The following is a 144,179-nucleotide window of genomic DNA, read 5'->3' on the forward strand; positions in this document are numbered from 1 at the left end:
GGATGTTTGATGAGCAAGTGTAAGTCAATGAGGCAGAGACAAAAGAGGGCTGTTCCAGAAGACTGGAGCCTCAGAAGAGAAATCCCTAACATTAATAGTTGTAGGTGTGTGTTGAGGCACACAGGGCAGCTGAGAGAAGTAGGGGCGGGGGTGGACAACACAGAGAGTCTGTACAGACTCCCTCCCAACTGTAGTTCAAAATGTGATCCAAGTTGCAACATGGGAAGCAGTGACCCCGTTGCTTCTCACCACTGCCCTGGCTGACATCACCAACTTCAGCCCATCCTCAGATGCTCATCCTTGAACTTTTCTTCCTAGTTATAATTTTTCTGTTCTGTTCCTGCTTAGCAGCAAGCCAGAGTGCCATTTCTATCAATAGGGCCCAAATTGTTCCAGCAAATCTGGTTTGTTTTGTCTCGATCAGGATAATTAATATGGTCATAAGTTGCTGAGCTCTTTGCTGAGAAGGTGAAGGAACTTTGCTGGTTAGGAACGGGTGGGAATGATCTGAGGCTAGTCACCTCTCCATCCAATACAGATGCAGAGGGAATGGGAATCTCTCTCTGCCTGACAGCAGCCTGGAGTGAGCTAGGTAGGCTGAAAAGAAGGGTCATGATTACAGGCACTCAGAAGATGTAAAAAAATTCAGTAACTACTTGAAAAATACGGAATTATTTATTGAGGCACAGTTACATGTGTAAAATGATACAGCTCTTTCATCTTTGCAATCATTTTTGCCTCCAGTTGGCTCATAATGCTCACAACTTCCTTCTCTTTCCATTAATATTCTTCCAGTTAACATTCTCTGATGTGCACTTAAGCACCTATCAAATATTCATATTACAACACCACCATTCTTTCTTTTAACAATTAGATAACTGTTTATTGAAGTTGCTGACCTAGTCACTAATGGGACATTTGGTTCATTGCCCTGTGTTTTTCTCTCTCCTAAACTAATCAATTAGAAGGGCTCAGATGGGAACCCTCCAAGCTCCTGATAGGATTCCATGTAACAGGTGAGATATCACTAAAATGTGTGAAGAAAAGTTTCAAAGTTTCCAAAGATGGGAAGTTAAAAACATGTTAAAAAAAGGCTTATTTTTCTCATTTCTTTCATACAAGTCACAGATTTTTCAAATAATTAGAGCCCCATTTACTGGAGCAAGTGTGCAACTGAGAAGGGAATCAGACTTGGTGGGTCCAGTTATGACTTAGAAAGAAAGTATTTGTACCACTGAGATTTTCTACTGAGATTTATTTGAATTGTAAATGCAGGATGGGGATAATTTCAGTTCTGCCCTGTTCATCAGAAACTCCTCCCTATCCCAAACTTATCAGCATTGTATCCAGTCACAAAATATGCAGAACAATGTCACAGAGCAAACTTTAGTTAGAGGATCATACCCAAAAGGCATGGCACTATTTCTAATTGAGAGTTTTTTCTCCCTTTCAAATTAATATTTTCAAAAACCTAACAGGCAGAGAAGGGAAGGGAAGGGAAGGGAAGGGAAGGGAAGGGAAGGGAAGGGAAGGGAAGGGAAGGGAAGGGAAGGGAAGGGAAGGGAAGGGAAGGGAAGGGAAGGGAAGGGAAGGGAAGGGAAGGGAAGGGAAGGGAAGGGAAGGGAAGGGAAGGGAGGAAGGAGAAAATAGTATCATTAAAGTTTTTTTAAAAATAAAGCTTATAAGTTTTTATGCCAGCTGCTTCTCCTCATGTTCAGAATACTATGGCAGAGGTCTGAAATCCCCAGCACAGGTAGGGTAAGGCTCAGATGCTGCCAGAAAAATATTGGCAGCTTCCATGTTCAAAGCATTTTGACAAGGCAAACTTACTTAGTTACTATCAACATGTACGTAGAGATTGGACAGAGCAGCTTCTAAGGGTTCTTCTCCTTTATTTCCCTTGATGGAAAGGGTTAAAAGAATCAGTGGTTCTGAATAAAGGTAAGTGTAAGATATTATGAGTGGCAGGAAGTTAAGAACTGTATGTCCTGGTAGCTGGTTACACATTCAGTATCTAACAATGGCAAGAAGTATCATCCAGCTCCCATTCCAGCTTCCACCATTTCCTTTTCAGATGATTCAGGAGGGATGGATGTTTGCCAGTGCTGAAGTGACCAAAGCTTCAAAAAGCAGATGACCTTTTTATTTTCCTGCTGCCCCCACACACTGCAGGGCACCAAACCTCCTGCAATGTCTTTTGGGACAGTCAGAGTCCAGCAGAGCAGGGGGAGCTAAATAAGGAAATACCACGGAGAAGAGCAGTGCAGGAAAGTACAGCCCAGCCAGGTGCACCTCTGGGAAACCATATGCCCTTGGCTCCATGCAAGGAAAATCACAGAGAGAATAATTGCTGAATTTAACCTTGGAAGAGAATGCTACATCAGGATTTGTGGTCAGCCATAGAAGGAAGAGCAGCTGTTTTTTTCCTTCTTCTTGTAATTGATAGAGAAGAAAAAGATCTAAAGACCAACACATCACTGGTCAAAGCCAAGACTGCTGAGGGAGAAACACTATGATGATCTAGCTGCCCTAAAAGTAAGAATCACTATTATTTATTATTAGACATATTATCAGGGGGCTTTGTTGCAGAGTGGTTGTAGCTTGTCTGCTGCTGTGGAGCTGAATTTTCAAATATTTCCCCATGTCAGAAGACTGCACCTTCTCTCAAAATGAATGTTCAGTTATTTACACAGCCAGACATTAAAGAATGGGACCTTCAGGAAAACAAAAGGAAAAAAAAGTAAATATCAGAATTTTGTAATAAAATCACAAAAGCTGATAGGAAAATAGGAGAGTGCTTGCATGTAATTCCCAAATGCATGTATTTTGGGCCAAAATAGACACTGGGCAAACTGCAGAGCAGGGAAGAGGTGTTCAAACTGGTCTTTGAACCATTAAGCTCACCCACGATGCAGGACTTTGCAGACTGGCCAGATCAGATCTGTGTATCAGCTGGATCTCTGTGCTCTTTGCAGAACTAATGCACTGCCCGCGTGGCCTGGCCCTGCACAGCCTGGGAGCACTCTGCTGCCCACCCTTCTGGTCCTACAGGATCCTGCATTCATTTGGCTCAATGTAGCTCTCTGTGTTTGAGGCAGACACTGCAAGCCCTCTGCAAGCAGAGGAGATCTTGGTCAATGCATTTGGAGGCTTAGCTTCCTCCTAAGGCATGTCAGATGAACATCATGCTAAAAGCACCCACTTTCTGCCTGTAAAGAGGAACCAAGGAGAGTTGCTCAGTTATAGATAGCTGTGTGGTAGTCATCCAACTTCAGATGGGAGAAATCCACATTTGAAGAAGAATTAATCCATGAGGACCTGAAGAGACTATCAGTATCCAAAGGTCTGTGAAGATTTTAGGAATCACAACAGCCTCTACTGAGGAACATTTCAGGGCATGTATCATCTGCTGAAACTCTGAGAGACCCAGAAACTTTGAATCAGAGAGCTGCAATAACCTCTGTAACCTTCAAGCTTGTTTAGCATAGCATTATTCAACTTGCATTGGACCTAGAAAAAGGAATAATTAATGTTTTCAGGAAAATTAATTTTCCCAGGAGCACTGAGCATTCAGGCACTAGCATTAATCTTTCTAACTATTATTGTTGCACTATTGTTTGTTTCTTTGTTTATTGGCTACAGTTATTCCTGATCTTCTTGACTATAAAAAAAATGCAGGCAAAATTTTTATAGGTCACAAGGAGCCCAAATTAGAAAATACAGGAGAAAATAATTCATTTTCTTAGCTCACAGGAATTAGTGATCTGATCTACTTAGCTACTCTGCAAGGTTCTTATGCATTAAAAAAAAAAAAAAAAAAAAAAAGCTATTAAGAATGTGTTACAAATAATGAGAAGGCAACTAGTGAAATTAGAACATTTTTCTAAGGCCTACTTGAATGCCCTCTGAAGTCAGTGAAGCAAAATGGTAACGTAGGGGCTTGAGTCGTGTGTGATACCAGGAGTGCTGAGCACACAGGCAATGTAATGTTAAATCTTTGCTCATTGTAAAAGATGAGATGTGAACTTAGTGCCCTGGCTACAGCTTGTACAACTACAGGATGCTTACTACAGAATAAGCTTTCATGTAAACATGAAGTGCTTGCAGCACTTCAGTTTTGCTACCAAAATGAAGCAAACCTTCGCTGTTACAGAAACACCTGGAAAATATTGCCAAAGGGCAACTATGATTGATCTTTGTAAGAAAACATTTAAGAGAAGAAAAGTGAGATTATGAGTATAGAATACTTAACATACATAGAAACTTGATTGTGAACAAATCCTTCCCCCCTGCCTTTTGATATTCTGATACAGACACAATACACACATTTCCATCAAAGAGAAAGACCTGGAAATTATGAGCTACTGAAATACTTCATTTGGATCTGTTTTTGTTTTGTTTGTTTGTTTGTTTGTTTTCAAAACATGCTGAAGTTCTGAAATTCAAGTATTTCTCTTCAGTTTATTCAACTAAGTTCAAGCCCCTCTTCCTTAGTCTAGTAACCTCACCAACTATTACATTTTTTTAGAAGCAGTAGTCATGGTGCCATCTGCTTTTCCTTTTGGTGATGTTCCTTACTTGGATTGTGTCTCTCAAGCCCACAGTTTTTAAGTGATAACCAGCAAGCAGACCTTTGACTGAGACTGGGAAAAAACTAGTTTTACTGTGAGTTGGCAATCTAACAGAAAACTCAACACATCAGAGGAGAAAAAGGATACCAGGAACTAAAGTACAACTCCAGAGGATATTATGTGACATTGTGTAGATATACGTGAATTCTGAACTAGATAAAATATAAAACACATTGTTATTTAGTTGTTTAGGGTTTGGATTTTTTTACCATTATTCCCAACACTATTTATCAATGAGGATAGGAGAGGTGAGAATGGGTAAGGAATTTTTATTCAATAAACTGATGTAAAATGAGAAGCCTTCAAACACTTAAACCTTTATTTAGGAAACTTTCAAGCCAGCTTGAGAAAAAGTCAGACCACACACAATCTATGTGTCTGTTTTATGCACCCAGATCACTTAAAGAGAACAATTGACTTTGCATTTACAAATGTTATGCCCTTATTAATGTCCAGATTGCCTCCCAGGTTGCTGCTTCAATGGAAAATCTGTCTTCTTCAGAAAAAAACCATAAGATTAAGTCCAATCAGATAGAAGCTGTAAAACCCTTATCTGACCTGAAGTGTCCAGCTGTTTTCCTGAGCTCCCTGGTTTGTTATGCTCACACACCAACTCTAGTCTTTGTTAAGCTATCTACTTCCCTGGCCTTGAGCTTTGCAGTCACCTTGTTCTCTGTTCATGTTATCTCTCACCAGTACTGCCTCTGTCTGCAATTGCTGCCACTAACCACAACTGCAAGAAGAACAGCAAAATACTCTTATTTCATAAATAACACACTGTTGAGATATTTGGGTTACTTTATTTTTTAATTGTTGAAGTCACCTGTGAGTACCATCCTTGCTTATAGAAGATTCCCTCATGTTTTTGTTCTTACTTCTGAGTAATAAACAATCCAGCAAAAGAATAAGGACCCTGTTCTCTACCTGGAACCACACAGATGATTTTTGTATGTTGACAATTCATATATCCTTGAATTTACTTAAAGGAATAGAGATTTCATGATGGCTCTTTCCTAGACAACTGAAGAATTCAAGTGACAGTAGATTTGTAGATACATAAAGGGGTTAAAAAAATCCAGAAAATTATTATCAGAAAAAGAATTTGGGAAGCCAGGGAGAAGTAAAACAAAGTGGTGGGAAGGCAGCACTGGGCTGTTCCTGTCCAAGAAACAGCAGGAGTGAAATGATGCACCTGGAAAGGACATGAGTGGATTTACTGCTCAGAAGTAGAATTGCTCAGAAATACTCAGATATTCTGACTTCATTTGTTGTTTGATCACCATCAAACCATTTGTAAGGACTGTTTAACTCAGGCAACTTTGCTCCAGAAATCTAACAATGTTTTGATGGAAACTTGTTTGGCTCCCTGCTAAGCTGTTTCTCCAGCTCTGTCACAAACTGAACATTCAGGGTAAACTTACTGATAGATTGATTCAAATCTTGGAATCTAGACTCACCTAAAAAACACAGATGTCTTCAGATCCAAATATCATGGAATCAGGCTTTTCAGATTCTGGAGGGGTTTTTCTGAAATAAAAAACCTTAGATTTTAAAACATTAAAATCCTCTTTAAAATAGAAGTTCTCCTCTAAAGTCTGATTGATTCTCAATCAATTCCATGGAAGACAATGAAGGAAGATCCTGGACAGTTATCTTTAGGGTTTCTTTGTATGAATTTCAAATGTTCTGTAAGGGATTCTCTCTTTGAAGTTTAAAAGCAGGTCATGACAGTGCTTATTGTAACCCTTTTCTGATTCTTTCAGTTCTGACTTTCACTCTGTTCAGGCCTCTTCCTTTGCAGCACCCTCTATTAATTTAATTTTTTCTCTCCATATGAAATCCATCATTCAGGGTGTCAACACTTCAAACTGTTGGGAAACACTGACACCAAGACAATTTTTACACTGGCAAGTGTCAACATGTGCTGTCAGTTGTTTCTATGATATAGAGACAGCGACAAGAGCTGGCCACTGGCAGGATTTCAGCACATCTGTCTGACACCCCCATCTTCCTTCTCACTTCCCACACCTTGCAGGATCCTGCTTATATTAGATGCCCTTGGATATTTCACCTGGTCTCCATCTGCCAGATCAGATGGATATGGGTATAAATCCTTTGCTGTATTTTCCAGGCCCCTGGAGAGGAGAGGAGAGGAGAGGAGAGGAGAGGAGAGGAGAGGAGAGGAGAGGAGAGGAGAGGAGAGGAGAGGAGAGGAGAAAACCTTCACTAGTAGGGCAATGAAACACTGAAAAATTTGTCCAGAGAGTTTGTGCAGCCTCCATCCTTGGAAGTCTGCAAGACTTAATTAGACAAAGCCAGAGTACAATCTGATCCAATGTTGACAATATTCCTTCCCTGAGCCAGAAAATGGACTAGAGACTTCCAGGAGTTACTCCAACTAATATCACTGTGATTCTGTGATCTATAGAAACCTAAACATGTACATACAACTTCAGAACCTTTTGTAGAGTAGAGTACAAATTTTTCCCTTGGATTTGAACTAAGCTTCAACTGATGTTAAAGAGAATTATAAACACATAGCTGATGATGAGACTTTGGCCCCAGAATGAATATTTAAATTATATATTTGAGACATATGTCAGATTTTTAGAGAGATTTTACCTATGATTTTTTTTGGTGAGAAAGGTCAACTGATGGCATCTTTCGATTAACAATAATTTCCAATATAAGAAATCCTTTACTCTGAACTGAAAACCACATTATAGTGGCACGTGGAACCTGTGACTAGTCAATACATCTTAATAGGGCTGCAGACATTCCTGCAGGAAATGCTATCAAATCTTTGAAGCCAATTTATTGAAGGAAACTGGAGACAGCTTGAAAACATCCATGATCCTGTGCCCTGACTCTGGCTTGTTAAGATAGTGCTATGACTTTGTGTCACTTTTCTTTCTTCCTTTGATCTTTCACTTTATCTACTTTGGCTTTCATGTCATGTCTTATGTATCACTTTGTCTCTCCTGTCTCACCAGCATCCTCTCCCTTTTTCTATTTCAGGTATGACAGGATCTATTTATTTTCTGCAGTGTGTGCATTTAATGAACCACAGTTCTGGGTTGTTTTCTTTGGTTTGGTTTGTTTTTGCATTTTTTTCACATAAGCACTTAATTTTCTTTGCAAATGACCTCTCCCATTTTCCAGATTGGTTCTTAGGTAGGAACTTTAACTTAGACATAGTGAACACTGTGGGTTTGGAGCCCATGACACACTGTAGAGTCCATTTCTTCTTTTCTTCTCTGTCTCAGCACTCCAAACTCCTTGCCTAAATGCTTTCATTATGCTTTCAGTTAAGATGAGAAACCAAAATCTTTCCATTCTCTTTACAAAAAAGCATGTCTACTTCCAGTGTCTGTTTATGTACAAACTTGCCACGTCATATAGTTCAGATGACAGTGAGGACACCACGACTTTATAGTCAGGCTATTTCAGCTGTTTATGCACAATAATAAGGACCATGGGGAGTTTTAAAACTTTAATATTTACCATCCTAGGAAACAAGTATCTTACAATGGTACAAAAGTAGGTTCCTCTAGATTGTCAGAAGGAAGGGAGAAAATAAGAAACTCAACAAGCAAACAAACAAAAAAGAGTAGTCCAAGCAAGATTTTAAAAAATTGTTTACAATCTCATGGAATAACATAATCATGGAATTGTCAGAGTTGGAAGGGACCTCTAGAGATCACTTAGTCCAACTTCCCTGCTAAAGCAGGAGCCCCTAGAACACATTACTCAGGACTGCACACAGGCAGGTCTTGAATATCTCCAGAGATGGAGACTCCACAACCCCCCTGGGCAGCCTGTCCCAGGGCTCTGTCACTCTCACTGTGCAGAAGTTTTTTCTCATATTTAAATGGAACTTCCTGTGTTCCTATGTTTACAGCAAATGAATACTGTTTTTATTGTCCTGAGCTATTGACAAATTGCATTTGAAGATACTGAAAATTTTTACTCAAAACGAGTCATGTTTCAGAGACAGTGTGAAGTGGAGGCATATTGCTTTTCCTCTTGACTCATTCCTCTGTAAAAAAAAAAATTCCCCATGGTTGCTGACAGCCAGACTCAGTTTCACTCTTTCTTTCATCCCTTCTCACCCTTCAGCCCAGAGTACCTTGCTTAGGAAACTCCCTTCCAGTGTCAGGGGCGTTAGTCTGTTCCTCTGAGACAAGGGGATCCCCTTCTGTTCTGGGACTCCCCACTTTCTGAAGGAGACCTCTAATTATTGCATAGAAAATACATTTCTTTGTCAGTCTGTAAATGGTACTTACACTTAACTTTGGACTGTTCCCACTTTGCTTAAGTTAAAATACTCGGTCCAGAGGAAAAATCTTTATTTTCCTTTAGTCGATTTGGCTTTTGTCAAGGATCATAAAGTGAAAATGAAAACTATGGGCCACTATAACATATCCCCTCACCTGAAGGCAAATTCCTTCCTCTGGCAGATAAAGATTTGAATTCCAGAATTATGCTTTACTTCCCCCCAGGATAAGTACAAATGTGAGCTCATGCAGACCTAAATATTCATATGAAAGAAAAAATATATTGATTTGTTGACTAGTTAACCAGAAAATGCAGAACTGCATTCTTATGCCAATACCTTTGGTTATGTAAAAAAAGGAGTCTGAAAAATATTTCTGTGATCATGTTTAAATAGCAAACTTTCAGGGAAAAAATATAGGGTTTGTATTTAAAGTGGAAAATATTGTGCAGGTATTTTAAACCTGAGAAATTTTCCAAATTGAGCAGTATTACTTTTGCTATGTCTAGCTTTTTTAACCAGCATGTATAAGAAGAAAATGGTCCCTAGGTTTGATGGGTAGAAAGAAGTTTCTGAGAACTGAAAAAGATGGCTACACTTATTTTCAATACAATTTTTCAAAAAGGTAACATTTTACAGGATACAAGGAAAAATGCAAAGGTAAGATATATTTTAAAAAATCCCTCAAGATGTATTGCTCTTTGGTGGCTGATTAATAAACTGGAGGGGTGGGATATTTTTTAAAGTGCTATGTATTTATATGAGTGCATACACATGTATTCCTAGTTAGCAGCAAATACATCATCTGACATGAATAAAATACAGAGTGAGCAATTAAACTGCTTTTCCTACAACTTTGAAAATATACCTCAGGCCCTTGAAAGATCTAAAGAGTGATTACAAACAAGTGAAGAAAAGGCAGTCACAAAATTTATGCTCCATTTTAGGCTGATCCATCCCAAAGCCTAAATGAGGTATAAAAAAAATATATCTTCACTAACAATAAAGTTTCCTTGACCTCATTATTTGGCCAGGAAAGAACACTGAAGCTAAAATACTCTGGTTATTGGAAAACATTTGCATTCTTTAAGAGCTCTGGATGGTGGAAAAAAAAACCTTTGAGGAGTAGCTTAGGTGACCTTCAGATCTTACAAATAGTACTTAAGTGAACATGTAACCCTAGCATCCAGAATAATGGAAGGCAATTACCTTGACTTGCAGAATTTCAGCAAATACTAGTTATATATTGTCTTCTTCTTCACATGCAACCATTGCTTTTCACTAATCTGCAGGTATTAGCTTGGAAGTGCAAAAAGCATTCTGAAAATTATTTTGAGTGTATGTTAAAGTGGCAATTTCTATATCACAGTGCTGCCACCACCATGGAAACTACACTTGATCCGACAAGTTGAGATCTTCAGCTTCAGCCCTGTATCTGGCCAAGTGGAGGGGACAATTCCCACTATAAACTGAACCTGGCTGACTCTGTGTCATGTAAACAGCTGGAGCACCCGGGAGCATCAGAAAACATCCAAAGAAAGATTGCAGGAGCTGATGTAAAATTGCATCTCAAGCAGGAATCCATACAAGTACATCTGACATTGACAACGGCCTGACAAAAACTTTCAATCAAACTTTCTATGATGCTGATGCCACATAATGATAGTGGAGAACACACACATCTCCAGGCATTTTGAGACTATTTTGACGCAAGAGGTTTATTTGTCTCAAAAGCTCAACAGTCAACAGACTAAGCAAAATCAGTGGCAGCACACAACTAAGCATAAAAGGAAACACAGGGAAACCTTGTAATTCTGAATTATGAGAACATGATCCTCAATTAGATCTTATTGCCTTTGTTGGCTAAAGATGGATATCATGTGCTGAAAAAGAGAAGCAAGGGGTCTGAGCTACTACAGAGTGGAAAAAATAAAGATAGGCTTAGATAGTCTTTAGGAGAAGATAGATGCTGCAGTCTCCTCTGTCTTAGAAAGGACTGATTTAGGATATGTTACTGTATAACCAGCTTTCAAAGGCACAACTAATTTTATATCAATTTTGTCTCTTGAAGTTTTACTTCCCAATTAAAAGGAATATTTTTCATTCCATCAGACTTCTTGTATTTGAAGAGGAATTAAAGAACATCTTTTCCCTGACATACTTTCCTGTATTACTATTAAATGAATCCACCTCAGTACTTTTTTTGGCAATATTTCAGACCATAGTTGAGTTTCAGTTTTGTTTTTTAGGAAAGTTGTCAAGGAGATAAACCAAATCCCTGCTCCTGACTGTACCAGTGGTCTCAATCCTGCTCCTGGGGTCAGGAGGATGGAGGTGGGGGATACTCCTGGTTAGCAGGACTGCACTTACTTGGGTGTATTGAGAATCCAAGCATCTCCCTGGCCGTGCCCTGTCCAGGCCTTGCAGCATCAGCAGTTTCCCATCCCTTTCTGACAGTAATGCTTTTTTAACTGAGCATGGGTGTTTTATTATTTCCTAAAAATATATACATTCCAACCAATTTAAAAGTGAATGAGGAGAGTGGGAAGTGCTACAGTCAGTGCTCCTTAGCAGGCTGCATGTCCATGATGATTGCTGATGGCCTTCTGATCCGTGAATCAGCACAAACAGGTAGACTGGCTCCAGGTCAGACCTGTGAGGTGCATCCTGATGGGTTCAGCAGCACCTGTCCTGCTGAGAGGGGAAGGCAGAACTCAGTCTGTTTTGCTCCTCACAAAGCTGAGGAGACAAAGGCAGGCAGAAGCCTGACACTCCCTGTGTCTTTCCACAAGAAAGCAATGATCCAGCTGCCATATCTAGGGGACTCTAGCAGCAGAGGGTCTCACAGAGCAGGAGCCTGCAACCTCCATTGGCCCTCAGGTGCCCAGGCATGGAAGAGATTGCCAGATGTCTGCACAGTAGCTCAGGGAACAGCAGAGGTGTATCTCTTGTTACCCTTGTAGCAGAGCAGCAGCCTGTGCCACTCACTTAACAAGCTGAAGAACATTCTTCTATCTCTCAGGTCTTTGGCATTCTCTCTACGCCCCAAAAGATTACCAGTGCTTGTCCCTGGTGGAAGAGAACTCTGATGGCACCCAGCACAGAACTACCCTCCGCCTCTAACAATATTAATTTTCCTCCCCTCAGCAAGGACGACTGCTGGTATGTCATTTCTTCTCACAAAATGTCCACCATGGTGACCCACCTTCACTGCAGAATGGCTGCTGGTAACTTCTAGAAACCGCCAAGGTTCAGCTGGTTTGTTACTATTTCACCCTTCCCTATACCAGGGTTTTATTTTCTCTGCTGTCAGAGCTTGGCCTCTGTCTGCTCTGCCTGCTGAAGAGGAGGCCCACCTGGCTCTTCCCTTTGGGGTGACATTAATAATTCTCCCACAAAGGCAAGTGGGAAGGAAAGGCTGCAAACTCCTGGCAACGTTGCCGCCTTTCTTAGCTTTAAAAGGTGATCTAGTGAATTATGGGAGATGAAAAGCTTAGAAATCTTAATGTTGCTGATATGAATCACAGGAGATGAGGAAATGTAAACAGCTAGGGAAAAAGCACAGGGGAGAAAACACACTGAAAGTGTAAGAAGGAAAATAGGCCAAGAATAAATTTGCATCTTAAATTCTGCTGAATTTAGTCTATTAATAAGTAGACAAATCTGTCAAATCTGCTTATCTGAATGGAAAGTTTTATATCAAGCTACACTTCCCTGCGGAAATTAATACAGGCTGTGCAAGAATAAAAGCAGTGAAAGCCCCATACTAAAGGAGTTGGTGGGTCTCTGCCAGCAGCAGCTATTGATTCCTCATCCTGAGAGGGATCATGGCTGACAGCAGTGCAGCCTGTCCTAGTTTAACATTGGAAAATAAGCAGCACTGAAGCCAAATCAAATGTGTAGGAGCTAGGAGGCAACATCTTGGGAAGACTCCTGCCTGTGCCTGATCTGACCATGTGGGAACAGCCATTGAAGTAATTACAATGGAAATTAAACGTATGAAGTACAAGCTAGTCTCAATGTTTTGATGTTTTCTTAGGAAACTCCTGGGTGCATTTTTCCCAAAGCACCACTTACTGGAGCCATGTCTCTAGATGTTTCACTCAAGACGATTCTCATTTGACAGGTGAGAAATAAAAGTTGAGTAACCTGGGTCTAGTAAAGACATTAAAAGCAAACAACGCTCATACATAAGACCAATGGAACTATAGTGTGGTTTCTTAAATCTTATGACTGCAGGGGCCTGAACCATGACTTGCAAATATCAAGGTTGGAATCACTGTGCCTTAGCTTGTCTAGTCCTTTAAGATTAAAGTGTTGTTGTTGTTTTTGTGTTTTTTTTTCCTGGATGGCTATCCTTAAACTGGAACATTGAAACTTCCCTTCACAGAAACTTCTCTCTGTGATGCTAGGCCAGCTGGAACTACCCAATCTCCCCTCCAGAATGAATCACCTGAGGTGACTCTGTGATAGACTGGCAGTTCTCTTATCTTCTGGATTTTGGTCTCTTACTCCTTCTTTCTTAACATTAAGAGTGTCTGTCTTTTCATATGTGTCTTTATATAAAGGCAGTCATTGCAGTGATTGTTCTCACCAGCCATGAGTGGGTGAGATGCTGACACTGAAGCTGTGCCTTAAACTGAAGCATTTACTGCCATTTGAAGTGTTATGTTCTATCCCACCTGATGGAGACCTGATGGGACAAAAGGACACAGGTCCTTCTGCAGGCCTTTTGTCTTATCTCTTGCTCATCCCATGCAGATTCCTGGGTTACTCCAGCATACCTCAAATGATATTAGATGTCTGCTTCTAGATAACTGCGTCAAATCCCTTCAAATCAACTGCGTTCAAGTTTCAGACACCTAAACTTAAGTGAATTTATGGGTACTAAGAGAATAAACTTCAATTAACAGAAGAGATCTTGTCAATACTCTCCGCTGAGCCTAGTGAGCAATTCAGCTCAACAGCAAGGTGGGGCTCAATTTAGGGATTTGTTGGGAATCACAAAGTATTCCTCAGAGCATTGTCCTTCTTCCTCCCTTTATAGGCAATGAAGAAAAATTAGCAACTGTAGAATTCACCTAACCTATTTTGGATTGCTATTTCTGGATGAGACTGTTTGCAACCTAGAAATGTCTTTTGTTACCACTGTCTATGTCAAGAGTCTATAAGAATACCTCAAAGGCATAGAGGTACAGAACGGACATCTGGGACTAGGTAAAATGAACCCAACACTTTTAGTCACAATGATTTGTATCTCATTTTCAAGCCATCCTATCAGAATCAAGTTTATCTTCTAAAGACACAAACCCACAAGATTTTCTAGGCAGTTAGGAGCTCACTCTTTTGTTCCGAGATAGGCTGTTATAAACCAACTACAATCCAGACATTAAGCAAAGATGTTTACTGCAGAATTCGTTTAGGATTAATAGTCTCTACTGATTGGCAACGAGAGAGAATGCAGCCCTGTGCTAATACACTCCTAAGACTGTCTGAGCTGGCTTGCACTCAGGTCCTTTGCCCATAGGGAGTGCCTGTTCACTTCAGACTGAAACAAGGATTCTCTACATGTGCTGAAAAATGAATATATTCAAACTCCAGTCAGGTTTGATACAAAAGTATTGGAGGAAGTTCTTCTCAAGGTTATATTCTTAGAACCCAAGGTCCTCTTTTCATTTTCCTATGTTGTAATTCTTTAGGAGTAACATCAACACAAATACGGATGATACAACGTACAGAGTTACATACTTAATTTTTGTCTTGAAAACAGAACTTAAAATGTTAATTAGATGTTTTAGGGTCTTTGAAGATTTGAACCTCAGCCTTTTTAGAAGTAATACAGATTTTCTTCATCAGCTAGTAGTTTATATTTATTTCACCCAAATCTGTAAATCAAGGTCAGATGTTTGAAGCTTTATTGTATGGACGATGATAAGCAAGCTTTACCGTAACAGTACAGTTTAGTGTAGCAACAGAAATATTGAAATATGTTATTATTCATTATTCTGCTAAATAATTAAACACTTTATAAGTGGAACCCCCCCCATATAATACAGTTCTATTTTTGCAGAAAGAAAATAAACAATGGAACAAACACCAGAGAACATTACCAGCTGGCATTATGCCCATTAAATGCAACAGCACATGTATTTGGAGTGTTGCAAATGCATAATTACAATAGAAACAGTTTATAGAGAGGAGACTTGCGTGGTGATACTTTAAAACAGAAAAACATTTTGGCATCAATTAAAAGATCTAAATCTGACATATGTCAGAAGAAATATATGTGCTTCAATGAGCTACTAATGCAAGTTCCAATCACCATCGTCTCAGGAGAAACAATCTCATTTAAAAGTTGGCAGTCAATTTCAAATTGTATTATCTCCTTTCTAGTCTCCCCTCATTTAAGATATAACAATAACAACATTTGGGAATAATTAGATGCAAAACAGCCATTAATAACTTACCTTGTGACAAAGATCCAGCCATTGAAATTGAATATTTCCGTGCTTCTAATGAAGCCAGTAATGAATCTTCATATTTAATTCTATAGTCTCCAAAATGGAGACACAGACTATGTACATGCTCTGATATTTTATGTATACAGCATTTACCTGCAGATAGGCATCATCAGGGAAGTCCCTTTGTGTTAAAATGGTGACTGCAAAATAATTTGGTTTAGTAACTAGTTGTATGTTTTATATTAACTGTTCAGGACCATTTAATTACCAGCAACAAGGCAGGAATACTGTCATTTATATGCATTTTTATAGCCTTTACCCAAAAGTTTAGTAATTATGGAAATAAATTATTAAATTATACATATGTTTATAATACATTTTCCAGATTATAAAGAGGAAACATAATCTGAAAGTTACATTGTATAAATTGTATACATTGTCCGTATTTGTGACTCCTTTAAACCATCCAGGAAGATGTGTAATTAACATTGTGAGCTACCTACAGGTGGAACTTGAATGTGATCTGCAAGTCTCTCTGTGTGTTTATGAGTAAATGACATCAGTTTCTAGACCCCTTTACATTGAATGTAACTTTTGCAGACACTTGGTCTTGAGGAGATGACCATTTCTTTGCAGAAGGCTCCCTTTTTCTTGTTGAGAGAACTGGGAGAATTGTGTGATTGCATGAACTGCAGTTCCAAAAAGGAATCAAATTCACTAGCACAAAGTACAGGGTTGTGCCCTGAGGGACCAATAAAAAAGCATTTCTGCCTTCAGGTAGAAATTGATCAGTCACAAATAATGAAAAGTAAAAGAATTTGGGTGTCTTACACAGTTGCTGGATAACTGAAAGCCACTAATATGATACAGCTGTGACAAAGGTTAATGCAAAGCTTGTCTGTTTTCAAGAGATGGAGAGAGTTACTCTTATCATCTACAGCCCTCCCGAGACCTCAGTTAGACCATCATTGTCATCCACAATTAAGAATGACCAACTCTATCTAAAAGAATAAAGAAAAAAGAACAATACAGTGATGGTATGAATGGAGAAGCTGCCTTTAAATGAAGCAAGAAAAAGAGTTTGGCTTTGAAAAATAAAGTATAGATGTAATATGGTTCGTTGGCCTAAATATATGGATATTTGCACTCCAGAAATATATTATTGCTAAGTAGGCTAAACATGGGTAAAAAACAGACAGTTATTCATAGACTTTGAGAGCTGAAAATCACAAGGTGAGTACATAGTCAGCATGTTTCAGAATAAGAGAAAATAGGGGTAGGACAATGGAGTTTGCCTTCTTAATAAAGAATTTGGTCAGGTTATGAAAGGCACTATTCAACTGCCTCTTGTAGATATCTATCAACTGGATTCAGCCAATCAGGAACTTCTTTCCAGTCCATGCTCTCCTGAGGAACTGAGCTTTAAAAAACAAGTGCTGAGTTAAAGAGTCTTACTGATTGATATTAGGTACTTGGACCAGTGCTATTTAACATCTTTGTCAGGAACACGGACAGTGGCACTGAGTGCACCCTCAGCACATTTGATGATGACACCAAAGTGTGTGGTGAGGTCGACACGCTAAAGGGAAGGGATGTCAACCAGAGGGACCTGGACAGGCTTGAGAAGTGGGCTTGTGAAAACCGCGTGAAGTTCAAGCAAGACAAGTGCAAGGTACTGCACCTGGGTCAGGGCAATCTGAAGCACAAGTACAGGCTCAGTGGAGAATGGATCAAAGACAGTCTGCAGGAGAAGGACTTGGGAGTGACAGTGGATGAGAAGCTCAACATGAGCCAGCAATGCAGGCTTGCAGCCCAGAAAGCCAGCCTGGTCCTGAGCTGCATCAAAAGAAACATGGCCAGCAGGGCCAGGGAGGTGATTCTCCTCCTTTACTTGGCTCTCGTGAGACCCCATGTGTCCAGTTCTGCAGCCCTCAACATAAGAAGGACATGGAGCTCATGGAGAAAGTCCAGAGAAGGTCAACAAAGATGATCTGAGGGCTGGAGCACCTCTCCTATGAGGATAGGTTGAGTTGGGGCTGTTTAGCCTGGAGAAGAGAAGGCTCTGAGGAGACCTTATAGCACCTTCCAGTGCCTGAAGGGGCTAGAGGAAAACTGAAGAGGGACTTTTAAAAAGGGCTTGTAGTGAGAGGACAAGGGAGAATGGATCAGAATTTGAAGAGGAGAGATTTAGGTTAAACATTAGGAAGAAATTCTTTAGTGTGAAGGTGGTGAGACACTGGAACAGATTGCGCAGGGAAGCTGTGGAATCCCCAACCCTGGAAGTGTTCAAGACCAGGCTGGATGGGGTCCTGAGCAACCTGGTCTAATGGGAGATGTCCTTGCTCATGCAGGGACGTTGGAACTAGATGATTTTTAAGGTCCCTTCCAACCCAAACCGTTCTATGATTCTGTGATGATTCTATTATTTTATTTCACTTCTGTTTGTTTAATGCACATTGGAAGGTGTTTGGACCCAAACTCAATTAAGTGTTTAGGATCTCTTACCTTATTGATTTGCTAACTTCCTGTTAGATTAAATAGTTCATTTATTTGGGAATGAAGAAATGTAAAAAGCTTTTATGAGTCTGAATTTCACAGGGGAACTATGTCAGTCAATGCAGGAAAAGGGCAAGGTAAGAATCTGGGGAGGATGGTCACATGTAGACCAGACCAGTGTTGTCCATCATAGGAGTCTTTATCCACTTTAAGAGAATTGTAAACCAGAATTAAACACTCGTTTTACCTGCACTGTGTGAAAAACATCCCTAAAATTTACCTTATTACTTTCAGTGTTAACTCCAATAACAAGTATTGTACTTGGCTGTAACATGTGTTTGGTTATCCCATAAATCATAGGAGGGCATCCAGTCTTGACTTGAAGGTGTCAAGAAATGGTGAATTCATCAATTCTATTGGTAGTTTGTTCCAGTGATTAATCATGCCTAGTGTAAAAAATGTGCAGTGCATTTCTAATTGGAATTTGTCTGCAAGATTAAAGAGCCACTTTGTATCTCGTATTTCCTCCCAGCAGAGGTTTATGTATTCTGCAATGAAGCCAATGTTTTAGCTCTGTCTATACTGCACTCTGGCAACATCCCAGCTTTTTATCAGAGTGAGTCGAAGACATATGTCATTCCCCACCCATCACCTGCAGTCTGACTTTTTTGTAAACAAAATCCTTGCTTCCAAACTGCATGGAAACTCTGGATGCCTGGTTCTGGACTAACAAAAAATCTGAATTCCATGGCAATTTAGTCTCCCAGCAGGTAAATTAGACATAATCACCTTTTTCTTTATTCATCAGAGAAACAAATTTTACTATAAAACATTATTTTTCAGCCTGAAAAAAAATAATAATTAAATGTGACTCTTCTTCATGTTGTCCATGTTTAAAACTTATTTTATATTATTATTTTATATCATATTCCAGTGCCAATCTTACCAATGCCATGAAACTGATGAAAATCACCTTCCCACTCTTACTTCATTAATACATTCAAAAGGTACTTCTTACCCATAATTGCAATGGAAAGTCAGATTTTATCTATTATCTCTTATGATTCTACATCCTTGTCAGTATTTTTTTCCTAAGCTGCAGCTCCTTCTCACTCACTGTGATAGCTTTTCAATATCCCAATAAATTCTAGTTAATATTGTGGTCCAGAGAAAATCTAGCATGGGACAACATCCGTGACTTTTATCTTTTTCATTACCTTGAAAATGTATTTCCAGGAGGACTATGACTATTTTTTCTTGCTTTCTTTTGGTATACTGGTAAAAAATAAAGAGAGAAGGAAACAAAATACTTGTTCACAGAACAAAACCGTGTCACATTTTTAGCCAGCTTTTACGTCTTTGACAAATCTCAGTGATAACTAAATGATCATGAGGACTGAATTATCCTCCACCCAAAAAGACCACCAGAGCAGTAAAGAATAGCATGGTGGTTCCCTTTCCTTGCTACCTTTTCAGGAGATGAATACTGAAGGCTCAGTTGCCTGAGCATAAACATCCAGTGTCTTTGAGATACCTCAAGTGTGCATTGTATTCTGTAATACCAGTGGTATTTGTAATATCTGTAAGATCTGAAATATGCACAGGAATGTCCCTGAGAAGACAGAGCAAATTGGACAGCCTTATGCTTGGGAACAGAGGCAATGCCTGAATGACAATGCCTAAATGGCTCTGGTAATAGAAATGCACAGACAGACCTTTCAAATCAACAGCAGAAATGCAGATATTGTTATGCACATAATGTGAAGGTTATGGTTTATTATACAGAATCACAGAATGCTAGATGTTGGAAATGATCTCTAGAGATCACAACTCCACCCCCCCTGCCAGAGCAGAACCACCACAGAATCTTGGGCAGACCACTCAGAAAGGCATCCAGATGGGCCTCGAAAGTCTCCAGAGAAGGTGACTCCACAACCTCTCTGGGCAGCCTGTCCCAGTGCTCCATCACCCTCACAGTAAAGAAGTTTTTCCTCATGTTGAGGTGGAACTTCCTGTGTTCCAGTTTGTATCCATTGCCCCTCATCCCATCACAGGGCACCGCTGAAAAGAGATTGGCCCCTCCTTCTTGACATCCACCCTTCAGATATTTATAAACATTAATAAGATAAGGTCCCCTGTCAGTCTTCTCTTCTTCAGACTAAACAGCCCAATACCCCATGCGAATATCCCAAGTTTTATACACACTCATATTAAAACTGGGCAAGAAAAGTTTACATTGAAGTTACTGAATATGCAGAGACCATAAAAGTGTCTCGGGAAATATTGTAACCTGGGAATATATTCCGAAAGCATGTAATTCATGCTTAGCCTATTCCTATAATCTTTCCTAGGTATTTTTGCATGTGAATTCTTTGATATAATTTCTTATGTAAAAGAGCTTTTGTTAAGGATAAAAAGGCTAGTGCATTGTGACACATTATCAACAGAGCCTGAAAAATTAGTGTGATACACTTCAGTAGGGCACTTAAATGCACACTTAGTTTGATTTCATTCAACCATCAGTTTATGCTTAACTGCTTTCTGGAATAGAAAAGGAAAGGACTGCCTGCTTAATTCTTCTAAGGAAATAGAATCTGAGTTGATGCAACACCGCCAGCTAAAGACCTCTATACTGAAAGGCTCCCATTGAGAAAGTGCAGCTCAAGTGCCAGCAATTGCATATGCTGAGGATGTTAAATTAGAGCTTTTATGTGACAGAATAAAGGAAGACAACATTTAAATGGGGCCATGTTGTTTTAGTAACATCAGTTTTAAGTAACAACATATGACTGTATAGTCCAGGTTGTTTCTATGTTCACTTTGTTACAAAACCTCAGCCTTGCTGAACTAAAGGTATGCATTGTTAAACATATGCTAAACATATACATCATGGAACAGTATCCCCTGGGATCTTCTGGCTCATTAACTTGCTAGGCATTGAGCAGTAATGTGGCACTGATCTCACCAGGGAAACTAACTGCCGATTCTTAAAGTCACATCCTTGACAGTAGGAGCACCTTTCTTGTCCAGCCTGAGTTGGTATTTTGCCACTAGACATTGGGACAAGTAAAAAAAATTCTTTAAACTCCATGCAAGGAAAGGTAGAGCTGTGTATCAGCTGCAGAAACTTGTTAATTCTCATCAGGGCATAAAAATGTCGAGGGCTGGGGAAGCCTTAGGAGATGCAGGTTCCTGCTGCAAATTGTTCTTGGTTTGGCTTTCCTTATGCTTTATGTTGGGTTTCCAGATCCTCCTTGATGTCTTGATAAAATCCTTTATACTTCACATCAGTTATCAGAGCACAGGTGCTTAGTACCATTCAGACACATTCACAGAGTGAACAGGTATGACACAGGACCTCAGCTCTCCTGAGCGGCACTTGGAAGCTACGTGTGTGTCACAGGGCAACTCAAACAATAAATGTTTAGGCAACTGAACTGATCATCATCAGTCTGAGATTAGCAAACCCAAAATGTAGATGTCTGCATGGGCTTGATCATAGACATACGTGGCTGGCCACCCTAAAATATCCAAGTCATTTTCAAAAGCAGATGTGAACAAGACTTTTGAAAAACTCATGCCCTAATGAAGTAGACTGTGAAGATGAGCAGGCATCTCAGAGGACATGGGGTGTCTGTGTCTAAGTAGGTTTGCCCAAGGCATTTTATTCAAGGAAAGCTGAATGGCCATCTGGGCTCCATAGACTGCATTGACTAGAGATCTGATGCCACTTTATGCTCTATGGTTACTACATAAGGTCTCCAGCTGCATCTTCAGAAGGACAAAGATCTTCTGTAGGTTCTACCAGTCAGGATCTTTGGTACTCTTGAATGCTGCTAAATGTCTTATATCCTGCCACAGGTTGAGCATCTACATTTGTGTGTTTTGTGACACTTCTGAACTGCTCTGCAGTTTTATGCTGTACCAGAGTGCTCCTGTGTAGGGTTCTCCACCAAAGAACTGCAGGAGATGATACATTTGCTTTTCTATTAGCTTTTGTTAAAGAGAAATGTTAGATCACACTATTATTGTGATTGCTTGTCTCCTACAAATGATGGACAAAGGTTCATGTTATCTTATTAAAACATGTATCCTGGTGTGTGTGTTTTAATTATGTCACAACCCCAGTATCCTGATGCTTACAACAAGATAGACCAGTGGAGTTAGTGGTTGGTCAGGCAGTTGAAACATCTGGCTCATAGGTTTATCCCTGCACTGTAGACACCCAGACACAAATGTCCACATACAGGCATCTGCCACCATTGAGGACATCCTAGGCTACATGAGGCATCTTCACAGGGATGTATGGTATGGTATACCATGATGTTTATAGGAAAACCATATCCTTTTGGAGCATTGGCTACAAGTGGAAGCAACACCTTGTGTAATGTCAGGTAATGCTTTCCATGTCCATCATTTGTCAGCTGAACCAAGCTACTACACTTAGTAAAGTATCTCATATATCTGAAAACAGAGCGACCTGAGATGTCCTAGAGTATTTAGGACATTAATATGGAGACAGATAAGAAATTTGAGGATATCTCAAATGACATGAGATGCTTCTATTTAGACAACTGAATCAAGATCTAAGCCTCTGAATTTGATTCACACCCTGTCAGTTTTATCTGCATTAATACTCTGATAATGTTCAAAAATGTATCAGCATGCTTTAAGCTAATATTTAAACCCTAGTTAATTAAAAACAGCTTTTTAATCAAGAACTTTCCTCATTTCCTCTGTATGAATGTTAATATGACTTTGTAAATCATTCATTTTTATCAGAGTCATGCCGACGCCGAGGCTTTTAAGAAGGTTTCTTGCCAAAATAGTTTAGGAGTGTGAAGCAGTGTACCTTGTGATAAGATTCACATGGAAATCTATTTCATTATGAATTATTTTCTGCAAGGATCTTAAGCCTGCAGGCTACACTTACAGATAAAACAGAATCTTGGAAATGAGTAGCAACTAATCTGAAGTATCTTTCACTTCTGCCCTAAAAGCATTGTTTTAAAAAGATCTCTCATTTTTATGGGATCTTTTTAAACATATAAAATCTTGAGGGTTATTTTTCTTTCTTTAAATTACACAGCAGCAAAAATTAAGGTATTATTCAAATTACATTTCCTGATGGAAAACTGTAAGGTTTTGTTTATCTGAGCAACAGTATGAAGAAAACAGCTTTGATAAAGTTGCCATTCATTCAACTTTTTACTAATTTGCATTCCTAATTTTTCTTCTTTAGAAACACATAGTAGATTACATTTTGCCCCAGAAGGGAATAGGTTGGAGCAGGTTGTCTCCATCAAGGGTTTGCTGGCTATCTGCACAAAGCCCAGATTTTATAATATGCTGTATTAGGTTTATTGAACATCTGACAGCTGTAACTGTGGAAGGTAACTGGATAATCTAAGTCTGAACAGGTTGTACAACATTTGATAGATGATATATTTATTAGAATTTTATGCTATCTGAGCAGTCTTAAAATCTGTCAGTAGACTAGACTGCATATCAGAGGAATTAAACAACACATATTCTGCTCAATTCTCTGAGCAGAATGTGTAGCACTGTGTTTTGTAGAAATACCTAACTTGGAGTCAATAACTCTTCATGTCCAGCCTTCCAGATAACACAGAGGCTGATTTAGCAAGCAATGCAAGCAAGATATTTTGTATTTCAGAGTCTTTCTAGGTCAAATAATATTTAAGAACTGGTTTTCCAAAATAATGTTAGAAGACATTTCAGAACTTGAAAAGTCTTTTGTCTATCAAAATATAACGTAGTATGCCAGTAAATGTGTCCTGTTAAAAGGTTAAAAGCATTTTAGTAAACTGGAGTTAAAACAGAAGACTTGAGGACAATTAAAAGGAGGCTACTGGTGCAAGAGAGAGAGATAAAACAGTCAGAAGCATAAAGCTGGCCTCATGTTTTTAAATTACTGCCTTCGTGCTAAAAAAAAGTATCTTCAAAGTACAAGACATCTGTTTCATACTGGGCAAATACACCTTCTCAGCAAACCATGTCCTTAAGTCAAGGGCTTGAAATTTATATGAAAGTCATTCGATATTTGAGAAATAATGTACTTGTAAATCTTGTTCACTGAATGATTTGACTAAAGCATACCTCAAAGAGAGGGAAAGACAAAAATAGTCATCATGATTGCACTGTCTGACTTGCCATGTACCATTGGACACAGAATGTCAGGATCTTACTCTGATTTCAGCATAAAGATGTTTGTTCATTTATTTATTTGAGATTAATGTCTGTATTTTAGTTTTTCAAAGCTTTTGGCTTGTGAAAGTCATAAGGAGTGCACTGTGCTTTTGAAGTTGTTACAGTGGGAATCCCCCCTAATGTAAGTTCTGTTATTTCTATCTGTCTGTCTTCACTTGTAGGTGTTACATACTCTGAAACATCCTTCCATTTTAATCTAGAACCGTAATAAATATTCTCCATTTGTAGGTACTTGAGACTGTGATCAAATCACTGCTTTATTCCTTTGAGATTAGAAAAGATGATGTTTCTCCCAGAGAGACCATCCTCTCACATCTGCAGTCTTCAGTAGCTACAGCAGTGGTCTTTTTCCTTCTGTGGTGTACGTGATTCAAAATTTGTTTCATGTTTTTATCTAAGAAAGAACTGCTTGAATTTTAGTATTAAACCTGAGATGCAGGCAAATGAAAATGTAAGCTGTGGTAGGAACTTCCATTGTGATAACTCCAGTAGCTGTCTATGTGCCTTCTTTTATGCATGCATGATGAGCTCCCTCCCCTATACTCTGGGTTGATTTAGAGTGAGGGTTTCTGTAAGGCCAGTGACTGGAGTAGTTGCTGAACTACAGGTTCCCAACCTAGCAACCTGTTCATCTGCCCTTATGTCACAGGCCAGTAGACTAAGTCTCTAATTAAAACACTGGGCTTTAACTGAACTCTTCACAGTGGAAATGCTTATCTCCTTCAGGACCTATTCCATGACTAATACACAGTCTGTAATAAAAGGAAAATAAAGCAAACTGGGCAATGTCCTCATCCTGCAGCCTGCTGCTCTCTGCAGCAAATCTGCATGGCAAGATTTTTTCTGTTCTTGCAGACTGCTGATAATGCAGCAGCAACAAAGAAATGCCAATTAGCACTTCCACTGAGAGCAGAAAATTCCATATAGATGGATAGTCATTGCCTTTGTGAAATATTATATAGACATAAGATTCTATGTATATATTATACCCAGTTTCTATCAGCTTCTCTGATCAAAATGATTTTGCAGTAGTAAAATAGGAAGGATTTTTTTTCTTCTGAAAAAAAAGCAATGCCAGGAAATAGGGGGATTGAGGTAAACTATGACAAGACAACAAAGTCTTCACACAGACCTTCCAGAATATGCTGAGGTTCTGATTAAGAGAAACACTTTAAGTTTTACTTAATTCCTGCTTAGAGATAAAGGCACCTTATCAAGAGCTGTAAGCATACCCAGAAGGCTAACACATGCCTGAACACTCTGCTGAGTAGATTGCCATTAAAACTTGAACTTACAGGGAAACTTGATAGTTTTATTAAAGGTAGACTTGGAGACAGTGTTTGCTCTGCTGTTTTTTAGATATTGCTTTTATTTTAATTTCTGTTTCTTTTTGTACAGCAGTCAGCAAAGAGTAATGTTAACTCTTCTCTCCACACAGCACTTCCCTGCCTTTAGGTAAGACACTGAAGCAAGCATCACAGCCACCACTCTGGAGAGCCTTCACACTTCTCTTCCTCCTGTCTTGATTCGTCCAAGCAGCTAGGTAATACCTAGGTGGCATCAGTGGGCAATTTGGCCTAATACATTTCTAGAGATTGTCATCAGTTTGAAAGGGAGGTGCAGAGCAGCTTCAAGGATGTGACAAATTGTAAGTTGTGCAGAAAAACTGGCAAGGCAGTGGTTAAAATATTTAATCAGCTACAGTACAAGGTAAGAGAGGGAAGTCCATACATTTGAAAAGTGTAGACACCAAGTGCTCTGTGTTGCACTAAGGGGTGACAACAAGTATAGGTGTGTAATTATGGAAAGCATGGGTTAAAGCACACAGATTATTCACTTGGGCACTAAGACTTCAGGATCAGTCTCCTGGGAGAGAAATGTTGCATGTGTTTCTGTATCGGACCTTTATATCAAACCTAGATGACAATGACAACAGAATGATTTTTTTGCTGTGCCATCATGGAGACACTAGAAAATGTCCTGACAGATACAACTGCAATTTTTTAAAACCTTTTTGCCTCCTTGTCATTTCAATTTCTCCCCTCCTTGTCGCCATTCACCTCCTGTCTTCTCTTCCAAGTCATACACTAGAATCAGACCTATCCTCTTTATTTTAAGAAATAAGGATATGCCTTGTAAGTAGAGTAGCTCTCTGAATCACCTCCTTTGGCTGTTTTTCACTCTTTCCTTCTGACCTGTGCACCTCAGAAGTTAAACAGAAGTTTCAGGAAAGCCCCACGTGAACCTAACTCTGCTTTTAAAAGACCCAGCGCAAGTTTTATCAGGGAGTTTGAAGGGAACAAAGTTAAGCTCTATTAGCTCTTGAAATCCCATCCATAGATGCATCAGTTTCTTATGGACATGGAGAAAGTAGCTTTCCAGCTGGCTGTGGCAGAAGATATTTCCTCAAACATCAGTAGGGAGGAGAGATTTTACTGAAAGGGTCTGTTGACATCAGCACATGGCAGCTGCCACAGTTTGTGAGCAAAAAAGGCTGTAAAGTCAAGTCACACAAGAAAACCAATTGAAGTCACAGGAAATCTCCCACAGAGTTCAGGCAGATCTGCCAGATCAGTAAGTGTAAATCAGCACTGACACCAAACATATTGAAGATCCATTCAAAGATCTTCCTCCACCTCTGGAATAAGCTTCCCGTGTTTTCTCCTCAGGATTCATCAGCTTGGACCTAATGCTCATTTCCTCTTTCTTTCTTGAAACAGGAACAAATGGTCTTCTAAAATCTAAGCAATCACTTCTTTCTTTTTCAAATATATTTTGATCAGAAAAGGTAGTGCATTGCTCAGGTTACAGAGATGATAGCAGGAATTATTTCTCTTCTCCTAGTCTGCCTCTGACATCTCTGAAGACGAAAAAAGCAAAACTTATCTTCCAAACCACTAGCTAAACCCTGTCCTTTCCTCATATTATTGATTCATTCAAATGTTTGATTTCCATCTTACCCAAAGGCCTGGGGGCAATGGTCACTTCTGTATGTCTCAACAGTACCTATCAGGAAAAGATACTTACTTTGCAGAAATATTTGCAGCTGACAGCATCATCCTGTGACACAATAAAACAGACTATTTGCTTTTAATCTGAGACGAGCCAGAGAAGTAATCCTGCTCTGCCATATTCCCATGCATTCTCATTCCACTTGACACACACAAGCTCTACCAGGCATTTCCAGAAATGTTTTACAAAACAAAAGAAAAGGGGAAACCCCCACCCCCTGCTTATGTTATCCTCACAAAATGACTTCTGAGGAAACCTTTCCTGATGCACTGTGCCCCCCAGACTACTGGGAGATTGAAATGGGAGTCTGTGGACCAAAGGAAACTCAGTCCAAGTATTTCAACAAAAAGAATTCTTTCAGGTTCTGCTGGCACATCCTAATTATAGAATAAAAGCTGAATATTTGGCACTCTTCTGCTGACTAATTTGCTGCATTTGACTATTCTGCTGTTTGCTTCACCACAACCCATGGGATGCCTCTGGCTAAAACATTGCTTGTAACCTGGATTTCTATTTTATTAACCTTCTCCTTTATCTAATGACAGTCTGTCATGTTCTGGGATGCCAGAACAATGTTTGCCTGATAAGATGTCTCCTGGGAAAACAGGCATTTATAAGGGATTAAAGCATACAAAAATGGCCAGGTTCAGCAAAATTTGCTGTGCTGTGAACCTGCCTTAATTAATTTGTGCACTACTGTTGGTGCATTTGTACTGCCATGAATGTAATCATTTTCAGTTTATTAAGGACATTTGCAAGGAGAGAAGAGTTTTTTTGGAAATCTGACCTCTTCTATGAAGAGGGATGAAAAATAAAGTGTTCTTGGGGGGGGAGGAGAAATAGAGAAACGTTCATATAAACCTATGACTCTGAATGTTTTCATTTGGATTTGTTCTATGGTAACATTATATTACAAGATTGCTATGAGCAATCTGTCTTCATTGTGCATATTTAATATGCATAGAGAGAGCAATAACTTTAATATCGTTTCTAACTCCAACTTAAATTTTCCTCTGAATTTTCTCATTTCATTTCCCTCCATGAACTGCTCTGTAGCTCTTTGTATCACCAAAGAATAATTATTCACGTGGAATGTTCTTTTCTTGTCCTTTTAGCCACCACTTGGTTTCTTGGTCCTGACAAACAGAATTTTCTGACCAATAAATAAGCTTTCTGAGGACAGCAATTTGAAAAATGGGTGTGAAATGCAATGAAAATTCAATTGAGATATGCTCCATTTCAGTGACAAGGCCGAATTTTGATTCCAAATTTGCATATAAATCTGTGTCTCATCCTTTTTTTGGAGTCTGAGTGCTTGAGAGTTTAACACGGACCATTCACTGTCCTGGGAGAATACCCTTAGTAAATTAAAAGACAGTTTATTTAGTGAACATATAACCATCATCATTGTAATAGGCAGTTTCCTATTGATTGAAGTATGAAAATGTCTTATGTCTTTCCTGCCTCCTTGTCATTCTGTGGTTTCCCAGGAGTTCACAGCAATAAGACCATGTTTTCTAAGCTTTGTTATAATTGACATATCCCTCCTTATTTTTTCTGCTTTTTTGATATGTTGTTGACTGGAAATCTCAGACGAAAATTAATTTTGTCCTCTGTGTGTACCATCACAGCTTCTGGCTCCAAAGCTTTAACTTCAGATTTTTAATATTTTTTTTTAGCATTGCAACAAACATCCTTCTGTAGTAGCCCAGATCATGTATTATACTCCCAGTGATGAAGAGAATGGTGCTTTTAATGAAAATCCACTATCCAATCCATTCAACATAGGTAGATGATTGCACACTGTGCATGCTCTGTAGGACTAGTGAGTGCTGTGTAGAAGATATCCTCCAGCAGATACAGCCCATAACATGTCCCTTGTTGTCCGTCAGGCCACGTTAAGCATTCTGCATGTGTGCTTTGTGCAAGCCCATCAAAAAGCTAAGCATGCTGTTTCCAATTAGAATTCTCCATAACAGTTAATGAGAGATGCTGAGGATGACAAAAGAGTCTGAGCTGTAGTGGGATCTGCACATACCAGGAGCACACATACCACTTGACTGGAAACTGCATTTTCCCCCTTCTAAATTCTACAGCCTTTCTGTTATCTCTGGGATGGGCTTATTTTGTTGGTCCTACGACTTTGTGATGTTGAGCTTTCTTTGTAGTGAAACAAAATACTAACCCAGAAACTGCTTGTGAAATAAGAATACAAACAGTTTCATTTCATATCAGCTTCTTTCTCCTTTTTCTACCCACCACGGTGTTCCAGTTCTGTTCAGTATGATCAGCACTGTCCTTATTGCAAGGTCTTTGTTTCTGTATGTCCTCAATGCTCAGTGGACTATGTAGATACAGATATGGCACCCCTAATTAAGCATAGCCAGATAACAGCACAATGCCATATCAGTCAGCAAACTTCCAGGTGGATGGCCCAGGTCAGTTCTAGCCCAAAAGTACTGCTCCTTTGGAGGCACATTGATTAGATTTTACAGCTCATTACTTAAAATCAAGAGGAAATACAGTGTTGAAGTAATCTGATTGCAGCTTAATTTCTCAACATAATTAATTATTCTTCCCCAAAAAGGGAGGGCCCTTCTTGCCACATGTTCTTTTTGTTGCTATTAAACTGTTTATCGAGGTAGCTTGCATGGAAAGCTCAGCAAATTGTGAACAGCTGAACACTAATGTGACTTTGATAGAAACAAGGCTTAGTGACAGAGTGCTGGCATTTTTTAACTGGGACCAAACTCTAACATCCTTTTTTTAATTCAGAGGATAAATTAAATGTCAGTCTGAATGCCCACATCTGTTACAACAACCTAAATTCAATAAAGGTAGCTAAGAAAAGCAGTCAGAAGAGAACATTATGCTTCTCCAGGCTTGTCTTTGGAATTACTGTTCGGTATGGTCAAGATACAGAAGTTACTCTGGTACCATATGGTGAGACATCTCTACCTACCTGTTGCCTCATGATACAGGAGCCACTGAAGTTTTCCTAAGAGATGGAAACTGGCTGTGATCTGAGGGAAAAACAATTTCCATCACCTGAGAACACTGCTAGGTGAAGGAAGGACATCTGGTGGGGGGGTCAGGAGACCTGTCACCACCATGCCTGTGTATCTATCTGCCAATGGATGTCTGGATGTCTACCTGCCACTGAGCAGAGCCCAACACTGAACTCTTCACTTAAGCTATTCTCATTTCAATTTTCAAATGCTACTAAGTGTGAAATTGTGTTAGATTTGCCACGAAGGAGGTGTCAGACTGCTAATGTTCATACTTAGATGTACACAAGAATGCGAATACAACTCTAATAGACAGTTTCTACTACACTGTTTCAGGAAGCTTGGGCATCAGTTATCCATAAAAAATAAAATTTACCTTTTAGCACTCTTAGCTGCCAGTGCAAATAGACTGAAAAACACAATGACAGTCGCTAGATCTTACACAGAACTTTCCCCTGTGGTATCATCTTAGCTAGATGAAAGAGGAATATGCTGTGTGGGCAGGAAAATAAGTGCTGTTAGTGAACAGTTCCAACATTTTTATGTTTCAACTTGGAATGTCTCTATAATTAGAAAGCAAATATCTGGACACTTAACAATGTTCTTTTTATTTTATTTTTCTTTTTATCTAAAAAAAGGAAACTAGACTGAATTTTCAGAAAAGAAATAATAAAATCAGAAGTATGGAAAAACCATCCAAGAACTTGAGTAGACACCACATACTCTTATCAAACCTGGAGCAATGCTAATTCAGATAATGACTATAAAACCTTATACTCCTCATCACACAAAAAGCTCAGTCAGTCTACATTGGATAGGATTTCAGAAAGCCAAGGGCAGGCACCTTCATTAAAGATGACAACCTGGGTATAAATCTGTGCACTGGATAATAAGGCCTCAAGACAGCTGAACCTGAGCAGACACCCAGCACTTTGCTGGATGGGGACAGACTCAAGCACATTCTCACAGTTCAGTGTGTGCTTGCAGCACTGTGTGCTGTTGGGACCTCCTCACTGCCTTCATTATCAGCTTGTTTCAGAGAAGGAGCTAAAAACAGAGGGATGAGAGAAAAGTTTGGAAGTGTTTGCAAAGGCAAAGTGGGAACAAATAACATTAATGGGCACTGGGTTTTATTTCTGGCTGCCCTATCCCCAGGCTTGGTCATCTCTTTGGAGAGTTATTAGGTACTGTGTCTTCTGCACTGCCCAGCCTCAGCCCAATGATTTCTTACTCATTTCTGTTCTAAGATTTAAGAGCAAAAGTGACAGCCAAAGTCCCTTTCTTCACAGCTGAGTAAGCAGACTCATGACAACTCATGAAATAAGAAAAAAGATGCTTCTGCTGTGTCTGTAAGAATGGAAAATATATTTTTTCTTTGTTGATCATTTCCATAAAGAAGATCTCAAGAATCAAAACTGGCTGATAGGAGGTTTGGGGTGTTTTTTACAGATCACATTCAGCAACATTCATTGAAGAAGACTTACCACAAAGGTGGGTTCAAAAATAAATAAACGATTAAAATTCTTAATAATCAGGTGTTTATCAGATGACTGTATTACTATTGCTTGTAGATAAAAAAGACAAGGAAGTCTCTGAGTGAGCATTGGTGTTATTCATCTGGCCCTTTCTCTCTACCCTACCAGTAGTAAGGTCCTGGTAAGCTCCCATTCCTGCCTTCAGATTTATCCTTCAGTGTCTTGTAGTCATTTGTGCTGTTCATGTGTCATCCAAGACAGCATCCAGCAAATGTGTGTGTGATGCAAACCCCATGAACCCTATGCTCCTCAGTCGTGTTAGGATGATGGTTCCCAGCCCCATGTGGAAAAGTGTGGAAAGCCATTTTCCTTAGCATGTTTTTCACAAGTGTCAAATAGCCCTGCAGTCCCTGGATTCCAGCATGACCAATGAAAAGCTAATTCTTCCCATGCCCGAAAACCAGCTGCACAAAAGTATGTTTTACAGGGCTTGAAACACCAGCAAAACACTGAAATGCATTTCACAGTGTAAAATGGCATAACCTTCCATGACAAAATATTTTTTTTTTAAATGGATACATCTGAGTCTCAATAATAGCTAAGATTTTTCAGAATGGAAATGAAAAAACCTGCATGAATAACCTGTGCTCACCTATGCAAATGAAGGACATATAATCACAGGGATTTCCTAGTGTGCCTAACTTATAACAGACCCATGTTGTCTGATTAAGTTTTATATTTACATGTGTGTCTGTATACACATAAAATAAACATATTTTAATTTAAAAAAACCTTCCATAACTGGAAGTATTCAAGGGGATGTGATGTTTCTGTGATAAACTACTGACTGACCCAACAGGATTTACTGTGGCCATGTTGCGGCTCTATTATTGTGAAGTATCTGATTTGTACATGGGAAAAAGTGATTTATCTGAGCAGCCTGGTTTTTCTATTTCAAAGGTATTATTCATCTAAATCCCTATATATGGCTTTTGAAGTATTCCAGGCCCTGAGTAGCTTTAAACAAGTGATAGTACTTGCACATGGCTGAACTGAAAGGCAATACCACTTTTTTCTTGTAGGTGGTAAATTTGACAGTGACTGTGCCTAAAGACTCAAAGGGTACTTTAACTACTGGATGATTATAAAAAAATGATAGAACTAACTTCCAGAGTTCTCTCAGTTGTGATCTGAGTTCATCCAAATGACCAGAAGGAGTTAGATGACAGTTTAATTTCAGGAGAACAGACGTTCACAGCATAAAATCATTACCAAAATTTAAAGCAATGAGATTTATCTGAAAAGGGTGAAGGACTTAATGGATTTAGAACCTGTACTACCTCTAGGTCAAGCCAAAAGTGCCCTGAGGAGAAGCCTGAGCTGTCATGGGGATAGGAGATTTTTGATCTCCGGGGCTGTATCAGTCTTCAATCAGCACTGCATTAACAAGAACAACTCAGAAAAAAAGTGAAATGAAGGCATTTGGGTTCTTATCACAGCCAGTGACCTTCACAAATAGATCTAGTGTGGAAAAAAAATATAAAATGCTGTGTAACAAATGCTGCACAAGGAAAAGTGATGCAGTAGCTAAACTTTAGAGGACAGCACAGAACTCTAGATCCTGATGAAAGGGAATCCAATAAAAAATAGCCAGGGGACATCCAATGGAGGAAATAGGCAGCTGATGACCTCAGCAGGTTTTGACAGTAAATGTCATTATTTGGCAACAAAAAGAAAAACCAAATGTCCCTACTAAGTTTCTTTGGAGTACTTTTTCTTGCCTGCTCTCCATCAGCATCAAACTTTCCCTACATTTACTGTGGTCCATTGTGAGGAAAAAGTCAGTATGGCAGCAGGGCAACTGACAGCTGGTCTGATCACTGCAGCAGAGAAGGGGTGAGCAGGACAGATCTTAAAACAGACTCTGGATGCTGCTCCCTCCAAAGGGAGGAGCTTTCTTTTCATTATTTTGGTAGGAGGTTGTTGCTGACACTCAGAAGGACTGTAAGTCTCTTGTGTAAGCACACAGCATTCTGCCTGTTTTTTTTCATGTTGTAAAAGTTTACTTCATTCATAGGCTGGAAATTTTTCCTATAAATTATCAACAGGGGTCAAAATAATTTAGTTTGAATGTTTCCTTTTTTTTTTTTTTCCCCATTTTTTCTTCTTTTTTTTTTTTTTTCAAACCCTCTACTTTTAGGGCTATTTTGGGGTATGAGGGTGGTCATCCTGCATATTCTAAGACTATATTAAAAGCTGCTGGTTTCCATAATTTTGTTCTTTCTAAAAGCAAAGTCTAAACCAAGTTCTGGTGCAGCCATCCTAGGCAGCTGTGATTGCCTCACAGTTTCTTTCCCTTATGGTCGGCTTCCCCTTCCTGCAGATCCTGGTGTCCAATGTCTTGATCTGTCCCAGCTGGCATGCAGCCACATGGGAAACCAGAAATGCAGAGAAACTTGCTCATCTCTGCTATGTCTAGGCTGGTCAGCAATGTGCACTTAGCACATTTGTCAGAAGATTTTCCCAGCACATTTTCAAGAGTGACGGGCAGTAAATCAGAAAGATGTTTCTTCCCCTCAGGTGCACCTGATCACACAGAAATCCTGAGTGAGGGCAGGAGCAGGATGAATCCCCTAATACAATTTAGCTGTTTGTGCTCAACCTTTGATTTCTGTAGCTCTGGGAATGGTTTGTCATGCTCTGAAGAGCAGTGATCCCCTTGGATTCAGTCACACCTGCAGTGCCCTATGCAGCAGAGCTCTTGGCTCTGCTGCGCTTTATGCCCCAGCCTTTTCCATGCTGGACTGATGGGAAAAAAACCCTCTGTTTTCTCTTCCAAAGGATGGTTACCTCCAAATTAGGTCCCGGTGGCTCCTCTGAAAATGAGAGGGAGATTCTGTGTTTGAGCAGTGAAGTGGTTAATTCTGCTTTCCTGCTCCATGAAGGCTTTAGGATTTTCTAGGATGGTGACTGGGTTTTCAGTCTGTATCAGACTCTTTCAGACCCTCAGCAGACTCAGCCTGGACATCATTACAGCACTGCATCTGATTCATGAGAACAAATTCATGTGCACAAACACTATGGCCCAAGAATTAAACAAACAAACAAACAAACAAACCCCTCCAAAAAATAAGTCAGTACAATCTTCTGCACTATGACATTTATTTCAATTGTGTCTCTAAGAGAACAAGGAAAGGGTTTGTATAGTTCTTCCATGTCACAGCCTTCCTATGTCTCTCCAAAAGGTTGACTATAGTAGCTAGTTACCCACTTGCAGTCAGCCACCAAGACTCACTTGTTTTTCATCAGTGGGTCCTTTTCCTTCTGAGGAGGCTTGTTGGAAGCATCTGCATGCCAAAGTACTTCAGGTTCCCAGGTAAGGTATCACCTACTTGGACCTGTTCAATGTGAAGAGTTAAAACAGGACCTTTATCTCACCACTACAGATGTTTTGCACTGTTGGGCATTGGATGAACATAGACCAGCCATTAAGGCATAACATGATCACTTTCATGTACATAGAAAACATTAAGAGCTGTTTGAATGTGCTTGTCAGGATCTGTGAGACAGGTGACAATGCAGAAAAATCAATTAATCTGATCAAGTGTCTTCAAAAGGGATGCAGGTTTCCTCTTTGTGTGCAGGTGAGAGGTGTAGCACTCACCTGAGCTGATTAGGGACGTGTTGCCAGACCAGAGCAGAGCAGAAACTCTTTGAGACCCAAAAGAATTTCAGTGCTGCATGAGTTTCCAGTCAGAATCAAGACAAATTCATAAACAAGACTGTCAGCTCAGAATACTGTGAATGTTGGAATAGATCCAGGAAGAACATTTCACCCAGCTTTGCTCTTTGGTTTTAAGTTGAGGTAACATGTAGAAGAAACATGAAACATCAGTTCAGCTTCCAAGGAGGAGCTTCACCTGTCGACATCGACCTCCCACGGAAGATCTTAGACCGACGTAAATATATTCTGGCTGGTTCAATGCCCAGGTTCACCCTTTAGAAAATATTGAACATTTATAAAATTAACTTTTCTAATTTTGGGCTTGATTTTGTTTTTCTTTGTGGTTGGTTTTGTTTTTTGGTTTTTTTTTTTGGGGGGTGGGTGTTTTTGTCTTGCTTTTTTCTCAGGGGGAAATTTGTCAAAGCAGTAACTAGAAAGGTTTGACTTTTTTTTAAAAGAAAATATTTTTTCCTCTAAAATTCCCTATCTAGCCTTAGTCTACCTGTATTTTAAGATCAAAGAAGAGAGTGGGAGATTCTCACATTTCCATAGAACCTGTTCTCTCACCCATCTGAATCATATCTGAATTTGAATCACAGCTGCTACTGGATAATACACACTGTGACCCAAGGATCAGTGCCACAGCACTGTACTGATACAACAAAAATGCTGCAGATTTATTTGGAAGTATCCTTTGTCCTGTGGCCCTCAGAAGGGCATTCTGTTCCTTAGATTTTGCAGTATTTACATGCTGCTATGCTCTGACCACACAACATGTTCATCTTATCCCACTCAGCTGCATTATGTCGGGACACTATTAAATATTTACCTTCTGCAGCACAATGCAGCACTTAAACACTAAACTTGCTATTTCTGCCAGACAAACATAAACTACAGCACAGCTTATAAAGTTATAAGTTCCAGATGGTAATGAATAAGTAATGCTGCACCCTGGGCCTAATTGCTCTAAGTTTCTAGATACCTGCAAACCATCAATTATACATTACAAGTGCTGCTCCTTAATTGTTTCTTGCTGGCATTTCAAAAGAAAATGTAGCACAACAATGGCACTGTACTTGCAGGGAATTTCTCTTTGAAAACTTTCTTTACCATTACTAGATTTTTAGACCTTTCTTTGGCTCTAGATGAAGTTTACAAAGCTGGCAAATTCCCTGAAGAGAAAAAATGAGAGCCCTCACAGCCTACTTTCTGTTAAAAATGAGAGTTTATTTGCTGCATGGCAGTCAATATGTCTAATAAATAACCCAATAAAAGGCTGGGCACTGTGCTTCCCCTATTAGTGATTTGAAGAGGCTCATCCAATTAGTTCAGAATTTTGTCCTAATTCTTTCTCTACTGGCAGCAGAAAAAATGACTACTGAGAATTTCATAGCTCATTGTAACCTTCCAGCTCTGGAGAAAGCATGTTGCCAGCCTGGTTGCAAGCTCAGCAGGAATGAGATGCCCTTGTCTCACAAATCAGCAGACCTGCCTTGTCTGGTGAGCTCAGTTGCGTTTCTGCACGTCCTGGCCCAGTCCTATCCCACTGTAAATGCACCTCTCCAAAGAGCTGCTGGTGCTTGCAGAAGACATCCAGTGAAAAGCACACACAGTCTGAAGGCCAGACTGACCCCTGAAATCCTGCCTATCCCACCTCATGTGGGTTTGGCTTCCATTTGTATTGATCCAGGACATCAGCACAGTCTTGAAAGGTCATACATGTTAGATTACACCCAGGCACCAGAGGCTATGCCTGTGCACAGGATGGATTTGAGCAGGTCTTAGCAGACACAGTCTTTTTGTGGAATCTGAGTCAGTGAAGTACTTATTAATTCAGGTGTTAACATTTTATGCTAAGTTTAATTTTAACTGCAGCAAAGATTGGAAAAAAGATAGAACAAAACCATAGTCCAATGAATATAGAAGTTCCTGTCTGCTGAGAAATTAAATTCTGTAGAACTATTGAAACAAAGCTTGGAATCAGAACAAAATTTTTCACCTCCTGCTACCTTTGTCTGGCAACATTTTATGAGAGGAAAAGTAAAAACAATTTTTAAAATCACTCTGCTGGAATATGATGCTGTAGTGATTAAGATAATGTTGATGAAGGACATCTGCAATCTAGACCTGATTGTATGGATCTATTCAGAGAAAGACTGATTTCTTCTCAGGGAATTCCTTGACAAATTGGACCAAGGAAAATACATGCACAACGTTATCCATGCCTTGGTTGTAACATTAACGTACTTGTCACTGTTACACTTCTTAGATTCCACATACTAACTAGGGAGCAAGTACTTATTTTATTGATGTTTTCTGTTGTTTGGTGTGCTAGTGAATGTCCACACTGTGAATTTCTGTTTTTCTGGCTGAAGGCAGATGAATTATTCACATCAGAATATTAGAATTCTTGAATGTCCACTTATTTTATCAACTTCCAATGTCAGGACTGGCATCCTACTTGCAAATAGTTTGGTAGTGCTCCAAAACAGCTCAGGAGCAGAAAAGAAACATTTCCAGGTAAGTATGCAATTAGCTGCAGCTCCTTTAGTTCCTTCCTAGTTAATTTTGGCAGAAGAAACTGTATATTCTTTGGGAAGAAACCTTAATTATTACTTAAGTGTTTCCCTACAAGTGTATAGCATCTGTCTTGCATATATAGGCAGATGTCATCTATTTTTCTGTGTTGCTGTTTTCTACTGGGATTCTGCATTTTACTGTGAGTGAACTCCTCTCCCTCTCCCTCTCTCCTCTCCCTCTCTCCCTCTCTCCTCTCCCTCTCCCTCTTCCTCTCCCTCTCCCTCTCCCTCTCCTCTCCTCTCCTCTCCTCTCCTCTCCTCTCCTCTCCTCTCCTCTCCTCTCCTCTCCTCTCCTCTCCTCTCTTCATTTTCTCTCCTTCAAACAGACAGTGTATGGAATTGGCCACTCTTAAAACAAGATCACCCCAACTATTACATCTACTTCAGACATGTATGTGCCAGTTATTTAGTTACTTGAATCTGGGTCCATGTGTCTCTTCTTTGCTTTCTGGTTGACTAGAATAATTCTTATGTGTAGTCTCTGTTTGGCCCCACAAACCTTTGTCAGCTAGAACAGCTGTTTTGCCTTCTGTGTTGTGTGCAGCAGACTCAACACTTCACCTTTTCCTTTTTCATTTCAATGTATTTCCTCCCATACACCTCGGGTTGGGTTGCTTCTGCATAGGCTGTTCTCTCCTCTCCGAGTACAAGTAAAAGCTTTCGCCTTTTTAATCCCATTCACAAGAGTATTAACTGAACCATGACTTGACAAATATTAATCTACTGCCCCATTGCTAATGACCAGTGTAGGCTCTTTTGGTGAAACTTTGTCTCTTGGCAATGCAGAAGACATGTTGGGCTTCCTCCACCTCTGCTGGACCACAGATTACTGCCAGTGACTTTGTCCTCTGTCCAACCATTGTGAATCCAGCTGCATATATTTTTTATTTCAGTCTATTAAAAAAAAAAAAAAGTAATGAAAAAAACCCTAAATTTTTATTTGGAAAAGATGGCCCATATGTAAGCAGATCACTACATTTTTTTCGAGTAGAAAAGATTATATCGAAGAAGAGGGTCTAGAAGTTCTTTCAAAATTTCAAGCCTGCTATAGAAGACAATTGTTGGGGCTGAAGGGAAATTTTCTCTGCCATTTTAAATCACAGGAGAGAGAAATCAACCAACCCCAACTGTGCTCAGGTGCACTATTTTCTATAATCATAGATGTTAGAGTTGGAAGAGGTGTATTAAGTTTATCTAATCCAGCTCCTTGTCATACAGCTGCACTGCTCTTTCCCATAGTCTCCACTGCCTTTCCTGATTCAGTTTATAAAACCCATGCAGTTGAAAATAGCAGGTTAGAGACAAGAAGTAAATAGTTAATTTTGACTTCTTTTGTCCTATACTAAAATAAAGTATCAGTGGGTTTGTTGTGTAAGACTCTGATCTCTGTGGTCTTGTCAGCTGCTTTGTGACAGTTTTTGCTTTACAGCAGTGAAAATACAGAATGTTTAAGCTGACTTTGAGGCATAAGCAGTTTGTCCCAGGTTTTTCCATCCATTTTGATGAGCACTTGTTTCTGTCTGATTATATATTGTTAAGTTCTGGTGATAAGTAATTGGGGGTGTAAAGCAGCAGTGCACAAGGAGAACCCGATGGAAGAGAAAGCAGGGTTCAGAAGTAGTTTTGTTGCCAGCTAATATTGTAAAAAAGGACTCATATTTTGCACACAAGACACAGCTGGTAGGGGCTCAGGATCCAGGAGGTTTGAGAATGCAGGAACATAGCTAGAAATTATAAAAAGGAGCTGCAGAAAGACTTAGGAAACTGAGCCGTGTAATAACAAGCAGAGCAGTTTCAGACTCTGGAGAGGTCCCTATCAAATCATGTACCATTTGTCAGGTAAAATACCTTGGGCTTGATACTGATCTCACCCACTCTGCTGTTACAGTTGCTGCTTTTTCACTGACTCAAGAGAAGATGACCCTGATTTATGTCATCACAGCTCAGAGTTTGTACCTTGAACTGGAACAGAAGCAGGTTATTAACAAATTCTGTCACAAGTTTAATCTTGTAGCCTCCAAAGGTACAACATTTCACATGGTTTAGGGGGTTTGAGAGACAGTGGGTCTAGAAACAAAAATCCTCACAAAAAAAAAAAAAAAAAAAGAAAAATATTCATTAATTCTGGCTTCTAACTGACTCCTGGGTCCTCCCATCAGCTGGCATTTTTTCAGTGTCAAGGTTGCTTTCACTTTGACTGTTGCTGAGATAGCCCTCTTTTCTTCTAAAAGAATGTTTTCCTTTTATCACACATTCAAATTTTCCAGATGCTTGGTTTTCAGCCCAGGTATTCAGAGAGTTGCCGTTTCCAAGTTTGTTGTCAAACCCTCTTTTCTTTTCCTCCCAGGGAATCTCTCGTACCTCTTTCAAGAAAGAAAGAGAAAGGGGAATCTCAGGAGGCTCAACATAGAGTGACAAGATCACAGTAATTTCTATTACTATTGCTCTCACCATGAGGCCTGTGGCTTGCAAAGTATCCATGCAAACACATGGCAAGGCAGATGTGCTGGCATAACAGGGATGGGGGATGAGGAGATCCACTGAGAACCACTAAAATCCCTGAGCCTTGCCCATGATGAGCATCTCCAGCCCCTTTGTTCAGGGATGTGCTTCACAAATCCATTTCTTACTGGATGACCACAATCTTTCAGAGATAGAGAAGAACATTCAGTTCTGCACCCAAGGTCCTTTTTGGTCCACCTGCTGTAGCTGCCCACAGCAATGCAATTACTGTGACATGTGGACCAAAAGAGCAATGAATTATTTACCATTATGTACAGTTGTTATTCAGTCCATGGAGAGAGAGAGCAGAGGCACCAGTTAAGCAGCTATAGAGCACATCCAGATGCACCTTGGGCTGACAGACATTTTCCTTCATACCTTCTGAATTTCTCCCATTGTACTTTCCACCAGACTTTCAGACTGAGAGGCCTTTCAAGCCAAGTGTCTCACTCCACTGACCAAAAAAGGGGCTCATGGACACCTGTATTAGCAGCCGGTTTTATTGAGCACTTCATAATTATGTACAGGTGAGGAATCCAAGAAAGATTAACTGAATCTTAGGGATTCCCATTATCGTCCTTGGAAATGGTAATAGTTTTCCCAACTGGTAGCTGCCACTTTTATTTATATTTTGATTAAAAGAAGTCATAGAAGGAAAGGAATACTTCTGGAGCATCATGGAGTCTTTACATTCTGTTTAAATAATGCACAGAATTACACCAAGTGCCAACTCATCTTTACCCTGGCTTATTTTAACTTTTGTAATAGTATAATAACAAAAATTTAATGAGCAAGAAGGGGGTTAATTCTAGCTACAACAGCTAACACAACTCCTTAATGGTAAGCTGAGAATGGATAATAGCACTATTTCCAGTTCAAATCCTCTGTAACTCAAATCTTTCCAGACCTGGCATGTGTTTTCCTACTCTGGTGCAACTGCTCTTTCTCACCTATTAAAATTTAAAAGGCTAACATGTTATGTTTGAAATTGCAGTCTCCTGACACATGGCAAAGTAGGACCTGACTAGGAAAGCAGAAGAACCAGCTATTTAGAGTGTCATTTGAGACGGATTTTTAAAGGTACTTTTTTTCCCCTCTGAATTTCCAGGTTCTTAAACACCTTTAACAATCTGGGCCTGAGGCTCTTTAAATTCAAATGATAGGCAGATTTATTCAGAGACTCACTTGGAAGATTTAAAGAGAGGAAGAGAGGACCTGCCTCTGGAACACTGAACCCAAGGTACAGCTGTTCAAGAAATGTAGCAAGGAACAGGCTTGAATGCAAGAGAACATAATGTATGAGTTAAAGAGGTTCTTTCTAAACTTGTAGCAGACTCCCTCTTAGCTTTAACTCCTTTCCAATTTGGCATTTAGCCCTCCTTAAAGTTTCTCTCTACTAACAGTGGAACAAATTTAAACCCACTCCAGAGGTACATTTAATTCAGAGCTTGTCTTTTCCCTCCACACTTTCTGATAGCTGCCTGGTTGTCGGGCAAAACAGCACTGCCCTACTCAGCAGAATGAGAAAGATACCAGCCTAAATGCATTGCCCTCCACGTTCCAGAAACCATTCAGAGCTTTCCTCCATTAATAAGATCCTCAGTTCAGCTGAAGAACGTATCCACAGGGGAGCATCTGCTCCAGCTCATTTTCATAATGATATTTTTGCTTCTCTAGAAACTGCAGAGCAATAACAAAGCTGCTGCAGCACACAGCTTAGAAACCACTAAAAGGCACTCCTGACAATGAGAATAAAAGGTTTTCAGTTTCAAATTCTTTACCCAAAGAGGCTGAACACACTGCAGAGCTATGAGATGACACGTGGGTCTACACAGAAGCTGTATTACTTCTGCTGATTGAGTGCAAAATTCACTGAAATCTAAATCCTTGATTTCGTACAGGAATCTTGGACCTGATAAGTAAACAGTACAAATTTAGAGCAAAATTAGTCTGGGATCAGAAGCCATTGCATGCACTTTTAAATTCATGGAAGGAAGACACAGCACCACAGTTCCTAGTCTCATATAAGTGTGTTCATGGATTCAACTGATGTCTTCAAGACCAGTAGTTAGAAACTCATCTGCCGCACATGTTACGTAAAAATAACCCATAAGTGATCTCAAACCTGTTGTCACTGCCTTGAATTACTAAGCGAGGGTCCACAGTAACATGGGTCTTGCTCTTAAAATCCTCAGATTGCAAAAGGTTGAAAATCATTGTCAGGAGTGATATATTTTTTTCTCTGGTAAACGGACTGAAATAAGTACAGATACAGCAGCCATTGTTTGTCTACCTTATATTCAGAAGGCAATTTATATTGCAGTTGACAGAAATTCAGTTTTCAATAGGCAAGAACATCAACTTGATCCTTTGTTCTGTGACACTAAAAAAACTTACTGCTTAGAGAAGATCTCCAATGTAATGATGATATTCTAAACATGTCAGGTAAACTTTAATGACAAGAATCACTGAAGACTGAGAAGAAGAGTTTAACAAAGCCATGCTGAAATGAGCACAGCAAAATGAATCAGTTGCTAAATTTACAATTAAATTTATAAATTAGAGAACGGAGTTGCTGCAGAAACAACTTCCTTCCTTTTCCTTTGCCTTTGCCTTTGCCTTTGCCTTTGCCTTTGCCTTTGCCTTTCCCTTTTCCTTTCATTTTCCTTTTCCCTTTCCCTTTCCCTTTCCCTTTCCTATTCCCTTTCCTTTTCCCTTTCCTTTTTTCTTCTTTTCTCTCTCTTCTTTCCTCTTTGCTTCCCCTTGCCTTCCCCACACAAATCCCACCAACTCTTGCCAGGATAGCTGGAATCACATCCATTCTTACAACAGGAGACATTCATTAATAGCTGCAACTGCAGACACAAACAGCTTTCCCCTCAGCTTGAGTTCACATTTTGCTTTTTTGTTTGCCAGAGGACACATCCTATCTGCAGGTCCAGAAGGCAAAGAGTCATCTGCAGGTAAAGATCTCCTGTTCACTTGCTATACAACAAAGAAATGCAAAGTGTCTTCAGAAAGGACAGTTTCCACTGTAAGAAAAACAATTTAAAATAATTCAACATGCTTTCAGACAACTAATGAAGTTAAGTGATATTCCAATAAACCCATTTGTTGAGCTGTTCCTCTTTCCCAGCCCTGGAAATAGAGAAAAAATTGACAGCATATTAATGAAATACGAACTATGATTGCTGAAGTATGATCACTGGGTTCTTAACAATCATTGTGCAAACTATATTTAGTTAACTTTCAGGATTTAAAATCATTGGGGGAGGTGTTTCAGCCACATATACTCCATCTACTGGTATCATACGTGACATTCAGATATCTCAGTGGATTTGGTTTTTTTCAATGGAGACTGTGAAGTTAAAATTCCTGCACCATATTTATTAATGACAACACACAAAACAAACAAACAAACAAACAAAAACCAAACCACAACCCAAAATCAAACAAAAAACCCCAAACAAAACACTTCCACTTGACTCTTCGGGTTGTTTATTTCCATGTTTATCCCTCAGGGTGCACAAGCCAACATTTCAATGAGCCCACAGAATTTGAATATTTGAATTTTCTACATTCTTATCCAAGGCCTAGAAAAAGCTGGTATTAGTGGGCAGTAGTAATCTATGGTCCTTAATACCTAGGAGTGTTTGCACCTGAGGAATTTTACCCTTTTCTACTCATGAAGCAGTGTGTGAAGCCACACCAGCTGACTTTTACCACTGTCCTCATTTGTCGTGGTCTGCTCCTTGAAAACATGAACTATTCCAACTCAAGACAGTTTGACAAGCAGAAGGGCCAATGTCTGGCCAAGGAGGCCAACAGAATCCTGGGTTGTATCAGAACTAGTGTGGACAGCAGGACTAAGGCAGTGATCATCCTCTGTACTCGGCACTGGTGAGGCTACACCTTGAGTCCTGGGGTCACTTTTGGCCCCTCACTACAAGAAGGACATTGAGGGGCTGGAGTGAGTCCAGAGGAGGGCAACAGAGCTAAGGAAGGGTCTGGAGAAAAAGTCTTTTGAGGGGCAACTGTGGGAACTGGGGTTGTTTAGCCTGGAGAAAAAGAGGCTGAGGGGAGACCTCATTGCTCTCTACAACTACCTGAAAAGAGGTTGTAGCAAGTTGGGGGCTGGTCTCTTCTTCCAAGTAATACAAGATAGAACAAGAGGAAATGGGCTCAAGTTGTGCCAGGGGAGGTTTAAGTTGGATATTAGGAGAAAATTTTTTACTGAAACATTTGTCAAGTACTGGGACAGGCTGCCCAGGGAGGTGGTTGAATCACCATCCCTGAAGGTGTTTAAAAGATGTGTAGATGTGATGCTTAGGAATATGGTTTAGTACTAGACTCAGTAGAATTAAGTTAATGGATGGCCTGGATGATCTTCTCCAACAAGAACAGTTCTGTGATTCCATGATTCTCTGTGAAATAAGCTATCACATCATCACCCTTTTCCAAAGAAGATGGATGAAGAGTGATGTGGCTTTTTTCAATAGAATCTGCTCTATTTCCAAACACTTTTTTCTGCTGTTCTATTTCAATCCCATACAAAAAAAAAATATTAGAAATGCAGATTTATTTCTTCCAAATCTAATTGTGTTCTGCAAACCACTTGAGTGCTGTTGACCATGACTAATGTCAGATGGCAAAGCTCAGTGGGGCAGCAGCTTTTGGAGGCAGCAACATCTGCTTGTGGTATTTCCCTTGGAGAAAAAAAAATAGAGAAGCTGAAAAAATATGCATTAACTGTACCTTACAGTCTGAAAAACACTAATTTGTTATTGCTACCTAGCATGAAAACAAGCACATACTGAGAAAAAGCCTCTTGCATGGAGCCCTTCATTTATAAGAAAGTTATACATAAACTGTAATTGCAGTGAAGAGTTGTGGAAGATTTTTAACCAAGGACTTCCAGGTCACTGTTACCCAATTATTACAATGAATTCAATTTGCCTCTGTTGTATTTTCTCACTTTGCAAGCTGGTGTTGCATCAGTGAACAAGCCCATGTTGTGAAAAGCCTGTTGCACACAGAGTTGCAAACCAAGATGCATTTGTAAAAAGTGACAAATTCTTACAGATATCACAAGCAGGAAAATGAGATCAAATAGGTAAACTACATTCCCATCATCACAACTTCAACCTCAGTTTTCCTCCTATGGGTATTTGAGCACAGGTCAAAGTACAAGTGATTAAGTGTAGGCATCTGCTTCAGGTAAGCCGAATCACATTGGTGGTTTGACAGAGTAAAATTTGTGGGAAAATAGTTTCTAAAATTAAGATTTACCTATTTAATGTTAAAAAATGAGAAGTAGATGATATTGCCATCGTTTCTGTATAAAGAAATATGCTGAAAATAGTATTCAATTCAGGACATTCAAGTAAAGTGTAATAAGATAGTTGGGAAAACTGCAAATAAGAAAAGAGTGTTATTAAAAATAACTAATTTTGTATTTACTACTATATAGAAATTTACTTCCTGTAGAACAACTTCTTAATTCCCTAAATAGTCCTCACTCCTGAGGTTCAGTACATTCTGTGATCACTGACAGTATCAGGACCTGGCTCCAAAATCATCCTTTTGGGTATTGTAGTTTAACAAGTTAGTTATTAATCCAAAAGCTTATTAAAATGAATATACTGGCATGTTTATAGCAGTTAAAAGCCAATGAAAAAATATTTTTTTGTACTCAATATTTTCAAGATTTGTGAAATGTTGACATTTTCCAAGAAAACAGAGAAATAAAACAGCCAGTGGTAAGAGTCCAAAGGAAGTGAGAAAAGTGATCTACAGCCAAAGCATGATGTAAGATCACAGCTCCAGAAAGCACTTATAGACCTGCCAATGACAATCCTATTGAAGCAGATATATTTCTGGAAACATTTTTCAACAAGTTTGATAGTTTCTGAAAAACCCCATCATTTTCTCTGAGAAATCCCAAGCTACAGTTGCATTTGTTCATTCATTCATTCATTCATTCATTCATTCATTCATTCATTCATTCATTCGACATTGTCCAAAATACAAATGTCCTGGAGTTCAGTGTCCTTACAAGCAAGATAAGAACAGTCTCCATTTTCCAGATAGAGAGGTAGGAGGGTATTTCCCAAGGTTCAAAGGAAGGACACACAGAACCAGTTACTATAAAGTATTGATTCTGTAAAATGCTTGTTCGAGCACTACTTAATTCTCTAATCACTTTGCCCACCCTTTTCCTTGTTCAGTCTCACTGTTGAGCCTTGTTACTGTCAAATATTTTAATCTTTCTGGGACTATATTTTCTTTTTAAATATTTGCACAAGGACTTATGCAAAGGAGTGCTGAAAGTCGATCGTTCTTTGGACTGGAAGATAATAAATAGCAGTAGAAGAATCCTGATTAGAAATCAGTTTTATTGGCTCCCAAACTTGCCAGTTCACAAGTTCACTTCTTTCTGGGGAAGTGCTTTAATGACTTAAACAATATACAAAATAAAGACAATATTGATGGCCCTAATGGAGGTTGTTAGTCACCCTGGCTTTACCTACTTAGATTTGCATTGCAGCAGAGGTTTGGGAATGAAATAGCCATTTGTCCCCTCAAAACAGACATTCCTAAGCTCATAACTAAATATTCTTGAAAACTTTATCCACAAAAATTTGAGAATAAGTAGGAAAACATTTTAAAATTTACCTACAGAGAAAGACAGTTGAGAAAAGAAGACAGACACAATTTCTGGTTTGGGGTGAAATGATTTTCAAGGGCCCAAGTGAGATGTCATAGAACTGCATCCCACCTTTCATCATAACATACACATACGGGAAGAGATTTAAGTTTCCCTAGACCTCTTGTAATGTATTATTTCCATGCTTGTTAGTGCTCCTCATTATAAATAAATAAATAAATAAATAAATAAATAAATAAATAAATAAATCTGTTTAAGGTGGAGTTTCTTGGATATCTACATATAAAAATATATATTTCTGGTTTTTTGCTCTATAATTTCTTCATTTACAGAAAGAAATGTTTCCAGAAATAAGGAAAGAAACCATGTACTAATGTAAAATGGTGCTGTACAGAGATTTAGTACAGGCAGCTAATGGACTTTATGAAGGTCATGGAATAATGTAGAAAAATCTAGACAGAGAATAAAACTTTCCAAACTGTAAATTGTCGATGAATGAACTTTTAGTCATATAGCTCTTGCACCCTTAACTGATCCCAAGTACTATCTGATACATCTACTATCAGAATTTCTTCTTATTCAGAATTCATAAAATGTGAGTGGATGTTTTGCACTAGTATCTGTAGAGGTCAAATGTAATCCTCATGAAAATCACCATTAAAATGTATAAATAGCCATGTTATTTTTAGCAATTGCCTGGAATTTTGTCACTAGAACTGTAGCATTTGTGATGGCACAGATCAGAGATCAAGTGAAAAATAGAAGTTTTTTGAAAATTTCACTGTGGTTCTTTTAATCTATAGATTTTTATCAGCTTTAGAAGGGACTCCATATAGAATTAGGCAACATTCATCCAAATAAAATACATTCAGGACTCAGTAAAATGAGTGAATCTCTGTGAATAGTCAGTACTGCAGTCCTTTTCACTGCTGAAGGATCCACTGCTGAAGATCTTAATACTAATGATACTTTCTGTTAACTAAAATGGCTAAAGCATAAAAATAACTGTAAATATTTATCTGTCATTACAGGGGCAGATCTCTATAAAGAACAAGATAACCACTGTGCAGTATTTACATATTTATTTTAAATGCAGTCAAGGCTTTCCTCTAAACCTAAAGCGTGCCAATCTTTCATACTCTTTTAAGTGAGTAGCAAATTTAAGTGGAGCTTTTTTTTTGCTGAGCCTCTCAAATTACAAATGATTAATAAACTCTCAAACTACGAATGTTTAAATAGAAATAAAATACTCAGATATGATAGATGGGATTAATTTCACTTCATATGTTGCTTTTGAGCTAGTCCCTCAGTCATCTTTCTTTGCAGTCAATGGAGAGAAACAAGAACTAGGATTCACCTTAGCCCACTGTAGAGGTTAAAAAGAGTTCAGATGAATTATATGTATACATATATAATTATTTACCACATCTGATAATTCTATTTAACTTCAGTTGTTGTTAAAGTCAAAAAACCTGGAGCCTGTTGCAGGTCTGTAAGTTGCTGAAGCTCTATCCCTTTATGTAAAATTAGTGATTCACAGCAGGAGAAGGTCTGACTCAGGCATTTCTAGAAGTTAGTGAACCAATTTTGTGGTCAGCATTTTTTGGGAGGGGCAAAGGTTTTTATTTACTACAGCCTTTTAGTTTAACCTACAACCACTTCTCACCACCCCACTTAGAGCAGAAAGTGTTTAAAAGCTCAACAGTAAGAAACACACTGCTTCTTTCTAAGAGACTGGTAGTGGCAGCAAGGTGACAGGCACCAGGGTAACACTGAACAAAGCTGCACTTACAGGTCCCATAAGGCACTTATAATTAATGTACAGTAAAAGTATTCTCCATAAGAGATCCCATCCAAAGCATTAAGGCATTTTAATGAGCAAAATGCATGAACCTCCTAATTTGTTGCCAGATTAAACCTTACTTCACTTTGATGCCCATGACTTGTCCATGAATAGACCCTTTTCCCATCCAGGTTCTCATGCAAAGTTGGCACCATGTAACAAATTTGTATATGTCACAACAGCTGCTTTAGAAAGTCACATTGCTCAGGCATGCAGACTTAATGAAGGATAGATGATGAAAAATGTAGGACTCAAATTACTGGTTCATAAGAAAATCAAGCAAAGCTTAACAGCAATTCAGAATAATTTCAGACTTGACTACCATCCCAGTAGATTCCCAATTAAATGTCTAAGTATTCCAGTGTTATGTTGATGCACTAGACTCAAATGTGTTTTGCTGGTTTGCTCTAAACATGGTTAACTCAACCTTGGACTTGGTGTATCCAGGGGCAATAAGTTACTACAGCTCATCTATTTAAACAAGACACACAGAAGAACCATGTGTTCCTAATGCTTGTCAAGGTTCTCTGAGTAATTTTGTTGTGGGATTATCCCAAAAGCCACAGGACTCAATCCTATTTGCACATAATCCATGAAGAGACTTTTTTTTTTGGCAAATACACAGTATGTCCCAAAGAAAAAAAAAAACACAACATGCAGGAGATTCACAAGTATGACCAGTTCCCATCAGTACTTAATATAGTGGACAGTCTTACTCCAGCATGTGGAGGATGAGCAACGATCCCCCTGCTTTCAGTAACTAACACAGGACACTGTAGTCATGTGCAAGACCACAGGTATCTTCATGGCTGACTTGCCCAAAGATCCAGCCATCTTGTCTTGTGTCTTGTTTTTTTCCTCTCTCTCATTCAGTTCCTCTTCTGTCTCCCTGGCTTACTGTGTTCTCCTGGCTTTCTTCCAGCTTTGCAGCAGCATTTGTCCTCACAGCATCTTGCAAGGTTCCTTGTACAGCTAGGCCTTTTTTTTTTTTTAATCCTGGTTTATTAAAAACCCCAGGCTTTTCTTTTAGATCTATGAGACTTCATCTCCAAATGCAACATTTTCAAGTGTTTATTTGAAACACTCCCACGAACATCTGTTAAGCTATTGAAAAAGCTGAATTTTGCCATTCAGGAAAAAAAAAATAATTAAACAAAAATAAAAAAGCCCTCTCTGTAGAGATGCTGTATAGAAAAACACAGTTCTGCTAATAAGAAATAGAAGACCAGAAAAATTCTCTAGAGGAAACAACTCAGCTCAAAACAAAGACACAAAATAAAAATACATCTCTCAAACCTTGGATCAGCAACAAAAGTTCCTGATGGGACTTGGAAGAGCAAATCAGACACATCCTTTAATCAACTTTTAACTTAAAAAATAAAGTAACTATTTTGATAACAGAGCTATGAAAACTCTTGTCTCTAGGACAAGTTCTCATGACCCTTGGTAATAAATGAAAGTTAGTTCGTATCATCCTCTGAGCTAGACAAACACTGGGCACAATTCAGTTTCCTTAATACATGTACCTAAAGTGACTCTTTATTTTGGGTAGTGTGGGACAGCTCACCTTACCCCCAGCTACTGCTTCAGAGAGTGCTGGTTTAATGTAAGTCCTGTGTCCTACCTGCCAGTCCTGTGCAGATGTCCAGGATACTCAGTGGTGCCTTGAGGAGCATCCCATGCCAAAGCATAGGTGGCTGAGGCCCGTATTGTCAAGCATCTTTTGTACCATGTACAGAAGACCCAGAGGAGATCAAAACTGAGTTTTTCACAGCTGAGTTTAAGCTGCCCTTACACAGAGATTCAGTGTAATCCAAGATGCCCCTGGACACTCCACATCTGCTCTCCTGTCGTCCTTTGTCTCATCTGCCAGCTCTATCCCTGTGGATGTCTTGGGTACTTTAGGTCGTCTCAGGTGGCACAGATGTTTATGCAACCAGATGACACTCACTAAGGTGCACTCACTACATCTTCACTAAACTGAGATCAGTGTTTCAATGCGTGCAGCTGTCTCAGCTCCCATGACAGTCAATGGGTATCTAAGCAATACAGTCAATGGAGTGATTCATATCTCCCAAGAGGAGGCACCCTGTGACTGATCTGCTGAATCACCCTCTGTGCTCCTCTGACTAGACTGATTACCTCTCAGCTGACTTAGACACTTGGTTTCCACATGGACCTTTACATGCAAACCCTTGCATTGTGTTGACTGAATTTCAGGCCAAATCTTGCCCACAGAGGCCATAAAGCATGCTAAATATCTCATTGGTTAAGTACTAAAAAAGAAACCGTTCAAATCTTAGACCTGTTTCAGGAATCTGGAGTAAAGTGGCACATCAGGGCTCAATTCAGTCAAATACACAAAGGTGTCTAATGCCCTTTGAGATGTCCTAGGACTTCCAGTGTTACCTAGATGGAGCTGGCAGATGGAACATCAAAACTATGGAATACCTATATATTTTGGGATGTCAGCCTCAGGCCAGGCAGGATAACCCCAGACATCTCAGACAGTACTGGACACCGATGTGAAGTGCAACTGCACTGGGGCCACCCCAGAAAGTCTAAATTAAAATCAGACAATTATTGTAAGCATCATATCTCAGTTTGGACCCGATGACAATCCTTCCTCTCTTCAGTCAGAACATGTAATTGCACCACTCTGACCTTGGAAGACTCTCTTGCAGAAAGTTGCGTTTGCCTACCATAATAATTTACAACTAAGAATGGCTTTGGAGTTTTGTTTGGTTTGGTTTTTGGGTTTTGGTAGTTTGTTTGTTTTTGTTGGTGGTGTTGGTTTGGTTTTTGTTTTATTTCTGCAACGAATCATGAGGATCAGATGACCTCAAACTCCTGACTTCACCTGAGGCTGAATGTGCAGCAGCACTCCTCTTTCTCATGGACTAACAACTGTAGCTATTTTCTTTGCTTCTTTGCATGTTTTGATGATGTGAGCCTTCCTATTTCTTGGATCTTCTCTACATAATCCCATTCATATCATATTTTCCTTTCTAAAACATTGTTCAGTGTCCCAAGTGAACAGCTTTCCAGTCTGTCCTCCATGGTATCCATTCAAACCAGAGGTCGTCCTCCCGCCAAATCTAGTTATTTGGTTTTTTCTGGTATTTCTATTCCCAAGCTTTCCTGTCAGACAGTTGAAACGCACAGGTGACATTAGGTGCTTAGGTATAACACAACCCCATCTCAGCAAATACACATTTAATTAAGCATAAAATGTACTCACAGTGCATACATTCCTTGGCTTCTAAGTAAGTCCTGTGGCAGGCACATCAGCATTAACATTGTGGCTTGCCAGCAGTTATAAGAAAGACAATGAGATTCTGAGCATGACTGGTGCTCCACCACTCCCTCACTTTCAGGAAAATCAACAAATATGGCCAAAATCCAGCCAAAAGACATCACTGCAGAATTAGACATTTATTGAAGTTATCATTGCTGACAGTGGATGAGCTTTCCCAAAACAAGGACCAACTACTCTTAAACTTGTGAAACAAAGTAAAATTTGTGGAAAACCAGTTCAGCTATATAGTAGGGCTGCCTGATTATTTCTCACTGTTTGGAAATGGCAATAATCAAAGAATCCATCTGTACTCTAAGAAAATAATTCAGTTTCTTTTAGAAAAACAGCTTTTTTCCTTTGGCTCTCAGTTTACCAGTGTCATTTATCCAGCTGCAGTTGACATGGTCATCCCTTGAGCTGAACATTTTCACCTTCTAACTGTCATCATTTCTAGCCTCTGTGAATCTAAAGTCTAAAGATGGGCTTAGATTTAAATTTTTCATTCTTCTTTTTTCAGCTTTCTTTTTCCAAGGGAGTATTTCCATCTCAAAGGTCTTGGCTGGTGAAATCTTTGGCACTACAGATATGAGCTTGTGTTTAATATTGGTGGCACTCCTCAAGCCAGTTGTAAAAGACTAGAGAGCTGTGTTCTCCGTAGGGAGAGAATTTTCAATACTTACTTACTTCAGCCCTATTAATTTTCACAGTAAGTAAAAGAAATACTTATCTTGGACTCCAGAACTAGCAAAACAGACCCAGAAACCCTGAGAAGTTAAGAACACCAGGTTTTTTGGTTGGAATATTTTCCTTTTACTTTCTTTTGTATTCCTGGCCTGGCTCAAGCTTAGTAAGTAGGGCTCTCCTTGTTAGAAACAGTATTTATTTCTGGGAGGTTGCTAGGAGAGTGAGATACTATGCAATTTTTGTGTGCTGGCAGATTCCATCCATCAGGTGCAACAGCCCTTATCTCAGAAAGGCTTCTGCTTTTCTTATGTCAGGTGTTATTTGTGGCTGTGGCTTTTCTGGCCTTGTACATATGAATGTACGTTTGCAATCACAACAGTCAGAGAACCAGGCCTCAGATGATAAAGACTGGAAATCACAAAACTTTGCTCAGTAAAGCCACAGTCATCTGAGTCAGGCAACCATGGGAAGGGTTCAGTGCTGCTCTGGCTGTAGTGGCAGTGAAAGGCAGAGTGCTCTAGGTCTCCTTCTGGCAATAGTCACACTTGCCTGCAAAGCTGGAACATTCACTGGTCTCCACCATCCCTTCCCACTACCATGCTGGCAGGACTCCCTGCTTTGCTGTTGGCGTGTGGGGGCTGCTTTAATGTAAAATCACCCCACTTGGCTGCAACTACTGCTGATGTAGTTGAGGTGACTTCCACTAGTGCATTGAAGGAGTGCTAGACCCCTTAGCTTGGCTCTAGGGCAGCAATGGGATGGCAGGAAATTGAGGGGTTTTCATAGCTGTAGCATGGGAGATGTTATTCAAGGACTGGAGCATGGAGTTGATGAGAAGAAGAAACCCAGATGTGTCCTGGGCTGCATCAAAAGAAGCATGGTCAGTAGGTCAAGGGAGGGGATTCTGCCCCTCTGCTCCATTCTTGTGAGACCCCCCCTGCTGTGGTGTGTCCAGTTCTTGAGACTCCAACACAGGAAGGACATGAAGCTGGTGGATCAAGTCCAGAAGAGGGACACAAAGATGATCAGAGGGCTGGAGCACCTCTGCTATGAAGACAGGTTGAGGGAGTTGGGGTTGTTCAGCCTGGAGAAGAGAAAGTTCCAACGAGACCCTATAGCAGCCTTCCAGTGTCTGGACGGGGCCTACAGGAAAGCTGGGGAGGGACTTTTTACAAGGGCATGGAGCGATAGGATGTGGTCTAATGGCTCAAAATTGGAAGAGGGGACATTTAGGGTGAACATCAGGAAGAAATTCTTTAGTGCTAGGTTGGTGAGACACTGGCCCAGGTTGCCCAGGGAAGTTGTGGCTGCCTTATCCCTAGAAGTGTTCAAGGTCAAGTTGGATGGAGCTTGGAGCAATCTGGTCTAGTGGGAGGTGTCCCTGCCCATGGCAGGGGGTTGGACCTAGATGATCCTTAAGATCCCTTCCAACTCAAAGCATTCTGTGATTCTATGATGATTCTATGGTAACAGTAAAATTAAGCCAAAGCAATACATCAAACTAATTATTAAATTGTATTTAAAAATGAACATTTTGAAGTTCTATGATTTATGCTTCTCAGACTGCAAAGTCTGACAAATTCTCTCTTTTGTCTATGCCACATATGGAGCTGTGGCTATGGTAATTAATGACTTTTAGGTTCCAATGAAAGGGACTTGAAGGCCCCAGTCCACAGGTTGGAGATTACGGAGGCAGGAGCCCAGAAATACCTGAGAAACAGAGGCTGAGAAGGATTGTATGGGGAAATACAAGTCAAACTTTATATTTGGCTTTTTCATGGTATTTTTGGGAGGATTTTTGTTGTCCTGCCTGAGCATAATCAAAGAATGGGAAGCCCTGGGAATACAAAAATGCCCTCAGGTATCCAAAGTATTAGATTAAACAATGTCAGTGCAATTTGCATTTTAAACATAATTTTGGGGACTCTGTGGCTTGTGAATTGCTATATTGGATAACAAAATAGATTAAACTGAATGTCTTACATTTTATGCAGCAGTTCACATTTTCAACTGACTAATAAAAGGGGGATTCTCCTGCCCCTCTTTAATTCCACAAAAAAACCCAAAAAACCCCATGCAATCTAATTTTTATATCCTCAAATGAGTCTTTCTTCAAACATGAATTCCTTTGTCATAACTGAGGAAAAAGATTATCTCACAAAAACAGGCAATTCAGCCCTGTTTCTATTAATTTTTGAATGATTGCTAATGTCACTTTTAGCATCTTTTAATTGGAGTGTAATGGTGCATCACTAGATTTCATAACCTTGCAATCTGGCATTTATCACCTCTTATAATTTCTCTTAAACATCAAATTCAGCAGGAGTTATGGTTGTTTCTACCAAGATGAAATTAGACCCACAAATGGATGAGAGTAATGTTGAATACAAATCAAAAATTTGCAGGGCTCAATGTGCTCATGAAAGAGTTTTCTCCATTATACTATTCTCTGTCTCTGTGTAAGTTGTACCTGTCTTGCAAAACCACGGTGTCTCACAGTGGAAGCAACACTCACTCACCACTTGGAACTGCTAACACCCCATGTGAGATCTATATTGGTGTTTAACAAAAAAGACTGGATTTCACCTGATCTGATTATTTTTTTTTATTTTCTTTCAAAAGCTCCATTTCATCCAGTAAAAAATACTGTAAAGTGCAGGACTGTCTATGTTGTAATCAGCATATTCAGCATATTGGGGGTTGGACTAGATGATCTTTCGAGGTCCCTTCCAACCCCTAGGATTCTATGATTCTATGATATTCTCATCTTGGGACTGTCCATAGCAGCATCACTCTCATGAATCTCAGGGTACCTGCAGATTCATTAAATTTCATTTTTCCAGAGCCAGAAAGTGTTTTGCACCTTGGATACTTCCAGAAATAATCTGAATTTACTTCAGTCCTCACAGTTTAATACTGCAGGTAGTTTTAGAATAAAATTCCCAACAATTTGGAGGGCAGGTATTCTGTATACTCCACAGAGAGAACAGCTTTAAACTTAATTAGTAACAAGTCCATTGAAAAGGAAGTAAAGCTCTTCAGAATCAGCTTGCGATGCCCACAAATATTAATGAGAGGGAAACAGAAACAGAAAACAACATTTGTAGGTTCCCTATACTATTATTTTCCCCTACAGCTGGCTTAATGCTTGGGAAAGCTCACAGAGAATTGAGTAGGGGAAAACTTAAATCATCTTCCACAAGAAAGTTGAGTGGGTGACCTTTTCTTTGTTCTTGTAGTTATGGTTAGTAGTAAAAACCTCAAACTAATTTTATCTGCATAAGATCCCTGTGAAAGTTTGTTTAGATTCTTCATTGTGTATGTATTCTTTGGTTTCATGCTACATAAGATTTTAAAATATTATTTAAAGACATTTGAAACAGATGGGTAAAGTAAAAACATTTTTCCCCTATTTTACCCTTAAAATATCTAAACAGTTTTAAGAGTATTGAAGGTGATTCCCTTGATACTGAATGAATCCAACACTCACTTTCACTGACGCTATGTAAAATTTCCCAAGCAACTCAAACCTCAGTATCTGTGAGGATTCAGAGCAGTAGATACATTAATTTAAAACCAGCTGCATCCATTCCCAACCTCTACCTGTTTGTCTCTGTCCGTTCTACCCACTACACTGCACTACCACAATATCTATTTTTCAGCCCTGAGTTGCCCTGGATCTTTTATTGGTTAGAGAGAGACAAGAGATTCACTCACTGAGCTTCTGGCTCTTCTTCTCTACATCTGCTGACAGCAGAGACTGGAGACTACCAAGAGCTCAGGAATGGGCTTCAGCTCTTGTTGGCAGCATGGAAAATACTAACGAGGGCTGTGTCAAGTAGCTAGGACCTCAGAAAAGCCTTATTTCTCAGCATGAAAATACTTCCATTTGTATTGCCATCTTCATACCTCTGTCAATGCAGTGTTGGAAAATAAAGGTATATGTTTAAGGAACTTCCCTACCTTGGTGGACACATTATCATTTGACTGTTTGTCAAAGTCCTGTGTATATTTCAATATAATTTGTTCAGAGTTGGTTGCGTAATCTTGTGGTTCCGAGAGGAGCTGAAGAAGACCACGAGAGTAACAGTGCTTTGCAGTGAAAGGGCAGTGGTGCAGGTTAAGCCCACCACCAATCATTGCACTTTCAGTTTCCTATGGGCTTTCTTTAGACTGTCAGAAATGTCTCAGAGCACAAGTCTTGAGATTACAGTAGAAATTTGACAAGGTTCTTCATTAAACTGTGTTTCATAATAAAATGTTCACATTCAACGCATCCAGTCTTAATTTTGCATAATCTACTTGGTCTATTTCTAATTATTCTGTCTGGAACTTCATAAATCAAATTAGCATCTTTAATCATTTCAGTGTTTCCCAGCTGTCTTCACCTTTCTTTGACCTGTCACTGGTTTGCACCATGCAAAGCAGAATGTATAGGAGAGGAGAAGGGAGGCAGAAGCTGCATCACAGGAGTGTGTACTGACTCCAACAGGATGCACACACAAAATGCAGGCTGCTCTTGCACAGCGTCATAGAGTCATTAATTCATAGAATCGTGATCAAAGAATAGTTTTGGTTGGAAAAGGCCTTTAAGATCATCAAGCCCAAATGATAACCCAGCACTGCCAAGTCCACCACTAAGCCAAGTCTCAAAGCACCACATCCACATGTCTCTTAAATACCTCCAGAGATTGGGACTCCACGACTTCACTGGGCAGCCTGGTCCAGTGCCTGAAAACTCTTTCAGTGAAGAAATTTCTCCTAATATCCAACCTAAACGTCTCCAAAGGGAACCTGAGGCCCTTTCTTCTTGTCCTGTTGCTTGTTACTTGGGAGAAGAGACCAGCCCGCACCTCACTAAAACCTCCTTTCAGGTGGTTGTAGAGCCTCCTTTTCTCCAGGCTAAACAACCCCAGCTCCCTCAGCTGCTTATTGTAGGGCATCTGTTCCAGACCTTTCACCAACTTTGTTGCCCTTCTTCAATCATGTTCCAGCACCTCAATGTCCTTGGAGGGAGGGGCCAGGTAGAAATTTTACCAAAGACATAAAAGAAGTAATTCACTGGCTACACGTTGACCTAAAGCAGACACACACTGAAGACGCCAAGAAAAAATGTGGACTGAAAATTAACCATGATTAAACCATCTGATCTCATACCTTGTTGACTGCAAGTAGATCTAATGTAGCAGTAATCTTGTGACACAGAAAAACAGACATAGTAGTTGCAAAAGGTACTTTTGCTTGAAGCTAGCCAGCTCATTTTCCACAGTGGTAGGCAGTGGTTGGGACAGGAAGACAGCAGAGTCACAAAATATATGGATGGATTCACAGATTAACTCATGCACTAACAAGATTGGCACTCAGCTTCTTAAATAGATTCTTTCTGTAATTCTTTCTGTCACCTGAGTGCCATTTAGAGTCCTCTGAAGCCACTTAGGAAAGGTGACTGAGAGCTGAGACTGAGACTCATAGCTACAGCTACATGGAGGATTTCTTTTCTTTTCACCATGTGTGTTGGTTGCCCCATTTCAGCCACTGTTTTGCAAAAGCTAATCTATTTTTATTAATAAAGTCTGCATGAAAACTTTTGGTAACCTGCACCAAACAGCCCAAATCAGCTACATTACTGAAGTGCCATCTTGTAGAAATATTCTGCAAGCCTAATCCATAGGTTGATCTGCAACTATGGCAAATTTGGTAGTGAGAAGAAATCTCCCATCCTTGCCTGCTTCATTGTGTAAAAGAGAGTCTAGATAAATGAGCTGGAACGAATGACTTATCTTATTTTCCAGATTTGAAAGGAGGTTAGAGGTTTTCTTAGGGCTGGAATATGATTATACTGTAAAGGGAGGTATGTTTATAATTGAAAGTTATGTTCCAGGTTCATCTGAAACAGAAAAAAATTCTGCTTTCAGTGGACAAAAACATCTTCTTTTCACTGCAGTAGGAGCTTCTTTTCATTCTAATAGAAAATTCCTTCTTTGGGATGATTTCTACTTATTTCCAGATAGTGTATATATTCAACAATATTTAAAATCATTGAGACAAACACCTGGTTAAGCAAAGAGCCCTAAACACGTTACTTGCTCTTTAGGCTTGCAGCCAGATAAGGAAACCTCCACTCAGTCCTAAGGAGAGAGAGAGAGGGTTAAAGAATTTTTTACTTCAAGACCTGAAGTCTGCTTTTGAGTATTCTTGTGTGGTTCAGCAAATTGCATGTGCTATTAATTTTAATGATGCTATTAGAGCAGCAGAGGCCATCCTTAGCTGTCCATCTCTAACGGAGCGAGGGGCCCACGCGCACCGGCTGTGTCACCCTGAGCCAAGGCACATCTGCACCACAGCACTCCTCCCTGCTGCAGAGCTCAGCTAGCTGAGACAGGGAGGCAGGAGAAAGTGTGGATGTTTTAAGGAGCTGGCTGGAAAAACTAAGATTTCTCAAGAGAAGAACCACAGAAGACAAAGCAGAACTTTCTTAAGCTTGTAGCTAGTATCTGGTCATTTTGCACTGAGATAGATTAGATAGGTAGGTAGGTAGATAGATAGATAGATAGATAGATAGATAGATAGATAGATAGATAGATAGATAGATAGATAGATAGATAGATAGATAGATAGATAGATAGATAATAGAAAGAAAGACAAAGACAGACAGACAGACAGACAGACAGACAGACAGACAGACAGATAGATAGATAGATAGATAGATGATAGATAGATAGATAGATAGATAGATAGATAATGGATAGATAGATGATAGAAAGACAGAAAGACAGACAGACAGATAGATAGATGATAGATGATAGAAAGACAGAAAGACAGAGAGATAGAGAGAGAGATGTGATAAAATAGACTTCCCTAGCTTAATCCTCTTATCCAAGCTGAAAGTAACTAGAAAATAAGCTACTTTATGTCTTCTTACCAATTTCTGAGCCCTTGTTGACTCTAAGGGTGTCCACACTTGAATATAGGATACAGATAACCCCAGCTGGCTTTAAGTAAACTTCTGTAACAGAGCAGCCAAGGATGCACCAGGCTTGCAGATAGCTAAGAGTTTATGCAGTCTCCAAGCCAGTTTCCAGTTAGCTCGGATAAATTTACACAGCACTTGTTTTATAGGGGAAAACAGCCCAAGCTCCTAAAATTGTTAATCACAGTGAGAACATTTCCAAAGCTTTGGAGTCAAAGTGCTTTACTATTTTACCTTTAACTTTGTAAAGGACATACCAAACCAGGTGCAGACTGCTACTCTTCTCACTCTGAGATCTCTCACCCCCATCACAAATTTTAATGCTGCTTCTTTACTTCTTTTTAGGATGATTCTTCCTTCATTTCAGAAACCCCTTGCAATTCACCAGTTACTGTTTAATAAGGCTGATGATCATCTTACTTAACACGATGAGTTTGGGGCACATGCACTCCAGTTTTGAGTGCTTTGCCCACACTTTGTGTGTGCTCACGACCTTGTAGCCCAGCAGGGGCTGTTGTCCAGGCCCTTTGCCAAGTGGGATGGACAGGCTCTCCCACAAAGGGCATCAGTTATATCACCTAAAACAGCATCACTGGCTTTGAACTGTAACATTAAAATTGTGATTGTTGCAGTTGAAAGAAGTTGAAAGAGGTCACTTGTTCTCATAGTTTCCTACTTGAGTTCTTGAGTTCCCAGTAGTTTTTCCCCTTGAGGTTTATTCTTTGCATATAAGTCTTCATTATTATTTTTTTATGTCTCTGTGTTTATACTAATAAAATTGTCTTTAAATGTAGCTGTTTCTTGTATTCATTTCACATAGGTTGAAGTTATAAATCTCTAACAGCTACAATTAAAGCATCTGGCAGCCATTTTATATTTGATTCACAAGAAGAAGCTGCAGAGGAGACTTACATGTTAAGCTTTCTCCTTGAAAATGTGTAGTTCTCTGTTTTAGAAAAGGAGCATATAAGTGATCTTAAGAGCCTCAGAAAAAAAAAAATATTAGAGGGCAAATAATAAATTCCTTGCCCATGCAAATCACATTAGTGAGAGCTGTGGATTAAGTGGCCTAATCCCCATATCATTTTATCACATTTTCTTTTCTCCTTCCTTGATGTTTAAACCCATTAAAGAGTTCTCTTCTGCAAAAAGAGGTAGCAGTCTTACCCTCATCGTTTTGGTATGCATGCACATAGTGGATCTGAATACCCATTATTGCAGAAATAAACACAGATAGGGATCTCTCTGTTAACATTCTCAGTACCCTAAGACAAATGAAAAGACAATGTCATTAGGATCAATGTCATTAGGAGTGTCAGCATTGACTGAAAGGTGGCAGCTACATCAGAATTAGAGGTTGTAGAAAGTTTTCACTTGCTTTCCTCAGACTTCTTTATTGTGATCATGTTTCTGCTGTACTGAGATCTACCTTTTGGTAGGCCAAGCAAGGAGGTGTGGTACCATGGGAACTATTTGTAAGTGTTGGATCCTCAAGTATGATACTGATGTGTTAACACAATTTCATTGACCCCAGTGGAATGCATCATGTCTCATAGAGCTGAAGCATGCTGCAGCTGGCAGTGAAATACAGAGAGACCTGCTATATCCTCCACTTGTTTAGATAAATTTATTAGTTCCTAGGCTCAGCTGACTCTACCTGCTGCTCACTTATTATTTCTGCAATCATTAACAAATTGAAAATGTGACAGGAGACCCTGGGCTTGCTTGGAGCTCAGGCAACTAATGATCTTACACTTCACCATTGTTAAGATGCCACATGGTGTTGTGCTTCCTGTACTAGGTTAAAAATCATCTTGCAATTTTTTTTTTTTTTTACTTGTGTGTGACATATTACAAGGCTCATCAGAGGTAGGGAGTCTTGCTCTTCAATTCTTCTCATCCCAGTTCTGGATAAAGGCTGTATCGGCTACTGAGCTGGCAAGAGATAAACAAATCCTTGGGCCTAAGGGACAATTGCCTGTCATGAGGTTTGCTTTTTAATGAAGAGGGCTGAGAAGCAGTGTCCTTGTTGTACTTTCTACATTCAAGTGCAGAAGTAGGATTACTGATGCATCCTTTCAGGACATTACATTGATTTGAGGGAATCTTGCAAGTATCAATTTTGTATGTACAGTAGCTCAGACATATCACTTATCCTTCACACAAAGGAACCAGAATCTTCTTCATAATAGGTGGATGGACACATTCCAGGTGAGCTGGACACATTCAGCTGTGGCATCAGCATTCAGCAGAGAGCTAGTCAAAATATACTATGACAGGTTGGAGACAGGCTTGTAAAAGACACTGGGCCACCCTCTAAGGCAAACTCCATCAATATTTTCTACCAGCTGAGGATCCAGACTCCTCAGGAAAAGTAAAGAAGTAATACAGATACATTTGATTTAACAGGAAACCTCTTCTTTGAATCCAATTACATGGAGTGACCGCAAATGAAGAGGGGGCAATGCTATGTAGTAGTAGTTCTGTGACATTCTCCCTCCACATCCCAGGCAATTATTGCCTTGAACAGCAGGAAGAAAATCAAAGCTCATCTGTCATTTATTTGATGGTGCTGAAAAGCTGTTTGGAAAACTCCACAGAACTTTTCTCCTGCGCTCATATCACATAAATGAGGTGATCGTTACAACTGCCTTTGTTTTTTTCTTTATTCTCCCAAGGACATTGGATGATGTGCTCAGGTTGAAAGCACTTGTACCTGAACAAGGCAAGAAAAAGCAGCAGTCAGTGCATCAAAGCGTGTGTGGCACAGGCAGGTCCTGCCCCTGGCTGTACTTGGCAACACAGGTGTAAGATTTATTTATGTAGAGAAGAAGGCAAACAGCACCATGATCCCCAGAAATATGAGTAAAACACCCTGAGTTTCCTGCACAGCACATACACAGCCTACAGAAAGCAATGTCAAAATAGATTTGGGATTAACTGACCTCTCAGAGGGTTGTCTCTTTTCAAATATGGCCAAAACAAATTTCCAAATTGATTTCTGAAGAGCTAATGGTAGGTGTGCTAAGACCCAGATGAGATCCCAAAGCCCATTCTTGGGACGGACCGAGATTTCCAAAGTGAGTGACATCTCTGCAGTGGACAGGGATGCAGTTCCTCTGCCTCCACCCTGACCCCATAAATCCCAGACTTGGCTTGGAAACCACGCAGCTCAGACCAAGGTGAGCGAGGAGGGACAAGTACATGACCGGCTCCCCAGGTCAAGGCTCAGAGCAGTGATTCCTTCCTTGATGTCCAAGCCCTATCTGACTCCTACTTCTAGCTGAATCTCATAACCCTGAGTAAGTGCTCTTGGGAGAAAGCAGTAGTTGTAAAATATCTTGAATAAAGCTTCTAACATCTGTTCGCAAAGCATTTTCTGTGATTGAGAAAAGTACAGGCTGGATGAATGGGCCTAAATGGGCTGAATATTAGTTGGATTACCAGGCTCAAAGGGCAATAACAAATAGTTAAGCATCCAGCTGGCAACAAGTAAAAAGCAGAGTACAGTAGGTGTTGATTTTGGGATACTATTATCCCACATCTTTATCAAAGGCCTGGATGATCAGACAAAATGAACCTTCAGCAAATTTGCAGTCGAAGATGGAGTGGATGGAAATACACAAATGACCACAAAACTTCAAGTCACAAGGAACGTTTAGTCTGGGGCCAACAGAAATCTCATTATGTTCTGAGATGAAACAACACAAAATTCTGCTCACGGGGCTTTCAACCTGCATGCTTGGTTGCAATAGAAGGAGTATGGTCAGCATATTAGAAGTTGTAATCTTCTCTTGTTTGCTTATAGAGAAGTGGCACCTGCAATGTTTTGGACCCCGTAGTTCAAGAAATGTGTTGAGAAACATGGAGTGTTAACAAAATTGTCAGGGACTTGAACCATACAGCTTTCAAGAAGAGAATGGGACAGTTGAGTTTGCTTTCTCTGGAAAAAATAATCCAAAGAAAAATCTAATTTCAAACTGCTCACAGGAGGGTTTTCAAAGTGATGGTGCAAAATTCAGCTCAGGAGTAATGGCATGTGGCAAAACACTCAGCAATATCAATGAAGTGCAGCTTGGGAGCTTGAGGTTAGATTTTAGAACAAGCATGTTAACTAGAAAGGTGGTGCAGCCCTGAAAGCTTTTCTATTGGTCTCCAGCGGGCAGCGTGTCTCTCTTCATTAGAGGAGTAAGAGAAGAAGAGATGAGCTGTCCTTGGTGCTCCTTTTGCATCGCTGCCAATGGTGCAACACACAGATGTTGCCAGCTCTGTGCTGTGCAGAACTCAAAACTAGATATTGTTTCTTTGATTTTTTTTTTCCTGGTCTTTTTTTCCCTCTTCTCACCATTCCTATTTCATTTTTCCCCCTTTTTCTGTTAAATTTGTATATATATATATATATATATATTTATTTTTTTTTTTTTCTTCCTTGATTTTTTTCATTGTGCATCTGCTCACTACATTTATTTTTTATAGCTCCCCTGGCATGGTCTTTGGTTGCTCTGTGGCACCTAGCATAGCTCCCTGACATAACTTTCCAGCTCCTGACTCTTGTCTCCTAGTTTACAGTCTCCAGACATACACACTCCTATATTTGTGTGGCACAAATGCAGATAAACCTTATTTCATGTCGAGCTCCAATGTAACACAAAAAATAATAGTATATAATAATGGTTAGGAAAATATGCTTGTAATACCAGGGAAAATTACTGAAAGTTTACCAAGACAACTTGCAAATTCATCACTGTTGGATGACTTTACAGTTGAAAAACCTATCTCTGGGTAGTCAGAAACAGTGAAATACTTCAGATTATTTCTGCATACAGTCTCTTCCCAGGCTGTTCACAGATCAGAAAGTTCAGTCAGGTCCTTGTTATCCTGTATCTCAATTCTTGTCCACCTTACAAACTCTACAAACAACTTTGGTTTCCCTCTTATTCACTCTGAACCATACTGCAAGACCAATATTTGTCAGACACATTGGCAGCAGGTTTCTCTCTTCCCTTTCCTATCTCCAGAGCTAAATCTCCTCCAGGTTCCAGTCATGAAGTCCATCTCTTGCTGCCTACCATGCACCCACCACCATTAAGTGCAGCTGTTTCTCACTCAGAGGAGCAGAGTTTCTGCCCTGTTCCTTCAGCACTGCCAGGATTTATGGGAACAATCTCTCTTAGTGCTTGCTGGCCCATTTTAAAGCCAGCCCCACAGATGGAGATCTACAGTTTGAGAAATGTTCCTGTCTCTATGTCAATGTTCTCCTTTTTGAGATTCTCTCAGTTCCTTCCCTCTAACACATGAAACATCAGGCATGGAAGTTTTATCCCAGACCTGCCAGGGTTCTTTCATTCAACATAGCACCAGAACACCAGGGCTGCTCCTGACATCAGCAGCATGTTCAGTTTTCAAACACATTCATCTGGCCCTGTGGTGCTGAGTTTCCCCATAAACACCTGGGAGCCAGCTTCAGTGCTTACTTTCATACCTTCTGAGATCTCCAACATCTGCAAAACATAAGGCAACTATAAAGCTCTTTCAGCATAACAGCCTCATTTTGATTACCAAAATGTTATTGTTTTGGGAGGAAATTTATTGTAGATTATCCCATACTGGATTATTGGTACTCATGGGGAACATGTTGTGCTGTCTTCTGGGCAGCATCTGGTACATTCCAGAGTTGGGACATCTAAGCCAAATTGGTGCTGATGTTCTCTGCAGGTCACATTACCTGACCCAGCCAAGAGATTGAGTCAAAACTTGAGTTTGTGGGCAACAATTTCTCCTGGAGCCTGAGGTACTAGTACAGGACAGATCCACACCCCTTGGGTGGGCAGCCAGGTGCCTTCTTTCACCAAAGCTGCACATTCATCACAGTTCTGCTGCTGTCCTTGCCTGCTCCAGTGCCATGAAAAGCACCAGCCTGCAGCATGCCTCTGCTGGTCCTTCACCAGAGCAGCAATTCCATTTGCTGTTGCTCCCAGTTCCTTGGTGGCAGTTAAAAAGTTCTCTGCACCCCTTCCTCCAACCTCCTGCCATGGCAGGAGCAGCTCACAGGACATTCAGGGAGATAAAACTGGTTTGCATAACGCTGTGGAGAAGTCCTGAGGTAACCTTCTCCCCATGCCCAAACCCCTGAAGAGCTGGAACATTAAATGTGCTCCAAGTTTTTCCAGGACTCAAAGACTCTGGCAGGAGAAATTTCTCATCCATAGTTCTCACAGGAGCCAGTTCCAGATAACAGGAATATAGGAATGTGCTGCGTTAGTAATGCTAATGTCAAGTGCTAACACAGGGGAAGAACTGAAACTGGCAATTTTTCCTAGTAAAGGGCTTCCTGTAACAACCAGTGGATTACTCTGTAAACTGAAATTCTTCCTTTGCTACAAGAGAGATCCAGTTGTTTTACATCCTCCTCTGATTCCTCAGGGAATCACATGGCTTGTTTGTTTTTCCATTTTCTGGTGATGCTGATTTCCATATAACTTTTTTCATACACTTTTTTTCATCTCCCCACAAATATGTCTGCTAAGCTCTGCCATCCCCTTGCTGTGCAGTTTCTTGGCATCACTGCACAGCAGCCTGGTTTAATGAGAGGGAAGTGCTGGAGTTACCTGCTGGCACCTGCTCTCATTCCCTCGCCAACTTCTCCTTAGATTGAATGAACTTCTGTTATGCCGGATATTAAATTGCACTGAATCCTACACTTGGTCAATTCTATTATCCTCTCTCTTGTGTTTTTCAAAAATACAGCCACAGTTGGCCACTCTTGAAAGGTCTTATACTGTTTGCATAGCATATAGATTATATATAGTACACACAGTGAATCTAATACACAAATATCATGTCATCAGAAACCAGTAACTGAGACCTGAAATATATATATAAATATATATATAAATATATATAAAAAAATATATATAAATATATATCTATATAAACAAAATAGTCAGGAGTGCCAATGTCATTAAAGGAAACCTCTGTGTCCAGAACAAGGACCGAAGTCAGGGGAGAAAGTGCAGCTGAGGAAATGTCCCCAAAGCCACGAAAGTGTGATGGAATCATAAACACCAGCCTTACAATATTTCTTCACCTACACTAACAGCCTTCTTCCCCCACAGATAAGTTGTGTGTCAGGTTTAAGAATGGTTGTGCTGGGACATGCAACAGACACGGGGAACAGTGCCTTTTAATTTTGAAGCTGCTAAGTTCCCTGACTATTTCCACCAGGGAACAGTTTCTACACACCCGTAGCACTTCTCACTACTGACCTGTTTGTGAGTATCGTGCCCCCTTCTAAGCCACATAAAAGGCTCTAGGACAATAAAGGACACACTGGAGCCCATGATAGACTAATGCTTAGCAGCAGGAAGCACCAGAGGGGAAGAACTGGCTGCTCTAGCCTGCAATACAACTCATGCATTGATATCTCCTCCAGTAACTTCCAAAACCAGCAGTAGTGGCTACCACAAGCAGCAAGGAAAAGGCTCTCCTCCACACCTTAACTGTCTCAGGCCCCACTAAACCCATCCTGAGCTTGCTGGGTTCTTACTGATGCCACTCATCTCTGTGCTCTTGTCCTTTCCCCAGTCTTGCAGTAAGCCCTCTCTCTCCTCCTGAACCAAAGTTGCTGTCACAGCAAAAGTGAGTGTTGTCATCCTTTGGATATCATCCTGAGGTAGCTGATCTCATTCCTCCCTGCAGTGCTGAAAAGCCTTGAAGTGGCTCCTCCCCAAAACTAAGCTAAGAGAGTATTTTCCTCTGCTGAGGAACAGAGAGAATTATCTACTGAATGTCTCCTGCAGATTGTGTATGCCCTGGGGAGGTGAGTGCTTGCAGAGAATGCCTTAGCTCAGAGCCCCATTCAACCTGACCTTGAATGTTTCCAAGGACGGTGCTTCTCTGGGCAACTTCTGCCTGTGTTTCACCACCCTCTTTGTAAAAAATGTCTTCCTTATATGTAGTGTAAATCTCCCCTCTTCCAGTTAAAAATCATTATCCCTTGTCCTATCACTACAGGCCCTGTCTTTCTAATAGGACCCCTTTTACCTGTGTGTACATCTCCAAACTCAGGCATTGCAGCTCCCAGACTGGGCCCCCCCAAAATCAAACCCCACATATTAAAGCATTTTGTAGGCTGCCACAAGCCCACACCAGAGCAGAGAATCAAATACTTTTGCTTCTTCAGCCAATGCTCTTTCTACTCAGTCACCTTCTATCTTCCATACCGAAGTTAACTAGGTAAAATCCATCCCAAATGTTAAGTCGAATTGAACAGAAAGATTTTCTTCATGATAGCTGAAACATTGTTTCAACCTTTGAAAAAATGCATCTAAAGTGCATTTTAAAAGTATTTTAAAGTCATTCTGAAAATGCCTTTCAGTTTTCCCTAAGTTTTTCTCTGTTTTTTATGAAATTTCATCAGAAACAAAATCAGTATTTTTTACAATTTGCTTACCTTAACGTTCTTCCCATCTGCTGCAACAGCTGATCAATACAAAATTTGTTGTCTGCAGATTTCAGTGGGGACTCTGTTATCAATCTCACTGGAGCCATCTTTTGAGGCCAAACATTTATAATGCAACCACATTCAGCTAATAATTCAAGAAGGATTTTGTGGTTCCAAAAAATGCTGAACCAAAGCAACCACATTGCTGCTGTGGGATGGGCTAGTCTTGCAAGAAGGGCTGCTTGCAAGTAGCACCATGCATGAGAGCTCACAGATTATCACCTGACATAAGTAACCAGGTTGGAAAATTGCTGCTACAGTAATTGAGTCATTCAGTTGCAACTGTTGTTGGGGTTATCTCCCTCCCCTGGCCCAGCAGGCAGAGACAGAAGAACAGTCAGATCCTTGTACCTGAACCACTCCTAGCATGGAAAACTGCAATGGCACTGTTTTGTTTTCCAGAAATTAAAGCTGTTCCTCAGGGGAAATGTATCATTTAAAGACACAGAGAATTTAACTATGAATCCAGAGGAGGCTGTCTAAGTGAATACATCTGAGTAAGCCAGTATTGGGACTGATGCTTCTTTGGCTTGTAGCTTCCCTTGCCTATTTATAAGTTCTAAAATTTAGGTACAAAAGAGTCTAGCAGGAGCATCAGAGAATTACAGAATTGTCAGAGTTGGAAGGGATCTTTAGAGATCATCTAGTCCAATTGCCCTGCAGGGCAGGATCTCCTAGAGCACATTTCTCAGGACTGCATCCAGGTGAATTTTTAATATCTCCAGAGAAGGGGATTCAACAACCCCCCTGGGCAGCCTGTCCCAGGGCTTTGTCACCCTCACCGTAAAGAAGTTTTTCCTCATATTTCAGTGGAACTCCCCATGTTCCAGCTTCTGCCCAGTGCCCCTCGTCCTGTGACTGGGAACTACTGAAAAGATGCTGGCTCCATCCTCCTTGCACCCACCCTTCAGATACTTGTAGGCATTAATAAGGTCTCCCCTCAGCCTCCTCTTCTCCAGCCTAGAGAGTCCCAGCTCTCTCAGCCTTTCCTCATAAGGGAGATGCTCCAATCCCCCAATTATCTTTGTTTCCCTCCACTGGACTCTCTCTAGTAGTTCCCTGTCTCTCTTGAACTGGTGAGCCCAGAACTGGACACAGTTCTCCAGATGTGGCCTCACCAGGGCAGAGTAGAGGGGGAGAATGACATCCCTCAACCTACAGGCCCCACTCTTCCTTATGCAACTCAGGGCTCCATTGGCTTTCTTGGTGGCAAGGGGGCACACTGCTGGCTCATGAATAACTTACTATCTACCAGGACTCCCAGATCCTTCTCCTTAGAACTGCTTTCCAGCAGGTCCACTCCTAACTTATGTTGGTGCATGGGGTTCTTCCTCCCCAGGTGCAGGACCCTACGCTTGCCCTTGTTGAACCTCATCAGATTGAGAGGTACAACTTGTTGAGATAAATATTGGGAATTTTTATTTGGTAGCACCCTACTCAGGTGTTTGCTTCCCATCTCTGGGTGTAGGGATCAAAGCAAATGAGAATCACGCACACACACTGAATCTGATGATCTACTTTGAAATTTCATAGTAGCATCAATCATCCAAGTCAGTCAGCTGACCACCACATTGCACACATCGAAGAATTACAAGGGTAGAAACAATCTAAAACACTTTTACAATTCTGCCTTGCAAAGTACCTTGATGGTCTCAGCAGACCAGAACAACCAGCTTGTCTCATCATCTGCAACACAAGTGTAACCTCAGCCTTTCGAAGTACATGATGCCCTGTGCATGCAGTTAATTATAAATAGTGTTGAAATGGAAGCTTAAAAATGGAAGGTCGTGTTCCCTCCATCTGAACATTAAATCCCTTCAAGATCAGGCTGCCCTAGATAGAAGTGTCTGCATTCAGCTGGATGGTACCTGTATTACAAAATGTTCTTTGAAATGATCAGGTGGTGAAGGGAGCTTGACTTGTACTTCACCAAAGCCAAGAGGAAGAGTTACATCCACTGCCTTTGCTAAGTGCTCAGCTAACAGCACAATCATGTTTCTTACAGCTACTTGGCCTCAGAAATGTTTGTCTTCTCTCTTTATTCCACTGAAGATGGGCTTCAAGGAAAGGGCAAAGCCCACCGAGCATGAGCGATAAAGCTTATAGCCTTTCAAATACATACGTTGGACTTGCCAGTATGCTGGGAACTGGTTGGTAGGATTTATGATAGCCACCCTTTTTTAAGCTAGTATTCCATCACAAATTTGAAAATTCGAGACCTAGATGCCTTTGCTAGCTTTCAGCCATTGCAAATTGTTGCTGACCAGAATTAGTTTGTTCTTCCCTGAAGGACAACAACCAGCAGAAGGCTACGCCAAGCCTGACTCCAAACCTGTCCTTGGAGAAGTGTTATCCCTCTCCCCTCCAAGCCTCACTGTGTCCCACTGCTTTTCATAGAATCTTAGAATCACAGAATCATTCTAGTTGGAAAAAACCTTTGAGATCATCGAGTTAAACCATAACCTGACTCTACCAACCATTAACCTAACTCAACCAAGCCCAGTGCTAATCCATGCCGTAAGTACCACAAATACACATCTTTTAAACACCTCTAATAGTAATGAATCAATCGCCTCCCTGAGCAGCCTGTCCCAGTGCCTGACAACCCTTTCAGTGAAGAATTGTTTTCTAATATCCAATCTAAACCTCCCTTGGCACAACTTGAGGCCATTTCCTCTTGTTCTATCACTTGTAACTTGGGAGGAGAAAACAACCACTTTGCTACAACCTCCTTTCAGGTAGCTGTAGAGAGTGAGAAAGTCTCCCGTCAGCCTCCTTTTCTCTATACTAAGCAACTCCAGTTCCCTCAGTTGCTTCTCATTAGACTTTTTCTCCAGACCTTTCACCAGCTTTTTTACACTTCTCTGGGCATCATTGTGAGGAGAGGAGAGTGAACCCAGTTCAAACCAGCCTGCATCACTGAAGGTAAGTAACTTCAAATATCCCTTGGGTGAGCTGAAAGAAGAAAGAAGCTGCTGGTCTTACTTCTTATGGAGAATAGAGATGGATCTTGGTATGATCATCTGAAATTGCAACAAAATACTTTTCCTGAGATTGAAGAGTCTATTTTTCTGGACAAAAGGGGGAATTTTTCTGTTTTCACTGAAAACCAAAAGTGTGTCATTTCTCTTCAGCTTGCTGTTTGTATTGTGGTTTTAAGGGTGATGAGGTCTACTTTAGACTTCAGGTTGATTTGGGTATACTGTATATATGTAAGACCATTTAGGAATTCTTGGAGACAGTTTTGACCTTCAACTGCAAACCAGACAGTCTTGTCTCCATCCTTCTACCTTCACAAACACAACAGTAGCACTTTCCAACATAATGTACTTTAGGAAGCATGAAAATTCTTTCCAGATAACAATCAAGTGAAATCAGTGAAAAGCTCTGTTGCACCTTGTGCAAAGGACATCACTCCCCTTTGGCACAGGGCAAGGCCACGGCCTGAAAGAGTGTGTGAATATTCCCAAAGCAATGGCAATGACATGAAGCCCGTTCCTGGCAAAATTCAACCTGTAGGCAGCTGAATTGCATAGATATTGGTAGGATACCTTGGCAAGGATATAAGAAGAAAATACGAGTGCTGATATCCTTTCCAAGCCTCCGTTTGCCACTTCTGCTCGTATTTCACAGAAATCTGTGCAACTCCTGTGTTGTAGCCTGATCAAAAAAAAAGGCAAAAAAAAGCTGTAAAAGATTTTACTGAATGACCTCCCAAGGGCACAGATGAGCATCAGTTCTAATCAGCCAAGCACATATTGCAGAATCAGAGCTCCAGTTTTTGTACCTCATTGACTGTTTAGCTTTATTCTCTCCACTTTCTGCTCTTGACCAAAACTATGGTATACATTTGTCATTAAATCCCAGCACTATATTATTCTGATAAGACTTCAAACAATAAATCATGTGTCATGACATTAATCTAGCACCTTGGCAAAAAGCAGAGCGATGGAAATTGATGAAGTACAAGCTTAACCTGATGATCTTTAAGGTCCTTCCAACCTTCATCTGTTCTTCTTTGAGTCTTACTGTCATTTCAAGGTCCAGCAGGGATTGTTATACAGGCTGGCTTTTAGGTTGGATGAGGTTTATGAGAAGAGATTAATAAGGATCTATTGACTGTATCTAAGCAAAGACAACTACAGTACACTCATCCAATTCTTTTCGGTGACATATAGATTTTATGACAATATGTGTTAGTTGATACAATCAATTTTCTTCAATTGAAATGGGAATAGGTCCTTAGCTAAAACTCTGGCTTCCCTAGATTTTGCTGAGAGAGGCCTGATTTTTGAAAATGCACTTTATGAAATTCACAAGACAGATGGGACAGTTAAAAGCAAATCCACGCAGAAAGGAATCAATATAAAAGAAGAAAATCCAGTTCAATTTTTGTATCAGCTCCTGAATTGCCTGTCTTCATTCCTTTTACTGTCCTGTTTCCCATCAGGTACTGTGAACATGCACTCAATGGCAACACGTGACACGAGGCAGTTTCAGGATGCTCTAGGGGACTTCTGCTCAGTTCCTTAGTGCCACCCTGTCTGAAGATGCTTGTGTCATCAAAGGCATGTAAGGTTGTACAGGTGCTTATAATTTGCTCTGACTAAAGAGTGGTGACTGAAAACAACAGTGGTAATGAAGTTCTGGCAATCAGAGCTGAGAATGAGTCACGTGCTCTTTATTAAATGCAGCAAAGAAGATCAATTGTATTTAAATTCTGCAGAGGTCGGAAGTTGTACTGGGGTAAATAAATGTAGAAGACTAATTTATTTTTCTTTTGGTTTGTTGATACCTCTGGAAAGTAGAAGCTCAAGAAAAAATCCTATTTGAACTGAAACAAAATGCTTCAAACAGCTTTTGTGGAATTGAAATGTAAAATACAGAAACAAAAAGATTTCAGATTCTACAAGTATTTCAATTTCAGAAATTTTTCCCATGCTAAATCCAAAGAAATTTGAAATGTAAGATAATGTCCAAAATTTTTTTGTAATTGCTATGAAAAAAAATTATTGTTAATTTATATTATGATTGTTTTAGAAACTGGAAATTTGGAAAACTTTATGCAATACCATGAAATCTGCATTTAAAAAAATAAGTAAGATAAAAAAGGTGAATCTGAAACCTTTTATACAGCTGCACATCTAGGACCTATGTGATACATTAGGATTCCCTGTGGCTCAAGTTAGAAATACTCCTGTTTTGGTTGTTTTAATTTAACAGTAAGTCTATGCCTCAAATAGAATGATTTTGTAGAATAGCAGTCTGGCTCAAGGGAAGACGTGTTCATTGCATTTGTGCTCCTGCAGGCAGGAGTCATTAACTTGTGTTTTCCATGGAGTCAAAGTATCCAAAATATGGAGTGCAGCATCAGAGACACCTTTATACAGATAGGGCTCTAAAGAGTCCGTGTCACAGAATCTATTCTGTGCCCTAATCCAAGAAGGACAAGACAAAATCAGCCTCAACTCCAAAAATAATGACTTGTGCTGTTTAATTCTCAGATCCCTCATTCAGCTCCTTTCATATCAGAAAAAAAAAATATCAGCTCTCATAGACGTGGCCTAAGTGCATTTTAGGAATTGCAGTGAAACAATTTCAAGGGTACATCTGTAATGCACAAATGTCTGCTTAACCTATCCCACTATCTCTGAGATTGTAGAGGTATTAGTGACAATTCAAAACCATTTCATAAGAACATTCTACAAAAACACTAAAAATGCTTGCTAAATCTTGTAGGGCTCTGAAGAACAAATTCTTCCTCCATCCACAGCTGAAAAGGTACTACTGCCTCTTTGATGATCTATCTTGAACAGAATATTAACAAAAGATGAAATATGGCATCAGCAATTGTAATTCATTCTTAAAGAACTCCCACTCAGATATCTCAGTATTTTACAAACAAGCTTCAATGATGATCAGTGAACATGGCATTGTATCCTTTTTATGGAGTGCATGGAGGCGTGGCCAAGCTGAGCAGTTGGCATCAGCCATTCAAGAGCTCATTTGCTGTCCTGAGAGATTAACTCTTGCAGGTCTCACATGTGATACCACTGATGTGTCCCTGAGTTCTCATAGCAAAAGCTGTGCACCCAGCACTTGGGCAGTGCACAACTGCATCAGCAGGATCCTGTTGCAGTAATAACTGAAGAGATCATCTGGGAGGAAGAGCAGGAGAATGGGCTGGGAATTTCTAGATTGACCGTCATCCCGCTAAGTTGAAGGGGGCCTACGGGAAAGCTGGGGAAGGACATTTTACAATGGCATGGGGTGACAGGATGAGGGGAAACAGTTTCAAAGTGGAGGAGAATGTATTTAGGTTAAGTATTTGGAAGAAATTATTTAGTGCAAGGGTGGTGAGACACTGGTATAGGTTGCCTAGGGAAGTCGTGGATGCCCCATCCCTGAAACTGTTCAAGGCCAGGTTGGACGGGGCTTGGAGCAACCTGTTCTAGTGGGAGGTGTCCCTGCCCATGCAAGGGGGTTGGAACTAGATGGCCTTTAAGGTCCCTTCCAACCCAAACCATTCTGTGATTCTGTGATTCTCCAAGTTCTGCCCTTGGGCAAGCACAGTACATGCTGAAGGCAGAAGGACATATTTAAGAGACTGACACTTCATATTGCTGTAAAAATCAAATTCAGATTGGCTCACTGAGTTCAAAAGGAGAACATCTTTAGAAATATTCCTATAAATGCTCAATCATTTCATCCTGGATGGCATTTAATTAACAATTTACTTAACTTCTTTTTAGTGCGTCCAGCTGGCTCCCCCTTCTCAGTTCTAAATCTCACTGATATTTTTGGGCTTTCTAGATGTTCCTAAGCTTGTCAGGGTACAGCCAAATTCTCACCTTGATTTTAAAGAGGATTATGCGTGGGCATACAAGCTTTTATATCCCCATTATTTCAGAATCTGTTTTAAACCCTTCTAATGTTTTTTATTACAGATTTTATATTCTAGAAGAAAAAATGACAAGGAGCAAAGGCAAGATACTTCTTACTTCTCTTTTTGCAGTAAATCTAGTTAAGACATTTAAGAAAATATTTTCCCTCTGCTTTATTCTGTGTATATTAACAAGAATTATAAGAAAGGGAAAAGATAAATTCTCAGGAGAGGAAGCACATGATCTTAAAGGTCTTTTCAATCAAAGTGATTATATGATTCTCTGGAAAATGTAGGTTAATAAAAAGTGGCTCCATCTTTCTGAACACAACAAAGCTCACACTTTTAAATTAATCTTCTGGAATTTGAAGTTAATTTCCCATTACCCTTATCCTGCTCTTCTGGCTTGCAGTCCAAGTCAGGAAGAGAAGCAGAGAATAATCAGAAGAAATCCAAGCCTGGATCATTCTCAAGAGCCACCAAACTCTTGTCACCATGAGGAAAGAGCAGTGCCTGGTTCAAAGAGTATATCAGTCCTGGAAAGATTAACTGTGTGTAAACCCCTCTCAGGACTGAGCCCACACTCCTTCAGTGTTAATTGGAATAAGTAATTTTCAATACTCTGTGCAGAATTACTTATTTATCAGATTCCCAGATTTTATATTCTTAGAGATTTTACAAATATCTACAGCAGCTTCACCCAGAAGATAGTTGCTGTCGTCCTCTTCCTTCTCATGTGAACGACTTTTACCTAATAATTTCTTCATAACAAAGAAGAGCAAAGCCTCTTTCATTCAGCCACCTCCTGGCTGTTCAGGGAGTTAAGTCTATTTCCATACTACACTTATTCTTCTCTGAGATGTGCATGAATCTGATAATTAAGATGTTACAGACATCACTACAGCTCAGTCAAGGTCCATTCTGCACTACTGGCTTTTTTGCTTTTCTTGAAGACAGTGGCCTTGCTTAACCCACCTTGTGTACTTGGTACTTTGACTTCTGCTCTTTTGACAGAATTCACAGTCTAAGACACAAGCTTGCTGCAGTTTTTGACAATAACTAACAACTCTCAGAAAAACATGGAAAGGCAGAAATTCTGCAATAATTTTTTTTTTTATGAACTCCAGAGGTGTTTTAATTAATCTAATTAATTGGTATTTAAATGGATTTAATGATTGGCATTTAAGTGAGGCAATAACTAGATTATGTGAATGTCTTTTCCCCCTTTCATTTAGTAATGAGGAGAAGCTTCAAAAACATCTCTGATCTACTCACATATCAGCACAGAACAAATATCTGAGAACTTCATGCATCTGCTACCAGATTCTCTCCTGCACTCTGAGGGCTTTGTCCATACTAAAAGCAAATTATACTGAGAATTCTCATGTCGGCAAGAACTGCTGCATCATTTGGTCCTTAACAATAGGCAGCAAAATTCCTAAAATGGCAAGAGCCATTGTCCAGCAACAGGCCAATAAATACAACATGCTTGTCATTAATCAGACAGCTCTGAAGGAGTTGGCCATTGCTACATTAGCAAGAGGACTTGTTTTGTTCTGTTCTCTTCCTGCTCATTTTATCCCCAACAACAGTCCATTCTCAGCCACTGGTGAGTGTGCAGTTCAGCAGAGGCTTTCCAAAATAATTGGGGTTTAATTAATTTGGTTTAAATACTAATGTACCTTGCAAATCTAAGTGTGCAAAACTGGATCTGGATTGGAAATAAACCTGGAATTAATCACGAGATCTGTGTTGTTTCCATTCAGGGACTATATTTATTCAGTGTTTGATTAAAAAAAATACAGGACGTGGGTCAATCAACCCAGGGTATTGGGAATTTTAGGTTATCAATGAACAAAATGATGTGTGTGTTGTCTGTTCTATCTGACCAATTCACCAAATGTCTTTTGGTGCTCTAGGAAGAGAGTGTTTGGGAAAGTGATGATGCAGTTTCCTGATGGAGTACTTTATGGGAAAATGTTGACAGGTTTGGAGCTTTGCTCCAAAAATTGATAGCAAGACTCAGCCACTGGAGTGACTAGGTCAGGCGTCCAGAAGGACACCTGATACCAGAGGAGGGACTGTCATGTATACCCTGTTTATAACATGATATTTTCTCCTTCCTCTATTGGTCGCAAACAGAATTGCACTGCATGTGGAAATTACTCAGTGCCTGGAGGCTGGAAAAAAAACACAAAAACTTCTGCATGGTAAAAGGATGAGAATCAGTTTACTTGCTTTTTAAGATTTTAGCAACCTGAGCCAGAGCTCTGAAATACACGGGGACATGACAGATTGGCTTCAGTAGCTTCTGGTCTGCCCTTTTGTTCCAGTGCTTAAATATATAGCAGAGAATGACCAATCCTGTATCAACATTCCTGGCAATACCGTTATGTAGATATAAGGTGTGATTCTGCATCCTGACAGAAGGCAGGCACATATTCCTCCATAGTTAATGACATGGTTGATCTAAAAGCAGGTCTGATATCTCATTGCAGCTCAGGTGCCCTTCATCTTTTTGTCACAGTCTTTGTTCTCTTGGACATTGCTGTGTCCCATGAGCTATTTGCAAACCCCACAATAACAAGCAGTACTGAGAGGAAAGGATGGAGTCAGCATCTTTGGGGCTGCTCAGTAATGAGCTGGGAGACATTTTGAACGTAAACCATGTTCTTAAATTTGCAAACTACATAAAAGAGAAGGGGGGACAGGAGGAAGAAACTAGACCAGACAGATCCAGATCAAATTTCCCAACTTTTGAAGTCTTTCCTCATGGCAGTGTTTTTTTTTTATACACACTAATTAAGTTGTCTGAAAAAGTGGCACCAGACACTACAGCAGCAAAATCTGGCAGTAGCATACTTCTCCCCTTGTTACCTCCTAGAGCTTGAAGAATCTGGTTTCTGTTTCAATGCTTTCAAAGACAGTTTTTTATTTACCATATTTCACTGATAATTATTTCATGCAGCAACTTTTATACAAGTGATTGCTGGATTATTATGCTCCAGCTGTCTATTAAAGCTGATGAATGCATTTTGCTATTAACATTCTGTAGCATGTTAAACAGTTGCAAAAGGACAGATGGCCCTTTGTAATTACTATTTCTGTTAATTATTTATATTTCTGTGTTGTTTAAAGCTCCAAAAAGATAAGAAGTTTGCTATGTGAGGTGCTGTTTATTCCCAGTGAAAGAGTTGATCCCTGACAGAGGCAAGAGCAATTTGGTAGAAAAGAGGGAGAGAAAAGAAGATCTATTTTCTGTTATCATACAGATAAGATGCTGAGAAATAAAAATGAGAAGAACTTGGCTACATTTCTGCTAACAAATTAAGCAATACCTTGAATGTCTCCTGGATCTGAGATAAAATGCATGTGCTTTTTGTGTCCCAACTCTTAAACACAACCTCCAAAAAAAGATGTCTGAATTAAACTCTCTGGCTTATGCTGACTTTCAGATTGTACCCAGAAAATGTCTGTGAGAGTGCCAGCTGGCTAAGGCAAAAAAACAGTTTCAACTGATTTTACAGATTAAAGATAGAGAAGGCTGAATTGAAGTGCTCCCGTGTCATCTAATTTATGCATATATCTTGATATATGCATGTATATGTTCAGATATATGTATGCATATAGATGTTCTTGATAGAACAAGAGGAAATAGCTTCAAGCTGCAACAGGGGAAGTTTAGACTGGACATTAGGAAAAAAAAAAATCACAGAAAGAGTGGTCAGACACTGGAATAAGGAGGTGGTTGAGTCGCCATCCCCAGATGTGTTTAGGGGTCGTTTGGATGTGGTGTTGGTGGAGATGGTTTAGGGGAGAACTTTGTAGAGTAGGGATTATGGTTGGACTCAGTGATCTCAAGGGGCTTTTCCAATCTGAATGGTTCTGTGATTCTGTGATCTGCAGCATGATTTTAGCACAGGATCTAATTGACACCACATTAACACCTGTCAACTGACAATGTAGCATTCCATTTACATAATCTTAGTCTAGAGAAAATACCTTAAAAACATGTCCATCATAATTACTGACAAGCTTTGGAGTGAAGAAGAAAACTGATATTAATGATGTTTATATTGGATTCTGTTTCCAGTTTCTCTGCTGCTAGATCAACCTTGGATTAATTACAGATTGGGTAATTTTTCACTTCTGATGATAAAAATGTTAAGTAAATCAGTAACAATATTATTGACAATACCAGTATATAATACATATGAGACCTGTTGTAATACCTATTACTGGTCTGTAACTAATATATAACTAGTTCTATAGTTCTATAGGCTAAACTGAGTTGACTGAAGTAAGATAAGTAATCTAACAGGATGGCTCAGTTCTGTGACTGAATTCCTTTGAAGTTTGCTTTCAGGCAGAAAATAAATTCAATGTATGTGCATTCAGGATCAGGATGTCAGAGCAGTCCTGTAAATACAGAGCAGTATTTTTTCTGAACTTAACATTTCCTTATGTTGAACCAGAACATTGGGGTTTTTTTCATTTCCTATTATTATCTCTTTTTCAATGGTATAAGGAGACCATAAGAGAAAGGCACCCCACAGAGTTATTCTATAACCTTAATAAAATTATCTGTCCTTGTCTGGACAGGAAAGGACTGATAACAAAACCCCTTCCTGGGAAATATTCAGGTACATTCCTAAATATATCATCAAGGTGAATATTGGCAATCCATAAAGTTAACTACATCTCTGAATTATTTATAGACTCAGAGAATGGTTTGGGTTAGAAGGGACCTTAAAGATCATCTTGTTTCAAGCCCCCTGCACCTAGCTTCTAAGGCCTGGGTGTACAATTCTCTCCACCACCCTAAAGGTTCTGCCTGTGGTACAAATTACAACCTAACTACAAACTCAGTCTGAAACTGGAGCAAACTAGTCTGTTTTGCTCCAGTGAGAGCAGCTGAGAGCAGCCACAAGCAGCAGCAGTGGTGCTGCTGGTAGCAGGTCTCTAGAGATCATCACTTGATCATGTTTAATGTCATGTTATTCCCCTTATATCTGTCCTCCTGTCACTTCTCTGGGCCAGCAGCAGAAACCTACCATCAGCTACCAAATATTCCACTAATGTGAGCCAAAGATTTTACTTCATAGCCTGGTGGTTTCTTTCCCCTCATTTGGTAATTTGTTGCCACCAAATTAAGACATTCAGGGATGTACTTTGGAAGGAAACATCCAATTTTTAAAGCAAGAATGAAGCCATATCAGTCATATCACACTGCTGCCTGTGTGAACTCCTTTTAAGTGAAGTCCATTACACAATCCAAAGGACATTTCCTGTCTGTTTTGCCTCTTAATTCTTTTCCTATTTTATCCTTCCACAGTGCTCTATCACTTCTGTTTCATGCCACATTTCTAAGATTTCTTCTAGAAGCATTATCTGCCCAGGTAGAGAAATACAGTCACTGTTCCCTGTACTACAAATTTGAATTACACTTTAATGCTTACACAAGTCCTTCCTTAAACTATTTAGCTTAAGTGTCTATTTTTGTTTGGATCAAAGACCTTCCTTAAATGCATAACCATACTAAATTACCTTGCTTCATTTTCTTTTCACTTTGTAATGAAATTCTTTCCGGGTAAAAAAAGACAACAGACCTCTAAAACTCAATGTCTTCATCTCAGTCTCGTAGACTGGCTCTCTTTTTACAGTCTGACATTTAAAATGTGTGGTGTGTACATACAAACTGATAAATAGAAATTTAAATTTCTAAAACATAAGAATTAAAATGATGCTTGAGCACAACAGAGTCAGGAACCCACCATACCAGAACCAAATCAATTGGAGGTTGCATTGGTTTGTGGGGTTTTTTTAATAGCTGCTTTTCTTTTAAATTGTAGCTGATGTGGCACCTATAATTGGCTGGCCAGGGAGTGAAGCACTTGTATGAGTTGTCCCATTAGCCAGACCACAGGCCATGGGGGTGATGAGCAGAGGGCACAGATGGCCACCCACAAGCTGTGCAGCAGTGCAAGGAAGAGCATAAAACTAGAGCAAGGCCTGCCCTGGTTACTTCCTAGACAATTTTGGGTCATAAAATCCAAGAACAAGACTATGCAAAATGTATCAATATGTGTGCCTTGGTCCTTTCTTCAGTCTGGTGAATCAAAAGCAACCACTTCTTTCAGACTTCAGTGGGGTTTTTTAACACCGATGCACTTGATGGCTTGATTGTTTTTAGGATTAGCCTTTCTGGATGTCTTACTCTAGTTATTGGAAATTCTGTGATGTTATGGAGAGCTTTGGGGTCCCCTAGTGAGAAAAAATAATTGTGAACTGAAGTAAGATGAAAACTCAGTGTCATGTACAAGGCAACCTCATTGCTTAGACACTAGAGAGGTGCTAGTAACAGGAGGAGGAGCAAAATCACCATGGGAGATGCCACACAGGAGACTGAGAGTATCAAGACAGCATTAGACTGGTCCATCTCCTTCACAGTATAACATTAAAAGCTATCTTCTGTATCTACTTAATCACTGAATTAGACTGAATATAATAAAATAATATGCTTGTGCCTTTATGGAAATCAAGCTTCTTTCAGGTGTATCAGTCTCAGCAATCAAACACTGGGGAGTCTCTCATCACCTGCACGTGAATTTCAGAAATATCATGTCCATCTCTATGAAGGATGAATTTATTTGTAGTCAATCAGTATGCAGAGTTCACCCACCTCTATAGGGGCAGTAAACACTGTGCCCACTTTCCAGAGCCTGCACTGGACCACCAAATAAATGAGTTTACCCACTTCTTTGTTTACCACCACACCAGTAAATGACATTTTCCTATTATCCAGGTTCAGGGTTTTACCTCTGCTGGCAGTATCTAGCTGGCATGTTACACAACACTGATATAAATATATTACTTCAGAAATTAGTGCCAGCAGAATTCTGAGCAATGTTTAGACAACAGAGTGGAAAGGAAGTTAAATAAGATGCTTAAGCCATGAAAAGTTTACATTATAAATATTTATCTTTGGAAACTAGACACGCTACTATTCCCTGAATGTCACCAGTTATTAATTGCATAATCTGTGACTGTAAACACACTTCTGTTGTTTCCAAAGCATTTTGGGCTTTAAAGGCTGAGAACAGTTGAAAAGCAGTCAAAATTTATTACCGAATAGCTTGTTCACCAGACAGATTTTCTTAATAGCTTTTTCCTTGGAAGGATTTGAAATTGCACCATTTCATATCCTGAAGTCACCACCTCAGAGATGAATTGGAAACAATGAAGATGAAGGAGGTTCCTGTAAGTCTTCAGAAACTCATAGATAGGTGATCTTGGTGTAACAATTTGCCAAATACCCACATATGAACATAAGAACTCCTATTCCAAGCAAGACTAAATGACCTTTTTTAGCAGTGCCTGTCACCAGCAGCAGCTGCAAACAAATAGATACTGGATAAGAAAAAACAAAGTAGGTTGTAATTTCCCCACACGATCTGCCAGCCCCCAGCAAGGCTCTTCAGGAACACTTCTGTTCAGTATAAGGTGTGCCTAAAAACATCTGCAGTGTTAGCCCAGCGGTCAGGTTGAAATTTTCCTTTCTTTATAGTCTTTCCCTCCCTCAGTCTTTCTCTCCATTACGGTACCACTGGCTCCCAGCCACACCAAGTTAAATGGTGTCTCGCAAGCGGCAGGGATCCCATCATAGAGAATTCCTGGCTTGTACCATATAAGAAATTTCTCCTAATATCCAATCTAAACCTCCCCTGGCACAACTTGAGGCCATTCTCTTTTGTCCTATTGCTTGTTACTTGGGAGAGGAAACCAATGCTCACCTCACTCCAATCTCCTTTCAGGTAGTTGTAGAGATCAAGAAAGTCTCCCCTCAGCCTCTTTTTCTCCAGACTAAACAACCCCAGTTCCCTCAGCCACTCCTCATAAGGCTTGTTCTCTACACCCTTCACCAGCTTTCTTGCTCCTCTTTGGATGCAATGACCACAGACAGCTACAACAGGGAGTCAAACAGCAGGAGGGACAAAACCACTCTGTGCTATAGGTAGGGAAGGTACAAGTACTGTAAGGGGTGGGTGCAAAATAACAAGAAGAAGAGCTTGAAGTTAGGACCAAATCCTCAATCCCATGTTCAGCACAAGCTTGGCAGGTCTGTGGAGGGAGAGGGAAGGAGGCCAAGTGTCAGACTAATGCGTTTTCTCTCTGGTAGTGGGATTCACATGTCCCTTCACTTGTACCCTTAGCCAGTTCACTTTCCTAGTTTCCAGGACTTTCAGAAGTCAATTGTATCTTTAAATGCCCTCTAAGCTGGAAAAGAAGCATGTAGCATGCAAGTTAATCAGCTGCATCTCAGCTGTGAAGTTCTGTATAGAGCAGTCAAGTCCATGAAAGCTACGCAAGCTGACGGCACCTGGACACCTAACTCTTCCCTCTACCAAGCTTTACTTGGTGAGTTCTCAACTGCATCTCCCCTCCCTAAAACAATTTCCCTTTTAATTAATATTTCACTTGGGACTGATTATTTTTTGTAGAGGTGACAACATATGTGAGTGAGTTTCTGTGTCTGCTCATTAGACAAACACAGTGTCAGTGGAGAGATGTATTTTATTGAGAGCTGGCAAAGTAAACAAGCTTTATTCTGCAAAACAAACCCACAGATAGTCACATTTACAGAAACACTTCAGACATTTTGTTTTTAATCTCCTCATCCTTCCCCTTAATTGATGGGGAAAAAAAATAAAAGGGTCAGTTTTTTATCAAAAGGGATTGTTCAAAACAAACCCAAAAAGTTTGATTTCCAAAGCCTCTTAAAATGTTATTGCTTGATGTTTTGAAGCTTTTTCTCCCAGTTAATTTTTGAAACAAAATTTCCTCAAGTTAATTGTGCTTTGTGGAAAACACTGGAAGTTTTAACTAAAGCTTCTGGGAAGTATCAATGAGTAAGTACAATCACAATAATTGTCTTGGAAGAAATAACTGCCTACAAAAAAGGCTGTGAAACATTCTCTTAAAATCAAATATTTTGCTGCCTGCTGTTTAGATCTGGTGTGTAGTTTTGCAGATAACAATGGTTCCTACAGTTTTCTTTTCCTCTGTAGCCTACTGCACAGCTCCTTGTTTAGCATTAAATTTGTCTATAATGATCATGTCAGTATATAATTACTATTCATGTGCACTCTCTGTGCTTTGACATCACTCATAAGTACTGAATAACATCTCTTAGGATAAGGAATAAAGCAGAAGGAATAAAATTTTGCTTTCATTTGGAAGTGTGCCATGGTTCACATGAATATTATTTGGTGCTGCTAGAAAATCTGGAGGTTAAACTTTATTCCTATGCCCTCTCTCTACACTGAATCTTTTTCTCTTAACCTTGTCCTCTAGTTTTTCATCTCCAGTTTTTGAAATCATTAGAATGATTTTGGCATTGCTTCCAGGAAAAGGTCAATAAAACTTCAAGGTCTTACTCTGAAAGCTGGGTTGAGGCTGTGAAGTCTGTCTATGTGCTGTGTTTCCATGCAGTGTTAAAAGACCATCACATCAAGTAGATGAAATGTTGTGCTTCCATATAGAATTGCACCCAGTGCTATGGGAAACTGCTACTCCTACCAAAGGTAGGAGACCTGTTTCTGTACAGAAATCCAAGCTTAAAATATACATAGTGTTAAGTGCTGCATCACTCTCAAAAGGAACACACATTTGTGTTTTATTGAGGCTGAAATCAGTCCCTCAGAGGGCTATGAAATATTATAGGTACTGAAAGTTTAGATTTCATTAGGTAAGCATTTTGAAATTTCAGACTTTTAATCCTGTTCCAACTATTAAGAAATTGCTGTTAAAAAGAAAAATTGCTTTGAAGAATGAGGATACAGAATCCACTATGAAATCAAATTCCTGATTTTTTTCATTTTTGCTGACCTTTATGAATAAACCGATTTTGCAGATCCTTACATGGCAAATTTCTGCATTCAAGAAGTGGGAGTCTTCTTGTTTCTTTATCCAGCTGGCAGGTGTCCTTCCTGGGTTAGTTCTCCAGCACAGTTTGTACAGAAAGACTGGTAGGTGCAAACACCACTACAGTCCTCCTGAAACTTATCTCAGAGAGGGAGATTGAATTATCCTCTTGCTTTGCCTGCATAGGGAATGAGAATGGCCAGCTTGGAGTACACAGCTAATTTTCAGATATCTCAGAGGAATGAATGTAACTTATGTATTCAAAAGGAACTGGAGTAACTCTACGAGTAAAAATTAACCTAGACAAAGAGTTTGCAGTATTACATCCATACTGTATATGTATATTTTCCCCATCAAAACCAACTCAATAAATAAATAAATAATCTGAGTTATCTTGAGAGTGGTATACAACATGGTAAACGTTAAAGGACTGACTTGTTCTCAGTTTTTAGAAGTGATTCTGATACAAAGGGGTTGCAGGAGAAAGAAAAAATAAAAACGAAATACCAGATGGCAAAAGGATTCTCATTATCTAGTGTGAGGAGGAAAGAACCAAGTCAGGATAAAACCTGGCTTGTCTCAGAGGTTTCAGTTCTATAGCAAGAGGAGGAAAAGTTTATCTTTTCATCTCCTGAAAAGAGTTTCTTTTTGGCCAAAACTGCCCAATATTTTTCAACTGATGTCAGATTTGCTTCCCAGTTCAACTGATTTTTAGAGTTTCTTATCAATATATTTTGAGAAACCATCACACAAATGCAGCATATATATTAGAAATGTCAGAATAGCATCTGTGAGCAAAAAAGAAAGAACAGCAGAGACTCCGAGAGAAAATGTCTGGGGTTTTGAAGTTAATATGACAACACTTTGATTTTTAAAGTTCAAAATACACATGAATGTTTTTTTGAGTTTGACTTTCATGTCATATAAGCGAAAACTTTGAATCAGCAGTTTTTGAAATGAAGCAATAAACATTTTGTCATTCTGAAAATGCCAGCCTAGGGCACAATGACTGGATGTTGCCATGCTTTTTCTAATGAATGAAATCCAAAAGAAATCAGACTTATTTAATAATCTTCATTTTCCTGAATGTTATTTAATTCCTCTGAGGTTCCTTCCATACTGCAGACTCTCTTCAAAGAAAGCCAAGTTCAGGATTCAAGAGCTTCTAGAAAGAAACTTTATCAACATCATTGTCAATGTGTACAGCACAACATTACTCAAGAGAGCAATGGGCTAAGTCCAAATGATAACATTTGGGCAGGATCATTAGTTTATGGCTTGTCTGAAGTCTGTCTGAACAGTCCATCTAACACATCTGCTGCAGAATATAGGAAAAATCCACATTCTGAAGTAAAACCAGATAAGAAAGATGCATACACATATTACAGTGGGGACTACAATCCTCAAACCAATGCTAGCTTATTTGTCTTCCTCTTTGTGGAAGAGGAATGGTGTTTACAGTGCTGCTCACCCTAGTAGAAATCCCAACACACGCAGGAGCTTTATCTTTATTGGTCTTTGCTGGTGCTGTTGTATCTGGTGGTTTCATTTTGTCCTTATCAGTATTAATGGTAGAGATTATTGCAAAGTATAAAAGGAAAAAAAGAAATACTATTATATAGTGTATGACACAGTGTGAGGCTCATATTGGTTGGTAACTCCTAACTACAATTAATTAATGCTGTGTTTACACAGAAAAGAATCAGACACATGTTAAATGAAAACACTGCAAATACAATCAATTAAACTGCTTTTCAGGTCAACCACCTGGCTGGAAAATATTTCTCATGAGGAATGGAAGCAGAGTCACAATTCACAAAAGCCACAGTATAAGTAATAAGGTTATAGATTCAGATGGTTTATATTATTTGAATCTCATCTAATTCTAAATATTGTGTGATTGTGAGAGTGGCAGGTGAAACTAGATGCAGGATAATGTCACTCTGAAATGTGCAGCTGAACTCCCTTGCAGACCAGTTTATGGTTTGTCTGCTATGCCCTTGACCTATTCCTTCAGATTTATAAAAAGTCTTGAAAGCAATGTGTTTTAACTGAAGAATCCAAAGGGGACTTTTGCCTTTTCTTGAAATAAGCATTTTTTTCCCTGTACATTTTGAACCAAAAAGATAAAGTGACACACTCAAGAACATCCTTCGTAAATATAATTCTGCAGTTTTATCCAACTCTAATGAAAACTCTTGGGTTTTTTTCAAAATAAAGTATTGCTGAGAGCTTTCAGCAGACCTGCCTGTACTTTTTGTACTAAAAACTAATGCCAGTTACTATTAAAGCTATTCATTACTGCTACATATGTTGCAATTAAAACACTTAATTTTCTTTTACACTATTCCACCTTCAGAATACTATTTATATTTAGATATAATTGAATTGATTATCATTTTACTTGAATATAACAGAATAAGACCTACCTACTATCCCAATGATATTAAAAAGTATATTTAAATCATATAGCAGTTGTCATGAAAGAAACAGAAAACTGCTTTCCAAATTATTTTGAACCCAAATCAGGCTAAAAAAAATACAAATTCTGAAACATTTAAAGGTATGAAGGTTTAAAAATAATATAGCAATTTTAACATTTTTTTTAAATTAAAAATGTTTGCCAAACCTGAATTTAGAATAGTGCGTTGGCCAGGCAGTTGTTCTAAGAACTTTTTATTCCAAATAAATTTATCTGGATTTCACTGCAGTTTTTATTGAGATTTGGGAGGAATAAGGCTGTGCACATCCACATTTCTTCCAGAAGTGTTTCAGTTGGCTTTACAGTGAATTTTAAACTTAGAGAGGCTTTTGAAGGAGAGCTGCTATCTCTCCACCACACCTGCCTTTGGATTTGGTGCTCCACAAGCTTGATTGCTGGCTCTGAGTTCTGCTGTCATTCACTGTGGTTTAACGTTGTCAGACTGTGTGACATCCCCTCACTGACATCCATGCTGCACAATCAGCCCACAATTATGAAAATTAAAGGCTGTTACTGCCATGAGAAGAATGTGGCCCTACCCCAGAGTGTTCAAAAGGAGGAGCTGCAATCACCAGCCACGGATAAGCGCTCTTGAACAGCCTCTTTTGATGGAAGTTTGGGTCTGAGTTTCAGAGCCCTATTCAGAGCAGTAATACACATAATTGATGCTTTTTCATTCTCCTTTGTTCAAATCTCCAGCCAGCTTAATTAAGATCTTGTGAGGGGGCAATGAAGTAACCATTTCAATGAATATCTGCATTAGTTTGATGGCAGATGCCTGCAATTCAAATACTGTAGCTACATTACAGCACACATCTTCTATGTTTCTTTCAGATCTGTTCCAAATTTCTCAAATGAGTGTCTCTAGGTTTTTCCAGAATGGGACAATACCATCCTGAGCCCTGAACCAGGACCCACACAAAGACCAAGGGAAGTGAAATGGAACATGGCCTTGACTCAAGTATAACTTGTGCTCACCTTTGTGTTTCTTTTTGTGGAGAGAAATTTGATAGGGATGATACGTGTTAGAATAATTGCATAAAGCCATCTGAATATTCATTTTAGTTGCTGAAATTTAGTCAGGGTCAGATTTATGAAGGATAGAGGGGAAAAGGAGGAGAGAAAATAGAGCAGTGACGAAATGGAGGAAGGGACATGGTAACTAACTTAGCTCCTTAGTGTGTTAGGTAAACTGTTGTTCATGATCTTTAATGTTTTATCCAACAAAACCAATTCTATCATTCTGTGATTTCTTTGCCAAAACAGTCACTGGCATGTTCTGAGAGCTTGGAGAGTTTAGTATTGTAAACATATGAAATCATGTCTTTGAGTTCAGGATGAGAGGAGGGTCAAGATATCCCCTGTAGTGTGGAACAACTTAATTTTCATTAAAAGGCTCTTGACTGTTACATGTAAAGGTTCTTGAATGGAACCCTTCATCTCACACTGCCTCTCCTCATAGACAAGTAGGCACTTCCAGCCTTACAATTGCTCTGACTTATATTGACCATAAGGGGAGAGGCAACAGTTCCCTGTGGTATCGATACAACATGAAGAGAAGTATCTCCCATCTAAGAAAGCAACTCTGTGCAGAAAAGCAGCAGGCAGGGAGATTATTTGCTTTGAACATTAAAAGGCAGAACAAAGCCACGGGTGGGAGGGCTTCCCTGGCAGGTTTTATTGCATTGACAGAGCTACGATGGACATTTGAGCTCTTGGAAGCTGAAACAACACAGTTCAGAAGCAGAGAAGCTGGCAGTAAATAAGGAGATGTCAGAATAATCTGACAGACAAACTACATGGAGCAGAAAGATGAATGAACCAAAGGGAGTTGGCTTGTAGGTACCATTGCAAAGAAGAGAGAATCAGCCCTCTTAAAGGACAGGCAAGAAATTACAGGAAGGTGGCTTTGACAAGAAATGTATTGCACAGAAGTGACTCTTAATTGATGAGACCTTTTGTTTGTTTAGGCAAACAGAACACCCAAGGAAAACGAGAAAAGGAAAAAAACCCACAACAATCTGTCCATCCTCCCTCACCCTGGCTCTCTCTTTTTTTTTGCAGTCAGTAATAGAAAACCTTTTTGGGAAAACCACCATCACTGTGAGCCTGCAGATCTAACACAGCAGATACACTACAGAGACATGACTTGGCACTTACACTCTGCTCTCATGAAAAAAACACCTTTGGGTTCCACCTTCATTTTTATCCCAGATGATGGAAATGGCAGGGGGGAGCGACAGAAAGGAAATAATTTCTTCTTCTTCCATTTCCTTCTGATTCACTAGCCAAGTAATACTCTTACAGCCATGTATCATTGGCTGTGATTTCCAGCAGTGCACCAAGTCCTGCATTACTTTTAGCTGCCAAAGCTTCTTAATGAGGGAATTACCATTCACAACTGTTATGACAAACAGAGAAAACACAGTCTAACAAATCCTCTTATCTCGTGGCTACTGATAAGTATCTAACTTCAGCACACCAATTCCAAGCATCCACTCAGTTCCATAGTGTATTTTCTTGCAAGAGAAATCAGCTTGCTGCAGTCCAAGCTGGAGAGGACATAGATATGGATAAGCAGACCACAGCCAGTTGGGAGCTCACTCCCCCAGTGCTGCTTTCCTGCAGTACTCCCAGATGTTAGGATGAAAGTTGTCTAGGAAACATTTCATGTTATGAGTACTAAAAGGAATGAATTACAGCAAACAGAGATTCAAGAGACCTGCTAGTGCTCCAAGACACTGCTCTCAGGATTCTATTTCATGGTGCTTTGTCCTCTTCTTTCTCAGATGTAAACACTTCTAAGACTTGAATTAGTACATATAACATATGCAATTGATTAGCATACATCAGGGCTTTCACTAGTCACCAGAATCTAATCTGAATAATGCTTGAAAATATAAGCAATTATAAGAGATGACACAACAGAAATTCTTGGACTGTATTTCTGTGAAATATATTGTTAGCTATTAATTTGTGACACAAAAGAATGGCATAAAGCAAATATTCTGAAAAGTCACATTTTTAAAAGCCAAGTTTGAAACAGATGCCTCAAAACTCGGCAACAGCTTTTCTTTTGAATTGATTTCGTGATGTTGTTTAGTCCTTCTGAAAGTCAAAATGAGGAGACATTATGCTGGCAAGAAGAAGACTCACTTGCTGTGATTTACTATTTTTAAAGCACAGCCACAATTTGGCATGTTTATGGAAAAGCAATTGTGAATGGCAATAGTGAAGAAAATAAATTTAAAAAAAATTACTTGTTTTGCTACCACATTTTTTTTTCATTGTGTAAACTTTAAGGTACAGAATATGCCAACGTGTAAAGCCTCCTGGGAAATTAATATCTGGAAACACCTACTCTGTCTCTGTTGTAAATGCCACATTCCATAAGACAGCAAGAGCAGTTATTCAACTTGTATTTATTCCAACAGCAAAAACTGTAAGGTATTTAGCTTCTTGCACATATCACTTGCAGACTGTCGCAGTAGCTTAGAGTCCTGGAGCTGATTTTTCTCACTCATTACACACTTTAGTGTGAAGTGAGGTTGATTTTTAGTTATGTCAAAGCCCTATTCCATTACTTTGCTCTAATTTTTCCAGCACACATTTATTTTCACTTTATCCAGGCTCTTGTTTCAACACACCCACGTTTCCAAATAGTTTTTCTAGCTTTCCTAGTACCATAAAGTCATACCTACTTGTGACAGTGACAGCAGGGTTGCCTTGGTTTGGGTAATGTTGTAGCACAACTGAAACTCCCTGAATGTGGTGATCAGGCAGGAGGTTTGTGTTGTTTCACTCACTGTTAACCAACACAAACCTTTTGCCCTATCACCACACTCAGAGAATTAATACTCCCTGTACTCTTAATACTCCTTTTATTTATTATTTAAAGTCTTTATTATTTAAAGTATTTATTACTTAAAGTCTTTCCTATAGTGGCACCTTCAACTACATGCCCCAGTAAGCTACCCCTGCATTTAAACATCCTTATTACACAAGGTACAAGACTGGATCATCTGAAGGTCAATTTTCTTTACCTTCAGTTTGCAGCCTATGGTTCCTGCTAAGCTTTTGTCCATAAATTTGAAAACCTCCCAGCTGCCACAGTAGAAATAGCTGCACACAGAGATTAATTCACCTCTTAACTTCCTTTTTCAATAAAATGAGTTAGATAAGCTCCATGGAGCTTCTAACGTAGGGCTGGTTTCTGACGCTTGGAGCCTCCCCTGGTTCTCTCTGATATTATTTCTGCATCTTAATGTGGGTGTTCCACAACTAGAAACTGGTTGTAACAGCCTTATCAAAGCCTTGTCCACAGGAAACATAATTTTCTTCAGTCTGACAACGAGCTTTTTGCAGGTTGAACTCAACAGCCCCCAAAATCTTCTGAGTCCTCAGCAAGGCTCCAGGTGCAATGACAGAGCCTTTCTTTCCCTGTTGCATTACTTTCACTTATCTGCAGTAAAGTATTAAATGTCTCTGAAGTATTAAATGTCTACGTTTCTGCTCTAAGCAATGAAGATCTGAGCAATACACTCAATGGAGTCCATAAAGTTATTCAGTTGATCAAATGTAGATTTACTATGGGGAAGGCTGAATTCTCCAGGCTTGAAAACAAGTCATCCAAATAATTCTAATAACTTATCTCCAACATTTGCTGCTCTATCAGTCTCCACATCATCAGCAAGCCTTGCCAGAAAGCATTGATATTTCCTAAATTATTGATAAAAAAAATTAAATGCAATTGAAAAATTACCTAAGAGCCATACAGGTAATAGCTAATAAATAACACCTGTTTGAGATCTGTCACTGAGCAGGTTTTTAACCCATTTAATACCTGACTAGTTAGTTAAAGAATATTACATCAAGAAGCTAATAAATCTAGAGCTTTTCTAAAGAAATTAAATTTATTTTCATATTATTTCTTTCATCAATCATAAATGAAATACTAGCAAAAAAGGTTAATGTATATATTTTACCAGATGTTCTCTGACACCATGCTAATTTCAATCATGTATTTAACTTCTAATTCTTGTTGTTAGAATTTTAAATGAACTAGTAAACATTAATGATTTAAATTACGTCAAACTAACATCTCAGAATTCCCTGAGAATATTCTAAGGTATTTAAAATATTTTAAAATTTGGAATCTTGAGCTTTCAAAGATGTCTACAGTGATACATTATAGCTTTCCTCACTTAAAACTGTGGCTGCAAGTAGCAAAGACTAACAGATTGGGAAATGTCTTAGTGTCAGAAGATAATATTCTCTGAAAGATCCTGAAAGATGGCAAAACTTCTGCTCAAGTGATATTAAAGAGATGAAAATCTGCTGTGATGGTCTTACAAGGAGAAATTAAGAAAAATAAGAAATCAAAACCAACAGCATTATGTTGGGTTTCCTGCTTTAAATATTTTTAACTATTTCAACTGATAAGTTCTTTGCAGAAAACTTAAGGATTCAGCCCATAAACTCCATGATCCTATGAATAAATTCAGGTCTCCATGTATGAATAAAGTGTTTGTCACCCAATGAGAGTCTGTGGGGAGTTCAGGCTGGGTTCACCTACCCCAACAGGGATTCCTCCCATTCTATTTTCAGGCATTTGCACCTTCATTTTGTAAAGGCTGAGAAAACAATATCACCATAAATTTAAAGGCAGTTTTTAAAGCTGTTTAGAACCCTAAGTTGCTGACTGGTGCCTGGAGAGCTTTCTGAAACATACTAGAAATACTAGTCAATGACTATGTGTTTCCTTATACATCTAAATACCTGAAAAATCTGGTCCTTGACCCTTTTTTGAACTACCTAGCTGTTTTTAATAAAGAAATGTTTTACAGCTGCGATTATAATTTCAAAGATATGTGCATATATTAAAATTATAAGGGCAAATGTAAATTTATTATAGTAATATAAATCCCTTACACTGTTAATGATTCCAGGCATATTGTGTGCACAGAATAACGTTCCACACATCAGCTAATACTCATATGGCCTTTTGGGTCATTCAGAATATAAATTCTTTATGCTTAAAATTTGTGCTGCTTTATGCTGTGGTATTCATTCAATAACTCACAAGTCTAACCTTCAATTTCCAGTGATGCTAGCAAGTCTTTTAGTTTTCCATTGATCCTCCAAGCTATGCTTATCCTTAACAATTAAGGACATTTCTTTGAGGCCAAATGCCATGGTTTGACTGATGCTCATGTATCTAAACTCTCTTTCCCCTGAAACAAAGTGTCTAAATTCAAATTATCTGTGGGAACAATTTCTGAGAAATGTGACCCCCAAGCAGGCCAGATCATGGTCTGGGGCTGTGCTAATTAGCACACACCTAAAGCATGCCAGGAGCTTTTCTAACCATTAAAGAGTACAGGCCTTTGGAAGTCAGACATGAGCCTGTATCCTGATCCTGTCCACAGTTCTGTCCACTGCTACCATTTAGACCTGAAAAAGAGCAAACAGGAGGAAAGAGGACTTGGGACCTCATTAAAAAAATGAGATCACATATTTTTAAATGCTGTTTCAGCCTCAGTTTGTTTATATTTCCCAGAAGAGTTTTCAGGGCAGAAACGCTTTTTTTTTTTTTTTTTTTTGGCATGCCTAGTTACTAAATAACAGCTGTTTGGTTACACTCGGGAAACCAAAATCACCTGAATTAGACATCTGGTTTTCTTCTGTAGCCAATGAAGACCTCAATGCCACAAGAAGGATATCCTGAAAACCCAAGCAGCTACCCAAAAAGGAGCCTGTAGGAAAGGGCTGAATCTCAACTCCTCCCTCTCTATGGACACTCTTACCTCCTTCAACTGAAGACACAGGATGTGCAAAGCACGATTCCCACCTGCAGTGAGGTAAACATCAGAACAGGGCTTGTCTCTGCTGCTGCTGCAGGGGCTCAGAGTCTATAGAACTGCTCAAAGGTCAGTTTTGCTGCTGCCCCATTTTATGGGCTAGTGTAGACAGGCTTGATGCTGCTCTTGCTGTGATACCTCAGTCCCAAACACAAAAATCCACAAGTTTCCACCTAAGTACTTCACAGACATGTACCATGATAAACAAGGCACTTTAGGCCCCATAGATAGTTTCCCAATACTTATCTTACTGAAGCAGAATAAAGGCAATATTGCTGGTTACAGAGACCCACCCAGAGTTACAGCCTTTCTCTAAAAAAAAATAAATATAATTTTCTCCAGTTCCTAGTCAGCTGTGGAGTGGATTTTTATGTTTGCCAATGAGTTATAGATCTGAAGGATACAAAGGTGTTAAAGAAGTTTTTCCTGGTATTTGCCTCAATTCCTTAAGCCTTAGAGATCACATTTTGCAGATCCAGCACAGAAACAGACTCTCTTCTCCTCTTACTGTCTTGTCACCAGGCAGATGCTCACTATTTCTTCTACAATGTTTCTAAAACAGAGCCATTGTTTATCCCTATAACATGAAATATTTCATCAACATAATCAGTTACCTGTCCTGTGGAATGACTTGATCAGAACAACTTGAACTTTGCTCTCCTTCACTGCTGCCTCCCTCTTCAGTTAGTTCATGGACTTTGCTGTGACACAAAATCATGTAGAGATGGCAAACACCACCATGTTATTACTCTCCATGGTTTCATGTATTTCAATAGGATTTTTGCTTGCTAATTTTAGATATCTAGCTTTAAGCCATCAACGAATGGCAGACACTCCAGGTAATGCCACAGGTTTACATTTTAAGAGATTATTTTTTAACTAAAAAAAAACAACCAAACAAAAAAAAAACAAAACACAAAACAAAACTGTATCTGAAGTCTTGAATGGGTAACAGCAAATGTATATAACATCAGCTCTTTAAAGAGCCTGGGATACCTGGATTAGAAACTTTAAATTTTTATGAGATTCTTAATGGACTTTAGGTTTTGCTGAACTTGTGCAACTTTCATTCTGTGGCAGTTTATCCAGACACAGATTTGAAGAGGGTTTTGTTGAGCTGTAGTTCCAGAGCAATTTATGATACTTTCTCTTTGCAAGCAGAGATGATAATGAAGAGAATTTTGTGTTCTCTATTCAAAGGCCATTAATTTAGTTCCTTGACTAGATAGTTTTAGTAATACAAATTGCCTACTGCTGGAAAAAAATAGTCTAAACTTCTCTATCAGCTTTACCACGAGAACCGAGTCTGAGAAAATGTCATTCAAAAAAACCCCAATAAAACAGAAACAAAAAAATGAACGTGCCTCTACAACTCAGTCTGATTATAATCTCCTCTGTAAAATTATATGGACTCTGTGTTCTGGAACAATGGTGTAAATGAGTCAATTGTAGATCTAAAAATTGTTTGCCAGCTGCTGTCTATTCTGTTACCAACACCTGTTTCGGCTCATGCCCTCATTAATTAAAATGTGATGAGCAAGCAGGCAAGTTCAAAACATAGTGCTGAAAATGTCTGCACAGCTGACATGAAATCCATATTTGTAGTCCCCATCCAAAGCCAGGAAATAAAATATTTGTCATGCAATACAGAGGGTTGGTTTTGTTGGCTTTGAGTGGGTGTTTTTTACCTTCCTTCAAAGCTGCTACAGTAATTAATTTGTTAATTAAGGCTACATTTTTGTTGGGGTAAATTAAGGGTAGAAATCATGGGCTTTGTAGAGCAGAAAAGCATCCATTTTAAAAGTATACCTATGAAATATTGCCAGTCAGCCATTCTAACATTATTTGGCCATTTAAAAATTAAATGCAGATTGGAAGTACTGAAACTGTTGCTAGTTTTCATTGCTGTCTATTCCTTCACTTCAGAACTAACAGCTGTAGCAAACCATAACTGGATCATGTCCTTGTAAGAATTTGTACTTCTCAGCAGCATTTTTCTGTTTTGTAGCAGAAGCCACTAGACCTTCATGACACTCAGTTCCATTTCTTTTTCAAAGATGCTTAAGCTAGTTGGAAACACCTCAAAACTGTGAATGTCACCCTGCTGCAGCTGAAACTTCTTGGAGCACGTAAGAGCTATGCTCACAAGTCCCTGGGTGTGTTTGACTTCATGATGGGCACCACCTTTTTCCCAGAGATCCAGAACATCCAAACTAGACCAGCAGGCAGCACAAATCTGCCTACATTTCCCAGAGAAGCCCCAGGTGTTAAACGATAATGGAGATGTGTAAGCTGGCAACATTTGCCAGCATCCCATAATCCTTCCATAAAATTCACCCATTCAGTGGAAGGCCTTGCCTTGCTGCAGAATTTTATACTAAATTCTGGAGGAGAAACTGAGGAATTAGGTTGTGCCATGATAAATATATTCCATGCTGAGACAGGAGAAAAGCATCATGGGACCAGAAAAAGACAAGATGGAGGTAATCTGATCCTAGGGTGTTAGTTGACCTCTTAGCTGCAGAGTCCCAACAGTCCGAGATTCCTTGGCAAAACTTACGTCTGTTAGAACATCACTGGATAAAACCATTCCTGGAAGGTGAATCCTGACCCCCAGGTGTGCCCACTCAGCAGTCAGTGTCCTACCAGAAGTGTTAGCACAGAAGTGTTAGATCATTTGGCTCTACTCCTGACCACACAATGGCTTTAACTTCAAGCAAAGAAGGAGAAGAAGGGAAGAAGGGGAGATATTTATGGAGGATACCCTGAGGCATTGGATAATATGTGACAATCACCTCAACCCTCAGTGTTACACTTCACTGCAGTGAAATGTATCATAAAACTGAAAGAAACACTCAAACATCATGACAGAACATACTTCTATACCCAAAGACCTCCCTGATGATCACAGATAGTTAGTTACCCTATACCATCATGCCCTGATGCCAAGGGAGGAATCATTATCTAAATAAAGCCTAAATTAACATGATCCTGTCTTGGAACAATGTTTCTTGGAATGATCCCTTTTATCCCTTTAATCATCCCTCCAGCAATGATGAGCTAACAAAGAGAAATCAGCCATCTATGGAATGGTTGATTTGGGCAGGTGTGATATGATGGGAGCATCTTCTGAAGTCTACACATCTAGAAGAAGATGCCAACTGTGTCAATACTTTGTTTCTCCTCCTCACATGTTACAAGCAAATGTTTGGTAATAAGCACATAAAGTAATGACAATTGTCAAAGAAACCCCAGTAGAGCTGTGCTCTCCAGAAGTGTTTTGGCTTGTTTTGTATTTTAATGTAAAGCTTCTGAGTATTCATTTGACTGTGTATCATGAAACAAAATTAAATTATTCTATACTATAGCTACCATTTAAGATGTTCTATTTCTGAAAATAAGTTGTTGTAGATATTATGTTGGGTTTTTTTCCTCTAGATGAACACTAATGCTGGGGTTTTTTTTGCTAGATTGTTGGAATGGAAAAAAACACCACTGTAAAAATGAGAGAAAGAAAAAGCAACAAACTGACAGTTTCTTGCACACAACCTAGATTTTTTTAACACTTCTTTGTGGTTTTTTTTCCTGTTCTATACTCTGGACTCACCCAGCCTAAATGTGCATGTGGATTGGAGAGGACTGTATAGCATTGATCTCATTGCATATCTTGGTGTGCCTTATGCTGAGAACTGCTGATGAAGCAGCAGACAGTGCCCACCAGAGAGTCAACTCAGATTATTCAGAAGTCTTTCAAAAACACAGCTAATCTCCAAGTTGACTGGTGTGCAACTGTTCACCACAGCAGGAGACATGCAAAGGAAGACAACTCCTGGCATGGATTAACTGCACAACAACACAGTTATTCTTACACATTTTTTTATGACAGCTTAAGAGCTTCTACCTCCTTTAAATGTGCAACCTTCAGATATTTACACTCTTATTCGCTTTTATTACTCACAAGGCCTGCACACAAGCAAAAACAAGAGGAATTCCCATTTCCCCAGTGGCCTTTAAGCCTTTTGGTAGCAGCTGGTACCAAGAATTTATATTAGTTTGCTTTATTCTTTGAATTCCTTACAATTTACAAATCTTTCTGTCAGTGTGTTCTTCAGAGTGGTAGTAATTGTGGTGTATTTTCAGCCTTAATGTTGTTCCAAAGAGGAGGCATGAAATTTCTTCCATGGCAGCTGAAAATACAATAGTGTTATTACTTTTTATATATACTCCTAAAATAGAATTCTAGGCCCATAATGTAGAGGAAAGGTCTATTACATCAAATAGATGAGTGAAGAAGCATGTTGAATATTGCAACTGCCATATGCATATATTTAGGGCTAACAGCATTGCCAGCTCTTGTTTAGCAAATAGAATCCTCATGTAAAATTAGTCAGAAAAGACAGTGAAATTAAACATATGCCTGAAGTCGTTGTATTCCATTACTGTAAAAGCCCATTAGAAAATAATTATATTGCTACACTTAGTGCTGTTGGTGTGTAACCATATTGGAACAGGTGATACTGGAACTGAAAAGTTTTTCAGAAGGTATTTTAATTCAGGAGCAATTATGACACAGCACATCCATTAACTGCAAGTTTGGAGGATGTGGAAGAGGAACAGACTTGAACTTCAAAGCATCTGTGTTATTTGCAGAAGGCAAAAGGTAATCAGGTGAGGCCAGAGGAATCTGAGCAATTAGAGCATCATTTCATATACTTAATTTGGAGCACTCCACCTAATTTCAAGGGGAATTAAATTTCCAAAAATGCCCTAATTTAGTTGTTATCCAAGAAGCAAAGCCTTGCATAACGGATCCTGCCCTTGCTGTTACAAAGGCATAGCAACACCACACTGAGGAGCTCTCAGTCCAGAGAACCAAGAGCTTAATCTGAACATGGCAAAACCTCCACATGTCATGCAAGGGCCTGCAAGACCCTAACTTAGGTACTGCTTGACCCAACCCAATTTCATCCAGTGCAAATTCCATGGTTCCTGATCCATCCATGATCCCATGCTCACCATGGACAGGTCTGACCTTCCTTTGCCAGAACAGTTCAAGGCACAGCTTGAGGCATCATTACAGGGAGCCTGGCACAGCTGTCTGCCTGAAATGGGTTCAGCTGAAACCCACCCAGCTCAGTTTCCCATAAACTAGCTCAACAGGTCTTGTACAGGTACTAGAGCAATGGCATGTTCTGTCACCAGCTTTTCTGGTTGTTTTTAGGGTAGTTCACTCCAGAACACTACAACTAAAAATAACAGTGGTTTTGGACAGACTGGCTCCAATTCAATGTCTTTGCATTCTCATCTCTACAAATTCAGGCTAACTTTATGTGGGAGTGTGTGTAGATGCAAAGACAATGTTATTATGTGGAAGCAATCCCTAAAATTCTACCATGTTTCATATTAATATCAAGTTAGCAGAGGTTTTCCCCAATAAAAAAAACTTCAGATTTTACAGACTGGTGCTTTTACTGTGTTAGACCTCAGCTTCAGTTTGTGGGGTTTTGTTGTTGTTTTCAGCAAAGGCAATTTAAAAAAAAGAGCATCCTGGAATTATGAGCAGAACTTAATATGGAATATTGCACTGGCTGCTTGAAGCACTAAACTAAATCAGATCACCTTTTTAAAAAAAAAAAAAAAAAACAGCTGCTAATACTGTGCTTGGTGATCCCAGGGTGTTTCTTGCCATTGTACTGCTCCTGCCAATTCAATACCAATTAGTTTTCTTGTCCTGGCAGCTGAAGGTGATTATCCTACTGACCTGACATGAATTTTGTCAATCATGCAACCTGTGATTGGGAGGTTTTAAAAGGTAGAGAGAAAGATGTGAAGGGAAGAGGAGGAAGAAATCATGCAGGTGGTCTATTTCTGTGACATGGGTGTTCAGTGAAGAGTAACCATACACCTCATTTGAACATGTGCATTTATTTATGTGTGAGGGGGTTTTTTCCTCCTTCCTGAAACGCTCTAGCTTGACTCCCCTGTCCAACTCTGAGACAGTAGATGTGAAGGAGAGTGGGAGAGAATGGACCAAGATGCATTTTTACTCATGATATCTGTATGAATTTAAGAACTTAGGACTAGATTGTAAGACTCCCACTCTTAATAATCAAAGGCATCCATGTCATATTAATATAGCAGATAAATCCCTCCTTACACATCCATTATCTTTGCTCCAATAGATCTTTGAAAGTCTCTTCCAGGACCTTTTCCTTTGATAGTCCATTTCCTTGCTAAATCCCAGCTTCAACTTCTTTACTATTTTGTCTCACTTTGTTCTTCTGGCAGCACTATTCTTTTCCTTAAACAGTTCCTCCTCCTTGTTGTTACCTGGTACTCACCAGATTGTTATTACACTTGACATTTTCTAGGGGGTTGGTTTTGGGTAACTTCTTCTGCCTCATAAACAGGTGTGGATTCATGGATTTCATTTCCATAAGAAAATGTTCTAGCTTTTCCTGATTTTTTCCTCCCTATTTTCTGCCTTACATGTTCAGTTTGTTAATGCTGTAAGGCAGGATATATTTATGACTAAATATGTATGTCTGGTTTCTTTAACAACTGGGCTCCTATTTTGACTAGGGCCCCTGGAGGCCAAATTGCAAGTTCATAAAGATGACAAAGAACATAGGCCATGAGGAATAACCATCTTACTTGTTTGTCACCCTAGAGGAAACAAGTTTGCATTATTCAGAGTGCTTACTACCTATCTTGAGGAGTTGTTCTCCTTGATTAATTTTGACTGAATACTACAGAAAAGCAGTGTAATTCCCTTCATTACTGACCTGGTTCATAACATATACTGGTAAGAGACAGAGAAGATATCAACATGACATTGTTGTGCTCCCAAATATCCATTAACATTACTCATTTTTTTGAATCACAAATTATTGTCCCAGGCAACATTTTTCTGTATTGAACAATTTCAATGAATAACTTCCAAGATCATGGCAAAGAAATCTATCCTGCTTCCTCCGTGGAAACACTGCAGTGAACAAAGCATAATTTAAAGACCTAAACTTGGACAAGAATAGATTAAATCAAAGATGTTCTCAATGGAGACATGAAAAGCACCCCTTAATGTGGTTGGTACAGCTATGTAAAAGAGAAGGATAGGCTGCCCTCCAGCCATTACTCTTAGAAATAACCATACAGCCTGTGTTGTCACAGAATTATCAACCTGTAGAAATTTATTGTAATAGTTTCTATCAAAAGTCACTCAGGCTTCTTAAACAATTAAAGCATAACAAATACTTTGGGTCTGTAGTGTTTCAAGCATTCACTTTTAACAACTCTTTTGCAAAAATGGAATGAGTGAACATCTCTCTCTTTTGTAGCCTCTCCTGAAACTCGACATTTAGAAATGAGTGCAGATTCTCAGGCAAAGCTGGGATTCTTCTGTGCCTTCTGGCAGTAGTGCAAGGATGGTCTACCAGAAGAACACTTAGTAATATTTATCCTTGGGTGGCCATACCCATAATACTGTGGGCACATGCCAGCAGTGCTGCATCAGGGAAATGACACCCAGAGCTGTAATATCCTGTTTACACCAGAGTTCCTCAAGTTCTTTGCACTGAAGATTATACTGTCCCCAAGCAGTGGAAAATAAAATGCCACCTGTGAGGAACTGAGATTCAAGCTATCACAGGAAGAAAAGTAGCAAGACCCTTTCAGAAGAGTACACTGATTTGCTTTGGATCAATCAGAATACATAGAACAAGAATGAGAAAAAGATGAAAAAGCTAGACTAGAATGGAACAATTAACCTCTCTGCAGGAAAAAGGGCAGAAAAAACGACCTAAGCTAACTGCAGAGAGCTGTAATTAAGGGATTGTAACTGTCTCTGAACCAGCTAAGAAAACCCAGAAAGATGAAGACTAATCCATTTAGTCTACCACCCTACCTCCCACTGGTCAAAGATGCAGGTTTATGGCCTGAGAAATTCAGTAGATTAAGCTAAGTTATCATAAGGAACTCTCCTCATTTTCAGCTCTGTGAGTGCCACCAGGAAAGATGTCTTCTCCACCTTGCAGTGGTTCCCTTAATAGTGCCATGGCTGACCAGAAGGAAATCTTTGCCTGTGAGAATATTCATAAGAATGTGTCAAGGAGCAACCAACATGATGAAAGCAACTTCTTAAATTATTCCTCGACCCCTTTAATTCTCTGAACTTGCAGTGTTAGCAAGCATGGATGAAGACATCCATTCTTCATTACATCCTTTTCTGGAACTTATTTAGCTGTTTGATCAACAGGTTGTATATTCTACATTTTTGGAAATTAAGTTTGAAAGTAAAGGATGATCTTTGTCCTTGAAAACTTAAAAGTTTTTCATCACAGGACTAAAGTTGCCTTCTCAGGTAATGGAACTGTGTAGAGAGAGCATCTTGCAGAGTAAACGAGTAAAGGTTCCTAGCCAAAAGCCAAAGTGGAATACAGTGATTAAACCAAATATCACAGAAGGAGCAGGAGGAAAAAAGGTGTATTTCATGATCCCCATCTCCTAAATGGAGCCCTGAATTGGAATTTCACAGAGCTGACCTAAATAAGGGAGGCAACATTGAAACTCATGTGCATGTGCAGATGAAAGCAAATGCCTGATGCTATTGTTTGTAAATGGTGGTGGGCTGGAGATGGGTCTGATGCTCACAAGTCATACTAAAATAAATGGCCTTTGAACTTCAGTACATGCCAGAAGAGTAGAATGTGTGAAAAGTCCTCCTGCCCTAAGGACTGCAGCTCGAGTTGGACCTCAGCCTTACCCAGCTTCATCTCCTCTTATTTACAGGCATTCAGATCCAAGGCTCTTTGTCTTCCTGTCTGCAAACACTCCATCACAAGCACAGTTATAAGCACAACTGTTAATAACACTGAAGAACTGCATAACTTTAGCCATTCTAAGAAAACCCTGAAAATGCACATGATTTTGGAGCCACACAGATATTTTCCAGCAGAATAATTCTTCCTTCTAAATGCAGTATTTAATCAGCAGCAAAATTAAGAGTCCTTTTGTTGAGATATGGTATGTTTCAAGAATATCTGAACTTCCTTTTCCAAGTGACCAAATTTTAACTTTTTGAGTTGCCATAATACATAACAAATAGTTGCTAAAGCCTGAAGTCAGACTGAAACATTTCAGTGTTATCAAAATAATATAGTTGCAAAGGTCTGAAATTCACTATTCACAAAATTTTAATTTTGAAGTGAGGAATTTGCAAGGTTTTGTTGTATTGATTTTTTTTCCTCCCCTTTCAAAATAGACCTTTTCCCCAGTTGACAAAATCTCCTGGAAAGTAGATCATCCAGTTTCCCCATGGCCTTATTTGTTTTGTTAATCAGCTTTAAAAATAACCATGTGGAAACACACACAGAGCTAAAGGTATTGCAAGGCAGCATGCTTGGAACTGCAACAAGTGTCAGGGGATAAATCATTGCTTGACATCTAGGTGGAATGTGGGATTTCATTTCAGTATCTCAGTCCTGCCTCTGCTGCACTGGCTGTCCCAAAGGAAACTGCTTGAGCAAGGTCCTTGTAAATCATCTGCTCAGAGATGCTGCCATTGTGAATGCTCCCAGAAGGTCACAGCCAGGAATATGTTATGTGCCCATGCAGGATTGTAAGAAACAAAAGAGGGTCACAATTATCCACTTTGGCATGTTTGGGGTTGTTGTTTGCAGAAATGACTGTTTAGTGTTATGGCTCCAATTTGCTTTGCATTCTGCACAGGTATCTGCACAGCTAGAAGGACACCCAAACTAAAGGACTATGGATTACAATATCCAGCGCAGATGCCTCTAGTATGAGGCTGCAACACTGCTTCCAGATGGTTATTATGCTAATGCACCAATGCATTCTTTACTGTAATTTGGTGGAAAAACGTGCTAATGATGCATCCAGGAAGGGAAAAAAAACAAACAAACAAAGTGCTTTAAAAGATCACTGCAGATACAGTTTCAAGAATCATTTGCTGTCTGTGGCTGGCCATGCTTGGCTAAAGCAGGAATTTCCAGTCCTTCCCAGGTGGGCTGCCTTTCAAAACCATCTCTGTCATCACAGAGCTCCTTCTTTCCACCAGAACAAGTCAGCATCCTCAGGGATGTCATCACCTACATTCTGCAAGCCAGTAACTGCTGACATCACAATCACAAGCCACTGTAACTCTATTTCTAAATGCAGGTTTCTTTTCTGCAGATATGAAACTGGTTGCACATACACCATCTGGCTACTACTTCACCTTTGTCTGCTCACCAGGCTTGTATTATGCCTAATTCACAAACCAAGATAAGCACTCTCTTCATGACTGTTCTTAATGTTCCTAGTTTTCCAGTTTGCATCAAAAATGTCTGCTCTGAAAAACAAGGTACTGTTCCCAGATACAGCTTACCTGTTATTTGAGGATACTGTGGTTTTCAGCACATTTACAGCTGGGATACTAAGGATGCATAGGAAGTTCAAACTAAAAATAACATTTAAAAAATAAAGAAATTGGAAATTCTAGTTACGTCTCTTTTAAATCCTCCTGAATGGATGTAGTCAGAGTCACAGAGCAGTCAAGGTTGGAAGGGACCTCTGAAGATCATCTAGTCCACCCCCCTGCTAGAGCAGGATCACCTGCAGTAGATCACACAAGAACATGTCCAGGTGGGTTTTGAATGTCTCCAGAGAAGAAGACTCCACAACCCTTCAGGCCATCCTGTTCCAGTGCTCTGTCACTCCCACACATACCTCGTTTCTAAGCCAACTGTGTAAGGGTCAGATCTGATCACTTAGGAAGCTGATGCAAATTAGCCATTCAGTTGACTCATGTAATCTGAAAACCAGCCCCTCACTTCTGGGCTTTGTAGTTCCATGAAACACAAATACAAGAGGTGCAAGACTCAGATGCAATTAATCTTGTAATCTAGTTTGTAACCCAAATCCTGTCAAAGTCTGGGCTTACTGAAAGTCTGAGATGAAAGCAATGAGAGCTGAATAGATTTTAGCACTTTTCTTAATCAAACCCAGGCTCAGGGATGCCTCTGGCTCTCCCTGGCTCATCTGAACAAAGGAAGTTTCCTTTTGCCCTCCAATGATCTTCATTATTCCTTCTGATTAAACCTTTTACCTTTTGCCCTCTCCTTCTATTCAGAGCTTTTCTCTAACTTCCATTATTCAATCTAATTCATATATCAGATCCAGTACCAAAATTCAGCAGCTCAAGAAAGATTCCCAAATTTTGCCATCCCTAATTTTCACAAAGAGGGAAGCTCATTCTTGCACAAGATCCCATGTTATTAAACACCACACGAAGACATCATTAGAAACAGTGCCTGCATCCACAATCTTTGTTATCCAAACAGCAAAAGGAAGGAGAAGGTGTCATCTCCCCAACACGTTGCTGTCCCATCCTCTGAAATCCAGTGCCTTCTGGGTCACGTTGACTTTTATCTTCTTTGGAAGAGAAGAGATGTGACTGGGTGGCAGGAGACCAAGTCAGGAGTGGTTTTCCTACTCAAGAACCATAATAGTCTTTGGTTCTTCAGGGGTGTTTTTAGCACTCAGAACTGAAGGTGTCTTTGAATGGTTCAGCTCACCTGCCATTTTTACAGGCTGTTGTTCAGCTGCAACATCACCAAACCTGCAAACACACTCCTGAAGTTGCCATTTTAATAGCTGTGCAAAGGAAGTAAAAATTCATATATGAAGGAGAAAGAATGCAAACAGGAGCCCCTATTATGATCAGGCAGTGAGGTGGATCAAGAACTGGTTGAAAGGAAGAAGTCAGAGAGTTGTAGTCAATGGGGCAAAATCTAGTTGGAGGCCTGTGACTAGTGGAGTCCCTCAGGGGTCGGTACTGGGTCCGGTGTTGTTCAACATCTTCATCAACGACCTGGATGAGGGTACAGAATGTACCCTCAGCAAGTTTGCTGATGACACCAAGCTGGGAGGAGTGGCTGACAAACCAGAAGGCTGTGCTGCCATTCAGAGAGACTTAGACAGGCTGGAGACTTGGGTGGGGAAAAACCTGATGAAGTTTAACACGGGCAAGTGTAGAGTTTTGCATTTGGGGAAGAAAAACGCCATGCACCAGTACAGGTTGGGGGCTGACCTGCTGGAGAGCAGTGTAGGTGAAAGGGATCTGGGGGTCCTGGTAGACAGGAGGATGACCATGAGCCAGCAGTGTGCCCTTGTAGCCAAGAAGGCCAATGGCATCCTGGGGTGCATTAGAAAGGGTGTGGTTAGTAGGTCAAGAGAGGTTCTCCTCCCCCTCTGTTCTGCCTTGGTGAGGCCGCATCTGGAGTATTGTGTCCAGTTCTGGGCCCCTCAGTTCAGGAAGGACAGGGAAGTGCTTGAAAGAGTCCAGTGCAGAGCCATAAAGATGATGAAGGGAGTGGAACATCTCCCTTATGAGGAAAGGCTGAGGGAGCTGGGTCTCTTTAGTTTGGAGAAAAGGAGACTGAGGGGTGACCTCATCAATGTTTACAAATACGTAAAGGGTGAGTGTCAAGAACATTGTCCTGGTTTGAGCCAGGATTAAGCCAATTTTTCTTTTCACTGATTTTTTTTTTCCTTCAGTAAGCTTTCTTTTAACTAGCAACTGTGTGTTCTGCTAGGCTGATGAGACACTGGAATGTTTTTCTAACTACTGAGGTTTCAAGGTTACACCTTCACTCCGCCGGCTCAGACACTATGGGGAGATCTCTGACCCCCCCGTGGGAGGCTGAGTTAGACAGACAGCAAAATTGGCCAAAGATATTCCATTCCATATATCTACGTAAGCTCAAAGGAAGGACAGAGATCTTAGAAGACAGCTTCCTTCTTCTTCTCGCCTTCTCTTCCGTCCATGGCCGGCGTCCGGGGAGGACTCTGTTCGTCCATCACCGTCGACCCTTAGGCTCGAGCTCTCCTGACCCTCATAACTCTCCGCTTTCTCCAGCAGCGGCTCCGGGATTTCTCGGGACTCTTTCCACTTCAGGGGAGTGCTGTGGGAGTTGCTGGGGGTGGGGGGAGGCGAGAGGCTTCTGCCCATATCTGAATATATCTGTATATAATTGTATATATTTTCTGGTATGATTCATTAGTGTTTTAATTAAAGCTGTGTAGTTTAGTTTTCAATCCAGCCAAGTCTCTCTCTTTTTCTCTCTCTCCTTCCCTACCTGGGTGGGGGGGGGAGGGGATCGAGAGCATTGTTGTCGGACCTGAGTCAAACGGTGACAAAGATGGAGTTAAGCTTTTTTCAGTGATGACCAGTGATAGGACAAGGAGTAATGGATACAAATTGGAGCATAGGAGGTTTAAGGTCAATATCAGAATTTTTTTTTTTTACTGTGAGAGTGACAGAGCCCTGGAACAGGCTGCCCAGAGAGGTTGTGGAGTCTCCTTCTCTGGAGACATTCAAAACCCGCCTGGACACGTTCCTGTGTGATGTGCTCTAGGTGACCCTGCTCTGGCAGGGGGGTTGGACTAGATGATCTTTCGAGGTCCCTTCCAACCCCTATGATTCTATGATTCTATGATTCTCATTTTATGTTTGGTTTTGGTCTTTTTATTGCAGAAAATTATATACAGAATCACAAAACTGTCATGGTTGCAAAGGACCTCTGAGGTCACAGAGTCCAATCATCAGCAGAAAAAAACAAAACTAAAACCAAACCAACACAAAAACAACAAAACAAGAAAAAACCCAACTGTACATAAACCAAACAACAGCAAAAAGAGGAAACCAAAATAAACAAACACAAAAACCACACACACCACCAAAAAACACCCACAAAAACCCCACAACTTCAGCCACTAGAACATGCCCTGAAGTGCCACGTCTACATGTTTCTTGAATACCTCCAGGGATGGTGATTCAACCACCTCCCTCGGTGGTTGAAAAAAGGTGAGATGCCCAAAAGAAGTGGAATCATGCCATGGAGGTGCCACTGGGTGTTGCAGGTGCTAAAGGAACAGAAATGAATCCTACCCCACAGTAACTATATAGTCATATAAACACATCCATGGGGTCTGATACACATCTTGTCTTATTCATACCAAGTCACCTGTATGTTGTCTCATTAATACACCATCCATCCTTCTCTGTGGGAGAAGGCAGATTGTGAGAAGATAGAATTAAGGATTATGTTGCACATACTTGTGAGCAACCCTGTGTACACACATCTCTGTGGTGAGCTCTCATTTACAAGATGTGCACTCAGAACATTGGCAGGCATTTAGGAAAATATCTGCAAAGAATTTACATAAAAAATAAAGTCCTTCATTCCTTTGAAATACAAACCCCAGCAAGAGGGTTTGATAAGGAGATCTAAAGTTTAATATTGCAGTATTGAAAAAGTCTCTTTCATCACTTTTAAATAACTGCTGCTATTTTATTCCAATTATTTCTGCATCTTGTTTCCCCTGAAGATAAAAAAAGAAAGTAGATCACTGTATTCCTTTTTTATCTTTTCTAAATACTTTTTACTCAGTGTTTTAATCATTATTCAACAAAGATACCTTAAAAGAACTTAAGTCCCATTATGCAAAGTATTGTATATTCATATAGCAAGATGTTTGCCTCAAAGAAGTTACAGCATGAATATACAACCAGGCTTATGACAGTTCTCATTTTATGAGCAGGAACTGCAGCAAAACCACACTGAGTGCTCAAGGACACATTGGATGGCCAGAGCACAGCTGACTTCATACCCTAAGACCCTTAGAATATGTCTACTGGGTTTAAGGGACTGAGGTCTTGATCTCCACCCTTCCCTTTGCATATCTGCTAATGTGCTAAACCCATACACATGGTTTTATTTGGTTAATCACCAATTTTTTTGTTTGAGATACTCCCAGTCGAGAAAGAAATAAATTCTTGAAGTCCCTCAGAGAGACACAACTGGTGTTGTGAATGCTTCTGTCATTTATGGTGTAAGTCAAGGTGTGTTTTTCTCCAGCTATAACCCATCTTTACCTGTTTGCCTCTTCTTTGTGACCAGCCAGGGCCTCTCAGCCCATCAGTACCTGAGGCAGACGTGGCAGTGGAAAGCTGAGAGGTGCCTGCCAGCTACCAGGGACAATGTGAACAGTGGGAGCTCCTCCCAGGGCAGTATCAGACAGATAGGCACACACCACCTTCTGTGCTTCCTTAATGTCACCTGTTTGACTTTCCTGAAAGGATTGGCTAAGAGCTATTTTTTTTTTAATTGCCTTTTCCCAGTTTCTAAAGGCAGTGGCTAATTAATGCCTCAGCCCCTAAATTTCCTCATTTTCATGAAGCATCGAGTTTCATGCTCTGCCATAATGTCCACCTCCTGCTTTTTAAGACCAAAAAGTTTCCCATATAGATGCAAGATACTGACAGTATCTGAAGACAGTGTTAAGCAGCACTTCACTTGCAGAAATGCCCTTCAAGCTAGAAATGTAACCACAGGACTGCCCTCTCTCATTACATCTGTCCTTTACAAGATATCTGTTGACTGCTTCACATGCCTCTGCACTAACCAGAGTTTTGGAATATAGTCAAAATAAGGCTGGGTTTCTCATTGTCTGTAGATGAGTTTGTGTTCCCTGGAAAGTACCTGTCTGGTTTTATCTTCTGTAATGCTTGTCCCTTGGGCTTTTGACTAAACCTGTCAATGGAACACAAAAACTTGTGTTATTTTTTCTCTGCTGCCAAACAACTCCAAAAAGAGAAACCTCATGCATTTATTTTGGCTTATTAACTTCAGACTACTCAGGTGTGTGAGCTGTAGTTCATTAGAGAACAGGATTTTTCCCCAAAGGCCTGCAGCACAAGAAGAACAACTGTTTGTTCCCTATTTTCCCTGTTGTAAAACATCTAACATATTCAAAACTAGTTGGAGGAAAGTTCTTAGTAACAATTGAGTCCTTCAAATTGCTGGACTATGTTCCTGTTCTTTTTCAGCCCTGAGATGTTCTTTCTGGCCACAGTGGGGAAACAGCCAATTTTAAGAAAGCAGCACAGTAAACCTTTTTCTTCATCTCATAGAAATACCATAACATCCAGACCATCTCAGTAGTGCCAGAGTTCAGCAAACATGAAGCACCTCACAAAAAGTGTATTTAAGCAGAGGCCAAACAAGGAAATATTTTTAACCTCCATAAGGCCCTGTGATGTTGTTGTTTAAAAAACCCATCAGTCATGAAGATGTTTCTCTGGCTCAAATATACAAAAGCTTTCCCCTTTTCTATAGGACATTGAATTTTATTTCAGACCAGTAAAGAAGCACTGTGGCCTTTCCAGTTGTTTTTGCCACATTGTCATCACTGATGGCATCATCATTGCCAATGACCAAATTCAGATGTCTCAGGGTAAAAGGAATCCTAGCCAAATTACCCTTATGAAAAGTCACAGTTGTTTAATCAAAGTATAAAGCACTTTGATTAACTGAAATTACTGACTCCAACTTGGTTTGTATCATCTTTGTGTTGATTTTTTTCCTCAAAGTATATTTGCAAATTAACAAGTTCTAAAACCAGCCTCAGAGATCTAAAAACATTAAATGTTGCAGTATGAACATTTCCCAGCCCTGCAGTATTTACCAGCTGAAGGACCTCTGACTTTCAGAAACAAAGCTATAAGCAGGGCACTCCCTGCTCTGCAGCAATCTCCGATTGATTTCAGAGGACTTAATTTTGTTAACAGGTCACTATTTCAAATAACTTCTACAATTCAATATTTTGTAAAGATTCCTTGAAAAGAGATTCAATACTCATCTTTCCAGAGCACTCATGTATATCCCACAGCTTCTTTCTATTGTAAAATTTCACATGAGTTAAGACTTTCTCCTTTCTACTGTCACCAGGGTGTCTAATAGCTATTTTTATTTCCTTTCTGGCTGCCTCATATTGCACTTCCCATCGTGGTACCACTTGCCATGTTAATCAATGTGGAATTCCAAAAAGGAATAACCTGAAAAATCCTGATACAATCTTTATTTTTGGGCCCTTGACTGAGATAACTTCTGGATGTGATCCAAACTTCGCTACATCTGGTCATTTTACTGAAAGACATTGCTCAAATATTCAGTCTTAGGTCTGCCCTTGCTTCCAGTATCAAGCTGGTCTGCTAGCACACGTGATCTGCCAGCCAGTGTTACTCACACCATCATCTTTCTATGGTATCCTGAGATTTAGATTGCAATGTGTCCAACACTTTACTCAAAGAAGATGGATTACATCCACCATGTGTGTTTCACCCGCCCACCCTGTAATATCAAAAGAAGCCACCATTTTTGTCAGACAGGATTAATGTCTCAAGCTCATGGTGCTTATTGCTCAGCAGGTTTATTCCCCCAAAATACTTATATTTACAGTCCCCTGCTACTCATTCTAGCCTACTGAAGACAAGCTAAGTAGTCACTGATTTCCCAGCTGGTCTTAAACATCCACTGAGCTATTTCCACTCAAGTAGCTCCTCACTCATTTTCCACCAGTATTTTTCTCCACTCTGTTTTCCTCAAAGAGCTTAAAATTCAGTGGTTTCATCTGGTGAGTCAGTGGAAGTGCTCTGTAGCCATATCTCCATCAGAAAGTGATGGTAAATTATAGAAGGCAAGCTGGTGATGCAAATTAAGACAGAGAACAGAAACCATTTGCAAATGAAAAGTGTTCCCAGTTTTAGAAACCCATAGAGCTTGAACAAGAGATTGAAAAAGCACATAAGCAGATGCTTGGAGATCAGCCTTGGGTGGTAGGAGAAGGGAGTTAATTCCAGCTGGCATTCAGACTAATATAACCTTCATTCCAGGAAGAGAGGGATTATAAGGAGGAAGCAGACAGACATGAAAGGAGAGAGAGGAGGAGGGAGGCAGGAAAAGCCTACATAATCATTAGTAAAAAAAAATTATTAACCAAAAGCCAGAAAACCAAATTAGCTCAGATGAAGTCAACCCTTAAGCTGTGCAGCAGCCTTCACAGCAGGGAGAGAATTTAGATCTCAGAATGATAGATGTAAAAATGCAGCAAAGAACCTAGAAGAGGGGGGAGAAAAATAGTCAAGCCAGCTAAAAGGAGTTTTACTGTTAATCTTGAACTAGAATGGAGAAAATTAGTCATTGAGGATTAGGGAGGAAAAACTGAAAAGGTGGTAGCTGTGGTGGAAAGGAAAACCTGGATCTCAAAATAACCAGAGCATAATTTGAAGAGACCTGAATGTGATTTACCATTCTGTACCATTGCAGTCTCCTCTTTTTCCCACAGTCCAGCTCTGTTCCCCAGTCACTTAACTTAAAACATTGGCAGGTACAACCAGTCTGTCTCCACAAGTAGTCACTAAGCTTAGGATATTGCTCAGGTCAGCTGTCCATGGGCTTTCCATGAGGTGGCTTCACGGATGGACGGTTAAAGCACACTCCCAACTTGTGGTCACCTACCCACATCACTACCCAAATGCAAAACAAAGTTCCTAGGGACATGCAGACACCAGCATGCCACACCCTGGAGAGCAAGTTCCCACCATGCCTGTCCAATCTGGAGAGTATCAACAAGAAATTTGGGTGTACCTGGGAATCCATCTTGTGACTATCCATCCCTAAAATAATGCTGAAGCCAAGGGGTTAGATTATCTTATCCCAGCTCAGCCCTCCAGACAGGGTTCAACAGAAATTTCATTTTCTTCTTTTTCTATGTGTTCATGAGGTGCCTTTTTTTATTTTTTCTGAATAAAACACTGTGCCTCTTCCCTTTGCAGATCCATTCTTTCAGACAAATAAAGACTGTAAGTAAACAACATGAAAATATAGTCAGGTATGTTCCTGAATAGTAAAGAGCAGGTTTGCCAGTTCTAATTACATTTGTCTATAAGCTTGTTTTCCTTTATTGCTGGATCATGCCTTTCTTTGTTAAGGACCTGCAGTGATTTGAGAAGTAGTGAGCCATTAACTCACTGCACAGAAGATTTTTGTTCCCCGGGGCTTTGCAAACAGGTAAGTGGAGACAACAATAGACCTTTGCCCAAGGAGCATGATGAGAGCTGTGGTTACAAAGAAATATCAGCAGGTAGCAGATATTGGTCATGTTTGTATAGGAGCCCACAGTGACCTACAACACACCTTACAGGTCAGATGCCTCTTTCCCACCCCACAGTAATGGCCAAATGGTTCATTGCACTTCTCAGTAAAGATGGATTTGTGGAACAAAATGTGATTATCTCTAGACTCCATGGTCTTGATATCTACTGTGAGCTAGTTAAGATACCACTACAGACAGAGGAACTATGTTGCCTCAGATCTCCAGGATCCCATGCAACACTTGTGTTGAATCAATTTTCTTTTCCTCACAGTGCTCTGCTCTAGCACTGTGCACCTCCTGTCTACCCTGTGCTGTATAATCATGACATGAAGGATGGGTTCACATCTGGGGACAGCAGAGATAAAACCTGGGGACAGCAACCTGCTGTGATCACCATGGCTCTTGGCAGTACTGGTCATAGGCTGGGATTAAACAGAGATTTGGTCCAGCCAGGTACCAGTGGTTGTTATTTCTTCTACCTATTTTTGTAGCCTATTGGATCTGACTTGCAGGGCTCAGTGTAACTCTGGATCCTACACTTCTGTTGCCTACATCCCTGCCTGAGGAAGAAATGATTAAAGGTAACAGTGTCTATCTTCCTCATAAAAATAAAAGCTTTACCATCTAAATCCTGTGCAAGGAGAAATCAATCTGATTTAATGAAGATGCATGAAAGAGGTTAAAAACAGTAAGAATGGAATGATTTGGAAGATGGAATATTCTTGGAATGATTTTTTTTATTTTGGTTAGGGACTAATATTATACTGACTCTTCAAATTCAGGCATCAATACCTCATTACAGCAGATTCTACATAACTGCTGCACTGGGTCTGCAGTGAAATAACAGGTAGCTAGAAGAAAGGAGAAGAGGTGTGGTCTACCCAGTTTGTTTATTAGCTATCTCACTTTATTCTGGTCTTTGTTTGTTTGTTTTAATGTGAGAGGTAGGAATTTTGTTCTAATCACAAATAGCTTTCACATGGATTCTTTCCCAGTGGGTCCATTAAAATACACCAGCATTGCTTTGATAAGTGACAGGAAAGATATGACTTGTTCTGCTGAAGTGCCCTCCAAACAAAGGAGCCCTTGATAGCTCACTGAGCAGGCAAATTGACATTGTTGGATCTGCAGATCAGCAAAGAGAGGCCCAGTTTCTCCATGTGAGCTCAGCCAGGGAGTTCTGCAAAGACCAGGAAAGTCTCCTGTCTTTTGTGAATTTCCTGGAAAGAGCTAAAAATGCATTTAAGCTTTTGCTGATGTGGAGAGAAGCCTTTGCTGAAGTTCTTCCTTTTCCTTTTGTCATCAGGGTGTTTAGTGATCCTGAGCAACACGTGAAAGAGAATTCTACTGCTCAGAACTGACACCCTCAGCTGACAGTTCCACTTTTCAAGGACAGTGAAAATATCTAATAGAAGGGTAAACCTCTTTTCTCAAGGACAACTCAAGAATTCAGGATCATGTTCCGTGCTAAGATATGCTCATGCAACCTGCTGTACAAAGCATATGTAGGAATAGGCACCACAAGAAATTAATGTCCAAACTCAAACACACTGCAAGCATAGTCCTCCCCATAAGGAAGTACAAGATATAGAGTGACAAACATTAGTAACATTAATTACAATAAAATGCACAGTGAAGTGCTGCATCAGCAGGCAGGAAGAGCTGAGAACACAGCCCAAAGAGATCTGTCTTGCCCAGTTCAAGCAGGCAGAAAGAGAGAGAGCAAAGAAGCAAAGACTGCTGGCAACTGACTTAGCTATTTTTTAGATATATAGATCAAAAAAGCAAACCACATTCAGCACAGCTCTGATGAAAAAGAAAAAACCTAAAATATTTTATTAAATGTTTTGTATTAAAGAAAAAGGTGGAAACCTTTTTTCTGCTTCAAAGCTGCCCTAATTCCAGAAGAGCTGAACACCTCTGTGACCCCCTGTATCACTTTGGTGACACAAAACTATCCAGAGCTGGAAAAAGCATCACATTGGTGCAGCTGATGTTAAACCTGTATATGTGTTATATTATTGCTGAATACCACAATATCAATGCAGTAAAAGATACCTGAAAGTCCACTTCAGTTTTCAGTTAGAAAAAGCTTTCTAATCTATGTAATTTTTGACACTGGCCAAATGAAAAAAATATCTACCAGTGCATTAACACCTACCAGCAATAAAATCAAAGAGGGAAAAAATGGGCAAACACTAGCTGCAATTCAGGCATTATTATGAAAGCAGCAACACATTCTGCTAAAGGTCTACTTGACTTCAGCATTTCAAAAGGGCAAGGCCTTCTCCTCTGTCAACAGCCTGAGAAGAGTGTATTACACTTCACATAAAGATGCTGTTTTGCCTTCAGTATTGCTACTTCACCATATTTTCTCTGAAAGGTAGTAGAAAAATGAATTATGTGGCAGTGCTAAGGATGGCACTTTGTATTGTAAACATGCAGGCAGAAAAATAATGTCTTTTCTTTTATAACACACTCCTTAAACTTGGAGGATGTTCACATCTAAGAGAGAATACAACTTGGAGAAAGAAAAATCTTAGCTTAAATGCTGTTTGCAAGGTTAGCACTTCTCTAATTCTGTTTCTAATAGTGGCTTCATTAATTTAACTCTGTAGGATGCTAGTGCAATGTGTTTTTTGCTAACAGGTGACTCACACATAGGTTGATTCTGTATTTGTAAAATGCCATGTGCTGTGCAAAAAAGCGGGTTTTTATGTGCATTTTTATGTCTTATTTCTGTTCCTTTATTGTCATTGCTAGTAATGTTCTTTTCATCTTTTGCACATTCCCTCCACTGATACTTCGTAAGCATCTGGTGGTTCTTCAAAACAAATTTGTTCTTAATACTTAATAACAATATCCTGCATTTGACCTTCAGATACAAACATTCTATCTTTAAAGAGAGAAAAATACTGTTTATGTAGTCCCCTTCCCCCTGTTCCTCTCATTTTTATTTGCCCATCACAATAGCATCATATCCTGGGGTATACACATAGTTCAAACAGTCATCACAGTTATTTTTAATTCTCTTGTCTGCTGTCATTTCTTCTGTAATTGCCTTACTGAGACACCGTCACTCAACTTCTCCCTTTGAAGCACAGTTTCGGTTTGACATGAAGGAAACTGAAATTAGCCCAAGTCCCAGGAATCACAGACAGAGCAAGCAAGATCAGAGATGTAGTTAAACCACAAGCAAAGACTCTTAAGTGTGTCTGTACAATGTCATAGAATCATAGAATCAGAGAACCATTCAGGTTGGAAAAGCCCCTTGGGATCACCAAGTCCAGCCATCATCCCTACTTTAGAAGGTTCTCCCCTAAACCACATCCACCAACACCACATCCAAACAACCCTTAAACACATCCAGGGGTGGTGATTCAGCCACCTCCCTGGGCAGCCTGTTCCAGTGTCTGACCACTCTTTCTGTGAATTTTTTTTTTCCTAATGTCCAATCTAAACCTGCCCTGTTGCAGCTTGAAGCCATTCCCTCTTGTTCTGTCAAACTAAACTCCTGCTTAGCTTAGTCTTTATTCAAGACTTGTAGCATCAGTCTCAGAAAAAAGGGATCAGGAAGTGAGGATGTAATAATCCATCCATTACAACCCTAATGTTTCTAGCAAGCTGCACTTCAGGGGCTTTATGAGCTAAATGTTATTGTAAAACACATATACTCACCGTTTTATTGACATTTTTTTCCACCATTAATTCCTTTGATTACTTTTTTGAGCCTATATGTATTTTTATATCTTCATACTCCACAATATCTCACAGTTACAAGTCCCACACTTCACTACCTTGAAACAGTGATGGAACTTCAACCAGATAGACAAAGAAGTTAAGAAAAGATGCTTTCATTGCTGTATGTACTTAAATGGAGAAGGTACTTCTGTTAGTAAGAGGATCTTAGGACCTGATATTTCTGTGCTATTCTAATATTTTTTTCAAAATTGCCTAAAGGAAATGTAGTAAATACTTCAGAAAAATATCCAGTTGAATTCTAGCAAGTCAGACAGGGCAGATGTTCAGCTTTTTGCACTTTTTAGCTTTACCTTTGCAGAACAGTAAAAATTCACTGTAAAGTGTTTTTTAGCTAATACAGAAAACAACACTCTATAGACCATGGTTATGAGAAAATGGCCAAGATGGTGTACAGACACAACTGGTCTTTGATTGCCAATTTTAAGTTAAGTTTTTCAACTGAGTGGAAGCTTTAACCACTGACATAAGAAGAGTAGAGGTAAGTGGTTCAGAGCAACCAAGTAGCATTTTGTAAGCACCTGTTTTGTTGGTCTGCTGCAGTTATGAGGCAAAACTTACTGGTGTTATGGTAGCTAATGTCAGTGCATTTTAAGCTGTAATGGAAAGGAGGAGCAGAGGGCACCTTAGCATGCACTGTGCTTCACCTGGGAGGAGTCACTAATTAGGATGCAGCAACACAACTGCTTGGAGTTACACGCAACCCAGAATTTCAGCCTGGATGGATCAAATCTGCTTTCCAACAGCAGAGAATCTTTCAGTGCAGATACTCCTGCTGCAGAAAGATCAGGCTGCAGCATCCAGCATAATTCAATTTGTTGAGCTCCCAGAGGGATAAACAGGATGTAGTCCAGCTCTGCTGATCCTGAGATTTATTGAAACAGATAAGCAGGAGGGGCTGACCTGAAAGCTCGATGTGAAGTTGTGTAGGTTAATGATATAAAAGACCTGACTACTTATATATGAAATTGATTTCATGTATTCAGGTATGTTCCAAGCTTATTCAGGACTTGTCAGCAGTGACACCATCATAAGTTCACAAAAATATATATCACCACACTTACATCAGTGCTGTAATTTCTCATACTAGAAAGAACGACCTTAAATCAAGAGCATACGTCTGGAGTGCCAGAAAATATGGATGTATGTGTGCATCACTACACTTCCCCAGGAGGATAGCATGCCCCAGACATGGAAAAATTTCAAAAGCAATTCCTATATTAATATTTTTAAGCATTAATATTTCTGATATAATGGTCAGCATGACTTGCAAAGCTCAGTATTGTGTTCAGTGTGTTACAGAAAGCAAGCACACTCATACAGATCAAAAGAGACCTGACGGTTCTCACAATAAGACTATATTAAGTCATTCCTGAGCGGTGATGCTGAGCATTTTGGAAAGTAATTGCCTTTCTTCAGGTCTTAAGGTTATTGGTGTTTTTTAGATATTGGTGCAGATTATTCCACAACTGTCTGCTAGAAGGAGAAAAACAATTTGGCACCACTATGTAGCAATTGATGATACTCCCAGCAACGATTGGAAACCAACCCAAGTAGTCTTTGGGCCTGACTTGGTGCAGCAGTTCTAAGTGTGGAACAGCTCCAAGACTAAAATCCTTCATTAACCAAAAGTGAAAAATAACATACACCATGTTCCACAGCTACTGAAAACTCAAGGCTCTGCTCTGATTAACTGCTCATCATCTTCCACTGTACACATGGTACTCTAGTCTCTCTGGTACGATGAGATTTTGCTTGACATCTGAAAACTGTGGTAGGTTCCACCCAGCAGAAAATAATCTCTGTTAACTGTTTCATATAATTTATTACAGGGGAGATAAACAAAGGACATCAGCACCCATCTCCTGTATGCCAGATTTCACATGGAATGGTTCCTTGATTATTGGATGTGCATTCATTTTTGCAAACTACTGTCAGGAGACAAATTCAAATCTCAAAATCTTTTTATTTCCTTGCTTGAAACACTTCCAGAATTTCTTACAGCACCTTTGTCTCAGGTAGTCTTCTATGGCTACGTTCGAATTTTGCCTTCCTCCCGCTGACCCATCCATGTGGTTTCCTCACTAAAATTGTCATCCCACACAAATGGTGTAGTCATGCTTCATAGGTCACACAGGCTTGGAAGCAGCTGTTCATTCATGGCTACAGAAATAATTGGAGACAACTGTAAAAGGCTCCACACAGAAATCTTTGGGTCTGTCCCAGAAGCACAGGTGCAATGAAAATCCATGAGCCTGGGAAATGATTACTCTACAAGCTCACTGAACCAGAGCTGTGCAAAACTACCCTCCTGTGTGAATATAAAAGAAAGATGGGACAGCTGGCTTGGCAAGGTATTGATGCAAAAATTAGCTATGCAGGTAATATGCATGGCAGAGGTCACACAATTTTCAAACGTGTCTTTGGCCAGAAAGAACACTTGTTCCCAAGTCCTTCAAAACTAAAACCAAGGGCAGAGTTCAAAAATAAGTGCTGTTACCTGGAATGAACAGCTGTTTCATCAGCCTCTGTACCCTGACTTGCCACACAAATTGTATGGCAGCTTCAGTGGAGTAGGTACACTTGGGTGCAGACCCACTGTGAGACTTCTTCCCATAGCCCATTGTCGGCAGTGATATTTGAGCCAAAGATATTCCATACTCTGGTTACACTTATTCTGGTGAGTTATACAGTGCCAACATTTGTTCTTTGAGTAACCTTGAGGCCAAGTCTATCTGCCTCATCTTATCCACATACTAGACTCTCTTACCACCCACTCCAGGATGTATGTATTCAAAATGACCATCAAAAATTGTCCCTGTTCCCCACTAGCTTCCAAAAGTGGAAGGTGTGAAGCTGCTAGTTGGATCGTGACAAGGATTTGCCAGGATCCATGCACGTTAAAGAGGGTAGATTTAGGTTAGACATTAGGAAGACATTCTTCACCATGGGAATAGTAAGGTTCTGGAATAGGCTGCCCAGGAAGGTTGTGGCTGCCCCATCCGGTCTAGTGGGAGGTGTCCCTGCTCGTAGCAGGGAGGTTGGAACCTGATGATCTTTAAGGTCCCTTCCAGCCTTAACCATTTTATGCCTCTAAACTAACAGACAATGTAGATGGTTAAGTTTCAGTGCTTTGGAAATCACCAAGTGCTGTTTGATTTTCTAGCATAGACTAGCTTAGTTATGCAAAACAACTGCTGTTTGGCTGCGTGACATACTCTACCCTGAATCATAGAATCATAAAGTCATAGAATCATAGAATCATTGAATCATCAAGGTAAGACATAACCATCTCCCACAGCTCCCAACTAGCTGGCTAGAGGTGACTGATTGCCTTTTTGACTGCTTTTGTACTTCTTAGTACTTACTTACTTCTCTTTGTATTTTTTTATCTACCAGGAGCAGACCACAGATCATCACTCGAGCGGAAACAAATTTCTGAATTTCCCTACCCACAGTGTAAACAAAAAAAATACCACTGTTAAGAATGTGTTCTCAACTGATGTCCTACAAGTTTCAAGGAATACTCTGCTGTTCATGTGTTGTAGGTTTTCATGAATAAGAGTTCTACATTAAATTTTTCCACCGCTATCATGATTTTATTAGTTTTGCTCACTGCTCTTCTCTCTTTTTTCAAAACCCCATGACACTCCTCTTGAGCTATGAAGACCCAAAATCCTCATAATGTGGGTGCATCAGAGTTTTATATAGCAGCAAAGGGACATCATTTGTCTATTCCTCAGTACTTCTCCTGATGGTGTTTCTTTTCCTGTTGGCTTGATGGCTGTCACTGCATATTTAGCCAGTGATTTCAGAGACCTGCCAACAGTGATGCCAAGGTGTCTCTTCTGAACTGACTGCAAGTATTGAGGAGAAACCTTCTACCTTATTTTTCCTAGATTAACTATTGCACATATATCCTCCTCTGCCACGTTCTTTACCATTCACTCAGTTTTGTTAGATCCTTCTAAAGTTCCTCACTGTCAATGAGGCATTTGTCAAAGATAGTGAGAATAATTTTTATTATCCAGAAATCTGGACCTTTAACAACTTACTTCAAGATAACAGATGAATGTCAAATAAAACTAAGAGTGCCCATACTTTTAGCTGTAAGCTCAAGCATACAGGAAACTCATTTTCTCAGCAGACAACCCCTAAGGGCCATGCCAGTCACTAAGAAGGGAACAAATCTCCCTAATTCATACAAATTGAGAGAAGACCTCATATACCCACTTAACACCGACCTGTGCTAAGAATATTGTGGACACAAACCATGATTGCACCAGTTTCTCCAATTTTTGTGTGTAAATACTGTTACCATGTATTTTCCATGCTTAAATATTAAAGAATGAACAAGATGACATGTATCCAGCACAAGCACCTTTAGTGACAACCCTCAGAAAGTTTTACAAGTTTTTTTTCCTGGGCAGACAGTGTTAGAATAGTATAGCTGGTGCTGCTGTTACAACAGTAGTGGCTGAATAGAGAAACTAATGAAAATCTGAGGTTTGACACTGGCTGTACTATTTCCCTGACACGAGTGTGGATGGGTCAGGTTTTGTCTTTCTGGCAAAAGAAAAACATTGCAAACATACCACAGATCTAACAGAGACTCATGCACAAAACAAAAAGAGAAAAGATGGCATTATTTCATTCTTATTGGAGGTTTAGCTCTTCTAGATGCTCTTTCAGACTCACTCCCTAGCAGTTTAAGTTCATTTTTTGCAGTAAAATACAGAATTCCCTTGTTACTTTACAGGAAGGTTTCAGCAATAGAGGCATGAAGCATCAATGGTTTTGAAGTGTATATAAACCAAACATAAAAGCTCTCCCTGGTCCAGCTGTGAGGGCCACCTGTGATGAAAACAACCACAACTGAACAAGCTTTATTTCACTTTTTCTCACAAGATTCCCTTAAGACATGTTCAAGAGGATATCTATCCTTCTCTTCTCAGCACCTCTTCTTCTTGGAGTACCTAAGGTACAAGATAAATCAATAATATGCAGGTTAGATATCTTAAAACATACAGAGGAAAATGGAAGTAAGTCCCACAGGTCCTGCAGCAGCAGTGAGAGTTTGGCTGTGTGCTAAATGAGATCCTCTCTAAAGACAGAAGCAGGGATGTGTAGAAACAAACTCATAGTGCTTAAAAATAAACGTTCTTAAAAAAACCAGCAAAAAACAGACAAATCTTTGGAGCATGTTGGACAAGGATCTTCTGTGCTAAACAGCTATATCCTCCTCTTCAGCTCTAACAGATCCTGAAGAAGACATTATCTCCCCTTCCACCTCTCTGCTTCCAGCACAGTGTCAGGGCATGTATCCTTGGTCCCCACACTTTGAAGCCCTCTTTTTTCTCCTGCTGGGATCTTGGCCAAAGTGCACTGCAGTCCTGGTTTTTACTCCCAGAGCTTTTTTGTTGTTGTTGTTGAAAGCAAGGCAGAAAATAAAGTCAGTGTGAAGAGAGGATTCTTCAAGCATATGAGGATGCCTCTGGGCTCCCCTCTTGGATGCAGGGACCAGGAACTCTAAAGACCCATGAATACATACATAGTTTTAGAGCAGAAATATATTATTATCCTCTTCCTCTTTTTATATTATTCCAGGCTGTCAGAAAACAAAATAAAAAACAACAACAAAAACAAACAAACAAACAAAAACCACCAAAAAAACCAAAACCTCATTAATTTAAAAACATGGGGATTTTTTCCATCTTTAGCTTTTAGGCATGACTGAGGTAGCTACTATATGTTTTGTACTCTTATTATGCTTTATTTTTCCTAATGCCAGCACATGTTTTGTCAGTGCCTTACTAAATATGGATGCAGTTAATCCATAATCAGGTGTTAATATGTTGGTACTCAAAGGTCCAGCCCCTAGAAAGAAGACAGTACATTAGTATATAAACACACAGAGCTGCAAACCTGTTCACTCTAGCAGGGACAGCTAACATGATATAGTACTCAGGCTCAGCCAAGCCCTCAGCTCCAAAGACCTTGGAGGTCTGTGCCCAGTAAATCTATCATTTTTGACATGTGAGTGACAGAAATGGAGTTTCTGCAGTTTAACAACTGGCTGCTTGTCAGCTTCATCAAGGTAAATGGTCACCTTCACTCTATTAACTGAAAGAAAACATGTTACCTGACACCACCAGGAAGCTTTGGATGGTAACTGAAGTTGATGGATCCCATTCTTTTGGGAAAAATAAAAGTCAGATTTATGGAAGAAAGGGCAGCAGAACTCTATGGAGAACTCAAAGGAGTTCTTCCAAGCACTGAGCAATTATTATCATCTCAGAATCTCAGTTTACGTGTAATACATTTTAGCAGGGTTTATGCTAGTCAAGGTCCAAAGAGACAAGTGGATAAAGCTCTCTGACCTGTAGCTTGATGTCAAACATCTCTCAGGCTTTCTGTAAAACCTTAACAGACTGGAGAGATGGGTCCAGGCAAAATGCATGAAGTTTAACAAGGCCAAGTGCAAGGTCCTGCACCTGAGTCGGGGCAATGGACTGAGAACAGGCCTGAGGAGCAGGATGTGGGGGTGTTGGCTGATGAGAAGCTCAACATGAGCTGGCAATGTGCACTTTCAGAAAGCCAAACATGTCCTGGGCTGCATCAAAAGAAGCATGACCAGCAGGTCAAGGAAGAGGACTCCACCCCTCTGCTCCACTCTCCTGAGGTCCCCCTGCAGTGCTGTGTCCCGTTCTGGAGAACCAAACAAAGGAAGGACATGGAGCTGTTGGAGTGACTCCAGAGCAGGCCATGAAGATGTTCAGAGGGTTGAAGCACCTCTCCGATGAAGACAGGTTGAGAGAGCTGGAGCTGTTCAGCCTACAGGAAAGAAGGCTCCAAGGAGACCTTAGACCACCTTCCAGTACCTGAAGGGGCTACAGGAAAGATGGGGAGGGGCTTTTTGCAAGGGCATGGCATGATAGGACAAGGGGAGATAGTTTAAAACTGGAAGAAGTAGGATTTAGATTAGACATTAGGAAGAAACTATTTCCTGATGCCCAGAGAGGTTTTGGATGACCCTTCCCTGGAAGTGTTCAAGGCCAGGTTGGATGGGGCTTGGAGCAACCTGGTCTAGTGAACAGTGTCCCTGCCCACGACAGCCTGGGTTGGACCTATATTATCTTTGAGGTCCCTTCCAACCCAAACCATTCCATGATTCTATGATTCTATAAACTAGAACCTAGTCACACAAATGTTACACCCTCAGAAAATAGAATTGTGAGTCACAGGCAGAAAATAGGTGAGGTCAGAGAGGGACTGCAGATCAAAGCATATGCATTGGCAGAGAACCGATGAAGTGAAGAGACCCAAAAACCATAAAGCAGGAGAAAGGTGTCTCCCCAGCAATGAATCTGCACCTTCTCATCAAAAGAGCTCCCAGTCAGAAAAAAAAAAGCTAAAATATCACCAAATCAAGAACTCATTGTAGAGATCTCTTCAAGGAAGAGAGAACCCTGATCCCAGGTGCTGTCTCAAAGCACATTGCTTGGGATAGCCTTGGAACATGCTCTGCAGATGGCAATGAGAACACTCTGGAGACATCCACATGCTGAACAGAACCTCTGGATGGAAATGTGGGCCCAGCTGTTCACACCCATTAAACAAGCAAGTGGAGCAGGATGGCAAATATCTTCTTTCCTATACTGCAACCTCTCTCTGCTCTGGTATTCATGGATAATATTACCCAAGCTCAATCTCCACTCCCACTGGTCTCTTTCAAGCATAATGACAAGATCCCCAAGAGTGACAGGATTTTCCTGAAGGAGATGTTTGCCACGTGAAAACAGGCAAGAACATCCAAACTCATTTCACCCAGCTTTTCTTATTGTCCTCCATGGCTGTTAAAGTCCTATTATTTCAGCAATTGTGCTAGTACAGCATGGCATGGCTGCTGAGAGAGCTCCCAAAAGCAGCAGCTGCCATTGCAAGGGTGTCAGCACGTGTATTTCATTCACTCATTTTTATTACTGTTAAAGTAATTACCCCTGAAGGATTGTCCACCACTGCTGCTCAATAATTCATCCATTGCTTTGATCATCAGCAGAAGTGACACCCAGCATCAGGCAGATTATTGCCATCAAAATATTAAATCACTACCTGCTTGTTTACTGAGATGACATATTGAGGAATCGGTTTTTTCCCTAGTTGCAAAATGGTCCAAAAATAACATTTGTTAATATCCAATAAACCTTTTTGGCAATATCCCCACTTACATTTAATTTTTTCTACTATGCTAGGCAGGAAAAAAAAAAAAAAAAAAATTGGTTTTCCATTTAAAAATTGAAAATAGTCACATTAGTAACTATGGATGCCTAACTAATTCCCTGTTTTACTATGCTTGCAAAAGTATTGTTCCTTTTCCTACTCTCCCCATGATGGGAGTAGAAAACAAAAGCCCTAGGAATCATTGGCATCTTTTAAGACCTCCTTCTCTTCATTCTCACAGATACATTTTCTCCTCCTTTTTTACCAGTACGTAGCTGAAAGTGTGAATCCTAAAAGTCCATATCCTAAAAGTCCAATGTCCACATCAGTTCTTAATGCACAGTAACTCTGGGTCAGAACAAGCTGAGGAATTTCTTTCCATGAAATGAAGGGTTACAGGATTCAATAAAAAAGTTGAGGGAGAAAAATTTGTTGAATCAAGACAGGAAGTATACCCAAGGAAGTCAGAGTGCATTGGAATTCTGTCTAAAACTTCATTTCCTGTAATGTCCATGAACATTAAGAAGGAAAAAAAAAAAAATGCAAAAAGCAGCAGTGTACAGATGATTGTGGTGGTGAAAAAACCTGCTGGAGACCATTGTGCCTTCCTAGGCAGAGGCCCCATGGTCTGGCAGAGATGAAGACCCCTAGAGCCAAAGACAAGTTGTTACTACTGTGACTTGAAGTTTCATTTTGTCTTGGCCTAGTGTATTTAAAGGGTTTGAATTATTCCTTTTACTGGAAGATATAGGAGCAGTTTCCTTTATTATCTCCACTTCCTCCATCTGCCTGGAAGCCTTTCAGCACTCTACTATGGTATCTCCTCACTTGCACCCATGGTGAGTGCTCTCAAACAGATAAGAACTACATCCACTTGTATTTGCTCTTCTGAGCTCTCTTTTTGCAGTGGAGAATCTGCCGTGCCCTGTGAGAGGAAGTATTCAAGGTCTTCCCTCCCAGTCCTGCGTGGGATATTTTGGCAAGACACTTCTATCTTCTGTACACAGCACTGGTGAGGCCTCACCTCAAGCACTGTGTGCAGGTCTGGGCCCCTCACTTCAAGAAGGATATTGAGGTGCTGGAGCAGGGCAAGAGGAGAGCAACAAGGCTCGTGAATGGACCAGAGGGAAAATCTTATAGGGATAGGCTGAGGGAGCTGGGGTTGTTTAGTTTGGAGAAGAGGAGACTCAGGGGGGACCTTCTCACTCTCTTCAGCTACCTGAAAGGAGGTTGTAGTCAGGTGGGGCTGGGCTCTTCTTCTAGGCAACTAGCAACAAGACAAGAGGGCACAGCCTGAAGCTGCTCCAGGGGATGTTTAGGTTGGATATTAGGAAGTACTTCCTCAAGGAGAGGGTGATCAGACATTGGAATGGACTGCCCAGGGAAGTGGTGGAGGCACCGTCCCTGGAGGTGTTCAAGGAAAGGCTGGATGTGGCACTTAGTGCCATGGTCTGGCTGATGTGGTGGTGTTGGTCATAGGCTGGACTTGATGATCTTACAGGTCTTCTCCAGCCTTGGTGATTCTGTGATTCTCTGCTCAGACCACACATTTAATCACATAGGAGATCAGATACACCCACAGGAGATTAAATTACAGTTCCAGGAAGAAGAAATTCAGAAGAGAATAAAAAAAATTCTAGTTTATTTGATTAAAGCATAATTAACTAAGCAAAACACACCACTACTAACCTCTGACCTTGAGGAGAATAAAGAACGAGGTCAGACCTCGACTGTCAGGAGCAAGCAGGTACCTTCTTAGCCCCTGCACCACATATTTGTCAAAAAAGAGGAGAAAGCCTTTCATAGTGGATATGTCAAATAGCTTCTGCAAAGGCTTTTCACAGCTCTTCTACAGCTACTGATCCTTGTTAGGGCTGTGAGGAAGTGACTGAATCATTCCTTAAGCCCTGGACCAAGGTTAAATTGTCTGAACAGGACATGGGAAACTGCTGGACATGACAGGAAATTGCTGGTGAGACAAGAGCAAGTTGCAAAGTTAACTAAAGTCACAGCTCTGCAAGGGATGACTGGATTGCCATGTCACATGCCTTTCCTTTACTATCCAAGGGAAAGGTGTATGGGAAATGGCCAGACTTCACAGATAATTGAAGGGGACTTTTTGGTGAATCTTGCAAGGCCACAGCATCCAGGGAAACTGTCAGTACTACCAGACAGCAGTACATACAGTTGCAACAAGCAAAAATATTGTAAATACTAGACTTGGATATGGATGTGGCAAACTGGGGCCATTGGGATAAAAAAAAAAGTAATTGTGGATCTTTTGTTGATTTGGGGTAAGAATGGATCAAAGAACAGGACATACAAGGGCATTGAGAAGAAGCATCTGGAAGTAGTAAAGTTGAACAAGCCACATTGAATTTAAATAATTTAAAAACTGTTAAAAACTTTAAAACTATTCTCCTCTTCAGAAGACTTACAAAATCTCCTAATTTCAGTATCCCATGTTCAGCCCACATTTATAATTCTGTGTGCCAGAAGATCCCAGCATCTTAGAGGTCCTTCCATCCTGGAAGAAACATTTCTTTCTTAAATGTACTTTACTGTATTCCACAGTTCTTCTTGACTGAAAAAATCTAGTCAAAAAAGTGCTTTTGTAGTTTTAAATCACCAGGTTGCTAGATATTAAACAGTCAGGACAAAATACAGAAGTAAGGAAGGAAACATCCATGAGTTTGAAACAAAAAAGTGAGACAAATATAGTCTGATTTAAAACAAAGACTTCAGTGTATTAGAAGCTGACTGTGTGCAATTACTTTGGGTGTAAATTGCCTAAAGGGACTCTGCTGCCATTACAAAAGTCATTTGAGTCATGTTTTCCTTCTAGCTGATGTAAACACAACCCATGGAGCAATCATTGCCTACTTTTTCCTTTGAGACCAAGCTGCAGCTTTGCAGCCCCATACATTTAAGCTTTGAATGCTGACACATCATAAAAAGAAAAAAAGCAAACAAACAAAACAGGCCCCCAAACACACTGGAAGAAGGTAAAGAGAGAAGGATATTAAACACCTAATGCTCAAATTGCTCCTTGCAGAGCGTTTTGTGTGTTTGTTTCCTCATGAACACCAACCACAGAATCACAAAACTAACAAGGCTGGAAAAGACCTTTAAGGTCATCAAGTCCAGCCTATGACCAACACCACCACATCAGCCAGACCATGGCACTAAGTGCCACATCCAGCCTTTCCATGAACACATCCAGGGATAGTGCCTCCACCACTTCCCTGGGCAGTCCATTCCAATGTCTGATCACCCTCTCCTTGAGGAATTACTTCCTAATATCCAACCTAAACCTCCCCTGGAGTAGCTTCAGGCTATGCCCTCTTGTCTTGTTGCTAGTTGCCTAGAAGAAGAGCCCAGCCCCACCTGACTACAACCTCCTTTCAGGAAGTTGAAGAGAGTGAGAAGGTCCCCCCTGAGTCTCCTCTTCTCCAAACTAAACCACCCCACCTCCCTCAGCCTATCCCTATAAGATTTTCCCTCTGGTCCATTCACGAGCCTTGTTGCTCTCCTCTGGCCCTGCTCCAGCACCTCAATATCCTTCTTGAAGTGAGGGGCCCAGAACTTCACAGAGGAGTCAAGGTGAGGTCTCACCAGTGGTGTGTACAGGGGGAGAATCACATCCTTACTCCTGCTGGCCACACTATTCCTGATACAAGCCAGGATGTCATTGGCCTTCCAGGCCACCTAGGCACACTGCTGGCTCATGCTCAACCACTTGTCAGCCAGTAGTCACAAGTCCCTTTCTGCTGGGCTGCTCTACAGCCACTCTTCCCCCAGTCTGTAGCACTGCCTGGGGTTATTGTGGCAAAGTGAAGGACCCTGCACTTGGTCTTGTTGAATTTCATGCCATTGGCCTCAGCCCATAGATCCAGCCTGTCCAGGTCCTCCTGCAGCTTCTTCCTACCCTCCAGCAGATTGACACCGCCCCTCAGCTTGGTGTCATCTCCAGACTTACTGAGGGTGAACTCAAACCCCATATCTAGGTCATAAATAAAGATGTTGATCCATTCCACTATGTCCTCCAGACCAGCACTGACTGACACACAAACCTGCTGTTCCCTCAACTGTTTTCCTCCTCCAAAACCCAGTTCCCTTCCTTTTCTCTTTCCCAGTCTTTGTTCCTACCCATGTTCTTCCACCTTTCTGGTCATCCTTGCCTTGTGAAGATGACTGATGTCCATAATTTCCAACTTCTCTCCCCTTTTCTGTTCCTAACTGACTGAAAAAATATGACATTGAAGCAGCAAGTGTGCAGTGTGATACCTGTGCCATGCTTTTGCTGAAATATTTCAACAAATGTTCTTTGGATAGACATTGTCTAAGCCTCTGTTTCCTACACAACAGCATAATACCTTCCAAGGCAGAGCTTTGATCCTGTTATCAACAAGGTAGCATTATATATTAAATCATACTAAAATGCACCCTTTTACTTGCCACTCAGGACAAATCATTGCCTGATCATCAGCAATACCCCAGGTTGTATGTCCTGGGGAGAATTTTGTTTCGATTTCCAGCACAAATGGGTGCAAATCTTTTCCTGAGGTTTCTCGGTTCTGCTTCGAAACAATATCACTAACCTGATAATGTTTAAAGGTCAGAAAGGGGAATTTTCAAAGGAAGGTGGTGAACAGCTTCCTCAGATCTTTCCCTTTTCAAATCTTCAAACTTGGTTTCTCAGAAGAATCAGCAAGCTTTGAGTTTTCAATGTGACAGAAAGTGATTATGAATCAAACACTGGATTTTCCTTTCAAACATGATGCAATAGAATTACAATGATCTGATTATATTCTTCTCATATTTTAAAAAAGAAAAGAACATGGCTTTGTAATTTCTTTTGCAAGGACAGTGCAATAAGATTACTTCTGCCTCTCACATGGCTCATTTAATTTTGATTTTCCAGTTAGATCTGATTGCATCCTGTCTATCCAGTGCTGACCAGCAGGAAGCAGTGACATAGCTGCACTTCACACCCACTTCCCACAGATGTAAGTGAAGTCAGATGGTGCAAGTTAATAGTGGTTTGGTCTTTGAGTCCTAAAGAGGGAGAGGACATGGCAAAAAGAGGTATTACTTGTGCCAGACCAAAGGGGAAGACGTGCAGACTATAGACAGGGCAACAGCTACAGAGCTTATTAACAGCTCAGGCAAAGTCTAGCACAGAGAAACAACAGTCTCCATATTGCCCTTAAGAAATTTAAGGAGGAAATAATGATCCCTGAGGAAAGCCTGGATTTTTGTACAGTTTTTATAAAGTGTACCCTGTATGTATATTTACAAAAACAGAAACAAAGAAAAGTCTATATAGTTAATCAAAATAACAAGGGAAGCGCTGCTCTCTCTTTTAGTGCTGCAAAGCATTTACTCTGTCCCTTGTCATCCCCACTGCCAAATAATTTATCTTACAGAATTGTTCTAGAATGTCATATTTTATTAAAAAATAGTATTTACAGAAGAAAAGCAAACATTTTTTATCTGGCTTCTCTACCTGTTTGTTTTTTTTTTTTCCCTGAAGTTTTCTCTGTGCAGCAGGATTTATATAATACAAGTGCCACATCTGCTTTCTGATCAACACACTTCATATAATCAGAGCATTTCCATTAAAAAATTATCAGGCTGACAGCAGTGGTCATAGCTGAGAAAATAAGCATGAAACCCTACAAGACACCATAGATACCTCCAACTTAGTCTATAGATGATCTGTCAGAACTGATCAAGGATAATCTGTCACCACCCTCAATCTGAGAATCTGTAAAGGACAAGGTGGATCCCCTGCCTCAGACTGCAAGGTGAAATGCATTTCCTCAAACTGTTTCACATGCACCTCACTCTTAGGCTTATTTTACATTAATTTCTTGGGGTATGTGGCAGATGCCTCAGAATGACATATTTCTTTATTTATTTTTTGTGTATTCAGTGCTCAGTAGAACAAGATGTGTGCTCAGCTGTGTGGCACAGCTCTGTCAGTAATTATTATTTTTTTTTATTCTAAAAAGAAACTGTTTTTTTAATACTGTCTGAAGTGATCACTAAATTCCACCAGTACCCTAGCATCCTCACCCACTCCATCAGCTTTTTTTGTCTGCCAGAGCCAAACATTTGCGTCAGTAATATTCCACGTTACTTGTGTAGAATATTGGTGACAGTATAAGAAAATGACCATTCCCAGCTAAAAATATCTGTTCCCTGAAGATGTCATTACTCTTGCACAGAGAAAGAGCATTAGGCCCAATTCACTGCTGAACTCCTATGTAGATTTTGTACTCATCTTTATATATGAGCTGGTCCCACACTGCATGCTCTTCAGTCCTTCTGGGTTCATGGCCTGCATATTCCTGATAGCACCAGAGGAAAACAGTGGAAAAGGCAGGGTTCATCAACAAAACTCTTCATCTTTCTGAATGTTTTTAAGTACACAGACCTAACTTACCTGAAGGGCCCAAAAATATTCTAAAGGGCCACAGATCCATTGCTTGTCTTACTGCAGCTGTTTGGCTCAGACTGCATTTGATTAAGTCTTTAACAGGAGTTATTTTGCCTGGTCTTGTTGACTTTTTAAAAAGCAATTTTTTGAAATACAAAGATAGATCAATGGATTTTTAGATCATCATCATCCTAAGTGAGTTACTCACTTTTCATTATGTGTTCTGCAAACCCATGCACAGGGACTAGTCCCTTGTGGTACCCACACATTTAGCAGCAGTGATAGGATCTGAGCCCTCCAGGTAGGTGCTATGACATTGAAATTACTGATGGGAACCGAGACCTGATTGTGTCTCCATTAACCTGTTCTCTGGCCCTGCCAAGTGACAGAGTCTGTCTGCAACCATATTGTTACACTCCTTTAGCCTCCAAACTGCCTTTGGGGAGTTCAAACAATTAGAGAAGAGCTAGGAATGGACAGGAAATGTAAATTAACTACAATTTTAGTGATTTTAGTGATTTTTATGCTTTAGTTTTTTGTTATTTTGTTACGTTCTTGTTGGAATAGTATTTTCACATTCAGCTGATCTTTTCTGATACCAACCTCAAGCCAAATACAGACCATCCTATTCATAAACAAAATTAAGAGACCTTAAAAGACACATTCTTCAGGAGGTATTGTTGACAAAGTGGTTTTCATTTCCTTTTCAGAATCTGGAACTTAGTGAATAGCTTGGAGTCACAAATCTTGAAGGTGCAGGAGCAGGTCATCCATATGTGCTGTCAGGTGAGCCAGTGACAAAGAAAACGACCCTGGCTGCACTGGGAGCATTAGCTGGCACTCAGAGAGAAAAAGAGAACCTATGGTCTTTGGAAGAAGGGGCAGACCACTCACAATGACAACAAAAATGCTGTGAGGCTATGGAGGGAGGGGATTAGAAGGTCCAAAGCCCAGCTAGAAATTAATCTGGCCTCCATGGTAAAGGACAAGAAAACTTCTATAAATATATTAACAACAAAAGAATGCAAGGAGACCTTCCATCCCCTATTAGATGCAGGAAGAAACATGGTGACGAACGGTAAGGAAAAAGCTGAGGTGCTTAATGACTTATTCGCCTCAGTCCTTAGTAACAAGACCAGTTATGTTGATGGTTTAGTGGTTAAGGGTTGTAGGGCAGACAGCTGGACTTGATGATCTTGAAGGTCTTTTCCAACCCCGATGATTCTATGATTCTCTGAAATAAATGTGTGACCTCTCTACATGGTTTTAAGAATGTCCCTGCCCCGAGTCTGTACCCAGATGTACTTGTTCGCATTACTGGACACCAGGTGTATCTCTACAGCTTTTTTCAGACAGATCAGCATTTTCTTTATATCCATTCTAGGATGATTGGATGCTGATAAGCTCTGATCTGGAAGTGTTGAGATTAACAAAATCAGTAGAACTAACCATACCTAGAGCAAAGCTCTGCCTAATGCTGCCAGCTACTGGATCAGAGTGTGTTAGCATCAGAAAGACCCTGCAGACATGCAGGGCAAGCTCCATGTTTCATGATTGCTTTGGAAGGCATAACTGGGAGCAAAACTGTGGTCTTAATTTGAGAATTTACAGTTGTTATTGCTTTGATATCTGTGGATGAAAAGTGCTTTGCCACAATGTCACACAGCAAGGTGAAACAATTCACCCAAAGCCACCTGACTGGCCAGTGGCAGACCCAGGACAGCTTGCTCTAAGTGCCAGCACAACCAGCTTAACTTCCATTTTTTCTCCATTTGAATGAACTATTTCCCCACCTTACAAATAAACCCACTTACTCCTGTGGCTAATCTTTCCCTTGAGTGAATGATATTTGTTGACTAGGTATTCAAGATTTGTCCCTTTACATCGCTGAGAAATGACTGTAGCAGTGATCTCTCTATAAGTGGAAATGTAATGTTGCTATTCCCTCAGCCCACTGGAGCAAAGAATATTTATTACCCAACTTGCATTGTTTTCCTTTGCAACTCATGCTCTTTGTATCTTTCAAGAAGGGTCCCTGGATGCCACCTCTGGGTGCTGCCTTAGAGGCATGCAGTAGATCAGTACTATTTTAAATAGCAAGGACAACTAGACAAGCTGGATCATTTTCCTGTGTTAAAAATAAACAGTGAAGAACCATTTGCATTCAAATAAGCATATTCAGCATGTTCACATATTATATTCTAATTACTTAATAGCTTGAACTTTGTTAAACAGCGTGTTTTATAGCATGCATTCAATCTTTCTTACATCACACTGATGATGCTGACAACAGCAAGTAATTGATCTCGGCTGTGCTTCAGGTACTCAGGTAAATCCTGATCTCTCTCTCTTCCTCACACACTCATTCAATTAATTTCTCCCTAACTTTACTGACATCCCCCTTTTTTTCAAGGCTTCCCAAACTGCATTGCTCCACAGATGCTTTGTCATTCACCTTGGTTCCTAAAACCCTCCCATTTTATTTTTTTTTGGGGGGGAGGGTTGGTCTTCCTCTTCTGGCTATAGTTATATCTTTCCTAAATCTTCCTTACCTTCAAGTTCCAAGCACTTTAGTGTTCTCTTTCCAGCCATCTCAGTATTCTTGCATTTTTAGGGGGGCAGAATTGGGTGCCCAGGCAGTGTCATAAAGCTTTCCTTGCTATTGCTGCTGGGTAAAGGGACACCTGTACAACCCTCAAGTTGGAATATTGCTGATATTAAGTAGGATAAACACTGCTAATATGCTTCCATCCATATAAGATGGGCAGAGAATCTATTTCTTACTGAGATTAAATAGAAGACCTTCTTGGAGCAAACCTAGACAAGGGCCACAAAGATGATCAGAGGGCTGGAGCACCTCTCCTATGAAGACAAACTCTGAGAGCTGGATTTTTTTCAGCCTAGGGAAGAGAAAGCTCCGAGGAGACTTTAGAGCACCTTCCAGTACCTGAAAGGACTACAGGAAAGCTGGAACGGGATTTTTTATAATGGCATGGGGGAACAGCTTCAAGCTGAAAGAGGGTAGATTTAGACTATGTATTGGGAAGAAATTCTGTGCTGTGAGGGTCGTGAGACACTAGCCCAAGTTGCCCAGAGAAGCTCTGGCTGCCCCATCCCTGGAAGTGTTCAAGAGCAGGTAGGATGGAGCTTTGAACAACCTGGTCTAGTAGAAGGTGCCCATGAAGGGGGTTGGAAATAGATGGTCTTCAAACATCACCCCCCCCCAACCCAACCCAAACCTGTCTATGATTCTATGAAAACACACATAAAATACTGCTGCATTAACAGAAATTAAATACGTGTCTTTCCCTGCTTGGCTTCCTGCCTTGTCTCAGGATTTGTCAAGTTAAAGCTCCATCCAGACCATGTGTGTTAAGTTTCTTGCTTCGCCCATAGTAGAACCTGTGTATCTCATACAGCTTCAAAATAATAGCAGAAGTGTTCCTGGGTTGTGGAAATCTCCTCTCATAGAAAGAAAAACCTCTGCTAACAGTGAGGGATGAAAACATTGCAGTGGATTTATGCTTTAGGGAGGAAGCAAAGTCCATTGGTTCCCTCGAGTCAAGTGTCAGAGAGGATTGCACACAGTAATACACCCTCCTTGACTTCTTGCATGCAGGAAAGCCCTAAAGCTCAAGGCATAATTTCTCCTGATTAGAGCACATACTCTGACATTCCTTATGACTGCAATAAGTATTTTATTGTAAAGAACATCTAGTCTTAACTCCTCTAGTCTCTTTCAAAAGGCAGTGATTCATTGTTTAAAGCTGCACTTCCAAAAGCAGCACGTTGCTGGATCTTATGAAAAGCATTTTTATCAATGGACAGAAAATGATTTGCAGAATTTTATTTCTTGCTGTTGGAAAAGCTTTCAAGTGTTTCTCCTCCCCAAAAAAAAGGAAGTCGAAAAGTAAAGCAGAATAATTTAAAATAAGTTCTGATTCAAAAAATTCCTCTCACTTTAAATCCTGCTCTTAATTGGGCTCTTGGCATAGCTGTGCAATGAAAGAGTCTTCCAGATCAATTTGAACTGGGTTGGGTATGTGAATGTGTGCTATAAAGTCACCACTAGTCAAGAAAGATTGCAGCTTTAGCTTGGCTGGAGTGTATTTACTAGGCCTTGTCTTCAGGTAATTGGCTATTGCCATTCCACAAGGTTTGATCTCCCTAATGCTGTAAAATGATCAGGAACCTCTCAAAGTGTAACCAGGGCAACAGAATGCACAGCACAGTGTCAGTCGATGAACAACTACAATGTCAACATGCACTGTGTGTGTGCACTTCTGAGGTAAGGGTTTGTTCACTTGGTAGTGAATTCCTCCTCTACAGAAGAGTTTTTGTGTGCTTTGATTACCTACACATAACAAAGGGCAATCTAAGTATTTTATGAGAAGTCATAATTAAGACCACTTCTGTAGCATTCCAGGCTATAATGTAAATATACAATGAGAAATACTGTGAATATGCTCATTTCAACAGCACCTCAAGCCTTGAACACAGATGGAGTCTAACCTGCCAGGCTAGATGTTGTAGCTAATCTTATAAACAGAAAAACCTTACTTTACAAGCTGTTGATTTTAACAATAATTTGTTGGGTGGTGCCTGACCACCTCAGGGCTGACCACCAAAATAATTTTTTCCAAATGTCTCTTTTACACTGAGAGGTTTGGGACATCAGGCACTACTCTAGGGAGCCTGTTCCAGTGTCTGACCACGGTCTCAGTAAAGAAATTCGTCCTAATACCAAGACTGAACCTCTCCTGATGTAGCTTTGAGTTGTTCAAATACATCCTGCTCAGCTCAGGATCCCAGGGAGAAGACATCAAGGTCTCCCTCTCCACTTCCTCTCCTTAGGAAGCTGTAGGAAGCAATGAGGTCACACCTCAGCCTCCTTTCCTTCAAGTAAGAAAACCAGAAGTCCTTAAACACTTCTCACAGGACACACATTCCAGCTCTTTCAACAGCAATAATACATTAATATGAAACCTTGAGATAAGTTTCACAGAAAGAGAGTGGGTGGTGCAGAACTCCCATGTCTGTGGAGAGTTCCCATCTGTCTCTTCTGGAAAATGATAGGGTACAGAAATGGTGGGTGCAAAGATACCTCAATCTACAGCTATGGAGATCTTCCAGCTGCCTGTAGGAATATGGTGGGGTACAGAATGGTGAGCATTAATCTTCATTTATCTGTTATTTGGGGAGCTTCTAGTTGCCTGTAAGTCCATGATGGGGTACAGCAATAGTGAGTGCACACCTCCCTGTATCCACAGCCAGGGAGATCTTCCAGCTGTCTGTAGGAATATGGTGGGGTGCAGGGATGGTCTGTGTGAAGCTGTCATTGTCCAGGGTTATAGGAAGCTTCCAGGTGCCTGTAGGACCATGACTGGGTACAGGCTAGGGCTTTTGAGAAAAAATAAAACAATAAATAATTAGTGAAGAGATAAATGTGCAGAAATCAAAATGGTGCAGTAAATCCAGCATCCAATGGGCCAAGTTCCAGCTTCTTACTCTGAAACCACATTCCCCATTGTGTGCCTTCCCATCTATACCCACCTATCGTTCTTACTTCTTCCAGGTAAATTATACTGCCTGTTCTCATGTCAGTGTCCTCTGATCCATGAATGTACAGAGAAAGCTGGATATTTGCTGGAACAACCACCTTTACAATGCTTGTGGATGATGTGCATGTGTACATACACTTTAGAAAACACCAGTCCAGGTGAGCATGAACTTAACAGTGTGGTGACAAAAACCTTATTCTACAATTCCCAGAAACATCGGTTGAGTTGGGGCAATTTTCATTTCATCTGTTCCTGGAATTATGGAAAAAACAGAAATCACTTCCATGATGGCAAACACTGATACTGTCACAGAGCTCGGACAAGAAGAACCTGTGTCACAGAAGTTTGGTCTGGGAAACAGTAAAGTTTCATTGAATCTGCACAGTGATGCCAACTTCTGCCTCTAGATTTGCTCCCTTGCCTCTTCCAATCTGTCTAGTAAGTAAAGGAAGTTTGTTAACAATTAATCAGCTTCTCTGGACTCCAGTGCCTGTGTGTTTTGGAAGGCTTCTAATTATGGATGGTTTCATTTAAGAATGCATTAAATGCTCTACAGATTTGAAAGGAATTCATCACAGTATAATTAGCCTGATAGCTCTTTGGTCATCAAGTGGCCTTCCATTTTCCTCCTGATGGTGGTTCAGATAATGATACTGAAAAATGTAATAGCTGTCTCTAATGACTGAACCAATACATTTAGGGATGGCTTAGAATAAATCGCTCGCAGGTCACAACTTTTTACTCATCATTAGCAATTTTTGGCCTCACCATCATCACAGATAGCTGTCAGTCAAGAAGATTTTTGACTCGTAAGCAACATGCAGGTTCCTCCAATGAGAAAGTGCAATAGGACAGTGTAGGGATTAGGAAGGCCTGCTCAGGAAGGGGATATAGTCAATAGCTGATCTTCACTGGTGACAAGGTGTAGTTCCTGTCATCAGGCTCTGAGCTGGACCATGATCCAACAAGAAAACCCCTCAGAACAATCAATTTTGCATCAGACTAAAGCAGGTTTAATTTCATTTTTAGTTAATAATTTATTTTGATTTTTTTCAACTTAGCCAGTTTTGACATGAGCTTCTGCTTCTAAAAAAACCTCTGTTTTCATATAGGTCAAAACAGCATGTTTAACACTGAAGCCACTTCTCCCATTTTGTGGTAAAACTACTTGATGCAGTTTTAAAAGCTTCATTTCCTCTGCAACCCATTTTGAAGCAGCTTGAAGAAATGTACACAGAGCTTGTCTGCTTGCCTTTCCCAGAAAAAAAATTCAAGTCAGGATTCTCTGGCCCAGTGCTAAAACCAGCCCATTTCCTTAGCTGTCACCTCCCCTGCAACGGGGGAGTCTGAAACATCCCTAGAGCCTTGTCTATGAAGCTTCTCCTCGCTGGCTGGCATCCTGCTTGCAGCTCCAAACGCAGGCAGGAGTCAGGAGCAGCCTCATCTGCTGCAGTTCTGACTCACTTTCTTGGCCCAGCTTTCATCAGTTGGAGAATTCCCTGGAGGAAGGATGTGTCGGCGTCGCATTTGCAATTGCATAAAGGTTAAAGGAGCCCAGAGACACCTGTGGAAGGGGTCTTCCTGCAACCACCTTCATGGGAGTCACAAAAGCCTTTCTGGATGGCAGTATCAAGGGGACCAGAGAAGGACTCTATGTAGCAAACATCCTTTTGCCAGTAGACTTGCATAAGAGTCTGTTTAGCTTCTTTCAACACATTTGTGTCTGTAGTTTTGCCCACAGAACAAAGAAAACCTTTTGATATCCCAACTAGGCAGCATTAAGTGTTTTGCCTGGCAGAGACTGTTCCAGGGCTGCTAGAAGTGCTCTGAGTGTAACGTGAGATGGTGGAGAGCAGCAAAGCCCTCACTGGTCTCCAACCAAAACAGATCCAGCACTGTCTGCACACCCTGCATATGGGGCTGGACTGAGAGAGCTCCTAACCCATAAACTGTTTCCATCTCCCCACCAATCAATGTCCAAGACCATGTAGTCTTTCAGGAATGAAAAACCCTTTCTATCCTCAACAACTAAGCTTTGTCCAGATTGAAGTCAGGCAACAAGTCTTAGTTAAGCAATTTCTCATCCAGATATGGAATTGAGGGATGTCAAGTTTGTCTTGATTGTATTAGGTTGCTTTTCTGACAGAAAAACAGGTTAACTATTTCATACCCACATTTTCCTAGGGAAGCACTTAAATGTTAAAATAAAAATAATGTACCTTCAGTTCTGGAGTTTATTTTTTACTCCTAAATTTCCCTAAAAGTACAGTTACTTCTACCTGAACCTAATGCTTTGTCTAGTTCAAAAGAATTTTTTTGAACATTTTAATTTGGGTTTTGATGCTTCTTTTTTTTTTTTTCCCCTTCAAAAGAGAACACTTTCACTTAGATTGCTTTTCTGTTAGTTTTTTGCACTACTGGCACACTGAAAAGTTTGTTGTGTTGAAATCCAGATCAGACCTTTCTCTGAAATGAAGAATTCTCTAAGGTTTTAGGAAAAAGCTAGACTACACAACTTTGAGGGGAAATGTCAGAGGGGTTTGTGCAGTTTTGTCTTATTGGCCACTGATTTACAAAGTTCTGAAGATTTGATCCTAAGCCTGTAGCCACTGGTAGAACTGTATCATCTTGCATCTTCATCTACTGCAAAGTCCAAGAAAGTGATGACTGAGGTGTGTTCAGTAGGGCAGCCAAAGTTAACAGCTTTTTCTACGTGGCAGTTGTTCACATCCATGGACCCCACTGTAGCAGCTCAGTGTGGTTCCCATGCAGAGTTATTCATGCACTAGTATCCATTTTTGCCTTGTATCCATATTGCCTTGTATCCAATGCAAATAGTGCAAAGAAGTACAAGATATTCATAGTGACCTCCAGGAAACCTACTCTTTGTCAGCTCTCCCACTGGGATCAGTTCTGGGGACAGTCATGGCTGGCCCTGAGGTTGGGCAGGATAAAAAAGACAAAAAGAGAGGAACACCTGAAAAGAACTACACCAGGGAATAAAGCAGAGTAGACTTGCTCAGGGAGAACCCAGACTTCTTCACTCCTACCTCAGGAATTATAATTTTAGAATACTGTATGTTTCAGGGTAAGTGATTGTGGTTTATGCTTCATGAGAAAAGGTGCAGATGATACAGCCAGTCTATAGAAAGTCCACTGATTAATTCATACCTATGGCTCAGTTGGAGATAAATTAAACCAGTTGATTGAAAACAAGAACAAGGCTAAACACCACATCACATCCAACCTCCACAAAATTCAAATAGTTGAAAGCTATTTGACAATCAATGCTCCTTCTGTCTTTTGCCTCAGCACCATCTATCTCTGATGATTAAAGGTACAAAGACAAAGCTTGAAACAGGTACAAGGAGCATTTGTTGATTCCCTGAAAACAAAACAGACTTTTGGTCATCCAAGACATCAATAATCCATTGTGTGAGCAGCCACAGTGGTACTGATTCCTGTAATTTAAGAGAAGTGCAAATTGCCCTGCTCTGGTTTTAGTATTTTGATTGATTTTCCTATTTACTAATTGCAAGGAAGGAAAAAATAAATGCAAGGACAACCATGCAGGCTCTGAAGTATCCTTCAAGGCAGAGTCCAGAACACACCTGCAACTTCAGCAAATGCAAATTTTGGTTCAGCACTTGCTGGAGCAATGAGGACAAGGGCATTCTTACTAAACCCCCTCAGAGATGCTGGTAAGTCTGTATCCCATGGAAGAAAGGAAATGTGGAAGAAACTGCTGGGATAAAAGAAGAACAGTGTGGGAAACTGTTCTTTTCTTCCCCACATAAGTCTAAACAAATTTGCAGACCTGCAGCAGGGAAAAGAGGATCATAGAATCACAGAAGCACAAAAAGTTAGGGGTTGGAAGGGACCTCTGGAGATCATTGAGTCCAATGCCCCTGTCAGAGCAGAACCACCAGAATCTAGGGTGGGTCACACAGAAATACATCCAGACGGGTCTTGAAAGTCTCCAGAGAAGGAGACTCCACAGCCTCTCTTGGCAGCCTGTTCCAGTGCTCTGTAACCCTTACGAGTAATTAAGTTTTTCCTCATGTTGAGGTGCAACCTTCTGTGTCCTAGTTTGTATCTAGGATGCAAGAGAAGAGTTGGGAAAGTTGAGAAAACTGTGAAGAAGATTTGCTATTAGATTTTTTTTAGATAATTTCTTAATTCATTGTATGCTTTAATAAAATTGTTGCAAAAATAAGAGACATTGCCAATCTATTTTTCATCCTCCTTATTTATGCTGTTGGTACCAAGGCAGCATTCTTTTACTGGAACCATATGCATCCCTGCATTCAGAGGCAAGGGATCTTCAGGATTTTTTTTCCCTCTAGCTTGGCAACGTTCCATCACACTGACAGATTTATTTTTTTTCTAGAGGGATATTTAAGTGAATTGATTTTGAATCTTTGACATTGTAATCGATACATGTAAGAGAAAATATTAACTCACAACTGCCATTTTCTGCTGTGATTGTGGTTTTCTTCCTTAGCACCAGATAAGGTCAATCACTATCTATATGAAGTGTGCTGGGTAAACACATTTTACCTAAAAGCAAAGCTCTACCAAAAAAACAAGTTTAAAAAGATCAGAGATCCTGAGCCTATCTGGTTCTTCAGTGTCCCACATAATGGAGCCCTCCCACCTCTTCTGCACTTTGGTTTCTCCACTAAGCACCTGCCCAGTCCATTGGTCTAAAATAAAACTGGTCATGTGAAGGAAAAATAAACTAATCTTTCTCCTTCTGGTTGTAAACAAAACTAGGTAAGATGTATCTGCCTGTTAATTCAGAGCAATTTCATTCCCCCTCTTCCTCAAAGTGCCTCATTACTCTAGTGCATTGCTTCCCAGCACTGGGTTGTACACACAGCTCTCTGCTGTCACAAATGGGAATGGGAGATTGGGACGTTTTCATGGAGAGTGGCCAGAATGAAAGCAGCTTTTGTATTGACAAGACTCAGACAGGTCACTATGTGTCAATAATTAGTAAAATAACAGATGTAAATCCTGCAGCATGAAAAGCTCTTGCTGCTTTCCCTTGCTCTTCAATTACTGCTTTGTGAGCAGGGACAAAGTGTGTGAAATACGAGAGGTTTTGTTTGTATATTTAACGTTCTTTTGATAAAAGATGTGCTGGGCTCAGTTCTCAAAACTTAAAAGGAACATGGGAAAGGAGACACTGATACTATATCTGTATTAGCAAATTAAGCATTGCCAGGCACAAGCACTGGCAATTAAATTCTTGTACTGCCACTTTGCTAGACTAGTACCTCACCAATCTTGCTGCTCAGCCACTGGTCCCTTCTCATGTACAGGTTAGAGGCAGCACAAGACAAGGACAATTGCATGTGTCCCCTTTGTTGTGGCAGTTGACACACCTGACAGTGTGATAGGTTGCCACTTTCATGCAAGCTGACCTCAAAGCTGATGGGTGGACACTGGTGTGGTGTCTACTACCGGATATATTGAGGTTTTTGCCTCCACTTCTTCCTCTTAAGAAACTGTGCTACTCATTGCACCCCTACAGAAGGTTTCCCCTATCTTCTTTCCAGGCTAAATGGGCAGTTTACAGCCATTTGTTATGTTTATGCTGTTCATCAACTTCTAGTCTTAACTTCCTTGGTGGTTACACCCCACTGTTTTCTTCTCCTCTCCTGGTTTTCAGTGATCTGATTCCTCCTAGATGTTGTTTTGTCAGGCTGAAGAAAACAGCGTTAGCTAGTCTGTCTGATAGACTCATTCTCCTGGTCACCAATGAACCCAGAAATAAAGCAATGACTAAGAGCAGCCTCCCATCCTGCTGTGGAAAAAAGAAGTACAAGTTTCATAGACACAGAGTGAATTACGTTAATAAATGTCATTCCCTCACCTCAGATCTGAATACCTCTAGTGAATAAAGAAAATTTTACCTCTATGCACTGACAGGACTTGATAGTTTTCTTTATATATAACAGGAGAGATCTTAAAATATTTTCCCAAGACTCTAAGTAAAATGTGGGCAGGAATTCAACACACTCCTTGGGTTGGACTTCCCAGTTGAGGAAGAGACTGCTGACTACTTTACTAGCACAAATTCTCTAAAGTTTCTTTTTTTAGCTGCTCAGATATTTGTCACAATTTGTTTGAACTCGTTAACAGTCATTACTACCAAAAACTGAACTTCTTATAAATAAACCAGTGACTTACTATCTATCACTGCAATCCTCAGAGTTCCTTTGCATTCCATCACTTATGGGAAATATTCTACCTTTCCAAATTACAACTTTTATTTTAACATATAAGATTTGAAAGTATTTCCCCAATTCTCCTCAGCTGAGTATTTGCAGGCACATCCATCTCTATGTGGAATTACCCCCACACATTTGCACCAGATAATGTTCTTCATTATGGAGAGACAGAAGTCAGAGCCTCAAACTAAGCAGCTGTTGATTAAGACTGCTCTGTTGAGAGCCCTGAACCTCTCCACAGTTCTCCAAGAGACAAACTAGGGAACAGTATTTGAGTTTCATGTGACACTGGAGAGGTCTTATAAATAGCTGGGTGTTAATACTTCTAGAAATGGTCAGAAACTGGGCTGCTGTCATTATTTCAATGGTTTATGCAGGAAAAAAGTAGAATTTGGTTAAAAGTAACCCAGAGTGCATGCAGTAAATCTCCATTTGCCAGCAGAAAGGGAT

Source organism: Apus apus, chromosome 3 (assembly GCF_020740795.1).
Source record: "Apus apus isolate bApuApu2 chromosome 3, bApuApu2.pri.cur, whole genome shotgun sequence".
Lineage (NCBI taxonomy): Eukaryota > Metazoa > Chordata > Aves > Apodiformes > Apodidae > Apus > Apus apus.